The sequence below is a fragment of the Protomyctophum parallelum genome (assembly GCF_964188405.1).
Source record: "Protomyctophum parallelum genome assembly, chromosome: 15".
Taxonomy (NCBI): domain Eukaryota; kingdom Metazoa; phylum Chordata; class Actinopteri; order Myctophiformes; family Myctophidae; genus Protomyctophum; species Protomyctophum parallelum.
In genome coordinates, this window is record NC_139710.1 from 32326498 (window position 1) to 32449641 (window position 123144).

General features: G+C 44.0%; 1 protein-coding gene across 1 annotated transcript; it reads left to right on the plus strand.

The window, feature by feature from the left end:
* Positions 1-50211: 50211 nt before the first annotated feature.
* Positions 50212-113037, plus strand: scarf2 (scavenger receptor class F, member 2). Its single transcript, XM_083784357.1, is given in 13 exon segments — positions 50212-50935; positions 67523-67581; positions 68447-68548; positions 70366-70885; positions 72799-73017; positions 74290-74418; positions 78712-78815; positions 83544-83658; positions 86033-86130; positions 102604-102783; positions 109533-110094; positions 110096-110790; positions 110793-113037. Coding segments are annotated over 13 exon segments (2982 nt in total). The 5' UTR covers positions 50212-50825; the 3' UTR covers positions 110882-113037.
* The last annotated feature ends 10107 nt before the right edge of the window (positions 113038-123144 follow it).

Here is a 123144-nt window from a genome sequence, read left to right on the forward strand (position 1 = left end):
AGGGGACACGGGGAGAACATGTGAGGGTACCTACCCTAGGGGACACGGGGAGAACATGTGAGGGTACCTACCCTAGGGGACACGGGGAGAACATGTGAGGGTACCTACCCTAGGGGAGAACATGTGAGCGTACCTATACCCTAGGGGACACGGGGAGAACATGTGAGGGTATACCTACCCTAGGGGACACGGGGAGAACATGTGAGGGTACCTACCCTAGGGGACACGGGGAGAACATGTGAGGGTACCTACCCTAGGGGACATGGGGATAACATGTGAGGGTACCTACCCTAGGGGACATGGGGATAACATGTGAGGGTACCTACCCAGGGGACACGGGGAGAACATGTGAGGGTACCTACCCTAGGGGACACGGGGAGAACATGTGAGGGTACCTACCCTAGGGGACACGGGGAGAACATGCAAACTCCACACAGAAAGTCCCTTTCGCCAACCCCACCACAGGGTATGTATGGTGTCACAGCCCCCTGTAGTTTGGCCTACTAGGGCCTGTGTGGTTTGTTAGGTAGGCCTAGTCTTGTGTTTTCCACAGGTCCTGCCGAGTTGCTGATCGGGTGCATTGGGAGCACCTGGCCAGTGTTCCCAAGGTGCACTATAAGAGGCTGGGTGTGGCCACACTCAGGCTCTCTCTCTCCTTCCATGAGAGCAGCAGCATCTATTTGCACCATTCAACACCCCACACTACACCCACCACACATCCACTCACTGACACTACTGATCTACTGATTAACACACTCCACCTTAGTACTGTCGTATTGTTTGATTCATATGTTAATTTATATTGTAAATAAATATTGGTTTGTGCACTTTTAAACAGCCGTGTGTCTTCCTCCTTTGTTCTGGCCCAAGAGCCAGGTCATAACAATGGGCACTGATGATGACGCGGAGGAGAGAACATGCAGGCCACAGCGTCCCCGGTGCAGGGATTCAAACCCAGGACCTTCTATAGCTAGTGAGGTGACAGCGCTATACCGACTGTACCACCACCACGCCCCTGTACACGTAAACATTCATGTATAGGGTGGCGGGCTATGCCTAAAAGTGACACAAATATGCCCTCATAAAGAGATGACGATCACATACAGCACAATCTATCAACCCCACGGGGGTCCGGGAGGGAAAATCTAAAATATCGGAGTTGGAACCTGAGACCTTGACCAGCCCCATTTACCCGCTGAGAGCTGTTCATGAGGTGGACAGAATCTAGGGGCTCAGGAGGTTTTAACCCATTCTGACCTGAGATCAGATTCTAAAAATGTCTTCTATGTCAGTCGCTCTTCGATTTTTCAAAAATAGCAGACCTACAAGCTCGTAGCGCGCCACTCGGTGGCGCGCTATGAGCTTGTAGATCTGCTATTTTTCAATAGCTAAAGCACGACATGACGCTAACACCAAAATGGGTTCCCGCCCAGAATGGTTAATCTATTTTGTTATAATTCTCAGGTTCATGATTATCCAACACGTATCTCAAATCACCTCAGACCTCCAAATGCCCGTACGTCTCAATCTCAATTTAATATAGGCTTCAGAGGGTCTAAAATATGGAACTCCCTACCTTTACATCTATGGCAATTGTCTTTTCATCAATTCAAGAAGGTTCTAAAATAAGTACTTCCCATACGGTCTGCTAAATTAACCTGGTGTACTCATGTTCTCCTATAGCGGGTTTTATTGTCTGACTTCTGTCTATTGTGCTTTTTTTATACATGTTATACAGTACAATTCCGTCCTCTCACTGTCCCTGTATTTTATCTGTATTCTAATGTTTAAGATCTGCATGTTCAATTATGATTGTTTTTTTCTTTAAACAAACAAAAACAACTATGAATGTATAAACCCCTGGAGGGCTTTCTCCTTTCTCCTTATTGACCTTGTGTATCATGTGAAAAAAAAAAAGAAAAAACAAACACACATAGCCACATACACATGCACATACACACACGCACGCACACACGCACGTGCAGCTCCAGACACAGCATCAGGTATGTGTGGGAGTTGTTCTTTTCTTATTAACCCATTCTGACCTGAGATCAGGTTCTAAAAATGTCTTCTACATCCTGACAGTTTTCCATTCTGACCTGAGATCAGATTCTAAAAATGTCTTCTACATCCCGACAGTTTTCTGAAAAGGCTATTTTCTATGTCAGTCGTTCTTCGATTTTTCAAAAATAGCAGACCTACAAGCTCGTAACGCTATGAGCTTGTAGATCTGCTATTTTTCAATAGCTAAAGCATAACATGATGCTAACACCAAAAGGGGTTCTCGCCTAAAATGGATTAAAACAACAGGTGGCCATGAGATGAGATGAGATGGCGGTCCCATTTTCCCCCACTGACTCACTCCATCACTGCAAACTATAATGATCAAAAGCATTGAACTGGTCTAAATCATATCTCACCTCTATGTCGTTTAGATATGGGAATGGATGGAGGAGTGTGTGTGTGTGTGTGTGTGTGTGTGTGTGTGTGTGTGTGTGTGTGTGTGTGTGTGTGTGTGTGTGTGTGTGTGTGTGTGTGTGTGTGTGTGTGTGTGTGTGTGTGTGTGTGTGTGTGTGTGTGTGTGTGTGTGTGTGTGGGGAGGATGCGTGCACACGCCGATCTGCCCCAGCATTACGACCTCCACACTCCCCCGGAGGAGACTGCCGACGAGCGGCGATGCCGTCTGGCCAGAACTAGAGTTCAGACTAGACCAGCCTGGCCCTACCTGGGCCCTTGTATAACGACTCGCTGAGTCAAGGGTGGTTATTTTAAATAACACATGGTGTTTAATGCCAAAGTTGTGTTTTATTCCAGTTGTTTTTGATTGAGTGGCATAAATAGATAGAGTTTTTATTAAAGTGTCCTACTGTACATCATAAGATGCACAGCCTGCACGGGCTTACAAGACACTCACAAAATTGTACATATATAATAATACATATACACAAATAGACAGTTACTCATGGATACATCATTCTCCAACGTAACTGCCTTCTCTATGAATTATACAAAAACAAAAACTTAATTCATACTGAACAACCAATTTAACATAAAACACTCCAACACATCCAAAACAGATCTGGGTTCTTATCCTGAATTTTTTCAAATAAAACGTTTCTTAAATCATGATATAGTGGACAATAGAAAACAACATGAAACTCATCCTCTACAACTCCCAGGTCACAAAGAGCACACAGTCGCTGCTCCTCAGGAACGCCAGTATATCTGCCAACCTCAACTGCCAGAGGTAAAGCACCAGATCTTATCTCTTAGTGAAAGACATTGTTAAGTGCAAACACAGTGATCAGGGCTGAGCAGGACCTGAAGCAAAGAACAAATCAAAAAATCCTAACACTGAATCCTAACCAAAACCCCTCCCGAATCTGACTACCGAAAACCTATACCTATCTGACTACTCTCATCTATAGCCTACCACCTAATTTAGAACAAAAAAACAGTGTGAGGAACCTGCTTGTCTACCTGGTGAATAACAGTGGGAATGTGCCACGGGAAAATACTGTACTACCATACTTTCAAGTAATTGGTTGATACTTAGAATGTTTATCTTGGAATGCCTGCATGGTCCATGTACAGATCGAAGACACAGCCCACCTTCAGAATCAGGACCTCCTTGTGACTGGTGGTGTCAACAAAGACAACATCAGGTGTATTGGGGATGTTAGCGAAGACATCGCATGCACAGCTAAACCAATCTGGTAACACTCTTGAATGTTCATACATTGCACATACATACTTTCGAACTGCATCAGACACTAGGTCAACAATCTGGCCATGTGCAAGACTACAAAACATACTACTCTGTTTTAGTTTTTTTTATTTTACATTTTTATAACACGATTTTGTAACTGTTATTTTCCCCCCCGGTGCCAATTGCCTAAGCTGTAATCCTGGGCACTACGCTCCCTCTGCTTTTTGCTTTTTTCTAATTTATGACAGTAATGTGAATGCAATCACTGCATTCAATTTAGCAAAAATGTAATAATAATAATTATTATTATTATTATATATACATATATATATATATATATATATATATATATATATATATATATATAAATTTATTATTATTATTCATCTTTTCCTATTTGGATCCGTAGCCACTAGCACTGCCTGGTTTGTCCATCTGTACCTGCATAGATTGATTGCTCATGCCTGCCTGAGGCCTGTCATCATGTGCTTGTTTCTAGAATGTGGCAGATTTGTTTGTTTTCACCCCAGAAACTTTGTTTATGATTAAATATAAATGAGAAGCCTCTCTGAGAGTATCCTAAATGTTAGCCTCACGATGCCAAACGTCTATTGCAAAGTTTTTGTAGAGAAATTAAGTCAGCAGTCCCTAGAGGAGCTAGCCTACTGTAGACTACAACAGTGCCTAGAGGAGCTAGCCTACTGTAGGCCTACAACAGTCCCTAGATGAGCTAGCCTACTGTAGGCCTACAACAGTCCCTAGAGGAGCTAGCCTACTGTAGGCCTACAACAGTCCCTAGAGGAGCTAGCCTACTGTAGGCCTACAACAGTCCCTAGAGGAGCTAGCCTACTGTAGGCTACAACAGTTGTATTCTGAGGACTTCAGCTTTACTGGGAAACTCCACAACAGCATCTGCCCTTGATTATGGATTACTACGTGTTTGAAGACATCAAAGGTGAGAATTGAATTGTAATTTATGCTGAATGGATTTTCATTGATTGTGCCCATGTTGTCTGCTGCTGTGCTATGGGGTGCTAACCATGCTGTCTGCTGTTATGCTATGGGGTGCTATCCATGTTGTCTGCTGCTGTGCTATGGGGTGCTAACCATGCTGTCTGCTGCTATGCTATGGGGTGCTATCCATGTTGTCTGCTGCTGTGCTATGGGGTGCTAACCATGCTGTCTGCTGCTGTGCTGTCTGGCTAATTTGTCATTTGGAAGTGAGTTGAAAGAAACTAGCTGTTTGTTACACTCTGCAGTCTTAAACACTCAACACTAATACTTCAATACTAGTAGGCTAGGCTGTCTGGGAGAGAGTGCATGTTGTTGTTTTATGGTTTTTGAGGAGTACGTGCTCCTATGTCCAGCTTTGAGGTTTGTGCAAACACAAACATTGTGTTAACACAAACAGGTGTGATTGTTAGTCTACATTTGGGAATGTGATGGGATGAAGTGTCTTGTAGCAGCCTGACATTTCACCTGTCAATCTCTAAGACACCTGACTTAATATCTTTTAAGAAATTGAAGGCAAACATGAGTCAATTAATTAAAAATGAGTATTAATGCATTAATTCCAATTAACAGTGTGCCCTGCAGGCAGATTTTCCCAGGCCACGGTGATAATGTATTCCTGCATATACGCCACTGCTCGTCTCCATCATCAAAGACAGTTGCCCACGTACCGCTGCTGTGTGCCATCATCAAAGAGAATGGCCAGCATGTCACCTCTTCCGACCACACGCTTCTTTTGACAGGGCAGTTCCTCGTTGACAGTATTGTGTGAAGCAGGGGTGCCCAAAACACAAAGGCTGTGCAGGTAGACCACATGACATGCCCCTAAAAAAAACAAAAAAACTATTTAATATAACTTGGATTAAAGGTGACTTGATTGATTGACATCAAAAAGGGCCTGTCAGTTCAAATCCACAATGCAATATTTTGTTTTCAAGGGTGTTGCTGTGCACAAACATCGGTAGCATTATAAAAAGCCGTACCTATTTCCCATTCCAAGTTAATTTGTCTTATATGTAATACCAGCGCTGCTATTCTAAAGCACCCACGGGTACATATTTATTTATTTTATATATTATTTATATATTTATTATATTCAGTCAGGAGAGACAACCCATTTATCAGCTTCAATTTAGGGTGTTTGTTTTCCGCACATTTGGGTTCGTTTCATCGCTTAAACAAATCCACCTGTTTATCCTGCATCCTGTGTTCTCTGAGTTCTCTCTGTCCTGATTTGGATTAAATTGGTCCGCCTGAATATTAATTGTCTGTTTACAGTTTGTCTGAACCAACAATCTATACGGTGACGACGACTACTATCAGAATATAGAGCTGTTTTAAACAATTCTGGGCGGGAACCCCTTTTGGTATTTTAAGCATTCTACAGTTCTAGTACTTTAGCTATTGAAAAATAGCAGATCGCGCTACGAGCTTGTAGGTCTGCTATTTTTGAAAAATCGTGAAAATGTGCCTCAAATCTTTGAATATATATATATTATTACAGAGTGAACATTTTAACTCAAATCTTTGCTTCTGGGAGAGGTCCCTGGAACAACACATTTTCAGATGGGGGGTCGTAGGCATATTACATAGTTTTTGGGGGTCCTTGACATGAAATATTGAGCACCACTGGTACAGAAACATATAGGGTTTTCAGAAAACAAATTTTGAAGATATTTTTTTTTAATTTTGAACGTCAGACCTAAATGGGTTAACATAATACAAATATATGCGGCGCTCTTTTCATCCATCCGGGGGACGGCGTGTTTCCTGTTGCCCCGCGCTTACCGCTTTCAAAGGGAGCACGGCAGGCGTGTCAGGGAGAGGAGATGAAAGAGGCTTAATGATGTATAATACATGCATGGGTACCGTTACCGTACATGGGTACCTTAATGATGTATAATACATGGGTACCGTTCAGTGGCACGGAAACAAGAGATGGTAGGCTGAATAAGATTAAGACGAGATTCCACTCCATATAATATATTTGTGACTGAGGGACTGCTATTGGATTTTCTTTAAAATTTTCATATGAAAGCAGGGAATCATGGCTTCAAATTGACATTGGTTGTTCAGTTTGACACACCAGTTATGGAGATATGGCTTATAGAGTAAATGTCTTGCAGAAAACAGCGAGTTGAGAAAACAGGCTTGAAAAGGTTCACTTCTGTGGTCTCTAACATTACACCTATACAGTAGCTACATGTTTAAGCATTTATTTCATATTTACATGTCTTCTGTGGTCTCTAACATTACACCTAGCTACATGTTTAAGCATTTATTTCATATTTACATGTCTTCTGTGGACTCTAACATTACACCTAGCTACATGTTTAAGCATTTATTTCATATGTACATGTCTTCTGTGGTCTCTAACATGACACCTAGCTACATGTTTTAGCATTTATTTCATATGTACATGTCTTCTGTGGACTCACCTATAGCTACATGTTTAAGCATTTATGTCATATTTACATTTCTTCTGTGGACTCTAACATTACACCTAGCTACATGTTTAAGCATTTATTTCATATTTACATGTCTTCTGTGGACTCTAACATTATACCTAGCTACATGTTTAAGCATTTATTTCATACTTACATGTCTTCTGTGGACTCTAACATTACACCTATAGCTACATGTTTAAGCATTTATTTCATATTTACATGTCGATTTCAGCTCTGACACTTATTTCAGACATGCTCTAGTATGTGAAGAGTCTGCCTGTGAATATACTCATTCTTGGGGAAAATAAAATAAAAAACAGTTTTTCTCCTCCTTCTGGTGAAAAGCTGGAATTTGCGCGATGGCAGGCTCTCAGTCAAATCTGTTCACACTCACATATCTCTCTCTCTCACTCGCTTCATCTGAGACTTTTGAGCGAGCCACGCCTGGGGGGGGGGGGCTATAGTATTCTTCCTCAGACCGTTGTGTTTACGTTGTCTCGTACCCTGGCCCGGCTTCAACTGCCTCATATAGGGCGAAATGACCTCACACGGCGACACATAAAAACCAAGTGAAAAAACAGGCAATTAATTCCAAAGACGGTGTCGCCACGGCGCCAGTGTTTTATTTTATTTCCTCCTTCCTTAGAGCCCTCTGCTCTGTCACAAGACTTTATCCCATTCTGACCTGAGATCAGATCCAAAAAATGTCTTCTACATCCTGACAGTTTTCTGAAAAAGCTATGTTTCTATGTCAGTGGTTCTTCGATAAAAAATAATAATTGCAAACTTACAAGCTCGTAGCGCGCCACTCGGTGGCGCGCGCTATGAGCTTGTAGATCTGCTATTTTTCAATAGCTACAGCATAACATAATGCTTAACACCAAAAGGGTTTTCCTGCTCAAAATGGGATAATTGAAGTGATTGCAGTGAGACCCCTTTTCCACCGGGGTTGAACCGGTTCGGTTCTTTCTTCCCGCTAAATATTGAACCAGTTCAGAGTGTTTCCACTGAAAATGAGTTGGTTCCGAACCATAAACGTTCGTTCCCAATGTGAACCACAAAACGGTGGTTCAGCTTTGTAATTGCACGCAGCGCTTTGTGAACCGAGACGATATAAGTGGGTGTGTCAGTAGGTTGGAACTTGTCAGTGGATTGGAACTTGGGAGGACGTCGCAGACACAGTGACACACGCAACAGATATCTTTGAACAAAAATACGTTTACATTAATTGCCAACGCAAACATGAAACGATCCAAACGTATACGGATGCATCACGATCCAGAATCCAGCTGAGACTTGCGGGGCGTTATAATAACTTGTAACCTTGTCGACATCACAACCTCGTGGATACTGTTTACATCGGTTTGTGTTGTGCAACGCCCTCGGGGCGCATGACGGATCCTTCTCTTTCAACATTTTGTGTTGAGGTATAATAGCGCCACCAAATGAACCGGCCGTCAATCTGGTGGAAATGCAGCCGGTTCGCGACCGGTTCGCAAAAAGCACCAAGGTTCGGAACGGCACTGGTTCTGAACCGAAGTTCTTTTGGTGGAAAAGGGGCCTGAGTGAAGCGACGGGGTGATGATTGACGGCACTCGTCTGTTGTTGTTGTTGTTTGTGTTTGTGTTCTGCTCCGTTCTTTCCTCTCGCTTAATTTACGTCCGTCCGTCCGTCAGGCTGCACACAGCAACAACAACATGGCCGACATACCAAACTGCACGTGCGTCTGTCTGGGCCGGGCCTGGGTTTACGGCACACCTTCCGTGCGACATGGCATGAATCATCGCTTGTCGGACCGAAGAGAGATTATTATAGTCACCGCCGTCCGTCCGCCCTCACACCGTCCCCACACCGTCCCCCTGCCGTCCCCACACCGCCCTCACACCGTCACATCTGCTGTGCTTATACGACTCATTTGTTTGTTCACTGGATCACATCAGAGCGCCATGCAGGCTGTGGCCGAGGGATTTCCTTCAGCACAGGGCCGGGGGCGGAGGGGGGGGTCAACTCAACTCAATGATTCATGATATTAGCCTACGCACTTTAAGCACACACACACGGTAAAATCCTAAATGAACAATTGAATTCAGCGAGTGTACTAACACATAAACCAAATGGACCCTTACACCGCTCATTGCAACGTGGATGCACGCCGTGACTATAATACCAGTGGTTTGAAAGTAACTAAGTACAATTACTTAAGTATACACTTTTGAGGTATTTGTACTTTACTCGAGGATTTCCAATTTCCAGTACTTTTACTTTATACTCCACTGCAGTTCTGATCAAAAATGTGTACTTTTTACTCCACTACATTCATTTGAACACTTTAGTTACTAGTTCCTTGTAGATTTTTATTATTATTACAAATCATGCGTTAACCACTTCAGCCATATACTATACATTTCGGACATTTGAAAATAGCCTATCTACAGTAGGTAGATCTGTTATTTTCAAAACATTTGTATACATTTGAAAGACTTGGAGAATGGGCCAACTGGGTACTTTCTACTTTTGTTACTTAAAAAAGTAGAAGACCTGAGGACAATTCTACAAATGCCTTCTGAATTCGGACAGTTTTCTGAAAAACCCTGTTTCTGTGTCAGTCGTCGGTCCTTGACATTTTCATGTCAAGGACCCCCAATTGTATCTGTAATTGGCGGCCGACCACCATATATGTTGTTCCAGGCACCCCCCAGAAGCAAAGATTTGAGTTAAAAACGTTCGCTCTGAACGAATACATATTCAAAGATTTGCTCCATTTTCACGATAAAAAAAAAATTGCAGATCTACAAGCTCGTAGCGCGGCACTCGGTGCCGCGCTATGAGCTTGTAGATCTGCTATTTTTCAATAGCTAAAGTATAACGTAATGGTACAAAATGGTACTTCTATATTGCAGTATTGGTACTTTTTGGTTTTACTTTAAGTAGAAAACGTGAGTACTTTTTCCACCACCGGAAAACACCAGATGGTGCGATGTGTGTTGGCGGCTTGTAGATCTGCCTTTTGTTGGTGTGAGAGACGAGACACGCATGTTTCAATGAAGCTTTATCCGCTTCAATGGAAACATTGTGGTTGCATTGGACACTCGCAGAGTGTACAAATGAGCAGATATACAGTAGTCTGGCTAATAAGCCAGACTCAAATCACACTGTCGTGTGGTATTTGAGTCTGGAGATGCTGTGTATGGATCTTGTTTCCCGGGGGGGCGGGTTCAAACATTTTCTCTTTGACGCAATTGGTCAGAGCTACTGTCAGTCAAAGGTCTCAAGCATTGAACGTCACTGTACCAAAGCCTGCCCATATTGCATACCGTGTCCCGATTGGCCACACCAGTTCTCTAGTGTAGGAAATGGGCGTACAATTGAGCCTCTCCAGACCGTAAACCGCCGGCAGGCAATTTGTTTTTGCCAACGGCTGATTCGGTCTGGCTTATTAGCCAGGCTAGATATACAGTAGCCTACATTGACACAGAGGATTGTTCTGCCCATAACCGCGATGAGAAACGCACATTTATTTTGTCATATTGCTAAACTGTGTTGGCCGCCATGGGCCAAGGACGACGTATACAGTACTGTACTGTATACGTCACATGTCTCTTTATCATCATGCATATTGATGAGATGCAAATGGTGGACAAAATGACCGCCTTGCAAAAAAGTGCTGACCGTTCATCACCGGATGGGATTGTGTACAAGGGAGGAGTTCACCTGGGCCTTCCAAACACAAGGAGGAGTTCACCCGGGCCTTCCAAACACAAGGAGGAGTTCACCTGGGCGTTCCAAACACAAGGAGGAGTTCACCTGGGCCTTCCAAACACAAGGAAGTAGTTCACCCGGGCCTTCCAAACACAAGGAGGAGTTCACCCGGGCCTTCCAAACACAAGGAAGGAGTTCACCCGGGCCTTCCAAACACAAGGAGGAGTTCACCTGGTCCTTCCAAACACAAGGAAGTAGTTCACCCGGGCCTTCCAAACACAAGGAAGGAGTTCACCTGGGCCTTCCAAACACAAGGAAGGAGTTCACCTGGGCCTTCTAAACACAAGGAAGGAGTTCACCTGGGCCTTCCAAACACAAGGAAGGAGTTCACCTGGGCCTTCCAAACACAAGGAAGGAGTTCACCTGGGCCTTCTAAACACAAGGAAGGAGTTCACCTGGGCCTTCCAAACACAAGGAAGGAGTTCACCCGACTATTTTCAAATGGACGAAATGTTTATAGGGCTGATGTGCAGGTTAATGTATGTTTTGTTGCAATACTCAAAGTCTACAAAGTAACTATAGGCTATAGTAACTAAAGTTTTAAAATAAATGTACTGTAGTGGAGTAAAACTAAAAGTACTAATATTTGCCTCTGAGATGTAGAGTTAGAAGTAAAAGTACTGGGAATTGGAAATGCTCAAATACAAACAAATACCTCAAAATTGTACTTGTATAAATGTACTTAGTTACATTACACCACTGCTGGTGCAGTGGTTTAGAGTCCTGCTCAGAATTGCTTCTCCTACTATTGAAAAATAGCAGATCTACAAGCTCATAGCGCGCCACCGAGTGTCGCGCTATGAGCTTGTGTAGGTCTGCTATTTTCGAAAAATCGAAGAACGACAGACATAGAAACATAGCTTTTTCTGAAAACTGTCCGCTTGTTTTTAACTTGTTACTTTTATACACAGGGCTCTATTTTCTATATTTTTCCTCTCGTAAAGAAACGTCAATTGGGTACTTATTATCCTACTGTATATACTGATAAAAAGGGTATCCTACTGTATATACTGATAAAAAGGGTATTCCGTTTTTCTGTGGTCATTTCCATGTCTGCTCAGCCTTTTGTGTCTCCACCCGGTTCCATTAGTTCTTGCATTATGTTAATATTTTCTGTAATGTAATGTCATATGTCATATTCACGGAAATCCACGGAATTCATGCATGGAATAACTAATTGAAAATATGACGGTCTCCTCGAGCATTATATAAGGACTATATCAGTCACCAGAACCAGGCATGTGTGTTTTCAATTAGTCTAATGTGGCTGTGCAGCACGTGGATTTCCACATGAATATATAATATATAATATAGATAGATAGATATATAATATCTAAATGTTGAATCAAGCATAACTGCACACATACACGGTTGAAGTGTTTGAAATGAAAGGTTTTTGTATTGGTGTTGTTCTGTGCTATGTGTTGTTTACTTGTCTGTGTTTGAACAGACCTGTGAAGATAAAGATAGTTTTTCTAAAGATAGTTATTTTTTCTGAAATACCCACATATCTACATATGTCAGTCGTGCAAACATTTTCATGTCAAGGACGCCCAATAATGTATTGGAGTTACCGTGTGGGGGTCCCTTTACTGTACCCTCTACTATAGAGGGTAGTGACAGTACAGTACAGTAGTCTACTGTACTGTACTGTCACTGTACTGGCACTCCCGAAATCATCATATATACAGTTAATATGTGCGTGTGTGTTTGTGTGTGTGTTAGGTTGCGCACTAGTGGTGAAAAACAACCATGCTGTTTTCGTGCTCAGACCCAGCCAGCCACACACATACTGTTTTGATTGATTGATTGCAATATGTATTTACAGTTTGCAGAATTACAGTACATTTCAAGCACAAACTCAATACAAAGACTGTTAACTGTGAGTGGACGACCCAATTAAGCATTACACTTGTTTACAACAGGGTCCACCATGTTCAATTCATCAAAACATTTAGAGACATACAAATAGACACTTCTATATAGTTAAAGAACAGAAGAGGAATTCATCATAGGAAGCAAAAAGGGAAAAGATACATATACGTGAGGGGAAAGGGGGGGGGGGGGGGGGGAATTCAGATTTTAAAGGGGCCAGTAGCTCTGTAAGGGAGTGGTTGCACGGTTGCACCACTCAAAAATATAATTATACGTCGTTTTCATTGTTTTCAACACGATTGTGAATGTTGTATTGTTTGTTCAAAGAGAAAGTGATATGACCTGATGTCAGCCTGAGTATTAATTTAACCACTGTCTTATTAATTCACCTGATTCATTATCCCATTTAGACCCTACAAATGTTTTCTAAATCCTGACCGTTTTCTGAAAAACCCATGTTTCTATTTGTGTCAGTGGTTCTCAAACATTTTCATGTCAAGGACCCCCAAGATTATATGTATTTGGCCGCCGACCCCCATCTGAAAATATGTAGTTCCAGGGACCTCCCCCCCCAGAAGCAAAGATTTGAGTTAAAAACGTTGGCTCTGAAAGAATATATACTGTATTCAAATATTTGTGCCACATTTTCATGATTTTTCAAAAATAGCAGACCTACAAGCTCGCAGCGCGCCACTCAGTGGTGCACTATGAGCTTGTAGATCTGCTATTTTTCAATAGCTAAATTATAACATAATGTTTAAAACACCAAAAGGGGTTCCCGCCCCAAAATGGGATAATACAGTATGTTCTCGTCACTTTTTTGTGATTGAAGCCTCATTTTGTGACGTCATCATTATTAATCACAATGTTTTTGTTCACTGAGGTTTGGCCTTAGAGATGGAAATGTGGCTTTTTACTCTGTCTCCTTCATTTTTTAGACTCGTTGTGTAGCCTGTTTACAAAATACATTTGTAAACGGTTCAAAAACAATGGTGACATTTCTTGCTTGCAGGCCCAGCTTGGTTGTAGCCTTGAGTTGTGCAGCTAGCTATACCTGAGAATAGATACCGTATGAGGCAAAAATATCTTTATCAGTTGCTTTTCTGTTCGATTGATTGAAATATTTATTAACAGTTTTTTTTCTTTTTTTCTTTTTTTCTTTTTATCCCACGATTTTGTAACCCAGTTTTCTTTTCACCCAGTGCCAATTATCTAATGTAATCCTGGGCGCTACACTTCCTCTGCCAACCTGGGGGGGCAGCGGACTGACCTCATGCCTCCTTCTATGCATGAGGAGTTCAAGCTGCTTCTTTTCACCTGACAGAGGGGAATTTTTATTAACAGTTTGCAGAATTACAGTACATTTCAAGCACAAACTCAATACAAAGACTTAACTGTGAGTGGACGACCCAATTAAGCATTACACTACAAGGGGGTCCACCATGTTCAATTCATCAAAACATTTAGAGACGTACAAATAGACAATTCAAAGAACAGAACGGGAATTCATCATAAGGGAGGTAAAAAGGGAAAAGAAAGATTTTACGGGGGCCAGTTTCGAATTGCAGCCGTCCGTATAGGTGCCCTTTGAGAGCGGTTTTGAAGGAGTCAGTCTTAATGACTGTTGGTAGGGCGTTCCACATTTTGTTGGAATAGGAGCGAAAATAATTTAGTCCCTTGTTTGTGCCGAATCTGGGTTGTACATGGTTCGTTGCACTCCCTCTGTGATCGAGGAATGAGAAGTATACTAGTCAATTCACATTCTTTCCATGGAGAAAGTCTAAAGAAATCCCCACTCTTTTTAGCACATAAGCCTCTTCTTCAATGCCTGGCATGCCCTCCACTGGGACTCTTCACATGCACTGCAGTGATGCAATGTCAGGAATTAAGAGCAGCCCGAGGGATTCTTGTCATCTATTCTGCATGTCGGCTCTGGGTTATACATGATGTACGCCATGAGGAGAAGAGGGGGTCATTTTGAGTTGCAGGTGCAGCGCTGGCATGCCTTGGGGTATACAACATGGCTGCGTGGGCTAACAGTACAGGCCTACATGGCAGACGTTTGGCAGATGTCTCTCTCTCTCTCTCTCTCTCTCTCTCTCTCTCACACACACATTAGCAGGCAACAGTGCAGCACTATCTCTCTCTCTCTGTTTCTAGCAAAACAGCGCCCCTAGTGGTACTCATTATACTGGTGCTCATTAACGTCACATAGGTGAACACGGACATTGCTGTTCCCTCAAAAGGAATTCAACTCATATTGTGCGTGCCCTGCTATGTCCCCGGTGTTTTGACTCGACTGAAATGGGAGTGATATATTCTACGGTCATTTGCAGTCCAGCCAGGGTAACGCAGGGGTTAAAATGTGATCTAATTTGATGGCTTAAGGATATGAATGCGATGTGAGTAATAGTATGAGTGCTGCAGATTAGTTTTATTTTTTAAATGCCTGATTTTGTGTCATCGAGCTTTTGTCGTCGAGCCAGTTCTCTCTCTCTGCATGCTTTCAAAGGAGAAAAAAAAAAGAGACAATTCTTGGCAAACAAACAGTGTCTGATTAGGGAAGAAGTGCCTGGTGCAATATACTGCAAGAGGGACGCAGGGTCCAATCCCTGCTTTAACCCATTCTGACCGGAGATCAGATTCTAAAAATGTCTTCTACATCCTGACAGTTTTCCATTCTGACCTGAGATCAGATTCTAAAAATGTCTTCTACATCCTGACAGTTTTCCATTCTGACCTGAGATCAGATTTTAAAAATGTCTTCTATGTCAGTCGCTCTTTGATTTTTCAAAAATAGCAGACCAACAAGCTGGCGCGCTACGAGCTTGTAGGTCTGCTATTTTGTAGACGGAAAAAGAAACCTTTCAAAAACCTTATGTTAATTTCAACCCCCCCCCCCCCAAAAAAGCAAACAATAAAAAAAGGGGGGGGGGGGGGGGGGGGGAGGGCTGGTTCAGCGTGTGGTCGGCCCCTTGATGTCACACTGTGCTGCTCTGCTCCAGTGCTGTTTTACTTTAGCAAAAGTACCAATACTGCAATTTAGAACTGTACTTCGTTACAAGTAAAAGTACGGAATTGAAAATGTACTTGAGTACAAAAGTACAAAAGTATCGCCCAGCATCAAAATGTACTTTAAGTACTAAAAGTACTAAAAGTAGTCACCCATGTGGGACTCTCAACCCAGCAACGCCAAGACCACTGACTTGGCGAACCATTGCAAGGCGTAAGAGCCTGCTGCCCCCCCCCCCCCCCCCCCCTCCCCCCGCCCGCCTCTCCTACCGAGCAGCACCGCACGGAGAGTTGGTGGTGTATAAAATGCCTCGCCATTCGTCAAAGTCTTGCATATAACACAATGTCAACATTCATTACACAAAGTAAATTAGCACTGGCTGAGTCTATTACATGCTTGTGTGCTTTAATATGGGAAGGAGCCGAGTATTATATGCTGAAGCCGTTGCTATTGATTTGGGTTCCGCCTCGAAGGCTGGTGGTGGGATTTGTCAATCTCTAATGGACCCCCCCCCCCCCCCCCCCCCCATAATAAAACGTATCTTTGCAACAGAATCGGTTAACTTGAGGTAAAATAAAAACATAAAGCCAGCGGGTATTTGACAGGAGGAGGCATGCACGTTCAAAATAAGCTTAATTGTACAAATAGAACTGGGCAGAGACGATGACAGCGCTGCGGCGAGTTTTGCCTTTCAGTGGAAAAAATAATAATTAGCAGAGGAGAAAATATAATAATTAGCAGAGCCTAAAGTATAGTTTCTCTCCCATGATTCATGTCTCCAGTTCCCGCCTCCATATGTATCGAGCGAAAGCATCAGCATGTGTAATTAAATGGCCGTCTGTAGAGCGATGGGCGCTCTCGCCAAAAATGACGAGGTGGTAATTATGGCGACGCTTGATTGCTTTCCCCCGACCGACCTCCTAATTGTATATCGATAACGACGCGCAACGTGCACGGCCCCCCGATGGAGATCCCAGAAGAACGATCGTGGCGCAGTGTGATGTTTTTCTTACTCAAAACCAGGATATCAAATAGTAGAGGAGGATAGGGAGAGAGAATGGGGATTCCATTTGAGATATGGCTTATAGAGTAATGTCTTGCAGAGAAACATTGAGTTGAGAAAACAGGCTTGAAAGGTTCACTTCTGTGGTCTCTAACATTACACCTATAGCTACATGTTTAAGCATTCATTTCATATTTACATGTCTTCTGTGGACTCTAACATTACACGTAGCTACATGTTTAAGAATTCATTTCATATTTACATGTCGATTTCAGCTCTGACACTTATTTCAGACATGCTCTAGTAGGTGAATAGTCTGCCTGTGCTATTAACTCATTTTGAGAGAGAAAAAATTAGTTTTTCTCCTCTGGTGAAAAGCTGGAATTTGCACGATGGCAGGCTCTCAGTCAAATCTGGTCACATATGTAAACCCAGGGCCTGCTCTAAGGATTTAGCTGTAGGGCGCCCGAGATGGCGACCTTCGGGGTCGCCACAGCGGCAGAATTCCTATGGCCACCATTTACAACCTATATGAGGCAAGACTTTCTATACATTTCATTATGCTTTAAACCATTCTGTACGGGAACCCCTTTTGGTGTTTTAACTATTGAAAAATAGCAGATCTACAAGTTCATAGCGCGCCACCGAGTGGCGCGCTATGAGCTTGTAGGTCTGCTATTTTCGAAAATTCGTAAAAATGCGCCACAAATCTTTGAATATATATTCTTTCAGGAGACTTTTTTATTTTATTTCGACGTCAGGCCTAAATGTGTTAAGTAGCATGTGACATGTCAAACTAGAAGTTTTTCATGATTCTGAATCCATTCCAAGCATTAGATTTGCACGAAAAACAGTCCTTGGGTTAAAAAACGGCCATAGCCGTCATCACAAATGTTGATGAGGTCAGCACATTTGGGCACATTTAGGCCAGTGGCTATGGCCTAATTTAGCTCAAGGGGTGATTTTCGTGCAAAGTTAATGCTTGGAATGGGTTCAGAATAATGAAAACCACCTAGTTTGACACATCACATGCTATACCTAAAGCATAATGACATTTAGTAATTTCGCACTTATAGGTTGTAAATGGTGGCCATATGGATTTGGCCACTGTGTCGACCCCGAAGGTCGGCGTCTCGGGCGCCCTAGCAGAGAAACTAAAAGTCCATATCACTCCTGTTCCTTTCAGTAACAACTTGTTTGCTTCGGCCTATTTTTTTTGTTGGACGGCACATATTCATAATCACATTTAAAAACATTGAAAATTAATACCCCAATATCCTATGGTCAATTTAACAACCTGCTTCTGAACCTCCCTATACCTCAATATGTAACTGTTTTTAATGTATGTTTTGTCTCATTGTCTATATAATGTCTTTGCCTTACATTACTTGTTTTGTGTTTTATACCTGCATGTCTTTAATTGTTTTATATAATGTATGTAATCTCGTCAGCATTGAAAATGAGGGAGAACCTCAATCGAGAATAAATAAAGGTTTCAATGTCAGATTTCACTTTTCAGAAAGTCATTACAAAGACATTTGTTTTGAACAAATCAGCCCCGGAGCACGTAGATTCATTACATCTCCAGTTATCCATGCAGTACAAGCGGTACATGGAAGGGGCCTGACAAATCCGTTAAAAAATAATAAACGGCTGCCTCACAATACGTACATGATGTATGACTGTACATGATGTATGACTGTACATGATCAATGGGAGCACGTGGCGTGCATGGTGTCATACACCAGTCCTATTAAACCGTCCCCGTGAACATTATCTTCAGTCATGAAGATGCAACCTGCCAGACCGTGGGGTTATAACATCCGCTAATTGGATCCCATATACTATATGTTCTCTGTGTTTAACGGCTCAGTGAGCAACACTACACTGTCGTCCTCTCCCCGTACAGTACAGTACAGTACAGTACAGTACAGTACAGTACAGTACAGTACAGTACAGTACAGTACAGTACAGTACAGTACTCCTCCCTCTTCTCCTCCTCCCTCTCCTCCTCCTCCCTCTCCTCCTCCTCCCTCTCCTCCTCCCTCTCATCCTCATCCTCTCCTCCCCCCTCTTCTCCTCCTCCTCCTCCCTCTCCTCCTCCCTCTCCTCCCCCCCTCCTCCCTCTCCTCCTCCTCCTCCTCCCCCCTCTCTCCTCCTCCTCCTCCCTCTCCTCCTCCTCCCTCTCCTCCCTCTCATCCTCATCCTCTCCTCCCCCCTCTTCTCCTCCTCCTCCTCCCACTCCTCCTCCTCCTCCTCCTCCCTCTCATCCTCATCCTCTCCTCCCCCCTCTCCTCCTCCTCCTCCCTCTTCTCCTCCTCCCTCTCCTCCTCCCTCTCATCCTCATCCTCTCCTCCCCCCTCTCCTGCTCCTCCTCCTCCTCCCTCTTCTCCTCCTCCCTCTCCTCCTCCTCCCTCTCATTCTCATCCTCTCCTCCCCCCTCTTCTCCTCCTCCTCCTCCCTCTTCTCCTCCTCCCTCTCCTCCTCCTCCCTCTCCTCCTCACTCTCATCCTCATCTCCTCCTCCTCCCTCTTCTCCTCCTCCTCCCTCTCCTCCTCCCTCTCATCCTCATCCTCTCCTCCCCCCTCTCCTCCTCCTCCCTCTTCTCCTCCTCCCTCTCCTCCTCCCTCTCATCCTCATCCTCTCCTCCCCCCTCTCCTCCTCCTCCTCCTCCCTCTTCTCCTCCTCCCTCTCCTCCTCCTCCCTCTCCTCCTCCCTCTCATCCTCATCCTCTCCTCCCCCCTCTTCCCCTCCTCCTCCTCCCTCTCCTCCTCCTCCCTCTCCTCCCCCCTCTTCTCCTCCTCCTCCTCCTCCTCCTCCCTCCTCCCTCTCCTCCTCCTCCTCCCCCCTCTCCTCCTCCTCCTCCCCCTCCCCCTCCTCCTCGGGGGGACAGCACAACCCCTCAGTCAAGAAGATAATAGAAAGCGTTGTAATATTGATGCATCCTTTATACTTTACTGCCATTTAAATCAAGCCTGTTACTTTTACCGCCGTCGTTCCAACTCCGAGATAAATAAGCGCGATAAAACGAGGACGGCGGACGCTGGCCGCCCGCCCGTGTTGACATTTTAGACTAGAGGGTCCCGTAGGAGTCGTAACCGATGCCCTGCGTTGATGATGGATAACACGCGCGTGTAGCGGCGCCGTGCGTATAGGGCCGCCTGCCGCGAGGACACGCTGAGGAATGGTCACCCTTTTTGTGTTTAATGATGTTTAGAAGCTTTATAGAACACTTTCCTGGGGGTCTTTATGTGTGTAATAATTATGTGTTTTTAGATATTTTAGATTGTAGCAGTGAGCCCAGTGTCTCTGATGTCATGGACACTGGGCTCACTTACTTCCTGGACTACATGTTGTCTCAGTAAGACAGCCCTCCCCCAATAGAGACACACTGACGGGGACTACAAATGTCCCGCCCCCAAATGAGACAGCGTCCATTTCAACGGTGTACTGCAGCTGCCAATGCAATCCCTATGAGAGGCATCATAAAATGCCCTCATTTACCGCTACTGAGGCGGGAGCGATTTTTTTGTGTTCCAATAAAGTGTCCCATATATTTGATTTGTCCTTTTTCAATGTCTCATATATACCTGCCATCTCAATATACAACCCGCACAATGTACTATAATATACTATACTCCATCAGTTTGTGAAAAGTGCTAGCATTTTAATTCTCAAGTCAAAGTGGTCGCACGGTATGTACGTCACGGTCGCATCCCTTGAGGTTTTCAATACCCAGATATATTTGTTGTATTTCGTTTTATTTTTTTATGCTATGTACTGTATTTGTGGAAAAGTATCCAAACAGTCTTGCAAGGCTAATTATTAATACTCATCTGGGAAATTAGGTAGTTGAAAATGTCAGGATATGTCTCCATTTAGCTGGGCTATTTTCCCAACTATTTAGCCAAGTTCATTTTAAATTGACAGCGGTAAAACACACCGTCGGAGCTCCGAGGAAGGTAGAACATAATTATTAGTAAGCATGTGACATGTTCAAAATATAGACATGAATGAACATAGTCAGTCGTGATCGGGATGTATTATTATTGAGAATTCCACTCTTCAAAGTCGCCGTCCGTAGCCTCGTAAAGGCAGTGACGTCCCTTAAAAGCAACAGGTTCTCTGTCTGCCTCTGTCTCCCCTCTGCTCCATGTGCCGGGAATGGATTACTCCAGGTTACTGTCGCTGCGATATACGACATACCCGCCTTTTGTTTTATGTGTTTAATCCGCTGTATTGTAATAAATAAAAAGAAAATCCGTCTTCGTCGCGGAGATAGAGACTAGATGCATTCGCTTTGATGACGAAACCGGAAATCGTCACATGCTGTGGGCTGCTAGGGCTTCTGGGAAATTGAGGCCAATGGAAATGCATGGGGTGCAGCGCCTCATTGAAACGAGTCTTGTGTGCGTCCGGGTGCACCAAGATGGTGGATGATACGCTCGGATCACAACAATCCGAGGGAGCTTTTTTCGCTGGATTTTCGCGGATTAAAAGCCCAAATAATTCAGCGTATGCTGGAACAACATATTTTCAGATGGGGTGTATATATTATTTTTGGGGTCCTTGTCATGAAATACTGAGAACTACTGACACAGACACATGAGGTTTTTCAGAAAATGTTCATGATTTAGAAAATGTTTTTTAAATTTCGACGTCGGGCCTAAATGGGTTAACGTCATTAATGCACGCCTGCAAATCTACTGTACAAGCTACTTGCATGGTGACGCATTGTGAGCTTGTAGATCTGCTATTTTCATTGTGAGCTTGTAGATCTGCTATTTTCATTGTGAGCTTGTGGATCTGCTATTTTCAAATGGCCAAAATATGTACAGGGCTGAAGTGGTTAATCTATGTTTTGTCATAAGTATTTAAGTTTTTAAAGTTTTAAAAGTTTTCAAATGTATGGGGTCTGTGTATGGGGTCTGTGTATGAGGTCTGTGTATGAGGTCTGTGTATGGGGTCTGTGTATGGGGTCTGTATGGGGTCTGTGTATGGGGTCTGTGTATGGGGTCTGTGTATGGGGTCTGTGTATGGGGTCTGTGTATGAGGTCTGTGTATGGGGTCTGTGTATGGGGTCTGTGTATGAGGTCTGTGTATGAGGTCTGTGTATGGGGTCTGTGTATGGGGTCTGTGTATGGGGTCTGTGTATGGGGTCTGTGTATGGGGTCTGTGTATGAGGTCTGTGTATGGGGTCTGTGTATGGGGTCTGTGTATGGGGTCTGTGTATGAGGTCTGTGTATGGGGTCTGTGTATGAGGTCTGTGTATGGGGTCTGTGTATGAGGTCTGTGTATGGGGTCTGTGTATGGGGTCTGTGTATGGGGTCTGTGTATGGGTAGCCTGACCTAAGCAGAGACATTTCTGGCCTAGATGGGAGGGTCGCGTCTCAGAAAAGCGTGCACCCTGATTGGATCTCATCGATCTGTCCGTCACCCCCGGCCCCTCCTCTCCCCCCTAGTGCAGCGCTACGTCACATCATTTAGAGCGACGCCTACGCGGAAGGGTTGACTCCCACTTTTAGACTGGTTCAGCCCACGGCTTTTTCCAGGCTTTCATCTTTCGCGCAGACGAAATGAAAGCCTGGGTATCGAGGCTAGTGTATGGGGTCTGTGTATGAGGTCTGTGTATGGGGTCTGTGTATGCGTTCTGCGTATGCGGTCTGCGGTTCATGTCGCTATAGAGGTCGACACAATAGCTTGAGGGTGTGTTGAAATACGTATTTCAAATACTTTTTTGTAATTTGTATTTCGCTGGGAAGAAATGAGATGTATTGACCCAGTATTTGTATTTTGTATCAAAATACATTTTCAATGTATTTTGCCCATCAGAGATGGGCAGTATTTGAAATACGTATTTGAAATACTCATTTGTATTTCGCTGGGATGGAAGATGTATTTTGTAGATACATTTTTTGACCCAGTATTTGTAATCTGGTCACACATGCCCAGCAGTTCATCCTGGATGAGAGAGGGGGGGGGGGGGGTTAGACCCAGCTCATTTATCCAGGGGGGGGGGGTTGTAAAGGGCACTGAGTTCATATCCATTAGCTGTGAGTTATTGGTACTAAGAGGATAGTTCGATTATGTCATTAACACCAGTTTGATGTGGCAATTCCACCCGATGACCCAGCAGTGAGTGAGTAGTATATAATATATATATATATATATGTGGTTATTAGCAGAACGGCTGACTGTCTGATTCATTGATCGTGATTATTTATTATTGAATATTCACGGCCGTTACCGAACTCGCTCAGCCCCTCCCCCCACCCGTTTTGTTCACACACCCATTAACTTCCTTAATTGTTTATGGCCCGACTTTAACCAATTTAGACCTGAGGAGGATTCTACATAATTATGTCTTCTAAATCCTGACAGTTTTCTGAAATACCTCTAATTTCTATGTCAGTGGTGCTCAAACTATTTCAGAGTTAAATTACCCGGTAACAGTGATTTTACAATAGAAATTGATAGAAATGCCATTAAATGGGAGTCCGGCAGGGAGACTAATGCTCAAACTGGGAGGTACTTGAAATGAAATGAAACGCTGGTTGAGAATCTGTGCTAGAGAGCCGTATAGAAATCTAATCTCTTATGGTCCCTGGCATGGCATATCTGTTCAAATGGGGGTCCGCGGGGCTAATTAGCGTTAATGTGTGTGGGTCCTTGACATGAAAAAGTGTTGGGAAACCAGTGACCTAAAGCATCTATAGCGCCCCCTGGTGTCCGAGGTGTGCAGTGCGTGGAGAGGAGAGCTTACCGCCTCGGGGTGTTTGTTTGATTGATTGATTGAAAAATGTATTAACAGTTTGCAGAATTACAGTACATTTTAAGCACAAACTCAATACAAAAGACTGTTAACTGTGAGTGGACGACCCAATTAAGCATTACACTTGTTTACAAGAGGGTCCACCTTGTTCAATTCATCAAAACATTCATATACGTACAAATAGACACTTCTATATTAAAGAACAGAACAGGAATTCATATATGTATGTTTCTGACGGTGTCCTCGTTGTGTGAAGCCACCATGACGTTGGTATTTCTGCTGCTGAGGGCGATCTCACCCAGCACGTATAGTCCAAGCACCGCACGCACGCACGCACGCACGCACGCACGTACGTCTCAGTTTTAGTCCTCATAGCTTTAGTTTTAGCTTTCTGGTTAGCTGTCGGCTACCTTGGCCAGGACGTCCAATCTCTGGAGCATCCTCTTCATCTGCCTCTCCTCCTCCATCCTCTCCATCCTCTTCATCTGCCTCTCCTCCTCCATCCTCTCCATCCTCTTGATCTGCCTCTCAGCTCCTCCATCCTCTCCATCCTCTTCATCTGCCTCTCCTCCTCCTCCCCACTGAACTTCTTCAGTCAGGAGGTTCCAGCACACCCCGGTTGTTTTCGTCGACTAAAACTAAGACGAAAAATGTCCGTCAACTACCTTTTTTCACTGACTAAAACTAAATAAAAACTAAATAAAAACGAATCTATGATGACTAAAACTAAGACTAAATATACTGACAATTTCGTCAACAAATAAAAACTAGACTAAAATGTTAGGAAGGGACTAGTGGACAAGAGATCCAGTTTTATGCTGGGTTGCATGCTGAAAATAGCAGATCTAGCAGATCTAGCAGATCTAGCAAATAGCAGATAGCTGCGACGCATTGTGAGATTGTGGATCTGCTATTTTCAGCATGCAACCAAAGTGTAAAATATGTCATTACAACGACATCAAGGCCACATTTTAGTCGACTAAATCAACTGTAGATTTAGTCGACTAAAATCGTATGACATTAAGTCGACTAAAACTAGACTAAACACTAGAACATTCCAGGTGACTAAAATGTGACTAAAACTAAGTGAAAACTATTCAAGAGACTATGACTAAAACTAAAATAGAAATCTGCTGCCAAAAACAACACTGCAGCACGCCCGCCTGGAGCGTTGAGAGAGTTATAATAATAATAATAATAATGGATTTTATTTATAACGCATACTTTATATCCGTGAGAATCTCAAAGTGCTACAGCAAATGAATAAAAGCTAAAGAAACGACAGACCATTAAAAACATTAAAAAAAAACATCTAAAAGAACAGGAACATTTAGTTAACAAAACACACCCCAACACCCACCACTTTTAGTCCAATATATAAATGGCAGAGGTTGGACAAAATTGGATTATTTAGTTTATCATCTGATTCTGACAGGTCTACTAGCTCTACTAGCCAGGATTAAAAAAAAATCTACCCTCTAATCGGCTCACTGCAAATACGCAAAATTTGCCTTAATCCAATATGCCACCACTGACAACCTATTATAAGGCAATATTTTCTAAATTTCATTATGCTAATGTCAAAACTATGTCAAACTATTCTGAATCCATTCCAAGCATTAGTTTTGCACAAAAAAACACTACAAACGGCCATAGCCGAGAACCATGGTTTATAGACGGCAGATCTACAAGCTCACAATGTATGGCATGAAGCGTTGTGAGATCGTACATGGGTTTGTACATCTACTAGTATAGCTACTAAATCAATTAGCCGTTGCACCCCCTAATGATAAGCACCACCAAATCCCTTCAAACAACTATTATGCCCGCTAAGACTGACTGACTGCCACTGATAACATCATCACTGCAGTGAATTACCATAATCCTTTATTTTATTTGACGTGTCAGAGTTTTTGGGTGTTGCTGCTGGTGTTAACCCATTTTTTTTTATATATTTTTTTTTTATCCCACGATTTTGTAACCCATTTTTCACCCCTGTGTCAATCATCTAATGTGATCCTGGGCTCTACACATCCTCCACCAACCTGGGGAGAGCAACGGACTTAACTCATGCTTCCTTCATGCTTGAGTGTCCAAGTTGCTCCTTTACACCTGACAGGGGGGAGTTTCCCTGGTTGGACGTAGCGCGTGGAAGGAACAAGTTATTCCAACCAGTTCCTTTCCCCTCCATCAGGCGCCCCGGCTGGCCAGGGGGAGGCAGTTTAGAGACCAGGATTACTGCATGTTTTTGTGAGGGTACCTACCCTATAGGGGACACGGGGAGAACATGCAATGCTATGAGCTTGTAGGTCTATTTTTTTTTAAATCAAGAAAATGTGGCGCAAATCTTTGAATATATATATATATATTATTACAGAGTGAACATTTTAACTCAAATCTTTGAATATATATTATTACAGAGTGAACATTTTTAACTCAAATCTTTGCTTCTGAGGGGTTCCTGGAACAACATATTTTCAGATGGGCCGGGGGCCAACTCGTTTTTGGGGGTCCTTGACATGAAATATTGAACACCACTGATACAGAATACATGAGGTATTTCAGAAAACTGTCAGGATTTAGAAGATTTTTTTTGTCTGGCCTAAATGTGTTAACGGCTTTGAGTGCAGTCAATTAGGGTATTTTATTATCATATCGTCTGTTCGCTGTTTCTTGTTAGTCTGACCTGCACGTCGGGGACGACTAGCAGCTCCGATATCTCTGTTCTCTCGTCTATCAAGCGGTTCCAGTCCAGCATGTCGATGGTGCTGCTGGGGCAGAGGATATAGAACAAAGGATTGTAAAAACAAAACAAAACAAAACATAATGTAACTCATCCTTTTTATGTAGCCTTTTTCTTCCAGCGATACCTGCGGTCAAACATTGAAGCAAACTTTATTGTTATATATTTTTTAATGAGAGAGAATGATTTATTCAAAGGAAAAACTGAGGTTTTAGTCTGCTATTATATTAAAGGTTTCATGGCGTTTTCTTTTAGGTTTTATGACACGGAAATTTGAACACTCAGTGGATTTTCTGTGGTCTGGAGTTTTCTCTGGGGTTTGGAAGCCTTTTGAGCTGCAATGAAAACATGCAAAACAGTGACATCTTCTTGCAAATCCCATTGACATATAATGAGATTTGCAGGCTGTGACATCACAAACAGCAGGAAAATCAGAGTTTGAGCCAGAATACCCAGACCACAGAAAATCTACTGAATGTTAAACGTTCAGGGGTTTTGAGCTCAGAAAACCTAAAAAATAAATTAAGAAGAATTACAAAAAAATATTTTTTATGTCAAAATGCCTTTAAGAGACACCATCAAGTAGGCCCTGCAAGTTATTATTCATACTGCAATCAGCAATTCTGGTTTGAACGGCTACATTGTTGCCACTAGGAAATTACTTTAGGATACATATTTCAAAGGATGAAATTAAATTTCAATAATACAATTTGCATGCAAAAAGCAATTATATAGTAGTCGCTAAACTTTTAATGTATGCAGAGAACTCTCTGAAAGCGTTGTCACCTCACCCCCTAGCTGTCTGGCTGGCGTTTGTTCACATCAAAGCAGTTCTCCAGTTCACAAGTGTTCAAGTTTATTTGGCACAGTGTGGGCTCTTGTTGGCCGCCAGCAGTACTTTCTCTGTGCCTTCAATCAATTTGCCATTAATCTCCCTCCTCTGTCACAACAGCGCAAAGAAACCAAAATCAACAAATCTCTGGACTAGACATTAATCACTTAAAAAAGGACCACTTCACCACTTTGCAACCTATCTTCATATAATTGGTCCTCACCAACACATTTAACGCCATTGCCGGGAGATCTTTGGCAATTTATAAACACTACGCTTAGCACCATTGCCAGTGTTTTTGATTGATCAAGTCGTAATGCTACTCACGTTAGCATTGGGTAGCTAGCTGGTTTTGTCAACAAGACTGCATGGATCCAATGTGTTAAACCCTCCATACTCTGTACTTGATCTGATTGATGTAATTGACGGGCGCTAGCCGCCTCCTATGTCCAGCTTTGAGTGTTTGTACAAACACACACATTGTGTAAACACAAACACACAAACATTGTGTAAATACAATGGGCTGCACTATAGTTCCACACTCACTCCAGAGGGCCACTGTAGTTCCACAGTCACTCCAGAGGGCCACTATAGTTCCACACTCACTCCAGAGGGCCACTATAGTTCCACACTCACTCCAGAGGGCCACTATAGTTCCACACTCACTCCAGAGGGCCACTATAGTTCCACACTCACTCCAGAGGGCCACTATAGTTCCACACTCACTCCAGAGGGCCACTATAGTTCCACACGCACTCCAGAGGGCCACTATAGTTCCACACTCACTCCAGAGGGCCACTATAGTTCCACACTCATTCCAGAGGGCCACTATAGTTCCACACTCACTCCAGAGGGCCACTATAGTTCCACACTCACTCCAGAGGGCCACTATAGTTCCACACGCACTCCAGAGGGCCACTATAGTTCCACACTCACTCCAGAGGGCCACTATAGTGTCACACTCACTCCAGAGGGCCACTATAGTTCCACACTCACTCCAGAGGGCCACTATAGTTCCACACTCACTCCAGAGGGCCACTATAGTGTCACACTCACTCCAGAGGGCCACTATAGTTCCACACTCACTCCAGAGGGCCACTATATTTCCACACTCACTCCAGAGAGCCACTATATGCTGAAAATTACAGATCTACAAGCTCACAAAGTTTGTGAGCCTGTAGAGTGAGAGAGAGAGACAGAGAGACGGACAGAGGACAAAGTTGAATGCCCGCCCGTCAAAAGTCCATCAGCTAAATTGGTGTGCTGAACCTTTGTTCAACCTTGGCCGCCTACCAGGAACTGAGGGCGTCCCAGAGCAGTCATTTTGATTGCAGAGAAGCCGTCTGTGGCACCTCCACCTGGGGTATACTTGGTGTTCAAATCAATCAGACCAAGTCCGGCTATCCATTATGGCAAAATGAAACGCTCATGATTTTTTTTATTAAGTGCAGACTATGAAATTTAACCAGTCACCCCACAGCAGTTTGAGGGATATCATATTCTATGGCTGGCCAATGTGCAGATTCTATGGGCTTCAGTGTGCTGTGTAAGTGTTGTGGTGGTGGACATGGTTCACACATTCCGTTGGCCAGTGGTGGAAAAAAGTATCAATGCTGCAATATAGAAATGACACTTTACTTACTTTGTTATACAAGTCAAAGTCCGGAATTCAAAATGCAAGTATTGAAAAATAGCAGATCTACAAGCTTGTAGGTCTGCTATTTTTTTTTTAATCGTTCAAATGTGCCTCAAATCTTTCAGAAAATTGTCATGATTTAGCTCAGGTCTAAATGGGTAACGGATATCATGAAGAAAAGCAAGGGCTCGCGACTCACTTTGAAATGCTCCAAGTATGATCAACCCATTCTGACCTGAGATCAGATTCTAAAAATGTCAGTCGTTCTTCGATTTAAAAAAAATAGCAGACCTACAAGCTCGTAGAGTCCTTGACCAGGCTATAGTCTGCTCCACCACCCTGCATGCGTGCAGTCTGGGTGAACACAGCCAAACACCACCATGTCTAGTATGGCCATATTGGCCGTATATCCAACGTCCTGATAACGGTTTCGTGTATTTAACCCATTTTGACCTGGGAACGATTCTGCAAATGTCTTCTAAATCCTGAGTGTTTTCTTGAAAAAGCAGTTTTTCTATGTCAGTCGTTCTCAGACACTTTAATCTCACTTTTCACGATTCTTCAAAAATAGCAGACCTACAAGCTCATAGCGCGCCACTCGGTGGCGCGCTATGAGCTTGTAGATCTGCTATTTTTCAATAGCTAAAGCATAACATGATGCTAACACCAAAATGGGTTCCCGTTCAGAATGGGTCAATAAATACTTGGAGCATTTCAAAGTGAGTCATGGCCGAGTGAAAGAACACATTCACACGCAGTGTTGTTTTCGTCGACTAAAACTAAGACGAAAAATGTCTGTCGACTACCTTTTTCACTGACAAAAACAAATGGAAACTAAATGAAAACTAAGCTATGATGACTAGCGCTAAGACTAAATATACTGACAATTTCGTCAACAAATAAAAACTAGAGTAAAATGTTAGGAAGGGACTAGTGGACAAGAGATCCAGTATAAGTCATTTTACACTTGGTTGCATGCTGAAAATAACCGATCTACAAGCTCATCACAACGCGTCGCGGGGCTTGTAGATCGGCTATTTTCAGCAAGTGAAATAAACAGTCATTACGGCGGCATCAAACACATTTTGTTCGACTAAAACAACTGTCGATTTAGTCGACTAAAATCGCGTGAGATTTAGTCGACTAAAACTAGACACTAAACACTAAAACATCCCAGGTGACTAAAATGTGACTAAAACTAAATGTTGAGAACCACTGACTCTAGACTTCAATTTGGATGCTTTTGCACTTGTTGTATTTTTTCCATGAACCCTGCTGGCAGCTAGTCAAGGCCATAGACTGTAAAAAATCTGGACAAAGCGTTCCCCGGGTCTAACATGAACGTAAAATGAAGCCTGTCAGTCCTTGCATTGTAAGTCGCCATGTTTCTTTCTCTGTTTGGGCCCAGCTGGCCCATTGGCTGGCCCAGACAACGAGGCGGGACTTCCCCCCTTCTTCTTTGTTGGTTTTTATTTTGACTCGAGTGGGTGGGGGATCCCGATCATAGACTGTAACGGTAGCCACGCCCCTCAGAACATGCGCGACTTTATGGTCATTTTTTTTATAAATGGGACCATAATTTTCCAAAAAGAATATTATGACATGAGAAATGAGACTTTAAACTAGTGACTAGAAGCAGAAAGTATTCATGACCATGTTTATTAAGGTAATACAGTCTAGGTGAAGTTGGGCCCAAATACATGGATCTCTATGGGGCTATGGGGTTTTTTTGGGCCCAATGACAGCGCCACAACAGGCCATTATATGAACTTTCAGGAAATCCCGATTTCCTTAGTGGCTTCACAAAATATCTGTCTGACTGCCCCCCTGGTCAAGGCTCATGGCCCTCACGCCGCTGCCTGACACACAGGTGACTGCAGCTGTACAACTGTCAGCCGTTGCACTGACAGGCACCCGCTGACCGGTGCCCTCAGGGCACTGATATATACACAACTGGACCTACGGTATTCCCACCATGACATACAGTATACGGGCTGGAGTAGCTGCTGATGACCAGGTGTCACTCTCTCCCAGAAGGAGCTCCGGCACCGGCAATCAGTCAGCAGCCCATTCACCCGTTATCGGGATCCCCTTTTGGTGTTGGCATTATGTTATGCTTTAGCTATTGAAAAATAGCAGATCTACAAGCTCATAGCGCGCCACCGAGTGGCGCGCTATGAGCTTGTAGGTCTGCTATTTTTGAAGAATCGTGAAAAGTGAGATGAAAGTGTCTGAGAACGACTGACATAGAAAAACTGCTTTTTCAAGAAAACAGTCAGGATTTAGAAGACATTTGCAGAATCGTTCCCAGGTCAAAATGGGTTAAATACACGAAACCGTTATCAGGACGTTGGATATACGGCCAATATGGCCATACTAGACATGGTGGTGTTTGGCTGTGTTCACCCAGACTGCACGCATGCAGGGTGGTGGAGCAGACTATAGCCTGGTCAAGGACTCCCCCTGCTGGACGTGTCATTTACAACTCTATTGTCGACGCATGGAAACTATAGAGGCTACTAATATATAACTATTCTCTGCCTATCGGGACGTAACTCGGACGGTGCTGAGGCGGGTTCTGGTGGCCGTCGCAACGCTCGGCACGGCGACTCACTCGGCTTACGCCTCGCTGGGCGGGGCCTCCCGTGGCTCAACCCATTCTGACCTGAGATCAGATTAAAAGAAAAATTCTTCTATACATCCTAACAGTTTTCTCAAAAAGCTATGTTTCGAAGCTATGGTTCTTCGATTTTTCAAAAATAGCAGACCTACAAGCTCATAGCGCGCCACTCGGTGGCGCGCTATGAGCGCTATGAGCTTGTAGATCTGCTATTTTTCAATAGCTTAAAGCATAACGTAATGCTAACACCAAAAGGCGTTCCCGCCCAGAATGGGCGCCACCAGACACGGCGCGCCTCCGTCATTGACATCAGTGACACAAAAAGCTAAACGCTCCCATAATAGTTTCTCTTCCGGATTTCCCAGTATGGTGATTTATATCACATTATACTGGGGGGTATTTCTATAAGGTGCTGATTACGAACATTTCCTTGATTATCGGGTGATAACGGTTGAATGGGGTTATATGGTTTGGTATATAGGGTGTGGCTGGTTAAAACTCACCCTTGTCTTCACTGTGAGGTTAGGGTTATAGGGTTTGGGATATAGAGAGTCAGTGTGGCTGGTTAAAACTCACCCTTGTCTTCACTGTGAGGTTAGGGTTATAGGGTTTGGGATATAGAGAGTCAGTGTGGCTGGTTAAAACTCACCCTTGTCTTCACTGTGAGGTTAGGGTTATAGGGTTTGGTATATAGGGAGTCAGTGTGGCTGGTTAAAACTCACCCGTGTCTTCACTGTGAGGTTAGGGTTATAGGGTTTGGGATATAGAGAGTCAGTGTGGCTGGTTAAAACTCACCCTTGTCTTCACTGTGAGGTTAGGGTTATAGGGTTAGGGCAGGGGTCTGCAACAGGCGGCTCTAGAGCCGCATGCGGCTCTAGAGCACACCCCTAGTGGCTCCCTGTAGCATTAAAAGTAGCAATAAATTATTTTTCATTTATGGTTTCTGTAGGAGGCCAAACGTGACAATCATTCTTTTTTTTTTTTTTTTTAAGATATTTTTTTGCGGCTTACGCCTTTATTGGTTTTTTAAGGGATAGAAAGTAGGCTGACAGGAAACGGGAGAGAGATGGGGGGATGACATGCGGTAAAGGCCGTGTCGGGTCCGGGAGTCGAACCCGCGGCACACCGCGACTGGATCACCAGTCCGGTGCCCAGACCGTTACGCTACGGCCTGGGCCGTGACAATCATTCTTAATATTTATTCTACACATTTTTACAAAATTGGAAAACTTAACTAAACTAAAATTTGCGTCACAGCATGCGACACACTCAGTGCCGTGCCAGCCAGGTGTCTATTATAAACAAACCGGTGGGTGTGTGAGGCTGCTACGCTATGGCTTCTACAGGGAGAGAAATAAAGATAGCCGACGAAAAACAGAGGATTTAACAGTTCGTGGACAGAGGCTTTTGCCTTCACAGCCAATGCAGATTGACTGCCTGTATGTTTAATCTGCAGTGAGAAGCTATCAAACAACAAAAAAAGTTACGTTGAAAGACATTTCCAGGGAAAGCATGCTAAATTCTGCTAGTTTTGTTGCAACCCGGGAGATAATAAAGCTTGGCATGCTGCATTATAATGCGTCATTTTCTTTGCGGCTCCAGATAGATTTTGAATTTATTTTTGGTCGAAAATTGCTCTTTCAACATCTTAGGTTGCTGACCCCTGGGTTAGGGATATAGGGAGTCAGTGTGGCTGGTTAAAACTCACCCTTGTCTTCACTGTGAGGTTAGGGTTATAGGGTTTGGGATATAGGGAGTCAGTGTGGCTGTTTAAAACTCACCCTTGTCTTCACTGTGAGGTTAGGGTTAGGGATATAGGGAGTCAGTGTGGCTGGTTAAAACTCACCCTTGTCTTCACTGTGAGGTTAGGGTTATAGGGTTAGGGATATAGGGAGTCAGTGTGGCTGGTTAAAACTCACCCTTGTCTTCACTGTGAGTGTCTTCACTGTGAGGTTAGGGTTAGGGATATAGGGAGTCAGTGTGGCTGGTTAAAACTCACCTGTGCCTTCCCTGTGAGGTTAAGGGGCCGGCCGTTGTCGGACTGCTATCTGCCCGTGCTGTAAAATGCACTCGCTCTGTCTCTGTTCGTTTCCGGAAGCCACATTGTGGACAACATGTATGTTTAGAACACGTGCATTTTCATGGCTTGTAAAAAAAAAAAAAAAAAAAAGAGCTACCTTATTTTAGCATGATAGAAAGATCACAGAAGCGACATCATTATATGGCAACTAATCTGTCACACCTTTTGCGCCTATCGTCCGCAAATTAAAATTACATCAACAGCTGTTCCCGTTGCACGTTAGCAGCTGTTGTCATTCACCTTAAACACTGGGGTCTCACGGCAGAATCACTCACGGCTACTTATAAAGGACACAGACACAGACAGACAGACAGCAGGCGGGATACGAGCACCCCTCAAATGACTGATTAAAGGGGCATATATCTTAGCCTATATTCTCTGACCTCTACATGACATTTTATAGCGTATGGCTTTTGTGCTGTTTTTCCCACTGTGAGCACTTTAACTTCTCATGGTTTTGCTCTGGGCATGCCTGACACGGAACTATACATAAAGATGGCATGTTCCGACATCACAACACTCCATAATTGGGCATGCCTGACACAGAACTCCATATATGGGCATAAAAGGGACACAGGCAGATGTGTGGAACGGGTACTCTGACATCGTTACCGACTTAGTGCTCTACAGGGTAACGGGTACGGTCTCCCCTTTTCCATCTCGCCCCACTACTCTATCGAGGCGGCGGCGGTGGCTCAGGGGTAGAGTGCCTGGCGGTGGCTCAGGGTAGAGTGCCTGGATGGTAACCGTAAGGTTGCCAGTTCGAACCCGGGCTCCCCCAGAGTTAGTGTCGAAGTGTCCTTGAGCAAGACACTGAACCCCTAATTGCTCCTGATGTGCTGGTTGGTGCCTTGCATGGTTTCCGCTGCCATCGGTGTATGAATGTGTGTGTGAATGGGTGAATGTAATGCACAATCTCTGTAAAGCGCCTTGGATAAAGGCACTATATAAATGCACCATTTACCATTTACCTACTGTAGCTGTAAATAACAAACATAATTACTTGCGCAAGCAGAGCGCGCAAGTAATAATTTCGCCCGGTCTCCTTCGTCGTGACAGCTGTTCCGCCATTCGAGGCTTACGCAGAAAAACATCAAATCTGTGCCTGTGTTGCTGGACCAATGATGACGAAATGACCATATTTCTTACGTCATCATTTAGAGCTAGTCATACGTATACTATATACATAATCAGTAAAAAATAAAATAGCAAATTGTGCCTGATCTGCTGGGACCAGAGTACGTGGTGTGTATGTGTATGACTAGCTCTAAATGATGACGTAAGAAATATGGTCATTTCGTCATCATTGGTCCAGCAACACAGGCACAGATTTTATGTTTTTCTGCGTAAGCCTCAAATGGCAGAACAGCTGTCACGGTTTTTGGCGCAAAGTAACCACAGTATACCGCTAATCAACTTACAACTACACACTTTATACAGTATAGAGTATATATGTATACGTATATAGTATATGCCTACATACTATATATATACTATATATATTTCTTACATCATCATTTAGAGCTAGTCATACGTATACTATATACATAATAATAGGCAAATTGTGCCTGATCTGCTGGGACCAGAGTATGTGGTGTGTATGTGTATGACTAGAAAAACTAAAAAGGGATCCAGAATATATCTACAACGATAAAACAGTATTTCTTATATAGATAGAAACTTGAATCATACTTAATAATACTAGATGTTTATATGTATAAAGTAGGTAGCAAATAGTTACATCTAAACATTAATCATTTCAAACGTTCCTTCACAGAGATACTGAGATTTGACAGTTTACAGCGGTCGAAAGGACTTGCGCGCTCTGCTTGCGCACTAGTTGGCCATTTATGGCCTACTAGTGTGCAACAAGCAAGTATGCACTCGACAGAGTGCAGTTCTAGTTCATGTTTATTTTCACATTAGTTTATCATTGTTAAGTTCACTCTGTATATCCACGGGCATAATAGCATGATGACAAAACATGGGCTACATCAGGGGTCCTCAACTAGAAATGATGAAGGTCCACAAATATTTTTTTTGGGTGGTCCACAAAGAGGTGGTCCGCGGTCCGGTCGCGGTCCGCCAGTTGAGTACCCCTGGGCTACATGGAAGAAATGTGATTAATTAAATGAAATTAACTGCTAGAAGGTCCTAAATTAACTTAAAGGACCACTTCACCACTTTTCAACCTATCTTCATGTAATAGGTCCTCACTAATAATCATGAAAAAATTGCGCAATTTCTCATGTCTCATAGGAGGGCTGTGGGCAGTTCAGAAACCAGTCTTCCAGTGACATCATCGATAGGGGATACAAGCTAATAGAAACTGCAGGCTTTCTAGTCCTGAAAAGTTGCAATGCGAAAATGGAAGCCATTGTTCTCACGATAATGAAAATCTAAATATATCTGTAAAAAATCTTGTTTAAAAAAATTATCTGCCTAATGATGATGTCACTGGAAGACGGTTTCTGAACTGCCCACAGCCCTCCTATGAGACACAGACTGAGTAGAAAAACATTGTGCCATTTTATCATGATTATTATTGAGGACCTATTATATGAAGATAGGTTGAAAAGTGGTGAAGTGGTCCTTTAATTAAGCAGTCACCGTGTCTGTGACATGTTAGAGATCGACTACTATACAATCAAAAAATCTGTATACAAGATAATTTCAGATTTCAGAGAGGGAGGGAAATACTAATACTACATTAAAACATTTTGCGGGGGCGAGTTGGTAAAGGGGCGAGCAGTCTCGTGTTCCTCTACAGCCAGCCAACCGGTCCTTATTTCCTTTCCTTTGTTTGAACAGTTTCCGTTCCTTTCAACCATTTCTTCTTTCTCTGTTCTGATGTATTCTATAGTCACCTTACTGTAACATGAGTGTTCTTATGTATTCTATAGTCACCTTACAGTAACATGAGTGTTCTTATGTATTCTATAGTCACCTTACAGTAACATGAGTGTTCTTATGTATTCTATAGTCACCTTACTGTAACATGAGTGTTCTTATGTATTCTATAGTCACCTTACAGTAACATGAGTGTTCTTATGTATTCTATAGTCACCTTACAGTAACATGAGTGTTCTTATGTATTCTATAGTCACCTTACAGTAACATGAGTGTTCTTATGTATTCTATAGTCACCTTACTGTAACATGAGTGTTCTTATGTATTCTATAGTCACCTTACTGTAACATGAGTGTTCTTATGTATTCTATAGTCACCTTACAGTAACATGAGTGTTCTTATGTATTCTATAGTCACCTTACAGTAACATGAGTGTTCTTATGTATTCTATAGTCACCTTACAGTAACATGAGTGTTCTTATGTATTCTATAGTCACCTTACAGTAACATGAGTGTTCTGATGTATTCTATAGTCACCTTACAGTAACATGAGTGTTCTGATGTATTCTATAGTCACCTTACAGTAACATGAGTGTTCTTATGTATTCTATAGTCACCTTACAGTAACATGAGTGTTCTTATGTATTATATAGTCACCTTACAGTAACATGAGTGTTCTGATGTATTCTATAGTCACCTTACAGTAACATGAGTGCATCCATATTTATAAATAGCTTCCCGACTGCCCAGTGGGAACAGTACCTGCATTGTTAATACCATCTCCCCATTCCAATTCCCTTACCTCTCTCCCTCCCCCTCCCCCTCCCCCTCCCCCTCCCCGTCCGTCCGTCCGTCCGTCCGTCCGTCCGTCCGTCCGTCCGTCCGTCCGTCCGTCCGTCCGTCTGTCTGTCTGTCTGTCTGTCTGTCTGTCTGTCTGTCTGTCTGTCTGTCTGTGTCTCCCTCTGTCTCTGTCTCTGTCTCTGTCTCTGTCTCTGTCTATGTCTCTGTCTCTGTATCTGTCTCTGTATCTCTCTCTCTCTCTCTCTCCTCTCTCTCTCTCTCTCTCTCTCTCTCTCTCTCTCTCTCTCTCTCTCTCTCTCTCTCTCTCTCTCTCTCTCTCTCTCCCCCCTTGTGCAGCTTTGCAGCTGACTAATGTTTGTGTTATCTTGACAGAGCATTGGAATGCCTGTTAAAGCAATGCTGCTGTCTAGCATCAAGTTCTACCTTAAACCAGCCTTGTCGTCCTGCCTCACAGCCCAATTGGGTCTGTGTTTGACAAACAAAAAGCCCAGCTGTCTTTTGATGGTATTGAGGCTTGACGTGTACATCCCCAGACAAAGTGTATTTGCATACTAAGTAACTAGAGAAAAAAGCCATTAAAGAAATAAAGTCAATGCTGGGCTTTAAACTACAAGCAAACGTCACGGCCAAAACATTGTCTACTAGTCTGCGCGCTTTAGAATCTCAATAAGATGTGATAACGAGAGGCTCTGGCTTATCGTTCTGAGTCAACAGAGCGCGTCGCGGCCTGACATTGCAAAGTATCACTTAACTGAAGGCCTTTTCAAGCCTTCTCATCTCACCGCTGACCTCTAAAAAGCAACGGCATGGTGTCCGAGGAAGGAGGATTTCGTGTAGTCATCTGATATTTATTCAGGTACAGTAAGACAAGCCGTCTAATGTCTAGAGGGAGACAAAAGGTGTCAGGATATTGTTGCAGCCCTATACCCATTTTGGTCTGGCATCGAAAAAAAAAAAAAAGTCTTCTAAATCCTGATCTGTTCCTATGTTTCTATATCAGTGGTGCTCAATATTTCATGTCAAGGACCCCAAAAATTATATGTAATTGGCCGCCGACCCCCCATCTGAAAATATGTTGTTCCGGGGACACCTCCAAAAGCAAAGATCTGAGTTAAAAACGTTCACTGTGAAATAATATATACGATTTGCGACACATTTTTACGATTTTTCAAAAATAGCAGACCTACAAGCTCATAGCGCGGCACTCGGTGCTGCGCTATGAGCTTGTAGATCTGCTATTTTTCAATAGCTAAAGTATAACATAATACTTAAAACACCAAAATGGGTTCCTGCACAGAATAGGTTAGCAGTTAATTTAAGATGACTTTTTATCGTCAATTGTTAAATTGTGATATCAAACATCAAACATATGAGACAGTTAATTGTCCCGGGCCAGCTTAGCGGTCCGGGCACCTATAGGCTGCTAATACAGCCTGACAGCGTGTCGCGCAGAGGCCAAGAGGTTTAATAACTGCCACCTTTGCTGCGAGTCACTCCCCATCTTTCTCCCCCTGTTTCTTGTCACCTTACTATCATATACAGGCAGAAAAGCCCCCAAAACATTTACCATTTAGGCCTGACGTCGAAATTAAAAAGAAAATTCTTTCTTGACAGTTTTCTGAAATACCTCATGTTTCTATATCAGTGGTGCTCAGTATTTCATGTCAAGGACCCCCAAATATTATATGTAATACACGCCCAAAAACGTCACATCCGGTTTTTTAACAAGACAGGAACGCCCAAAAACGTCACATCCGGTTTTTTACCCTGGGCAGAAATTTATATGGCTGCCAATGCAACTTTTTCCAATCCTTAATCACATACGGACAAACATCTATGCCGATAATATCTAACTTGCGGAGGTAACGTGCCTTGTCACGGGCAACAGATCTTTCAACGTATGGCATTGCAAATACGTTTGATAATCGCTACTCTGATACTCTGCGCAATATTGTTTTGGAAATGCCGCAAATTGCATTGCAGTGAACGAGAGCAGATCACAACTTACCCTGGGGGGTGGGCGGAGCCGCGGAGTTGCAGCTGACGCCCCTCCCTCCGCTCTGATGACACGTTTTCGTGTCAGTGTATTGGCCACCGACTCCCATATGAAAATATGTTGTTCCAGGAACCTCTCAGAAGCAAAGATTATCATAATGCTTAAACCATAATCAGACGGTATACATTTCCCAAACGAAAGCAGGGACCAGATGCAGGGATTCCAAATCAAACCCATACTGTATACAGTACAGTACTGTACCTCCGGTTTCTATAATAATTTGTAAACTATACACTGTGTGTTAACGACTTGCGTGACTTTATGTTGACGGCACATTGAATCCATGCCTCCGTCAGACCGACCACACACAGGTCAAAGGTCAGACTGGCTGTGCCTTAACCCATTCTGACCTGAGATCAGATTCATACAATTTACAATTTACAATTTAGGCATTTAGCAGACGCTCTTAATCCAGAGCGACTTACATTAAGCAAGAACAAAAAGCATGGGAATACATCACAAAAAAGCATTTATCATGAAACAGCGTAAGCTAAGAAAGTAACAGTGGAATATCTATATTATGAGACTATACATATAAACTATATATACTACTATGTTATAAATATGTACTATGGCGTGCTATGACTATATACAATGCAATTATAGTGCTGTCTACATAACATGCTATAAGTCTGTATCAAATGCTATCTAAGTCTACAGAAATGCTATCTAAGGGCGTAGGGTAAGTGCTATGGGCCATGATGGAGTCTGAAAAGGTGGGTTTTCAGACTTCGGCGGAAGATTGGGAGTGATGCTGCAGTTCTGACTGCAATGGGAAGTGCATTCCACAGTTTTGGAGCCAGAAGGGAGAAGAGTTTGGGACATGTGGAGCGTTGTCCCGGCGTTTTTAGTGAGGGTACTTCCAGCTTCACTGCGTTGGCTGATCTGAGTGCGCGGGAGGGTTTGTAGGGTTCAATCATACTTGCAAGATATGGGGGAGCCATACCTTTGGTTGCTTTGAATGCCAGCATCAGAGTTTTGTATTCTGTGCGGGCAGCGACCGGGAGCCAGTGGAGGGAGCGGAGCAGGGGGGAGACATGTGAGAATTTTGGCTGGTTGAAGACCAAGCGAGCTGCGGCATTTTGGATCAGCTGGATTGGCTTAAGTGCACATGCTGGTAGGCCAGTAAGGAGGGAGTTACAATAGTCGAGTTTTGACAAGACTGTTGTCTGGATTAGGAGCTGGGCTGACTCCTGGGTGAGGAACGGTCTAATTCGTCGTATGTTATAGAGTGTGAACCTACAGGATCGAGTGACAGCTGTGATGTGAGCTTTGAACGAGAGCTGACTGTCCAGGACAACACAGAGGTTCCTGGCTGTTGGGACAGACGTTACCAGGGCGTTGTCTACGGAGATAGTTAGCTCCCGCATAGGGCAGGACTTAGCTGGGAAGAAGAGAAGCTCAGTCTTGTCTGGGTTCAGCTTGAGGTGATTGGAGGACATCCACTGTGAGATGTCAGCCAGGCATGCAGTAACCCATTCTGACCTGAGATCAGAGTCTAAAAATGTCAGTCGTTCTTCGATTTTTCAAAAATAGCAGACCTACAAGCTCATAGCGCGCCACTCGGTGGCGCGCTATGAGCTTGTAGATCTGCTATTTTTCAATAGCTAAAGCACAACATGATGCTAACACCACAATGGTTTCCCGTTCAGAATGGGTTGATCTCTCTGCTGCTCATGTGACAGAATTCCTGAATAGCGAGAGTTCCTCAACGCCACGGCCAGCCAATCAAAGGCCAGGAGGGCCGACAAATCGAGCTCAGAGAGAGAGTGTTTACATATCCTGGCGGCCAGCGCTATTCCCAGAGCAGAATAAATCACATGGGGGGGGGGGGGGGGGAAGTGATGTGTGTGGAAAGTTCATGTTATGCCTCTTGTTTTGACTGAGAAGTTGTATCCCAGAGAACATTCCATAACCTGGAACCTTCCAAGAACCACTTTATGTTTCCTTAATAAGCAGCACCGGGCCCGGGGAGGTACTTTGTTCAACTTAGCTTTTTAGGAAAACCTGCAGTGGCGTGCACAGACATTTAGCTAGGGGCAGGTGCTCAAGTGAAAAAAAGGGCAGCTTGTGCAGCGCATGGAACCGGCCGGTTGCCTTAATAGTGTGAGATTTATAGATGTTGGGGCATAAATAATATTTTTGAAGCTTTTTTTTAATCAAGAATTGATCAATGTCACCATTGTCCACATACTGTACACTGTACAAACAAATATGTTTTAGTTTTTCTTCCCAAAAGGGCACATTGTTGTCCAGAGGGCAAGGGCAGGTGGTGCTCTAGCACCCCCTAGTGTCTAACTGTGCACGCCACTGCCGAAAACTCAGTGTTATAGCACTGCCTCCTGAGCAGAGCCCAAATACATTTCTGAGATCCTTAATATCTGAAATCGTTTGGAAACAAATCCAGAACCTGTTAAAAATACGTTAAGATGCATAATGGCCCGGCATGGTTTGTTTAGTTATTGTAGTAGAACAGAGCCATATTAGTTCCTAAACGGATGATCATTCCCAAATCATTCCCCCCTGATCCCAAAGCAAATATTTAGTTATTTTTAAAGGAAAACAACAAATCCTGATTGTCTGTGTAACCGACGTTCACTGGATAATTCATCTTAAGAGAATAAATATATAAGTACTAAGTAGTGAAGCTTTAACCACTTTAAACCCTGTTATACTTTCAACTCAACACAATATTCCATATTATAATTTAAAAAAAGAAATCAATAGGCCTACATGTAAATTGTTTGCCTATGATGACATAAAATCTAAATTGATATGCAAGGTTGAAAGTGGTTGAGGTGTACATGCACCTCCACATGCATCTCTAATCATCTACATGCTGTATATACTTCCCTAGGTACTTGGTCCTCTACTTTCTTCCCTTGAACACCAAATATCTTTGCCGGAAATCTACAAACCACACAATTCAGAACATGCCGTGTTGTGAGCTCGTACGGTATGTTTGCCTATTATGATGACAAGCCCAGAATACAGATCTCATAGCGTGGCACCTATGAGCTTGTAGATCTGCTATTTTTGAAAAATCGTTTTTAACTCAAATCTTTGCTTCTGGGGGGTCCCTGGAACAACATATTTTCAGATGGGGGTCGGCCAATTACATATATTTTTGGGGGTCCTTGGCATGTTTCTAACCACTGTTAGAAACATGGCTTTTTCAGAAAACTGTCATGATTTAGAAGACATTTTATAGAATCGTCCTCAGGTCTAAATGCGTTAAGACAGTTTACACTGAACTAATAGAGCGCAACAACAACATCGCCACGATACTTACTCCATCTCTTTCTTCTCGGCCTCCTCCTGACTGATGTCCTCCTCCACGCTGTAGTCGAGCACAGAGCCCACCCTGAAGGCCTGGTTCTCTCCTCGAGGCTGTAGTCGAGCACAGAGCCCATCCTGAAGGCCTGGTTCTCTCCTCGAGGCTGTAGTCGAGCACAGAGCCCACCCTGATGGCCTGGTTCTCTCCTCGAGGCTGTAGTCGAGCACAGAGCCCATCCTGAAGGCCTGGTTCTCTCCTAGAGGCTGTAGTCGAGCACAGAGCCCACCCTGATGGCCTGGTTCTCTCCTCGAGGCTGTAGTCGAGCACAGAGCCCATCCTGAAGGCCTGGTTCTCTCCTAGAGGCTGTAGTCGAGCACAGAGCCCACCCTGATGGCCTGGTTCTCTCCTCGAGGCTGTAGTCGAGCACAGAGCCCATCCTGAAGGCCTGGTTCTCTCCTAGAGGCTGTAGTCGAGCACAGAGCCCACCCTGATGGCCTGGTTCTCTCCTAGAGGCTGTAGTCGAGCACAGAGCCCATCCTGAAGGCCTGGTTCTCTCCTAGAGGCTGTAGTCGAGCACAGAGCCCACCCTGATGGCCTGGTTCTCTCCTAGAGGCTGTAGTCGAGCACAGAGCCCACCCTGATGGCCTGGTTCTCTCCTAGAGGCTGTAGTCGAGCACAGAGCCCACCCTGATGGCCTGGTTCTCTCCTAGAGGCTGTAGTCGAGCACAGAGCCCACCCTGATGGCCTGGTTCTCTCCTAGAGGCTGTAGTCGAGCACAGAGCCCACCCTGATGGCCTGGTTCTCTCCTAGAGGCTGTAGTCGAGCACAGAGCCCACCCTGATGGCCTGGTTCTCTCCTAGAGGCTGTAGTCGAGCACAGAGCCCATCCTGAAGGCCTGGTTCTCTCCTAGAGGCTGTAGTCGAGCACAGAGCCCATCCTGAAGGCCTGGTTCTCTCCTCGAGGCTGTAGTCGAGCACAGAGCCCATCCTGAAGGCCTGGTTCTCTCCTCGAGGCTGTAGTCGAGCACAGAGCCCACCCTGATGGCCTGGTTCTCTCCTAGAGGCTGTAGTCGAGCACAGAGCCCACCCTGATGGCCTGGTTCTCTCCTCGAGGCTGTAGTCGAGCACAGAGCCCACCCTGATGGCCTGGTTCTCTCCTAGAGGCTGTAGTCGAGCCATAGAGTTATATATCTATAGAGAAGACACCCGAGTTCTCCTCCCATCCACTTGCATTAAGTTGCTCAAAAGCGCATGAGGCGGATTCACTCCTCCTTCCTGGTAGGAACAGAGTGCATTCTGGGATTGATTGGTTACAAACACATGAACGCGCTGCCGTTGACTATCATTGTGCCGTTTGTGCGCGTTCACGTATGAAACATTCGTTCACGTGTCATGGCCCCAATCACATGAACGTGCGCAATGATAGTCAACGGAGCAGCGCTGGCTCGAGCTGCACTACCAAATCCGGCCACTATGTCCATTTCGCCTCAGGGTTTCCTCTGGGTGCCTTCTCTAGAAATATATACTCTAAGAGTCGAGCACAGAGCCCATCCTGAAGGCCTGGTTCTCTCCTAGAGGCTGTAGTCGAGCACAGAGCCCACCCTGAAGGCCTGGTTCTCTCCTCGAGGCTGTAGTCGAGCACAGAGCCCACCCTGAAGGCCTGGTTCTTCTGCAGCAGGGGCCCGGTGGTCCTCTCCGGACCACAAACTGGCCGTAGAACGTCATCTTCATGAACTGTTCAAAGCCCCTCTGGCCCAGGAGCCTCCTACTCGGATCCATGATCTGTGGGGACAATATCATAATCGTTGCTGTCGGGAGGAAACCTCATAACTCCATTTGTGAGGTTTTACATTTTTTTGTTGGCATAAATCAGTGCTATTGAACACCCTTTACGTCTGTGTGTTGTTTCATAAATCAGTGCTATTGAACACCCTTTACGTCTGTGTGTTGTTTCATAAATCAGTGCTATTGAACACCCTTTACGTCTGTGTGTTGTTTCATAAATCAGTGCTATTGAACACCCTTTACGTCTGTGTGTTGTTTCATAAATCAGTGCTATTGAACACCCTTTACGTCTGTGTGTTTCATAAATCAGTGCTATTGAACACCCTTTACGTCTGTGTGTTGTTTCATAAATCAGTGCTATTGAACACCCTTTACGTCTGTGTGTTGTTTCATAAATCAGTGCTATTGAACACCCTTTACGTCTGTGTGTTGTTTCATAAATCAGTGCTATTGAACACCCTTTACGTCTGTGTGTTGTTTCATAAATCAGTGCTATTGAACACCCTTTACGTCTGTGTGTTTCATAAATCAGTGCTATTGAACACCCTTTACGTCTGTGTGTTGTTTCATAAATCAGTGCTATTGAACACCCTTTACGTCTGTGTGTTTCATAAATCAGTGCTATTGAACACCCTTTACGTCTGTGTGTTGTTTCATAAATCAGTGCTATTGAACACCCTTTACGTCTGTGTGTTGTTTCATAAATCAGGGCTATTGAACACCCTTTACGTCTGTGTGTTGTTTCATAAATCAGTGCTATTGAACACCCTTTACGTCTGTGTGTTGTTTCATAAATCAGTGCTATTGAACACCTGTGTAAGGTGTTTCTTTGCAGATGTTACTATGGTCTCAGATGTAAGCCTGACTCACACCTTCACAACAGATTGATGTATAGCTGATGCATGAGACTTGTTTATTGACGCAAGCTCGCAATTCATTTCCAATGGGAGTCACATGGTTTGACACAACATTTTTGTTGTGTGAGGGGGAGGGGGGCAGTCGAAACACAGCCGAAAGCTGTCAAAACATGTGACTCCCATTGGAAATGCACTGGGGCGGCCATGACACTTACCCTTTGTTTACATCTAGTATGCAACAATGTTGTATGCTAGATGTGAAGGTGTGAGTGAAGCCGTGGGGTGTTTTGAGTGGTTGGGAGAGCCTCTATATGTATAGTGCTCGTCGATGTTATGCTTACTGCTGTTTGTTTTTGTTTGTGTGTTGCGCCCTGAGGACCCTGAGTGCTGCTTTTCTCTTTGAGAAATGTTCCTGTGAAAAGTTACTTACCCGACCGACGCGCACCCGCTAAAGATGCTCAGTGTTTAAAAGCAACTGGAGTTGTGCGAGCTATAATTACCCTGATAACTAAAGATGTGCCCGAGGGGACCACCCCTCTAAAACTAGATGAACTTGACCATAACCACTTGAGCCTTATATACGAAATGATATTGTTGTACAAATTGCCAATCAACAAGCTCACAACACATTGTGACATGTTGTGAGCTTGTAGATCTGCTATTTTTGTGAACGTTTGTCTGCCCCCCCCCCCCCCCCCCCCCCCTCGTTTTTCTAATACCGGCATGCACAAGATAGACAGACAGACAGACAGACAGACAGACATATGTTGTAAACAAATGATTATGATTTGGTAACCTATCACTGTTTTACAACTGTGCTGTAGACTTAACAAGACACACACACACACACACACACACACACACACACACACACACACACACACACACACACACGATGCCAATGCTTCCATTCCCCCAAGAGGTATAAATTCCACTCTTGAAGTCCTGTAAGATGAAACGTTTGCATGGCGTACGTACGTACACACATGGGCTGGGTGGTGGAGTGATGATACTGTAACTCTGGCCCACAGGCACAGGAATTCTAGCAATTGTTTACAAAATGTGCATCATTTTTGCATCATCATACCTCATGAATAAAGCTCTGGCACAGGTCCAGCACACCATGAGATCTGATGCATTCAGGCTCAAACTAGGCTTCGTGATGCTAGATGTGTTGTAGCCGATTTCAGTGGTTCCTTAAGTGGGGTCCGGGGACCCCCACGGGTCCTTGAGAGAGTTATTGATCTATGATGGCCGGTTGTAAATGTCATTAGTATTGTAATGTTAGTACACATGTTCTTCTTATCATATGCTGTATGCTGGAACTATTTATTTATTTATTTGGATCACAATGGAATTAAGTCCTCTGACTTTTTTTTGTGCAATCCTGATAATTCTGTACTGCTCTTCCATGAATTGTATCATGAATGTATCAAATAAATCAAAGCAAAACTAAACATCCAGGGGGTCTCCAGCTAAATGATAATTATAGGAACCAAATAGACCCTTATGGGTCTGTAAATGAGACCTGTTGGGGTCCATTTGGTTCCATTTGTACACTCTCAGAGTTAAATTAACTTTGATTTTACAATAATATTATATACATTGGGGTCCCAGAGATAGAAATGCCATTAAATGGGGGTCCGTAGACTAATGCATGTCAATCTGGGGGTCCTTGATATTAAACGGGTTGAGAATCACTGCTATAGAGCTGTCAAAAAATGTATCTTCCCTGGCATATCTTTTCAAATGGGGGTCTGCGTGCTAATTAGTGGGGGTCCTTGACATGAAAAAGTTTCGAAACCACTGGCATTATTTGTTATAATCCAAATGACAACAATGAATGCTGTGCTATTAACATTATTAACTATGAGCATTATAATATTATTATCCCATGTTTCTCTACAAACATCCATGCAAGGCATCACACAAATTGACAGCATTGTTTAATAGGCTACTGTACTGTGCTGTACTGTACTGTACTGTACTGTACTGTACTGTACTGTACTGTACTGTACTGTACTGTACTGTACTGTACTGTACTGTACTGTACTGTACTGTACTGTACTGTACTGTACAAGCCCTCCTCCCTGGCCTGTGTGTCATGTCTCTGTCTGTGTGTTAGGCACTTGGTGGTGAACAAACGCTATAACGCTATTTTCGCGCTCGGACACAGGGAGTACCCACATTTCACACAGGGACAGACACAGCCACACACAGCTGTCTGTCTATAGGAGTGGTTGCACCACTGGTGGTCTGGGGACCACCAGTGGTCCTTGAGGGGGGTCCAGGTGGTCCCCCCCCTGCAGCTAAATGACAAGAGTTGGTAGGCTATAATCAAATGGACCCTTAGGCTCACTGTATATGTATCTTTTACCTTTTTGCTTCCTTTATGATGAATTCCTGTTCTGTACATTTGGACTTAGACTGTTTTTCGTCTGTGGTACTCTTAATGGGCCTTGGCATTGGCATGAAAAAGGAATTGAAAAATAAATGTCCAAGCAGGCCAACTGCCCCAGGTGCATCCATGCGATGCTTTTAGTTACAGTACCTCCTTGTTCTTAATTATCAACCAGGATGTCAAAGGAGCATAGTTTGAAAACCACCAAACTCCTGAGGAGTTCTAGTGAGTCTTTACGCCGTGGATATACACGGCTTGGCAAGCCGTGGATCTACAAGCTCCAAGTGTTGCGTAGGCTACACATACAGCGCGTTGTGAGCTTGCAGATCGTCGGTGCCCCACTGCCCCACTCACCATGAATCCAAGCAGAGGGACTCCTCACAATTAGCGCCGGTCCAGGTGGTCCCGGCCCGGGCCTGGGGCTGCTCTGTGCTGCTATCTTGCTCCCTCTGGGTCGAGGAGGAGGAGGAGGAGGAGGAGGAGGAGGTGGCAGTGGACCGGATTCGGAATGGTCTATAGACCTCTAGTCCCGTCCGTGCCAGCAGCAGCGGATTTTCCAAAACAAATGATATAATACGACATTGAGTCAAGTTGCCTGCAATTTTGCTCTAAAAAAAAGTTTTCTTTTTTTTTCTTAATTTGTAGTGTGTGGACCATGGTGACAAATCTTGATAAAAAAAAACGCTTCTACTATATTATTTAGGCCCCCACAATCTAAAGCTATGTTTCTATGTCAGTGGTTCTTCGATAAAAAGATAGCAGACCTACAAGCTCGTAGCGCGCCACTCGGTGGCGCGCTATGAGCTTGTAGGTCTGCTATTTTTCAATAGCTAAAGCACCAAAATGGGTTCCCGCCCCAAAATGCGCTGCACAAGGTGCCCTTTTTTTCACTTGAGCACCTGCCCCTCTAAATGTCTGTGCACGCCACTGCCCGGTAGATTCAACTCACTATAATAACAACTTGAAAACGTATTTATTCAGCGTGCAGAGTGCACAGCTGACTATGACTGACCTAATAAAATCAAATAAAGAAGTTTACAAACGCGGAACTATAGCTCCTGGAGCCGGAGCCGAGCGACGCGTTCATTTGTGAGCTTGCATATTATCCGCTATTTTCCGGTGCGTGTCCTGAAGTGTGTATAGCCTACAAAATATGCAACAGCTGACCACTCTGTCTCTCCTGCATGGAATTGGATGATAGGCAAATTATACGCACCGTTTTGGTTGGTGCATAGTTAGTATTCTGTGAGATCTTCGAGAAAAGCTAACAAGACAGTATATACAAATAAAGTAAATGTGTGTAATCTTCGGTAGCCATTAGGCTATATTGTAGCCTATCTATTTATAATATTTACCATAGCCTATATATCTCATTTCTAGGCGGATACTAAGGTACCAATGGCAGTTCGCACATTCAAACAGACGGTGGCGCCATTGTTCCATAAATATAATCACACTTCAGTGCTGCTGTTACATGATACTATGGTTTAATACACATCCTCCCTGCACAGAAGATAATACAATTATTATTAGTATTATTATACATATTTTGCATTGTTTATGAATCACCCAAATAAAAGTCTGATTGATGGCGAATGAATATTCTTTTTGATTGATTGATTTATTAACAGTTTGCGGAATTACAGTACATTTCAAGTAGCCTACAACTCAATACAAAAACTGTTAACAGTGAGTGAACGACACCATAATAAAGCATTACACTTGTTTTCAATTCATCAAAAAAGTATAGGCTATTCTGCTGTATTATGATGATGATGATGACTTCATTATAAGTAGTTTTCATCCCAGATGTGAATCGATGAGGAATGCGTAACTTAAGACAATGTTGACTGTATAGCAGTGCTGTTTTCGTCGACTAAAACTAAGACGAAAAATGTTCGTCGACTACCTTTTTTCACTGACAAAAACGAATGGAAACTAAATGAAAACTAAGCTATGGCGACTAAAACTAAGACTAAATATAGGCTACTGACAATTTCGTCGACAAATAGAAACTAGACTAAAATGTTAGGAAGGGACTAGTGGACAAGAGATCCAGCATAAGTCATTTTACACTTGGTTGCATGCTGAAAATAGCCGATCTGCAAGCTCACATGTGAGCCTGCAGATCGGCTATTTTCAGAAAGTGTAAAATAAGTCATTATGACGGCAACAAGGCCCGCAAAATAAATTTTAGTCGACTAAATCACCTGTAGATTTAGTCTACTAAAATCTTATGATATTTAGTCGACTAAAACTAGACTAACACTAATACATTCCAGGTGACTAAAATATGACTAAGACTAAGTGAAAACTATTCAGGAGACTATGACTAAAACTAAAATAGAAATTTGCTGCCAAAAACAACACTGATATACAACAATGGCCAGTGGTGGTAGGCCATAGGCCTACACACACACACACACACACACACACACACACACACACACACACACACACACCGTACCGTCTCTCCTCCTATGTAAATTTGGTGGCGCACACATGGCGCACAGCACATTGACTAAAGCTCACACACACACACACACACACAGTCACACACTCTCTGACTGTGGCCGTCCGCCTGAGCCAGCCAAAAGGATAGAGTAACAAATCAGGAATTTCCCTCCTGCCACTCCTGAGAGCAGACTAGAGAGAGGACAAAAAAAGTTACGGATTAAAGAAAACTTTATCTTCGCGGAGAGTTAAAAGGAAAAAGAAAGCTCCTCATTTAAGCCTATTCTACATTTATATAAGAATACGGCGAAGACGTTAATGACCCAAAAGAAAGAAGGGCTGTTTTATTATTTACTTTTGTTACATATAACGGGATGTTTGGTGGACCGACGTTGTTCGGCTTTGCACAACAATGAGCTCTTTTTGTTTTAGAAATGTTCATCATGGAAATAATGCCACGACACCGGGGGAAAGCAATCTTTCGAGAATACCGTGATTTGGACTGTTAGTTTTGGGGGTTTTCTTGGGCTTTTCTTTGGGGTGGTTGGTGGGGGGGGAGACCAGACCGTGCTCTGGGGATTGCTGTCGCCACACTTTTTCGAATGTTGAGGTTTCGTCGATGGCGTAGACTATAGACGGCAAGCCCATGCAGCTTCTCCCCTTTAATTGTTGGATGATGATTTAATATTTATATAAAGTGAACAAAGTATACAATCGCTGTTGGATTATTGATGAAACAACATTGGGGTTGGACGCCACTATAAGTGAAAACAACACCATTTGGAGAGAAGGAGAAATGTGGAGCTAAAACTGGCGTCTAGAAGAAGGATGCTGCCTTTTGTACAATGGAACTGAAAAACGATTTCGCTGTTGTCGCCGTTGTTTGTCTATTTATCTGCTCCGGTTTCTGTCAAGAGCTCAACCCCAAAGGCAGGAACGTATGCAAAACACCAGGGTAAGCATGTATTCAGCATCCATCCGTGATTATACGATACGGTATCAGCATGTTAACTTTGGCCCTATAGTTCTCAATAATAATGGAATAGCGTATCTCTCAAAAGAAAATAACTTGAGTGTTGCGCATTCATGGAAACACGTATTACTGCAGCTGCTTATTATTGGAACCTTTAGGACCACTGTTTGCTCTCCTCAATGTAGGCTACATCACTTTAGATTAGGCCACGTATATATAAGTATTAGAGAAGTGTGTTACATAATTTGAACAAAGCTTTCGCTCCGCATCATATAAGCCTAAATAGTTGAGTCGTGTTAGAGAGAGGAGGAGGAGGACGGAGGGGTCCAAAGCAGCGGTCCAGATGTGTAGGCTATACATCTGGATCCCACTAGCTTTATAATGCTCCATAGGGGGCGCTGCACTAATGGTCTCCACACCAGTGGGTTGTCTCTCACATCAAGGCCCTGCATTATAACTGCTTGGTGTCAAGGACCCCCAAATCAACATTTATTAGGTCACAGACCCCCCCCCCCCCATTTGAAAACATATGCCAGTGACCCCGATATAAGGGAGGAATTTTACGGCTCTAATATAGCTGTGTTTCCGTAACATTAATTTCATGGACCCCCAGTTTCACACGCATTATGCTATACGGACCCCCGTTGTAATGGCCTGTCTATCTCTGGTACCCCAATTTATATTGTAAAAACCACTGTTAAATGAAACTCTGAGAGTGTACAAATGGAACCAAATGGACCTGTTAATAGGTTCTATTTGGTTCCATGTGTTACACTCTCAGAGTTACAGACCCATAAGGGTCCATTTGGTTCCATGTGTTACACTCTCAGAGTTACAGACCCATAAGGGTCCATTTGGTTCCATTTGTACACTCTGAGTTGCAGACCCATAAGGGTCCATTTGGTTCCATTTGTACACTCTCTGAGTTACAGACCCATAAGGGTCCATTTGGTTCCATTTGTACACTCTCTGAGTTACAGACCCATAAGGGTCCATTTGGTTCCATTTGTACACTCTCTGAGTTACAGACCAATAAGGGTCCATTTGGTTCCTAACCATCTCTAATTGATAGACCCCCTGGAACTCCCTCAAGTTCCCCTAGGGGTTTCCCAGACCCTCATTTTGGGAACCCATGATTTATTCTGTACACTTGACACTTGGACCACCATCTGATGAGATGTAGCCTAATATAGCAGATCCAAAACTTAGAATATTTTGTTGTCTTTGGATAAAATTCTTCCACAATTCCATGCTTTAATATATAGCCTATTGATGTTGGCACCATTATAGGAGAGATAACACACTAACGTCTACATTCTCTAATAATTAGAGATATTTGCGTATAGAGTAGACTTTCTTGTAAAATAAGTATAATGCAGATGTTTGACAATAATTGTTTAACTCTGTAAAAAAATCCTTTTTCAACTCAAGAGTTAAAGATCTGTAACGGTCCATTTGGTTACCAACTCTCCATCATTTATTTAACTGAGGACCACCTTCAACCCTGCCAAAGGAACATTGGTGGTCCCCGGGCCACTGGTGGCTACGTGTTTTTATATGAATATTAACAGGGATGTTATGAAGTATTTGGGGCAGGCAAGGAGACCATAAAATGTAAAGTTAAATTAAAAAATAACCAATTTCCCTAAAAACGACCATGTAGGATAAGGACGAGGACAGCCATACGACCTTGAACATCCCAGTCTTATGTTTTCCAAAACAGAGCTGATAGTTGTGCTTGAAATGTATCAGGCTACTGTAATTCTGCATACTGTTAATAAATACTTCAATCAATCAATCAATCCTTAATGATCAGGTAAACTTTCCTGTGCCACAGACAGTGTGCACAGATTGAAGATATTAGGCCCAACAGCAATAACACTTTACTTTGTCACAGTAAAACCTTGGCCCAATTTAACTCCAAAAACTGGAACTATACCAAATGGACAGTTACATTTAAACACTCAGAGTTTAATACACACTCAATCTTCTTCAGCATTTGTCTACAATATCTTGGATTTCTGGTAGTTGTTTGTTTTGTTTTTTTGTAATTTTTGTTTGATTAATTGTTTTCCCTCACCGGGGAAGGTGCAGCAAGCAAACTGTAGCCCAAAGTGGGGTCTGGGGACCCCCAGGGGTCCTTTAGGGAGTTCCAGGGGGTCCCCCAGCTAAATGATAGTTTGGAACGCTCTCAGAGAGTTAAATTATTATTGATTTTACAATATAAATTGGGGGTCCCAGAGATAGAAATTAACATTAAATGGGGGTTCGTAGACAGATAACGTATGTCAAACTGGGGGTCCTTGGAATTAAACGGGTTGAGAATCACTGCTAGAGCCGTAAAACTCTTCTCTTATGGGGGTCCCTGCATGGATAATTACTGTCAATTTGGGGGTCCTTGACATGAAAACGTTTGGGAACCACTGGCCTGTACTGTTGCAGTCTCACATCCCCATATTGAAATGTAGTGTAGCACTGTTTTAAGGCTGGTTATTATGATGGTGTGTGTGTGTGTGTGTGTGTGTGTGTGTGTGTGTGTGTGTGTGTGTGTGTGTGTGTGTGTGTGTGTGTGTGTGTGTGTGTGTGTGTGTGTGTGTGTGTGTGTGTGTGTGTGTGTGTGTGTGTGTGTGTGTGTGTGTGTGTGTGTGTGTGTGTGTGTGTGTGTGTGTTGTCAAGGAGGTCATGTGCTCTTAGGCCTGACTCACACCTTCACAACAGATTGATGTATAGCTGATGCATGAGACTTATTGACTGATGCAAGCTCGCAATTCATTTCCAAAGGGAGTCACATGGTTTGACACATTTGTGTTGTATGAGGGGGAGGGGGGGGGGGGCAGTCGAAACGCAGCCGAAAGCCGTACGACAAAAATGTTGTGTGAAACCATGTGACTTCCATTGGAAAAATGCATTCACACTTGCCCTTTACATCTAGCATGCATCAATGTTGTATGCTAGATGGAAAGGTGTGAGTGAGGCCCTGGTGTGTTAAAGGTGTGAGTGAGGCCCTGGTGTGTTAAAGGTGTGAGTGAGGCCCTGGTGTGTTAAAGGTGTGAGTGAGGCCCTGGTGTGTTAAAGGTGTGAGTGAGGCCCTGGTGTGTTAAAGGTGTGAGTGAGGCCCTGGTGTGTTAAAGCAGTGGTTTTCAACCCTTTTTGTATCGAGGGCAAGGCCCATTATTTATTCGGCCTTTGAGCCACGGACCACCATTCGATGACATTTAGCCTCTCAAACCCAAAACTTAATGTTTTGTTGTTTTGTTGGATAGGATTTTGTCCATGCTGTGTAGATGTTGGTACCATTAGGAGAGATATCAGGGTCCATGCTGTATCGATGTTGGTACCATTAGGAGAGATATCAGGGTCCATGCTGTATCGATGTTGGTACCATTAGGAGAGATATCAGGGTCCATGCTGTATTGATGTTGGTACCATTAGGAGAGATATCAGGCTGTATTGATGTTGGTACCATTAGGAGAGATATCAGGGTACATGCTGTGTCGATGTTGGTACCATTAGGAGAGATATCAGGGTCCATGCTGTATCGATGTTGGTACCATTAGGAGAGATATCAGGGTCCATGCTGTATTGATGTTGGTACCATTAGGAGAGATAACAGGCTGTATTGATGTTGGTACCATTAGGAGAGATAACAGGTTGTATTGATGTTGGTACCATTAGGAGAGATAACAGGCTGTATTGATGTTGGTACCATTAGGAGAGATAACAGGCTGTGTTGATGTTGGTACCATTAGGAGAGATAACAGGCTGTATTGATGTTGGTACCATTAGGAGAGATAACAGGTTGTATTGATGTTGGTACCATTAGGAGAGATAACAGGCTGTATTGATGTTGGTACCATTAGGAGAGATAACAGGCTGTATTGATGTTGGTACCATTAGGAGAGATAACAGGCTGTATTGATGTTGGTACCATTAGGAGATATATCAGGGTCCATGCTGTGTTGATGTTGGTACCATTAGGAGAGATAACAGGCTGTATTGATGTTGGTACCATTAGGAGAGATAACAGGTTGTATTGATGTTGGTACCATTAGGAGAGATAACAGGCTGTATTGATGTTGGTACCATTAGGAGAGATAACAGGCTGTATTGATGTTGGTACCATTAGGAGAGATAACAGGCTGTATTGATGTTGGTACCATTAGGAGAGATAACAGGTTGTATTGATGTTGGTACCATTAGGAGAGATGACAGGCTGTATTGATGTTGGTACCATTAGGAGAGATATCAGGGTCCATGCTGTATCGATGTTGGTACCATTAGGAGAGATATCAGGGTCCATGCTGTATCGATGTTGGTACCATTAGGAGAGATATCAGGCAAACGTTGATCAAAATAACAATTATTCTATACAGTCTCTAATTGTGTATGTAGTAGACCTCTTGTAAGTTACGTAATGCAGATGTTTAACAATAATTTAACTCTTGAGAGCGTAAAATGAAACCAAATGGACCCGTATATGGGTCCATTTGGTTTATTAATGTTACGATCTCAAGAGGATCTATTAAGGCCGTCCATTTGGTTACCAACTCTCCATCATTTAGCTGGGGACCACCTGGAACCCTCTCAAGGACCACCGGGTGTTCCCCGGACCACTGGTTGAGAACAACTGTGTTAACCCATTCTGACCTGAGATCAGATTCTAGAAATGTCTTCCACATCCTGACAGTTTTCTGAAAAAGCTATGATTCTATGTCAGTCGTTCTTCGACTTTTCTAAAAAATAGCAGACCTACAAGCTCGTAGCGTGCTATGAGCTTGTAGATCTGCTATTTTTCAATAGCTAAAGCATAACATAGTGCCAACACCAAAAGGGGTTCCGGCCCAAAATGGATTAAAGTCAGGCTGAAGCAGCCAGATGGACATCAAACTGAAGGAATGTGCGGTTAGTTACAGGCTATATAGCAGCGGTGGGAGTGTTCCTGGAGCAAAAAAAGGACAAATAGTTGATCTTATCAAAAAGCCATGCAGCTCTCTGCATTTCTCAATCCATTTTCCAACTGAGATGCAAAACCTATATAAACCAAAGAGCTTGGCTCTCACACTGTGAAGCTGTTCTCGTCACCTCTCTCTGGCTTTATAGATTCCACCGCGGTCCATGGTTCGTGTTGCAGTGTGTGTCCTGTCCTGTTACCATCAAAGTCAAAAGTCGTATGATTTGTCACACATGTTTACCGCAGTGAAACTTTTGACCCATCTCTTGGAGCGGTCAGTCGTGTCGCTCATGCCCGGGAATCATTTTGATTAGTTGATTTGATCCAACCCATTGATACTCGATGATCGAGTGCCAAGCAGGGAGGGCATTGATTCTCATTTTTTACAGTTTTTGGTATGACCAAAGACTGAATTTCAGGCAAAAATACCTGCCACTTTATTTTTTTTACCCACCCTTCTATGTTTAAATTAATTGCATTACTAAAATCTATAAATTGGGTGCTTTTCTGAAAAATGTTCTTCCACTGTATACAAATAGGGAAAGCCTTCCTCCGATATGTATATGTATATCGTGTATAATCTGTAATGTATTGTATACTTCCGATTGTATACTTTTATGAATCTGTGCTCCAAACCATGTGATCATGGTCGTGAGTTAAGTGGCTGATCTTCAATCCCCCCGAGGAGTCACAACATCCACGGTGGCATTTACATGCTGTTCAATTTCAATATTTAGGCCTTTAGTCTTCATGTGACTTCATTCATCTGGTGAAACATTTCCTGCCGATATCCTCATGTTACTAAATTATAAATAATAATAAGCCACATGTTGGATGTGTCACAAATTGTGGTGGAACAATTAAGTACTCACATTTTTGTACGGTAAAAGTAAAAGTATCAACACTGCAATATATAGAAATACTACGTATTGGTATCAAAATGCACTTAACCCATTCTGACCTGAGATCAGATTCATACGAGGTTTCCACTGGACACACACTGGTCTGATTAACCCATTCTGACCTGAGATCAGATTCTAAAAATGTCAGTCGTTATTCGATTTTTTTCAAAAATAGCAGACCTACAAGCTTGTAGCGCGCCACTCGGTGGCGCGCTATGAGCTTGTAGATCTGCTATTTTTCAATAGCTAAAGCATCACATGATGCTAACACCAAAATGGGTTGCCGTTAAAAAGTACCAAAAGTAAATGTGCTCAGTATGTCCAATAATATCCCATTTCAAGTTTTAAAATGTATAATTATCATTTGTGAAAATAGCCGATCTACAAGCTTGTAGATCGGCTATTTTCACATGGACGAAATGCGTACAGGGATGCAGTGGTTAATTAATGGGTTATGTTTTGTAACAATAATAATCAAAATCTAGATTAGATTAAATCTAGATTAAATCTAAATAAGTGTAGTGGTGTAAAAGTGCAATATTTGCCTCTGAGATGTAAGTGGAGTAGAAGTAGAAAGTAATCGGAATTTGGAATGACTCAAGTGAAGTACAAATACCACAAATTTGTACTTAAATGATCACAATGGTTATATTATTCACACTTCCTCAAAGACCCATAGCTTGTCGTCATTCGGTGCAAAATGGAGAAGTTGTTGTTCAAGAGTTGTGACGTGTTTTGCTGAGTGAGCGTGAGAGCAGCAGAACTTGGCAGGAGTCAAATATCTGTGTAATCCTGAAAAGGCGAAACAGGAATGCATGCTTTACTTAAAGTTGCACACTGCATTTTGTTGCGGCCACAAACACGACGAATGCAATCCGTCTTCCGGAGTGCTGACATGAATTGACCGTGTGTCAAAGGTCAAGCAGGGTCAACTCCATACAACGCCCGACTGGAATTTGTCAAGATTATATAGAGCAGTCTCTAATCGCATCCCTCGAATAAGTCAGTGTCCCGAAAAATGGGTGCAGTACTTAGTTTAGACAGTTTTTGGTTTAGACTATAGTCATTGGTTTAGACCAGTCATTAGTCCTACAACTACAACCTATCTCAAACCCTCACCCTAAACCTAACCTCCCACGGGGCAGCACACCTAAACCTAACCTTAACCCATGTCTAACCAATGACTAGTCTAAACCTAACCTCCCAACGGGGCAGCACACCTAAACCTAACCTTAACCCATGTCTAACCAATGACTAGTCTAAACCTAACCTCCCAACGGGGCAACACACCTAAACCTAACCTTAACCCATGTCTAACCAATGACTAGTCTAAACTAATTATGCACTCTAAACCTAACCTCCCACGGGGGCAGCACACCTAAACCTAACTTTAACCCATGTCTAACCAATGACTAGTCTAAACTAATTATGCACTCTAAACCTAACCTCCCACGGGGGCAGCACACCTAAACCTAACTTTAACCCATGTCTAACCAATGACTAGTCTAAAATTTATCTAGAATTTCAGACCAAGGAGGTACTAAATAGAGCGCTGCAGTCCGGGCGTCACTCGCTCATCACCTGGTTGGTTCACGGAGGTTATTCTCTATAATGGAGAATAACACGGGTCATCTTTAAATTGTTTCTCAAATAAGCATTGTGGTCCATAAACTGTCTCTGCAATGTTGTCGGCGAGGAGTCTCTGTATCGTTTAACCCATTTAGGCCTGACATTGAAATTTAAAGAATGTCTACTAAATCATGAACATTTTCTGAAAAACCTCATGTTTCTCAGTGGTTCTCAATATGTCATGTCAAGGACCCCAAAAATTATATGTAATTTGCCGCCGACCCCCCATCTGAAAATATGTTCTTGCAGGTACCTCCCCAGAAGCAAAGATTTGAGTTCAAAACGCTCTGAAAGAATATATATTCAAAGATTTGCTCACATTTTCAAGTTTTTTTTCTTCCAAAAATAGAAGACCTACAAGTTCATAGTGCGGCCAGGAGTATAAGATTCATATAAGAAGGAAGACAGGCCCGCCAGTTAATTTAGGCTTCACTCACACCTAAGACACACTTGTGTCCTGTGTCTTCTGTGTGTCATGGTCGCCTCAATGCATTTCCAATGGGAGTCACATGGTTTCACCAAACATTTTTGTTTGATGGCTGGGTTGGCGTTTACATGGGGTCCTTGACATGAAATATTGAGCACCACTGATACAGAAACATGAGGTATTTCAGAAAAATGTCAGGATTTTGAAGACATGTTTTTAATTTCGACGTCAGGCCTACATGGGTTAAAGTGGGTGTTTTGAGGGGGCAGATTTGACTGAGAGAGCCTCCTCTCACCAGAGGAGAAAAACTGAATTTATTTATATTTGATCCAAAATTAGTTAATAGCACTAGCAGACTCTTGACGTACTAGACTCCTAGAGCATGTCTGAAATAAATATCAGAGCTAAAATTGACATGTAAATATGAAATAAATGCTTAAACATGTAGCTAGGTGTAATGTTAGAGTCCACATAAGCCGTGTAAATATGAAATGAATGCTTAAACATGTAGCTATAGGTGTAATGTTAAGAGTCCACATGAGACGTGTAAATATGAAATGAATGCTTAAACATGTAGCTAGGTGTAATGTTAGAGTCCACAGAAGACATGTAAATATGAAATAAAGGCTTAAACATGTAGCTAGGTGTAATGTTAGAGACTACAGAAGACATGTAAATATGAAATAAATGCTTAAACATGTAGCTGGTGTAATGTTAGAGACTACAGAAGACGTGTAAATATGAAATAAATGCTTAAACATGTAGCTAGGTGTAATGTTAGAGATCACAGAAGACATGTAAATATGAAATGAATGCTTAAACATTTAGCTAGGTGTAATGTTATAGAGACCACAGAAGACATGTAAATATGAAATGAATGCTTAAACATTTAGCTAGGTGTAATGTTATAGAGACCACAGAAGACATGTAGGCCTAAATATGAAATGAATGCTTAAACATGTAGCTATAGGTGTAATGTTAGAGACCACAGAAGACGTGTAAATATGCCTCGGGCTTGGTGATTTTCCGCAATTTTGTTATTTTTTCTTTATTTTAAAAAAAGAGTGTTATTATAATAAAATCACACCAGTGTGAACCAAGTGGTGCAACTCCCGTCTATTGGTTCTCTGTATCGTTCCAATTTGTATCATTCCAATTTTTTCTCTGTATCGTTCCAATTTATTCTCTGTATCGTTTGCGTCCAGCAGGTGGCAGCCATGTCACATACTTCTCTCGTTCCAATTTCACGCATGCGCACACCACTCGTGCTCACACAGGTACACACACAAACAGGTACACAGCTACACGGACATTGCATGCTGGATGTAGAAGTGGTTGCACCACTTAAAAATAGCAATTTAGTGCTGTTTTTTTTACTCTCTCTTTTTTTTCTGTCGGGCTTTTGTCGGGCTTAACCAGGGTCGACCCAGTTTGGGTAGGGTCGGGCCGGGCCACAATTTTTGGGCCCGTTGAGAACTTTATTAGAGACCACAGAATGTATGTAAATATGAAATAAATTCTTAAACATGTAGCTAGGTGTAATGTTAGAGACCACAGAAGTGAACCTTTCAAGCCTGTTTTCTCAACTCGTTGTTTTCTGCAAGACATTAATTACTCTATAAGCCATATCTCCAGAACCGGTGGGTCAAACTGAACAACCAATATGTCAATTTGAAGCTATGATTCCCTGCTTTCATATGACAACATATGACATGCTGGTGACCCATGTGGTTTAAGGAACATGGAGAGCTTAGGACACGCCTGGTGGTTTACCACGATCAGTGGTGGAAAGTAACTGAGTACATTTACTCAAGTACTGTGCTTAACCCATTTAGACCTGAGGACGATTCTACAAATGTCTTCTAAAACAGTTTCTGTGTCAGTGGTTCTCAAACATGTCAAGGACCCCCAGCATTATCTGTATTTGGCCGCCGACCCCCATCTGAAAATATGTAATTCCAGGGACGCCCCAGAAGCAAAGATTTGAGTTAAAAACGTTCGCTCTGAAAGAATATATTAAAAAATATCCGCCACATTTTTACGATTTTTCAAAAATAGCAGATCTACAAGCTCGTACCGCGGCACTCTGTGCAGTGCTATGAGCTTGTAGATCTGCTATTTTTAGTATAACATGATAAAACACCAAAAGGGGTTCCCGTATAGGCTACTGAATGGGTAAAAATGTTGAGGTATTTGTACTTTACTTGAGTATTTCCAATGTTCCAGTACTTTTACTTCTACTCCACTACATCTCAGCGGCAAATATTGCACTTTTACTCCACTACATTTATTTGAAAACTTTAGTTGCTAGTTACTTTGTAGATTTTGATTATTATGACAAAATATACACAGTATAAATCCACTTCAGCCCTGTATACATTGCGATGCGACGCATTGTGAGCTTGTAGATCGGCTATTTTCAAATGATGTTTATGAAATATGTTTGAAAACTTGAAGTGAGCACATATTCTACTTTTACTTTTACTATACTGTAAGTGCATTTTGATGCCAATACTTTTGCACTTTTTACCCAAGTACATTTTGTAGTATTTCTATATTGCAGTATTAATGCTATTTACTTAATCAGACCAGTGTGTGTCCAGTGGAAACCTCGTATGAATCTGATCTCAGGTCAGAATGGGTTAAGTAAAAACTTTGAGCAGTTTTTCCACCCGTACGACTTCGGAGGAAGCTGAAGTGTTGTGGAGCAGTGTTGTTTTCGTCGACTAAAACTAAGACGAAAAATGTTCGTCGACTACCTATTTCCACTGAAGAAAACTAAATGGAAACTAAATTAAAACTAAGCTATGATGACTAAAACTAAGACTAAATATACTGACAATTTCGTCAACAAATAAAAACTAGACTAAAATGTTAGTAAGGGACTAGTGGACAAGAGATCCAGTATAAGTAATTGTCTCCACCAGGCCGAAGGCATGGGGGGAGAGTATGTTTTGCACTCCGTCCGTCCGTCCGTCCGTGTGTCCGTCCGTGTGTCCGTCCGTCCGTTAGCAGCTAATCTCGGCCACCGTTAACCCGGTCGATGCCACATTTTGCACACACACTCCCTGGATGCCAACGATGAACCTCTGCCCCAAACTTTCCAGAACGGCCTGTTATAGCGCCACCAGGAGGCCGCTTTGTGCAAAACACGTTTTTGCACAGTACACCTACACATTTTGTCCAAACATCACGCAAATTGGTACACAGTCTCTCTACAGCCATTCAACGAAACCGCTCTTTCAGATTTCTCAGACTCCATCCTGATTGGTTAAGATTGGCTTCCAAAGTTCACAGGAGTGCTCAGTTTCAAACAAAATGCTGCAAATCATGAACACATCGCGTGATTTCCGTGAAATTGTGCACCCACATTCCCACTAGGCCGAGGAAAAAATGCCACATGAACAATTTCAACTCAGCCTCAAGGTGGCGCTATAACTGGCCGAAAAGTGTTTTTACCTCTAACTGCACGGATCTGTGGATAACCTACCCGCTCGATGCCACATTTTGCACACACACTCCCTGGATGCCAACGATGAACCTCTGCCCCAAACTTTCCAGAACGGCCTGTTATAGCGCCACCAGGAGGCCGCTTTGTGCAAAACAAGTTTTTGCACAGTACACCTACAGATTTTGTCCAAACATCACGCAAATTGGTACACAGTCTCTCTACAGCCATTCAACGAAACCGCTCTTTCAGATTTCTCACACTCCATCCTGATTGGTTAAGATTGGCTTCCAAAGTTCACAGGAGTGCTCAGTTTCAAACAAAATGCTGCAAATCATGAACACATCGCGTGATTCCCGTGAAATTGTGCACCCACATTCCCACTAGGCCCAGGACGAAATGCCACATGAACAATTTCAACTCAGCCTCAAGGTGGCGCTATAACTGGCCGGAAAGTGTTTTTACCTCTAACTGCACGGATCTGTGGATAACTTTGTATGCCAACTCCCTAGAGGCCAAGGAAAAACCTTTGTCTGGAATTTTTCACATCTGCTCTTTATAGCGCCACCAGGAGGCCGACATATGTCAAACACATTTTCTATTATTACTCCTTCAGATTTTATCCAAATTTCACGCAAATCGGTACACATGATCTCCATAGTCATGGGATCAAGACAGGTTTGTTTGATTTCTCATATTCCATCCTGATTGGCCACGATTGGCTCCTACAGTTTTCAGGAGTAGCAAATGGCCACAACTCCTCAACGCAGCGTCCCATTGCGATGAAACTGTGCACGCATATTCCCACTAGGCTGAGGAAGAATCCTGGTGGAGACCTGTGCCGATTGGCACTTTATCTAGTTTTACACTTGGTTGCATGCTGAAAATAGCCGATCTACAAGCTCATTGTGAGCTTGTAGATCGGCTATTTTCAGCAAGTGTAAAATAAGTCATGACGGCAACAAGGCTCGCAAAAATAAATTTCAGTCGACTGAAGCCTGACACACACCGTCTGCGACCGCCGCGCGCCATAGCCACACGGCAACACCAACAGGACGCGGCGCGCTACCGTGCGGCTGGGGAAGGTTAGGCTAACCCTTTAAGGTACAGACCCCAGCCACGCCCACGGATACCCGGATGGAGGCCGCGCGGCAATGCCTGGAAAATAGAACAGCGGTGCATCGGCGCGGCAGGCGAGGCGTGACCGCGCACCAGCGTGCGTCGGACGCAGCCGGTGTGCGATAGGTTCATTGAAAATAATGGAGGCTGCGCGGCGGACACAGCCGGTGTGTGGTGGGTTTAAATCACCTGTAGATTTAGTCGACTAAAATCTTATGACATTTAGTCGACTAAAACTAGACTAACACTAATACATTCCAGGTGACTAAAATGTGACTAAGACTAAGTGAATACTATTCAGGAGACTATGACTAAAACTAAAATAGAAATTTGCTGCCAAAATCAACACTGCTTCAGAGGAAAGTCACAGGCGTGTTGTGGAGGTCACAGGCGTGTTGTGGAGGTCGCCAGAGGTCACAGGCGTGTTGTGGAGGTCACAGGCGTGTTGTGGAGGTCACAGGCGTGTTGTGGAGGTCACAGGCGTGTTGTGGAGGTCACAGGCGTGTTGTGGAGGCCTCCGGAGGTCACAGGCGTGTTGTGGAGGCTGCCGGAGGTCACAGGCGTGTTGTGGAGGCTGCCGGAGGTCACAGGCGTGTTGTGGAGGCCTCCGGAGGTCACAGGCGTGTTGTGGAGGCCTCCGGAGGTCACAGGCGTGTTGTGGAGGCCTCCGGAGGTCACAGGCGTGTTGTGGAGGCCGCCGGAGGTCACAGGCGTGTTGTGGAGGCCGCCGGAGGTCACAGGCGTGTTGTGGAGGTCGCCAGAGGTCACAGGCGTGTTGTGGAGGTCGCCGGAGGTCACAGGCGTGTAGAGGAAGAAGACACGCATGCCCTTCCTGACAGACATCATTTCATCCCTAACCCATTCTGACCTGAGATCAGATTCATACGAGGTTTCCACTGGACACACACTGGTCTGATTAACCCATTCTGACCTGAGATCAGATTCTAAAAATGTCAGTCGATCTTCGATTTTTCTAAAATAGCAGACCTACAAGCTTGTAGCGCGCCACTCGGTGGCGCGCTATGAGCTTGTAGATCAGCTATTTTTCAATAGCTAAAGCACGACATGATGCTAACACCAAAATGGGTTCCCGTTCAGAATGGGCTAAACACTTCGTATGGACAATTAGCGGAAAAAATAGGCTCCGATCTCACAGCTCACAGCGCTTGGCGTTGCAGCGTGTTGTAAGTAAGCTTGTAGATCTGCATTTTTGAGTAGTTAAAATGTTTCAGTCTACAAGTTCACAACAGCACTGTCTCTCTCTCTCTCTCTCTGTTTCTGCATGGCACAACAGCGCCCCTACTGGTACTCATACTGGTGCTCATTAACCAACACATAGGTGAACACGGACATTGCTGTTCCTTGGAGTGGTTGCACCACTCAAAAAAAAGGCAAAGAAGTTTAGGGATTAAAGGGGTTTAGCGGTGACGAAAATGGACCAAGTATTTGTATGGGCCTCGACCCCGAAAAGTCAGTCAGAGTATTTGCAAACTGGTTGTGGTGAACCAGTCTGGGCCAAATTCCGCGAAAATGTCGGGGCCGAATTGTTGTCTCTGTCCAGCCCTGGTTGAGTGCTTTGTCCACCTTGTTGTTTTCGTCGACTAAAACTAAGACGAAAAAATAATGTTCGTCGACTACCTTTTCCATTGAAGAAAACTAAATGGAAACTAAATTAAAGGCTGGTTCGCCATATTTTGTTACACACTTGGATTGAAATGATGATTTTCCAGTGTGCAGGAATTAAAGTTTTATTATCTGTAAACACACAGACAAAAGGCACACAATAAGCAACACTGCTCACGTTGTTGCAAACTCTGGTCCTAACTCGTATATCACAAAGATCACAATATCAGTCAATAACGTGCATTCAGTTGTTATGAAGTAATACTCTTGTACTTGTAACAGTATACAGAAACCACAAAATGACTTCTCTTGTTATCCAAAATAATCACAATTATCAAATACATCAATATCACATTACTATCAATAGCAAAACGTTTTCACCTTGTAAACAACCTACTAATGTGTCTTCAATATAACTCTCACAGTATTATTTAACTAACTCTCAAAAACGGAATTTATCAGCTGCATTACATTACTCTGGCTACCATAATGAAATCATCTTACACAACACACATCCACATCTCATTCATTACATGCTACATACAGTATGAGCTTCTTAACCCAACCCAAAACGTCATGTTCAGTATATCAACAGGTAAGCATTTCTAATGACAACTCATGTGCATTCCACACACTGTACACACATATGCTTCACAGATACCCTTCTCCGTTTATACATTCCTTTAACATGTTCACTATCACATTTCTACACTTTATCTCATCGTTTCTCACCTGTAAACACACAGACAAAAGCACACAATAAGCAACACTGCTCACGTTGTTGCAAACTCTGGTCCTAACTGATCAGGACCCCTGCTGTCCAAGTAGTGCATAGAGTATTAACCCTTGGCCTACAATTCACGGAAAAAACGGAATTAATCGAAAAATCTAAACCTCCCGTTAACGGAAAAAACGGAATGACAATCAATATCAGTTATCACGGGGTCAAAAGAGCAAAAATTAATATTTTTTCGCTAATATCACTAATGTTGGATGTAATTTACCAAAAAACGGCCGAAATCCGCGTGATCGTGCGCTATCGTGCACGCGCGCCGTCTCCATGTGCGTCGCTGTAAAAAATGTGATATTTTGCGATCTTTTGGGGTTGATTTGAGGTTAATTTGACTTAGTTATGAAAAATATAGCATTAGCTTTGCAATCCGGACCAGGCAAGCTATTGACTAGGGTCAAAATACTACAGGATGTTGTTGATCGTTCAACCGGAAGTGACTTAGGAAGATCCGTCTATTTTAGCCAAAATCAGCATGATGGTGCTTTCCCGCCATCTGGTGGCGAATCGAGAGAATACATTTGCAATGAATGAAGAAAAAAAAAACATCTCTTCAATCCACCAGATCTTTCTTGTATGTTAAAACGATGAATTAAAAATATGCCAATTTGTTACCCAAACAAAAAAATTGGGACTGGCATTCCAAGGGTTAAAAGGATAGAGACTGAACTGGCGCGAAGCTCCGCCCCCTCCGCTATTTATTTCAGCAAGTGTAAAATAAGTCATTATGACGCCAACAAGGCCCGCAAAAATACATTTTAGTCGACTAAATCACCTGTAGATTTAGTCGACTAACATCTTATGACATTTAGTCGACTAAAACTAATACATTCCAGGTGACTAAAATGTGACTAAGACTAAGTGAAAACTATTCAGGAGACTATGACTAAAACTAAAATAGAAATTTGTTGCCAAAAACAACACTGTTTGTCCACCACAGTTTTCACACGTCAAAGACTCGACCACTGTCTGTCAGACGCTTACAAGACAGCCCAGCAGATTCTGGCAGCACATTTTTTTATTTTAGTTTTAGTCTCTTGAATAGTTTTCATTTAGTTTATTAAGTCACATTTTTGTCACCTGGAATGTTTTCAGTGTTAGTCTAGTTTTAGTCGACTAAATCTACAGTTCATTTAGTCGACTAAAATGTATTCTGGCGGCCCTTGATTACCCTCGTAATGACTGATTTGACACTTGTTGTAAAATCGCACTGCGACACATTGTGAGCTTGTAGATCTGCTATTTACAGCATCCAAACAAGTGTAAAATGACTTATACTGGCTCTCTTGTCCACTATAGTCCCTTCCTAACATTTTAGTCTAGTTTTCATTTGTTGACAAAATACTGTGACAAAATCGTCACAGTATTAGTCGACGAAATCGACCCTGCAGGCAAAGGTTAATGGAGGTTATGGAGAGCTTTGAGCGTGTCCCTATTTATCAATCGGAGAGTGGAGACACACACATTCTCACGATTACACGTGCCATGTGCTAAGCATGTGGATCAACCTACACAATGCACCGCATGCTTCTGGAGAATTCGCCGTGGACCACATCAATGAGAAAAAGCCAGAGATCAGAAGACCTGAGCTATACGTATCGCTGCTGCCGTGTTTACTCTGTTTCTGTTAATGTGCAACAACGTGCTTCATGTTTGCCTCGACACTTCTCTTCTCTGCAGGTCACCGGGGTTTGTGTGCTGCGGCGGATGGGGTCAGCTGGGAGACGAGTGTCCAACACGTATGGCTTCTATATATATATCAATGCACGTCATAGTATAATATTATATATGTACCATTCTATCTCCCTGTTATGGATTGATACAGAACACATGAACCTGTCTCTACCCTGTAGCTCTCTGAATGAACACATGAACCTGTCTCTACCCTGTAGCTCTCTGAATGAACACATGAACCTGTCTCTACCCTAATAGCTCTCTGAATGAACACATGAACCTGTCTCTACCCTGTAGCTCTCTGAATGAACACATGAACCTGTCTCTACCCTGTAGCTCTCTGAATGAACACATGAACCTGTCTCTACCCTGTAGCTCTCTGAATGAACACATGAACCTGTCTCTACCCTAATAGCTCTCTGAATGAACACATGAACCTGTCTCTACCCTGTAGCTCTCTGAATGAACACATGAACCTGTCTCTACCCTAATAGCTCTCTGAATGAACACATGAACCTGTCTCTACCCTGTAGCTCTCTGAATGAACACATGAACCTGTCTCTACCCTAATAGCTCTCTGAATGAACACATGAACCTGTCTCTACCCTAATAGCTCTCTGAATGAACACATGAACCTGTCTCTACCCTAATAGCTCTCTGAATGAACACATGAACCTGTCTCTACCCTAATAGCTCTCTGAATGAACACATGAACCTGTCTCTACCCTGTAGCTCTCTGAATGAACACATGAACCTGTCTCTACCCTAATAGCTCTCTGAATGAACACATGAACCTGTCTCTACCCTGTAGCTCTCTGAATGAACACATGAACCTGTCTCTACCCTAATAGCTCTCTGAATGAACACATGAACCTGTCTCTACCCTGTAGCTCTCTGAATGAACACATGAACCTGTCTCTACCCTAATAGCTCTCTGCGAAGGCAACTTTACCTGCAAGGAGAACGAGGTGTGCGTCAGACCCAACGAATGCCGCTGTCGTCATGGATACTTCGGAGCTAGCTGTGACACCAGTAAGGCTCCCCCCCCCCGCTTTTGACACGTCTGACCTTTTGCAATTAGACTTGTCGCTTTGCCTGTTTATTTTGTTTGTTTGTTTGTCTTTTACTATAAAGGTCAGATCAAACAAACAATATCATAAGCAAACAGTATAAGGCTATACTTACTTCTATCGTTCGTTGAAAGTGTAAGAAGGATATTCCTTTAGAGGATAGCCCCTTGAGATTCATCATCTCGTTTTAGAGGGGGTTTTAGAGGGGTTCGAGCACAACACAATGACTACAGTACATAGACAACACAGTGAATACAGTACATAGACAACACAGTGAATACAGTACATAGACAACACAGTGAATACAGTACATAGACAACACAATGAATACAGTACATAGACAACACAGTGAATACAGTACATAGACAACACAGTGAATAGAGTACATAGACAACACAGTGAATATAGTACATAGACAACACAGTGAATACAGTACATAGACAACACAGTGAATAGAGTACATAGACAACACAGTGAATACAGTACATAGACAACACAGTGAATACAGTACATAGACAACACAGTGAATACAGTACATAGACAACACAATGAATACAGTACATAGACAACACAGTGAATACAGTACATAGACAACACAATGAATACAGTACATAGACAACACAGTGAATACAGTACATAGACAACACAATGACTACAGTACATAGACAACACAGTGAATACAGTACATAGACAACACAATGAATAGAGTACATAGACAACACAATGAATACAGTACATAGACAACACAGTGAATACAGTACATAGACAACACAGTGAATACAGTACATAGACAACACAATGAATACAGTACATAGACAACACAGTGAATACAGTACATAGACAACACAGTGAATACAGTACATAGACAACACAGTGAATACAGTACATAGGCAACACAGTGAATACAGTACATAGACAACACAGTGAATACAGTACATAGACAACACAATGACTACAGTACATAGACAACACAGTGAATACAGTACATAGACAACACAATACATTGAACATGTCGACACAGAACAATACACTTACAACATCAACAAAACATAGTTACTTTATTGACACAAATGTATAAAACATTGGGTCCAAACAATAATAAAAAACCCATGAATCAAAAACTTTAAAAGGTGTACAATACATTAAAATATACAATACACAATACAGAATGCCTTTACAACAGGAGCTTTCTATTGCTCCACAAGTGACAGGCAGGCATGTAGCATAATGCAAAGTCTCTCTGTTAGTGCCCACAAAGAGTGAGCTCAAAACAATACCCTCATGTCCATATTTCACTCTGATATCTTGTGTGAGGGGACAAACCAGTATATGTGCTGCAGTGTTGTTTTTGGCAGCAAATTTAGATTTTACTTTTAGTCATAGTCTTTTGAATAGTTTTCATTTAGTTTTAGTCACATTTTAGTCACCTGGAATGTCTTAGTGTTAGTCTAGTTTATATATAGCCGATCTACAAGCTCACAACTTGAGCTGTGAGCTTGTAGATCAGCTATTTTCAGCATGCAACCAAGTGTAAAATTACTTATACTGGATCTCTTGTCCACTAGTCCGTTCCTAACATTTTAGTCTAGTTTTTATCTGTTGATGAAATTGTCAGTATATTTAGTCTAGTTTTAGTCATCATAGCTTAGTTTTCATTTAGTTTCCATTTAGTTTTCGGCAGTGAAAAAAGGTAGTCGACGAACATTTTTCGTCTTAGTTTTAGTCGACGAAAACAACACTGTACTGACGACAGTGTCCCCCCCCCCCTCTCCCCCACAGAGTGCCCCGCCCAGTTCTGGGGCCCGGACTGCAAGGGCAAGTGCACGTGCCACCCCAACGGCCAGTGCGACGACCTGACGGGCGCGTGCGCCTGCCACCACAACCGCTGGGGGCCCAACTGCGAGAACGCCTGCCTCTGCCAGAAGGGCAAGTGCGACCAGGACAGCGGCCGGTGCACGTGCCACCCGGGCTCCTGGGGCCCGCAATGCAACAACAACTGCTACTGCAGCGTCAACTCGGCGTGCGACCCGGGGACGGGCCGCTGCCTCTGCAGCCCCGGCTGGACAGGCCGCAACTGCGCCATCCAGTGCCAGTGCAACAACTCGCCGTGCGAGCAGTTCACAGGGCGGTGCCTGTGCCGCGAGCGGCTGTGGGGCCCACGCTGCGAGCGCTACTGCCAGTGCGTGCACGGCAAGTGCAACCAGGCGGACGGCTCGTGCACGTGCACGCCGGGCTACCGCGGGAAGTTCTGCCGGGAGCCGTGTCCCGCCGGCTTCTACGGGCAGAACTGCAGGAACAGGTGAGGTGGCAGTATATGTATGTGTATGTATGTGGTAGGGAAAAGAAGTATACTCAGATGTTTTACTTAAGCTATTTAGACGTGAAAAAAAATGCTAACATTGTTCTATGTCAGTGTTGCTCAACCTTTTTTTTGTTGTTTTTCTTCTTTGTAATTATTTTTTTGGTCCAAAATATTGTGTTTGTTGTGATGATTTGTCACGACAAGAGTTGGCTTCGTACGACGCTTAAAAGGTCTTTAAATAAATACGTTTAGAAATGTCTATGAGGAAAAAGGCCATACTGTGTGTCATAGACCCAATTATGTCAGTTTGTCACCTCCCCGTTCACATTCAATAGATCCTGTGATCTTTTGTGGCCAGATCTGTAATTTTATGGGGTCTAGTAGGACTATAGTAAATTATTTAAAAGAATAAATCGCTATAAAATGTTGTAAAAAAAAATACATGTAGCGACGCATTGTGAGCTTGTAGATCGGCTATTTTCGAATGGCCAAAATGTATACAGGGTTGAAGAGTTTAATGTATGCTTTTTTAATTGGAGTAGTAAAAGTAAAAGTATTGGAAATTCTCAAGTAAAGTAGGCCTATACAAATACCTCAAAACTGTACTTATAAGTGCAGTACTTAGTTACTTGACACCACTGCAGGTGAGGAAAAATAATTGAGCACGTCCCCACAGTCCCAAACCGACAGTTCTGAAAAAGCCAGACCCATAAATAACGTTGGGCTCCATGTCTGACGAGTGTTACCGTGTGGTTTTGCGGTTTCGATATAGGAAATAAGACTTAATCTACGCCGTGGCTGATAACCCTTAAAACATCTGAAAGTGTTACTCAATGGAGAGATATTAAAGTGAGATTTGGGAATTGGTATTCGCATTATCCCAGAATAATCCCAGTCTGCTAAAACATGCTAAAGCAATTCAGGTTAATCGTTTTACCTTCCAACGTCGACCTCAATACACAACAGTGTTTCTTTACCGTCCACGAGGCAACCCCGACCTCAACACAGTGTTCTCAATACACCGTGTTGCCGTAGAGATCAGAAAGAAGCAAAGGTTTTCACGTTTAAGTACAATTTCGAGGAATTTGTGCTTTACGTCAGTGTACATTTTTCTGTACTTTTACTTCTACTCCACTACCTTTTTAGAGGCAAATATTGTACTTTTACTCCACTACATTTACTTGAAAACTTTGGTAGTTACTTTGTAAATTTTGATTATTATTACAAAACATGCATTAACCACTTCAGCCCTATACATTTCGGCCATTTGAAAATAGCAGATCTACAAGCTCACAATGACCCTCACAAAAACATGCAGTAATCCTGGTCTCTAAACTGCCTCCCCCTGGCTGGCTAGCTGGGGCGCCTGATGGAGGGGAAAGGAACTGGTTGGAATAACGTGTTCCTTCCACGCGCTACGTCCAACCAGGGAAACTCCCCCCTGTCAGGTGAAAAGAAGCAGCTTGGACTCCTCATGCATATAGAAGGAAGCATGAGGTCAGTCCGTTGCTCTCCCCAGGTCGGCAGAGGATGTGTATAGCGCCCAGGATTACATTAGATAATTGACACCGGGTGAAAAAAAAATGGGTTGCAAAAATCGTGGGATAAAAAAAACAATTAACCCATTTTGGGGCGGGATCCCCTTTTGGTGTTAGGGTTATGTTATGTTTTAACTATTGAAAAATAGCAGATCTACAAGCTCGTAAGCGCGCCACCGAGTGGCGCGCTACGAGCTTGTAGGTCTGCTATTTTTGAAAGATCGAAGAACGACTGACACATAGAAACATAGCTTTTTCAGAAAACAGCCATTTTTAGAATCTGATCTCAGGTCAAAATGGGTTTTAAAAAAAGAAGTAAAACCATTGAGCTTTTTAACTTTTTTTCCCCACCACCGCCGACACCACCAACAGGTGTGGCCACTGCAAAGGCCAGCAGCCGTGCAAGGTGACGGAGGGCCGCTGCGTCACCTGCGACCGCGGCTGGAACGGGACGCGCTGCGACCAGCTCTGCCACAAGGGCTTCTTCGGCGAGGCGTGCGGGGAGGCGTGTCCCACGTGCAAAGACGGCCACCACTGTGACCCCATCCACGGCAAGTGCTCGCACTGCAACCCCGGCTGGATCGGGGACAGGTAATGCAATGGAAATCAATGGTCTCACTATTGCGCGTTGTGAGCTTGTAGATCAGCTATTTCCAGCATGCAACCAAGTGTAAAATGACTTATACTGGATCTCTTGTCCACTAGTCCCTTCCTAACATTTTAGTCTAGTTTTTATTTGTCGAGGAAATTGTCAGTATATTTAGTCTTAGTTTTAGTCATCGTAGCTTAGTTTTCATTTAGTTTCCATTTGTTTTTGTCAGTGGAAATAGGTAGTCGACGAGCATTTTTCGTCTTAGTTTTAGTCGACGAAAATAACACTGCTCCAGAGCCTCCCTCCGAACTCCCCACACACACGTCCCCAACACATATTTTATACCGTCAGCAGTGTACAGAGTTTCAGGAGTAACAAGAGATGGTCATTCCTTAAATGGACTCCATTCTATAGTTAACTCACACAGTTTGAAATAGGTTCACATGAGTCGGCAGTCTCTAATGAGTTTGTCAGTGAGGAACAGGTGGTAATTATAGTGTTAAGTATCATCTACTAGTAGGCTACATTAAAGGGATTGTGACATAAAAAAAAAGGTTTTGGAATTGTTCTTATTTTTTTTTAGGTTTTCTAATCTCAATTGCACCCAAAAAAGTTTTTGTCACATTTTACTTAGTCACCTGGAAATGTTTTAGTGTTAGTCTAGTTTTAGTCGACTAAATATCACATGCTTTTTTTTAGTCGACTAAAACTGCAGTTGATTTAGTCGACTGAAATGTATTTTGGCGGGTGTTGATGATGTTGAAATGAGTGTTTTTACACTTGCTGAAAATAGCCGATCTACAAGCCCACAACGTGAGCTTGTAGATCTGCTATTTTCAGCATGCAACTCATTTGTACAATGACTAAGACTGGATCTCTTGTCCACATTTTAGTCTTTTATTTGTTGACGAAATTGTCAGTATATTTAGTCTTAAGTTTCATCATAGCTTAGTTTTTAATATATTTCATTTTCGTCAACACTGCTCGAAAACAAAAACAAGGCAACACGGAACCAACCCCTATATGGGTTTTATTACCCCTCAGCCCATGTTTTTTTTCCACATTCTTCCTGCATTGTCATTTCCCCCACCCGGGATTTCAAAGCATATATAATGAGCAGGCGCCGGGCCTTTCAACTAGTAGCTACCGTATAGTACAGTAGGATAATCACCCCCCCCCCCCCCCCCGCCCCCCCCTCCCATCCACCCCAGCCTGATAATGACTGTAATCATGGCATTCCTCCCGTGTGATGTGTGGTTGTTGTGTAACAGGTGCGAGGTACGCTGCCCGAACGGCACGTACGGCGAGAACTGCGAGAACGACTGCAGCCACTGCTTCAACGGGATCTGTCACGTGGTCACCGGGGAGTGCCTCTGTGACCCGGGGTTCTATGGGACATAGTAAGTAGACCCGGGGTTCTATGGGACATAGTAAGTAGACCCTGGGTTCTATGGGACATAGTAAGTAGACCCTGGGTTCTATGGGACATAGTAAGTAGACCCGGGGTTCTATGGGACATAGTAAGTGTTCTCTGTGTGTGACCCGGGGTTCCACGGGACATAGTAAGTGGCTATCGCTGTATGTACAGTATGTATGTATGTGTATGTGTGCGTATCTGTCACGCACCGTGGATGGAAGAAGGGCCATTCTACAACAGGTCGTTAAGAGGAAGCAATCTGATTGGTTGAAACAGGTTTCTAGCCTGGATCAAACCAGCACCGTTCACCACCTAATCAAAACAAATAATTCAGCTGCTCTGTTTTCCCAGAGCGCTAGCTAACTCGGTGGCTAGGCTAGCTATAGTTTCTTGGGACATTTGTGGTCGTAGTGACTACATCTGTCATTAAAAATATATATTTTTTCAGTGATTTTCTTCGTTTTAAGGGTAACTGTTGTATAATTGCAATATTACACTCGAGGGTGTTGTTTAACGTGGTTATTCAGTGATGCTTGCGGAACTCGACTTCGTCTCGTTCCTGACTGCATCACTGTCGTGGCAATAATCACGTTAAACAACACCCTCTCGTGTAATATTGCTTAATTGTGTGTGTTTTTTAGTTTTTCGTCTTCTTTGTTTTTTAACCCATTTTGGGGCGGGAACACCTTTTGGTGTTTGAAGCATTATGTTACACTTTAGCTATTGAAAAATAGCAGATCTACAAGCTCATAGCGCGGCCCACAAGCTTGTAGGTCTGCTATTTTTGAAATATCTTAAAAATGTGGTGCAAATCTTTGAATATATATTCTTTGTGAGTGAACGTTTTTAACTCAAATCTTTGCTTCTGGGGGGGTGGTCCCTGGAACTACATATTTTGAGATGGGGGTCGGTGGCAAAATACAGATATTTCCGGAGGTCCTTGACATGAAAAAGTTTGAGCACCACTGACATGGGTTTTTCTGAAAACTGTTCAAATTCAGAAGCCTTTTTTTAAATCAACCTCAGTCCAAAATGGGTTAAATTGAGGCTGTTAAAGCGCCCTGCCGAAGTAGCAGGAAAGAAAATTGCGATAGAGCCTTTAATTAAAGGGAATGCAACAAGAACATGTTTACTTCACCCTTTTCTACACGTGCTGTGTTCTCCTCCAGTAAGCCATTTAGGCCTGACGTCATTCTTTTTTAAGTCTTCTAAATCATGACAGTTTTCTGAAAAACCCTTATGTTTCTTTATCAGTGGTGCTCAACATTTCATGTCAAGGACCCCCAAAGATGTTATGTAATTGGCCGCCGACCCCCATCTGAAAATATGAGCAGTTGGAATGAATAACAGTCCAAGTCCACACTAATTATCCATAATAATGTATAAATGATGGGGGTCAGGACAGCTATAGGCCTTTTCGGGGAGGGGTCCATGAATACATGATGGACTGTTATTCGTCTCAACTGCTTGTTCCAGGGAATCCCCCCAGATTAAGAAGCAAAGATTTGAGTTAAAAACGTTCGCTGTGAAAGAATATATATTCAAAGATTTGAGTTAAAAACATTTGCTCTGTGGAGTTTGCATGTTCTCCCCGTGTCCCCTACCCTCACAAAAAACATGCAGTAATCCTGGTCACTAAACTGCCTCCCCCTGGCCAGCCGGGGCGCCTGATGGAGGGGAAAGGAACTCGTTGGAATAACCTGTTCCTTCCACGCGCTACGTCCAACCAGGGAAACTCCCCCCTGTCAGGTGTAAAGGAGCAACTTGGACACTCAGGCATGAAGGAAGAATGAGTTCAAGTCCGTTGCTCTCCCCTTGTCCCCCATATATGGGGACTAGGTTGGTCTCCCTTGTCCCCCATATATGGGGACTAGGTTGGTCTCCCCTTGTCCCCCAAATATGGGGACTAGGTTGGTCTCCCCTTGTCCCCCATATATGGGGACTAGGTTGGTGGAGGGTGTGTAGAGCCCAGGATCACATTAGATGATTGACACAGGGGTGAAAAATGGGTTACAAAATCGTGGGACAAAAAATATATTAGAAAAAAAAACATTTGCTCTGAAAGAATATATATTCAAAGATTTGAGTTAAAAACATTTGCTCTGAAAGAATATATATTCAAAGATTTGAGTTAAAAACGTTCGCTCTGAAAGAATATATATTCAAAGATTTGCGCCACATTTGAAAGATTTTTCAAAAATAGCAGATCTACAAGCTCATAGCGCGGCACCGGGTGCCGCGCTATGAGCTTGTAGATCTGCTATTTTTCAATAGCTAAAGACCTGAATTGGTTAACTGTGCACAATTCATACTTAGTCATATGACTGTGTCACATGGCAAAACAACAACAGATCTTTCAACTTAAAAATGGTTATTACCGTCCAGCGTTTAGCCTTAACTCAATACAAAGGGTTTAGTCATCAGATGTGTCTTTCTGTGTTCTACTCTCCATAGCTATAAACTAACGAAATAATAAAAACTATAGAATTGAAATAAAAAATCACACCTGTGTGAAGTGAGGGGCGCTAATATATTAAAGTCTAACTCATGTTGCTATGATTAGGTAATGGTGATGTAAAACAAACATTAATCCATTCTGTACGGGAACCCCTTTTGGTGTTAGCATTATGTTATGCTTTAGCTATTGAAAAATAGCAGATCTACAAGCTCATAGCGCTACGAGCTTGTAGGTCTGCTATTTTTGAAAAATCGAAGAACGACTGACATAGAAACATAGCTTTTTCAGAAAACTGTCAGGATGTAGAAGACATTTTTAGAATCTGATCTCAGGTCAGAATGGGTTAAACTCTCTTCAGTTTTAATGGCATTTAATGTTTGTGTTTAGCGACTAAACGAAAGTTAAGCATTAAACTCTGTCCATTGGCAATGGTGTTTTTAATGTTTGTTTAACAAACATTAAACCTGTAAATAGAAGGGGCTAGCTAGCGCCCCTCAAAAACTAGCAAAACTAACTAGAATAGTTTGTTTTGGTCAAAATATTTTAAATAATAGTAAAAAATAGCAGATCACTAACTAAATCAAGTCTCTCGAGTCTCGACATACATGTGCATCCGTTGTCGTTGCATATGGAATAATGGAACATATACTTTTATGAAGCAATATTTTAACTCCTACGTGGAGTTTAGCGGCTTGGGGACAGGATAGCAGGCGTTCTGTTTTCAAAACAAAGGGTGAGTTATGAACAGAACTATAGCCCTGAAATACGATGTCATACGAGCGCCATGTGAACCGTGGCTGGAACAGAACTGACTTGCCAACGTGAAATCGTACAAAGACGTGGCGACTTTGCTCAGTCAGGAACGAATATCTGATTGCTTTGGTGGACCCAGATGAAAAAAGACTAGGTGGTTCTCAAACTATTTCATGTCAAGTAGCTCTAGAATGATCTGTATTTGAAAACAAGGGACCCCCAGGAAGCAAAGATTTGAGTTAAAAATGTTTGCTGTGAAAGAATAGATTCAAAGATTTGCACATCACGTTTTCACAATTTCTCAAAACAATTGCAGATCTACAAGCTTGTATGTGCCGCGCTATTTGAGCTTGTAGATCTGCTATTTTCTGCTAAAGTTCCGAATAATGGTTCAAGTGGTTAATAATAGCTATAATGCGACACAGATGTGTCCTCATTGGGTCTAAAATGGGTTATAACAGGAAAATAAAAAACAAATTAAAACTACACTAATATATAATAACCTAACCCTGGTACTGTCTCTATATTAATATATAATAACCTAACCCTGGTACTGTCTCTATATTAATATATAATAACCTAACCCTGGTACTGTCTCTATATTAATATATAATAACCTAACCCTGGTACTGTCTCTATATTAATATATAATAACCTAACCCTGGTACTGTCTCTATATTAATATATAATAACCTAACCCTGGTACTGTCTCTATATTAATATATAATAACCTAACCCTGGTACTGTCTCTATATTAATATATAATAACCTAACCCTGGTACTGTCTCTATATTAATATATAATAACCTAACCCTGGTACTGTCTCTATATTAATATATAATAACCTAACCCTGGTACTGTCTCTATATTAATATATAATAACCTAACCCTGGTACTGTCTCTATATTAATATATAATAACCTAACCCTGGTTCTGTCTCTATATTAATATATAATAACCTAACCCTGGTACTGTCTCTATATTAATATATAATAACCTAACCCTGGTACTGTCTCTATATTAATATATAATAACCTAACCCTGGTTCTGTCTCTCTACTTCCAGCTGCAACATGACGTGTCAGCTGGGCCAGTACGGAGTGAACTGCAACAGAACCTGCTCCTGCAACGACAAGAACTGCGACCCGGTGTCTGGCGCCTGCAACCTACGTAAGCCCATATACCTCTACGTCAGGGGGGAATTCAACTGGATTAGACCCGTGTGTGTGTGTGTGTGTGTGTTTGTTTCATGCTTGCGTTGTCGCGCCCCTCTTGAGCAGACCTGGAGCAGACCTGTCGTTGATCCAGGCGACAACATCTGCATTAATCGATGCCCGATACTGTCGTCATTAGTATTTATTATATGAGATAGTAATCTCACACTTCATATCGCGCACATTGCAAACGAAAAACATTGTTCCAGGGGCCCACCTTTGTTCCCCATACTCCGCCAGATGGTGGCAATATAATTAAAACAAGATGAAAGAGATGAGATATGTTTGCCCGTCCGAATGACCATGCAGTCACTACTGATGTGACGCAACTGTATAGAATGTCTTAACAGCTGACGGAAGACAATGAACACCGTGTTTGCGCGTGCGTGTGTGCATGTGCGTGCGTGCGTGAGTGAGTGAATGTGTGTGTGAGTGAGTGAGTGAGTGTGTGAATGTGTGTGTGCGTGCGTGAGTGAGTGAATGTGTGTGTGTGTGCGTGCGTGCGTAGCAGGGCGAACAAAGTGGTGACTTGATGTTGTTTCCAGACCAGTGTCCTTTTTATTGCTGTGTTTGTTGGCCCTGTTCCTGTCCAGAGAGAGAGAGAGAGAGAGAGAGAGAGAGAGAGAGAGAGAGAGAGAGAGAGAGAGAGAGAGAGAGAGAGGGAGAGGGAGAGGGAGAGGGGGGGGAGGGGGAGGGAGAGAGAGGGAGAGAGAGGGAGAGAGAGAAAATGGGGATATAAATAAAAGCAGAACAGAGAGAGAGAGGAAGGGACAGACAGACAGACAGACAGAACATAATACAGTCAGGATGGAGGAAGTGCAGCAGGAAACTGGGATCATGAGAGGTTTGGTCCAGCGGACATGTTGGGTCTCTGTCGGGCCCCCGTCCCGGGCCTCCCTCCCCTCCCCTCCCTCCCCCCCCGTCCCCTCCCCTGAATACTAGTGCGTTGCCAACCATGATGACCCCCCCCCGCCACCTGGGCCATCCATCCGGGCCCTGTGTGTCAGTCAGCGTGCAGGCCCGGTGGGCCAGCGGCGCTATTTACCGTTTAACCCATTCTGGGTGGGAGGCCGGGAAGCCCTTTTGGTGAGGTTTTTCAGAAAACTGTCAGGATTTAGAAGACTTTTTTTTTTACGTCGAATGGGTCCTAAATGGGTTAAGTAATGGCTTGTCTTTACCACCGGTGTCATCACCCCCCCGCCCCCCACCAATCCCCCGCCCCAATGCGTACAGACTACGTAACATCATTGGGTTTCCTTCGGGGGCTTCCTTCTAGTGTGACCCACCCCAAAGTGGCAGGTGGTGTACCGTAATAAATCATGGAGGAGTTATCGGTGCAGGCGACTGTGGAGAAGAGGGGAGTGTGGGAGCGGGAGTGGCGGTGGTGCTGGTGGCCGTTGCATGGGTGAGGAAGTGTATATTGCGGGAAATTGCCTCTGAAAGGTCAAGGGGTCGTCGTATACACTGTAGCTCTTATGCGGACAAGATAATATTTGAAGATTTGGGGTTGAACTGAAACCGCGGCTGCATGCCGGCTCTGCCCTCCGTGAAGTTTAATCTAGGGCTCTGTCACACTATGATGACCCACTATGATCACGTCAAACAGGGACTGAAATGGACAATTTCATTTGTCATTTGAGGGTAAACAGCGTGTCAATTAATAGGCCAGTCAATCTAAGCTAAAAAAAAACAGACCAGTCAAAACATAGTCACATTGGTACTCTAAACATAGTCACATTGGTACTAGTCTAAACATAGTCACATTGGTACTCTAAACATAGTCACATTGGTACTCTGCAATAGTAATCGTTTCTGTATACTGTATTGTTGTGGGACTGGAAAGATAAATCACAGAAGGCGGATACATACATTTAACATTATGTATGTATGTGTGTATGTATGTGTGTATGTCTGTTGTCGTGTGATTGGGATTATGGGATGTATGGGGCGGGTCATCCAAGCATGGATTAATTGCGTTACATTTTTGTATCTGATTAATTTCACAATTGAATTAACTCGGTTAATTTAGCCCATGTGTTTTGGCGTTAGTTGATGGCGACTAAAATCTTGCCATTATTTAGTCGACTCAAATTAGATTTACAGTGTAAGACTAAAACATTTCAGATGACCAAAAATAATTATGACTTTAAAGCTAAAGGAAATGTTATTCAAAAGACTATGACTAAACTAAAATCAAGTTTTGAAGAAAAGGCGGCGATCCAAGAACTCAAAAACGTATAGAAATAACTTGAGGAGACGGTGCTATAAAATCATGATATTTTATTAGAAAAGTTAAAAAAGCCAAAGGAGTCTTCATCAGGGCAGGTGTCGCGTCCCTGTCTCGGGTGAGGGTAGTACGTGACCAAATATATATTTTAACGAGGTTTATTTTCCCCAAGTGAAAAGTGCAGAATAAGTGGCAATACAAAGGAGACCAAAAATCTCCTCAGACAGAGACTGGCTACGTTTACGACAGTTAAATCCCCTTTTCATTCAGAATAAAAGTTAAATCCTATTAAAAGTTGTCATGTAAACACCTACAAAAACTTAAATCGGAATGAAAATGGCCAATCTGATTTAAACTTAGATCTGATGTAACTGACCGGTTTATTCCATTTTTAAATCCTATTGAAACAATTGTGGACTCATGTAAACACTAATTCGGAATGACCTTTCCCATGTAAACACGCAGCAAAAAAAAAAAACATTACTTCTGAATTAATTAATTCTGAAGTTTTCATTCTGAATGAAAAAGCCCTCATGTAACCGCAGCCAGTGACACCTTCTTGACCAGCAGCAGAAAGAGCCAATCCCTTCAGCTATATACCCCCCATGGCCCCTCCCACTAGACAGGACCAATAGGGATAGGGGTTAAACCATTTAGGCCTGACGCCAAAAAAAAAAAAAAAGTATTCTGAAAGAATATTATATTCTCATGCTCATAGCGCGCCACTCGGTGGCGCGCTATGAGCTTGTAGATCTGCTATTTTTCAATAGCTAAAGTATAACATAATGCTTAGTTAAAACACCAAAAGGGGTTCCCGCCCAGAATGGGTTTTAACGTGCTCCACACAACATGTCATTAAATCTGTTAGAATGGCACAAGAATACATTTACAATAACATGAACCTCATTTAAGCTTGTAGATCTTTTTTTCTTTTTCTGAAATCTTTGGTTTTCAAAAGTCCCTTTTTTAGAGTCCAGTGTCCGATTGGTGACAAATAACCCTCCCTGTCCACACAGACAGGAGTTGGTTTGGCCCAATTGGCCCAGATTAGTGGCCAGCTGTTGCTATTTAAAGTCACAGAACCCATGAAGAATGTTTGGTTGTTGAGCAGACATGGTGAGGGCTGATTAATAAAAACCTTGAAGTTTGTCGTTTTGTTTGTTCACACCCTACCTAACAATTTTGTGCAACTATTGATAGGCATGAATTGAGCAAACTTAACCTAGCCGCAATTTACAACTCTAGATCTTTTTTAATAATGGGATGAATCTAGAGTTGCAATACCCTCCATTGACTCCCCACTCATCCAAATTGTGTTTGCGATCTGCTTGTATAAACCAACATTGCAGCTCTAGGCCAAGCTTGAATTATCCTCTTTCAATCTGCCGAGCTTTTGTTTCATAAAAATCCACCGTAGACATGTTATGAGCTACTTTCTGTCAAGACATTCTCTGCAGGTGATTCTTTTTCTAAGTGCTGGAGTTTGGAAGCACTCGTCGTATGTCACTGAACGGCCCTGCGTACCACCTGTTTCACATTTGCACATAATGCAGGAGGCAGCAGTGCGACCCGTTAACAAAAACGAATGCTTCCAACCTGCAACACTTAGAAAATGAATCACCTGCACATAATAGGATAATTCAAGCTTGGCCTAGAGCTGCAATGATGGTGAGTTTAACGTTGTTTAAGACAAGCAGATCGCAAACGCAATTTGGATGAGTGGGGAGTCAATGGAAGGTATTGCAACTCTAGATTCATCCCATTATTTAATAAATCTAGAGTTGCAGGCTAGAGCAAATATAGACAGTGACAGTGTTGGGTCACACTGTTAAAGCAGGTCTACCTGCCCTATCCACCTTTTTGGGTGCCTTTTCTTCACTATTCCAGTCCTGCACTCTTTGACGCACCTGTCTACTTTTAAACTTGGTGAGGGGTGCGTTGGGATTGGGATAGGGTTGGGAGAGGGTTAAGGCCTATTCATAGTCTCGATTTTCGGTGGTGAGGTGACCACCGCTCCGGTGGTGAGGTGACCACCGCTCCGGTGGTGAGGTGACCACCGCTCCGGTGGTGAGCTGACCACCGGAGTTGAAATAACGTTGAGCGGTGGTGGTGAGTGAAAACGGAGAGAAGGGCTGGAGCGGTGGCGGTGGTTTGCTCTTCACCGCGGCTCAGTGACGTCATGTTGTAGTTCGGTGGTCACCTAACCACCGAAAATCCAGACTATTTATGAGCCTTTAGGGTTGGGAGAGGGTCAAGGATGGGTTTAGGTGTGCTGCCCCGTGGGAGGTGACGGTTTGAGATAGGTTGTAGGGCTAATGACTGGTGTATAACCAATGACTATAGTCTAAACTAAGTACTGCAGCCTGAGCTGGTTCATTCTCTCTTTTTAGCTTTAAAACCAAGTTTTGTTTGTCAAAACCAACACACTCCCTTCCTCCTCTTCTCTCCTCTCGTCAGAGCCCAACCAGCGGATGGGCGTGATAGCGGCGGGAACGCTGGTCTCCTTTCTGCTCATCGTTCTCCTGTCGTTGCTGTGCTGCTGCTGTCTGTGTCGACACAAAGACCACCACAAGTGAGTGACCTCCTAAACGCAGCCACACCCTTAATGCACCATTCAGGACGGGAACCCCGTTTTGGTGTTTTAACCCATTCTGACCTGAGATCAGATTCTAAAAAAATGTCTGTTTGAAAATGACAGTTTTCTGAAAAAGCTATGTTTCTATGTCAGTCGTTCTTCGATTTTTCAAAATAGCAGACCTACAAGCTCGTAGCGCGCCACTCGGTGGCGCGCTATGAGCTTGTAGATCTGCTATTTTTCAATAGCTAAAGCATAACGTAATGCTAACACCAAAAGGGGTTCCCGCGCAAAATGGGAAAAATTCATGTATATTCTTTCAGAGCGAATGTTTACAACTCAAATTTTTGCTTCTGTGGGGGTCCCTGGAACAACATATTTTCAGATGGGGGTCAGCGGCCAGATACAGATCATGGTTTGAGCACCACTGACATATAGGTTTTCCAGAAAGCTTTTAGGGTTTAGAAGACATTTCTTTAGAATCGGCCCACACTTTTTTGACACGAGAGCCACGTTAAATGGTAAATGGTGCATTTATATAGCGCCTTTATCCAAGGCGCTTTACAGAGATTGTGCATTACATTCACCCATTCACACACACATTCATACACCGATGGCAGCGGAAACCATGCAAGGCACCAACTAGCACATCGGGAGCAATTAGGGGTTCAGTGTCTTGCTCAAGGACACTTCGACAGTAACTCTGGGGGAGCCCGGGTTCGAACTGGCAACCTTACGGTTACCATCCAGGCACTCTACCGCTGAGCCACCGCCGCCACGTTCAAAATGACCAGCTCAACAAGATCTACCCATGCACCAAAAGAATTATCCCATTGCTGAAATGTGTTTAGAAATGTACCTAAGGGGGATTTGGGACTTTGGCATAGTGGCACTAGCGTTACATAGCCTACAGTAAGACATAAGACAAACACTTGGAATGGGAAATGGAGGGAAAATTTAATATATTATTTGTTTTTGCATAAATTAATCAGTGCTATTGAACCTATCGAAAGAAAGTGGACAAAACCTCTGAACTCCACTGTAATTGACAATTATATAAAGTCAAAACACCAACTTTGATGAGGCAGTATTGCTTTGTTTTCTAAATATAAGGTTTTCTTCATTTCCTGATAAATCTATTTTTTTACTTCCTGAAAAAATGGAGTAGGTGGTTTCTTCTACTGTATTCTCTTCCTCTCTCTCTCTCTCTCTCTCTCTCTCTCTCTCTCTCTCTCTCTCTCTCTGTGTTATGCTTTACTTATATATACTCATTTTCTCTTTCTTTCTTCTCTCTATTTTTTTCACTTCCTGAAAAGTTAGGTGGTGTTTTCCCGACAGCTAATGTATTAGCTGTATCTCTCTCTCTCTCTCTCTCTCTCTCTCTCTCTCTCTCTCTCTCTCTCTCTCTCTCTCTCTCTCTCTCTCTCTCTCTCTCTCTCTGTCTGTCTGTCTGTCTGTCTCTCTCTGTCTCTGTCTCTGTCTCTGTCTCTGTCTCTGTCTCTGTCTCTCTCTCTCTCTCTCTCTCTCTCTCTCACATATACTGTACCCATATGTTTCTATATCAGTGGTGCTCAATATTTCATGTCAAGGACCCCAAAAACTTTATGTAATATGCCGCCGACCCCCATCTGAAAATATGTTGTTCCAGGGACCCTCCAGAAGCAAAGATTTGAGTTAAAAATTGAAACTCTGAAAGAATATTCAAAGGTTTGTGCCACATTTTCACGATTTTTCAAAAATAGCAGACCTACAAGCTCGTAAGCGCGCGCTATGAGCTTGTAGGTCTGCTATTTTTAAATAGCTAAAGTATAACATAATGCTTAGTTAAAAGTTTAAAACACCAAAAGTGTGTTTTGTGTATTTCCATTTCTCAGTGGCTCACAGCACGAGGCACAGGGCCACATTTCAATATGCCACTCATGAATGATCCACTTTCCACGGTGTAGAAACAGGCTTGAAAGGTTTACTTCTGTGGACTCCAACATCACACCTAGCTACATGTTTAAGCATTTATTTCATATTTACATGTCTTCTGTGGTCTCTAACATTACACGTATAGCTACATGTTTAAGCATTTATTTCATATTTACATGTCTTCTGTTGTCTCTAACATTACACCTAGCTTCATGTTTAAGCATTTATTTCATATTTACATGTCTTCTGTGGTCTCTAACATTACACCTAGCTACATGTTTAAGCATTTATTTCATATTTACATGTAGATTCCAGCTCTGACACTTATTTCAGACATGCTCTAGTATGTAGTGTCTCCTCTGGTGATAAGCTGGAGGTTGCGTGACGATGGCAGGCTCTCCGTCAAATCTGGTCACATCATAACTGAGACAAACTCTTCTCTTCTTCCCAAAAACAGTAAAAAAGCCAAACGGATCCTGTGTGGAAGATTCAGCCGGATCAGCACCAAACTGCCCCGGATTCCACTGAGGCGACAGAAGCTGCCCAAAGTAGTCGGTAAGCCCCCCAGAATACTCATAATGTGATAATATTAATATTATATTATAATTATGATTATAGACTACTGCCACTGCCGCTGCGGCAGTGCTGCCAAAAAAAAGCGCAGTCTTTATTTTGTTTTATATATTCCGCTGTGTTGCTTGTGTGGAAAAAGTACTCAAATGTTTTACTTAAATACTGTAAATAATGTAGATGTACTCCGTTACAAGTAGAAGTCCCATATTCTAAATGTACTCGAGTGAAAGTACAGAAGTATACTGCATCAAAATAGTACTTAAAGTACTAAGTACAAAAGTAAATACAGCATTTCAGAATGTGTACAAAATCTCAAGTACAAATACCACAGAATTGTACTTAAGTACAGTACTTAAGTAAATGTACTTAGTTACTTTACACCAATGCTTGCATGATCTGCTTCAGTTCGGCCGTACTTGGCTTCATTCATCGTGAAGGGACGAGTGTGAGTGTGTGTGTGTCAAAGGGACCAGCGTGAGTGTGTGCGCGTCAAAGAGGTGAGTGTGTGCGTCAAAGAGGTGAGTGTGTGCGCGTCAAAGAGGTGAGTGTGTGCGTCAAAGAGGTGAGTGTGTGCGCGTCAAAGAGGTGAGTGTGTGTGTCAAAGAGGTGAGTGTGTGCGCGTCAAAGAGGTGAGTGTGTGCGCGTCAAAGAGGTGAGTGTGTGTGCGTCAAAGAGGTGAGTGTGTGTGCGTCAAAGGGGTGAGTGTGTGCGCGTCAAAGAGGTGAGTGTGTGTTCGTCAAAGAGGTGAGTGTGTGTTCGTCAAAGAGGTGAGTGTGTGCGTCAAAGAGGTGAGTGTGTGTGCGTCAAAGGGGTGAGTGTGTGCGCGTCAAAGAGGTGAGTGTGTGTTCGTCAAAGAGGTGAGTGTGTGTTCGTCAAAGAGGTGAGTGTGTGTGCGTCAAAGGGGTGAGTGTGTGTGCGTCAAAGAGGTGAGTGTGTGCGCGTCAAAGAGGTGAGTGTGTGTGTGTCAAAGGGGTGAGTGTGTGCGCGTCAAAGAAGTGAGTGTGTGTGCGTCAAAGGGGTGAGTGTGTGCGCGTCAAAGAGGTGAGTGTGTGTGCGTCAAAGAGGTGAGTGTGTGTGCGTCAAAGGGGCGAGTGTGAGTGTGTGTGCGTCGAAGGGGCGAGTGTGAGTGTGTGTGCGTCGAAGGGGCGAGTGTGAGTGTGTGTGCGTCGAAGGGGCGAGTGTGAGTGTGCTGCGTCAAAGTGCAGGACATTAAAGTCCGCTGTAATGACTCTCAAATGAACCACAGGCCACGACGAATACACATTCTAGCTGGGCCTACTGTATTCAACACCTCTATACTATACATTCTGGGCCTACTGTATTCAACACCTCTATAATACATTCTGGGCCTACTGTATTCAACACCTCTATAATATACATTATGGGCCTACTGTATTCAACACCTCTATAATATACATTCTGGGCCTACTGTATTCAACACCTCTATAATATACATTATGGGCCTACTGTATTCAACACCTCTATACTATACATTCTGGGCCTACTATATTCAACACCTCTATAATATACATTCTGGGCCTACTGTATTCAACACCTGTAAAAGCTTTCAAGGCAACTTTTAGTGTCTTTACCCATTCTGACCTGAGATCAGATTCTAAAAACTTCTTCTACATCCTGACATTTTTCTGAAAAATCTACGTTTCTATGTCAGTCGATTTTTCAAAAATAGCAGATCTACAAGCTCATAGCGCGCCACTCGGTGGCGCGCTATGAGCTTGTAGATCTGCTTGTAGAGCCTTTAATCATCTTTTGACCCCTGTTTTTCCAAAGGCCCGGGCACCGAGACTGCCTTTGGACGACTATTTTAATATCAATTGATTACGGTGATCAATTGTGTCCTGTATGTGCTCATAACACTCCGGTATAGTGGTCCGTTGGAGGAAAAAAAAACAGAAAAAAATGGAAATGGAAAACCTGCTGGTCTTATGCTGTCTATGGGGACGCAGATTTTAGAACGCTAATACTTCTTTTTAGACCAAGAACAATATGATCCTATAGCTTACGAAAGGTTTTGGGTGGATTAAATGATATTGGCGGATAAATAGCGGATTTTTACTCCCTGACTCTTGAGTCCAAATCGGCTTTCAATTTTAGAGTTTCGCCCATAGAGTTTATGTGGCGCTCTGAGCCAACCAGCCTATAGATGGCGCTGTGGCCCCTCTTGGAGCCACGCATCGGGTCTCTTGGACCAGGTCTTGGAACCACGCATCGGGTCTCTCCTCCGGTCCTACAGAACCTTGGACCAGGTCTTGGACCAGGTCTTGGACCAGGTCTCTTGGACCAGGTCTTGTAAAGTGTGTGGTGGCTGCCAGGCAGGGGATGGGGTTTCATTTGAAAGGAATGCACTGGGGTTTTTTTTTTTTCTCCTTTTTTCTTTTTTTTTTAGCCCCTTATTATTCTTGGCACCCTTAAATGCCATGTGTTCATATTATTACAACCCTTGACTGGGCCCTTTTTTCCCCTCCTCTCCCTCACCCCATCCCCCCCCCCCCCCCCTCTCCGCTCACATCCCCTTCGTCCTTCTGCCCCCGAGGAGAAAGTCCTTCTGGGCCTGAGAGAGGCCGTGCTATTAAAAGACGGCCAGTGGTTGTCTGTGTGGGGGAAGGGGGGGGGGGGGGGGGGGGGGGGGGGGCTAGAGGTGGTGAGTGATGCGCTATCAAAGACTGCTCTGTTTGGGTGGTGGACGCTGGTTCCTGTGTGTGTGTGTGTGTGTGTGTGTGTGTGTGTGTGTGTGTGTGTGTGTGTGTGTGTGTGTGTGTGTGTGTGTGTGTGTGTGTGTGTGTGTGTGTGTGTGTGTGTGTGTGTGTGTGTGTGTGTGTGTGTGTGTGCTTGCGTGCGCGCCCCGTGGTCCACCATAGCGGTTGTCTGTGACTTCGCGACCATTGAAAAGTTAATGTGCCCCGAGGGGGGCATCGTTCAAAAGAAAATGAAGAAATGTAAACGAGGCCATTTTCATGCTTTGTATGATCTCGTGAAAGATAACATTGAACTGAGTATAGCGAGGCTACATTTGTCTGAATGCAGAGGTCAATTGCGGGCACGCCGCGTAGAATCAGTTTGTGCCCCAGGTGCCCTATAGGGGGTGGCCGGGGGACTTTTGGTGCCCCGGAGCCCTCAGGACTTTAGGGCTCTGGGCAGCAGGGAATTAGCCAGGGGACTGTTGGTGCCCCAGAGCCCTAGGGGACTTTAGGGCTCTGGGCAGCAGGGAATTAGCCAGGGGACATTTGGTGCCCCAGAGCCCTAGGGGACAGCAGGGAGTTAGCCAGGGGACTTTTGGTGCCCCAGAGCCGTAGGGGACAGCAGGGAGTTAGCCAGGGGACTTTTGGTGCCCCAGAGCCCTAGGGGACAGCAGGGAATTAGCCAGGGGACATTTGGTGCCCCAGAGCCCTAGGGGACAGCAGGGAATTAGCCAGGGGACATTTGGTGCCCCAGAGCCCTAGGGGACAGCAGGGAATTAGCCAGGGGACATTTGGTGCCCCAGAGCCCTAGGGGACAGCAGGGAATTAGCCAGGGGACATTTGGTGCCCCAGAGCCCTAGGGGACTTTAGGGCTCTGGGCAGCAGGGAGTTAGCCAGGGGACTTTTGGTGCCCCAGAGCCCTAGGGGACAGCAGGGAGTTAGCCAGGGGACATTTGGTGCCCCAGAGCCCTAGGGGACAGCAGGGAATTAGCCAGGGGACTTTTGGTGGCACCAATTTTTCAATGATTCCGGTCATTTCAGTTTTCATTACACTCTGGCCGACCGGCCGCATCTATTAGAGTCATTATGGTAACTAAACCTGGATGCTTTCTGCACACAATATGCATATATGTATATCAGGGTACAGGCTTTAGTTAGTCGACATACGATTGGTCCGACTGTCATTAGAACGACAACCTACCTCAAAAAAGATGGGTGTTATCTTTTTTTTTCTTCCATTTGCTGCTTTCTTTCGTTTTAGAGATTTTAGCTGTTTTTGACAGGGGGGTGGGGGCATTCGAGTGTGTGTGTGTGTGTGTGTGTGTGTGTGTGTGTGTGTGTGTGTGTGTGTGATCGCGTGCGTGCACTTGAGCAGTATTTATCTTTGCAGTTTTGGGTCTTCGAACTTCAGCCAAGTGACATGCTCAAAGATTATGGTAAACGTTGTGCACACCTGGTTCATTCATATCTGCAGAAGACCATAATGATTTCCCCCGCTCTCTACTCGACCCACTTAAAAAAATACAATTCTGGGCATTTCATAATCATAATGAGCAAACATACAGTACGCTAGTAAAAATTGTCTATTCACGAGCCAATCCGTTTGACACAATCGTGCTTGCTTTGTAGATGGCCTATTTTCACCAAAGACATTGGTCTAGAGGGAAAAGTCAAGTCAAGACATGTTTTATTTTATTTTATTGATTGATTGGAATATGTATTAACAGTTTGCAGAATTACAGTACATGTCAAGCACAAACTCAATACAAAGGCTGTTAATTGTGGGCGGACGACCCAATTAAGCATTACACTTGTTTACAAGATGTAAACAATGTTCAATTCATCCAAACATTTAGAGACGTACAAATAGACACTTCTATATAGTTAAAGAACAGAACAGGAATTCATCATAAAGGAGGCAAAAAGGGAAAAGAAACATATACAGTGAGGGGAATTACGGGGGCCAGTTTCGAATTGCAGCCGTCCGTATAGGTGCATGCCCTTTGAGCGCTTTTGAAGGAGTCAAGGGATTTGCATGTCTTAATGACTGTTGGTAGGGCGTTCCACATTTTGGTGGCATAGGAGCGAAAATAATCGCTTTTACTCTGAAAGCCATGAACCGGAAACACTTTCCTAAAAAAGTTGACTTTACTAAGTGACATCCCCGATCAAACAATTTATTGTTTTACGCTCCAAAAAGCGTTCATATTTTGCGGGAGAGACGGATGAGGAGCAGAAATGAAGCGCCAGCATATCGATCCATTCATCACCACGGAGAGCGCCTTGGATTAGGAGATATGAGTCATTCTTTCCGCCGCGCTAACATGGGAGTCAATGACAAGCTAATAGTTGCACTGAGCGTTAGCGTACGGAAAGCGAAAAGCGAAATGCCAAAAAAAAAAAATAGGAAAAATTCTGAATATTCTTATCTCGCCCCGCGTCTCTAGGACGTCGCTAGGACGTCCACAGACGTCATAGGCACTAATATTTCGGGATCCTTATGACGGCCTCACACGTCGTACGAACTGAAACGGTTAAAGTGAATGGCACATCGAGTGGCAAAGCAACATGCAACATTGTTTTAACGTTGTTTAACGTTGTTTAATGCAATCAGATATGACTTTTCTGTTTGGATGAATGGGGCTGTCGAGGCCAGCAAGTATAGTTTTTTGCCACTCAGTGGGCGTTCCCGCATAACTTCTGGGTTTGATGATGTTGTCAAAGTGCATAACACTCTATAGCTGCTTGTAGATCAGTAGTCTAGACCGGTAGGTCTTGTAGATCAGTAGTCTAGACCGGTAGGTCTTGTAGATCAGTAGTCTAGACCGGTAGGCTATCAAGTCGCTTTGCAGATTGATAAACGAGTCTGAGTCTAGAGCGGATGCAGAAATGGAAACTGTGTGTGTGTGTGTGTGTGTGTGTGTGTGTGTGTGTGTGTGTGTGTGTGTGTGTGTGTGTGTGTGTGTGTGTGTGTGTGTGCGTGTGTGCGTGTGTGCGTGTGCGCGCGTGTGTGCGTGTGCGCGTGTCTGTACGGTACAGAAAGCGGGCTCTAGGGCTGATCACTCGGGTTACTGTAATTTGCAATGAAAGCCATGAGGCTAATGTTGAAACGTGTGACGTGTTACTCTTTAACTCACGACCATGATCACATGGTTTGGAGCAGAGATTCATAAAAGTCGATACAATCGAAAGTATATACAATACATTACAGATTATACACGATATACATAGACATATCGGAGGAAGGCTTTCCCTATTTGTACAGTGGAAGAACATTTTTCAGAAAAGCACCCAATTTATAGATTACTTTTAGATTTTTCAGATTTTAGTAATGCAATTAATTTGAACATAGAAGGGTGGGTAAAAATAAATAAATTAGCAGGTATTTTTTGCCTGAAATTCATAATGCCAGTATTCTTACATTCCAACAAAACATGATACTCATCTCCAATTCTGGCTTCATTACATAGGTTACAAATCCTCTGATTTCTTTCCAATCCTTTATATCTACCGATGACCTTTGGGAGTCTTGTGTTGTTTAGCCTAAGTGACCAGCCCTAGAACACAGACAGGGAGGCCATACTTACTTACTACTTACTTACTTAGGGGCAGCGGTGGCCGGACGGTTTGCGGAGCAGGGCCTGGCTGTAAACAAGTTCTTGAGCTTAGTGCAGTTACCCTGGGTAAACATGGTACCTTTAGTCCAGTTACCCTGGGTAAACATAGTACCTTTCCTTTCCTTTACTTACTTACAGGGAGGCCATACTTACTCACTGCTACTTACTTACTTACTTACAGGGAGGCTCATGTGGTTAAAATGAGTGTGTCAAGGAAAGAGGGGAGCATGTGCTCCACCACTTATCCAGCTGATGATTTAAGCCAGCAACTGTCTCCATTGTGCCTCCATGTGTCAAAAGATGACACAGAAACAGATGTGTCCTTTGTCTGTCATCATCGTCGTGCGTTGTTGGGACATTATTGTGGCTTATTTTGCTGACTGACTTCAACTCTCATACTGATGAGTAGCATTCTACCAATCTGGAAAACAAACTTACTGCTTACCTCCCCCCCCCCCCCCCGAGAGAGTATACGTAGCTGAAGTGCCTGAATGTGAAATTGTTCTTTTAGACTCTCAGTCACCTTCGGGACTGAGAAATGTCGCACAGGGCCGATGTGTGCGAGGCGACCACATTCCAATTAAACTCAACAAGAACATTCCGTAGAACATTCTGCAGTCAAGCTGCTTAAACTGCCTCCTTTGTGCAGCAGTGCAGTTTTTACTGGTCAGTCAGTATCTCTCTCTCTCTCTCTCTCTCTCTCTCTCTCTCTCTCTCTCTCTCTCTCTCTCTCTCTTTCTCTCCTTTCCAGCTCAGCACTGCTACAGTGCTGTTCAGATTGTAGTCTCTTCTCTCTCTGCTTTCCTCGTCGGTCTGTCGGTCGGTCTGCCCAGAGAAAGCGTGGCCTTAGCCTGCCAGCGTTTTTTGAAACTCTAACCCGGACCGTGGGGCTCCAACACACACTCCTCCTGCACACACACACACACACACACACACACACACACACACACACACACACACACACACACACACACACACTGTGCACACACACACACACACACACTCACACACACACACACACACACACACACACACACACACACACACACACACACACACACACACACACACACACTCCTCCAGCACACACACACAGCATTCCAGAGGGGGCCCCGAAAGGGGGCTGGAAACAGGAAGTGGTCAAATTTACCCCAGCCTGTGTCAGGACGGTGATTTATCCACACCAGGGTCACTGGCAACAGATGTGGCAAAAGAGAAAAGACAAGAAAGAAAAGAAAGAAAAAGGCGAAGGGGAAAGAAGACAACATTTACTCTTTCGTCAACGTATAAGCAGTGTCAGCGACACAGCGTACGTACACACAGTCGTACGGTGTCGTTTTGCATATACTAGGCCGCTATAGCATTCATAGTGGCGTTTTTTGTGTGTTTATAGTTTGTTATTCCATTCGGAGCATATTTATTCCACGCCCTGCCGTTTCTGGACTTCTGTCCCACATCACATCACATCCCATCCCAGTGTTGTCCGAGCAACTTCCCCAGCATAAGTGTTGGAGAGAGAGCCAGGCCACCTGCTGCTTTGCTGCAGGACGGACGTGTCCGTCTGTCCGTCCTCTGCTACAAGCAGCTGTGCTGGACGGACGGACGGACGGACCGTCTGCGCAACACAGCTGGAGCTCGTCAGAAATGTCCTTTTATTTAGTCCGTTCCGCTGACGTGTGAGTGCAGAGGGTGTGGGATCTCAGTGGCGTCCCTCAGTCCCAGCAGACGACTATACAACATGTCTGGAGGTAGAATGCCCAGCATTCAAGGACAACAGTTGTTTAGTTTGCTCTGGCTGGCATATACGAGCAGCAAAGACGCCTCGGACGGCCACGTGTTTGTTTGTTTTTGACGACCTTAAGTGAAGTTCCTTACATAGAGACATTTAGCTTATAGCTGCTCTGCAAGTCCTTGGTGCACGATTTGTCTGCCTTTGTAGACCATTCCAGTGACAAAAGTGCACAGAAAGCAACACCCATCCATTACACATTATCAGCTGTTTCTCAACCATAATCTACAATAGCCTACATTGTCTTTACCTTTTTCTAGAGTAATGGTTTGTCCTCGTATAAGGAAAACAAATGTATGTTTGACTGTCCACATTTTGACAACGGTCTGTTTCTACACCCTATACACTACAATTACAACTATTCTGATAACTCTATGTAGTTGGCAGTATAACTCATGTGGTCACTACAGTTATACAGAGTTAATTGTCAGTGCTTTACTGTAGTACAGGATATCCTTAAATAACCTCAGTTTCTGTTGGAATGTCCCCACACACACACGGTGCCAGCATATCAAAACTACTCAATGCGTACATCGTTTTTCATTGCTCATTTTTTACGCCGGTTGCAGCTGTGTTGATGTTATCAACTCTTAAAGCCCTATACACAAGCCCTCCTCCCTTCAGCCATAAGTCGCCGTGCTATCCTGCAGTGTTTAGATGATCTTGTGTTGATAGCTGATCCCTGGTGAGTTGTGAATTGAGAGCTTTAAGCTTCATCAAAACGCAATGAATGAGTGACCACCACTGGCACTGACCTTCAAGTGAAAAAGATATTTGGTCAACTTATACCTGATGACCCAGCATTTAAAGCTATCTCTAAATGGTGACTTCTATAGTTGAAGAAGTCACCATTCGGCATTCGGTGCTATGAGCTTGTAGATCTGCTATTTTTCTAACAGCTCAAGTATAACATAATGCTTGAAACCCCAAAAGGGGTCCCCGCACAAAATGGGTTGAAAAAGGCGCAACGGGTGAGTTAAAAAAAAAGGGTTTTAAAAATATATATTACAGTGAACAGAAATCACAAACAGACAAACTGTGAAGAACTATAACTGTACAGACTCTGTAGCATTGGATGAGTCTGGGAGAGTGGTCTGCTTTGAGAGACTAGAATGCCATGAAGGGTCATGTGGTTAAGGTCTTAAGTAATGCATAGTCTTCTAAATGTGTCATTTCCCATGGCATGTCCCTGCTCAGACCCATCTCCACGGTCAATATGAGATTAACCCATTCTGGGCGGGAACCCCTTTTGCTGTTATATTAGCATTGTGTTATACTCTATAGCTCAGGAGGTGCCCACACTTTTTGAGTGGTGCAACCACTCCTACAACCAGCAATGACCGTGTACCTGTGTGTGTACCTTTGTTGTCATGAGCATGAGTAAGTGACTTAATAATACCAGTAGGGGGTGCCAGAAACAGAGAGAGGGGTATTGCTGTGCCTGCTGCCTGCTAATGAGAGAGAGAGAGAGAGAGAGAGAGAGAGAGAGAGAGAGGTGTGTGTGTGTGTGTGTGTGTGTGTGTGTGTGTGTGTGTGTGTGTGTGTGTGTGTGTGTGTGTGTGTGTGTGGGGGGGGGGGGGGGGGGGGGGGGGGGGATTGCACCACTCAGTTCACACAGGTGTGATTTTTAACTTGAGAGACACTTTCAAAATGACCAGCTCAACAAGATCTATACCCACCAGGAACAATATGATCCCATTGCTGAAATGTGTTTAATCATACCAGTGTGTGTCCAGTGGAAACCTCGTATGAAATCTGATCTCAGGTCAGAATGTGTTTAAAAAGGTACCTGAGGGGGTTTGGAATAGCGTCGCTGGCGTCACATACAGCAAGACAAAACACAAGACACTTGGAATGGGTAAATAGAGGAGAAAATGGAATCGGTAGGGTGTGTTTATATATAACTTTGTAATGCTACTGACAACAAATGTCAGATTCAAAAAGGTTTTTTTTATATTTAAATTAAATATATGTTTAAGAGCATGTCATGTGATCTACATGCACAGCCTTTGTGACAGTGTTGTTTTCGTCGACTAAAACTAAGACTAAATATACTGACAATTTCGTCGACAAATAAAAACTAGACTAAAATGTTTAGGAAGGGACTAGTGGGAGAGAGATCCAGTTATATGCTGGGTTGCATGCTGAAAATAGTGTACCAAAGTGTAAAATATGTCATTACAACGACATCAAGGCCTGTCAAAACACATTTTAGTCGACTAAATCAACTGTACATTTAGTCGACTAAAATCGTATGACATTTAGTCGACTAAAACTAGACTAAACACTAGAACATTACAGGTGACTAAAATGTGACTAAAACTAAGTGAAAACTATTCAAGAGACTAAACGACTAAAACTAAAATAGAAATTTGCTGCCAAAAACAACACTGCTTTTGATCTACTGGTATAGATCTACCTTTTGGGCACCCCCTGCTCTAGCTATTAAAAAAATAGCTTCTAAAAATATTTAGAAGAATCTTAAAAAATGTGCCTCAAATCTTTGAATATCGTATTCTCACAGAAGCGAACGTTTTTAACTCTAACCCGATCGGATCCAATCAATCGAAATAATTAGTTAGAGAAATTTATGAAAATCTGGGAACTAAATCGTTACCAAGAGATTTTCTTCACAATGTGTTTCTAAATGTGTCTAATAACATGTACTAAAAGTTTGAAATTCAACTCCTGTGGGAAATTGAGTTATTAGCTTAATATGTGACCATAACCATTAACATCCTATATAAGGCAAAAAAAGTCAAAATCTCATCATTCTTTTAAGTAGCATAAGTAGACATAATTATGAAACTAGGGTTTTTTCATGATTCTGAATCCATTCCAAGCATTAGTTTTGCACAAAAAACACTCCTTGGGCTAAATTAGGCCATATCCACTTGACCAAATGTGCTGACCTCATCACGTTTGTGATGACGGCTATGGCCGTTTTTCCTCCCAAGGAGTGTTTTTTGTGCAAAACTAATTGCTTGGAATGGATTCAGAATCATGAAAACCCCCTAGTTTCATATGTCACATGCCTACTGAAAGAATGATGAACATTTTGACTTTTTGTCTTGATATAGGATGTTATGGGTATATGGTCACATTTTATGCTAATAACTAAATTTCCCACAGGAGTTGAATTTCAAACTTTTAGTACATGTTATTAGACACCTTTAGAAACACATTGGTGAATACATTTCTTGGTAACGATTTAGTTCCCAGATTGGTCAAATACCTGATAAAATGCCCTTACTAAATAGGCTACACACCGTTCAGAGGGACATCTGAAGAGCCGTATTGGACTGTTGTTTTGAGAACACGACTCTGATGGTGATAAAACAAAACGGATAGGGAGGTTAAGAAGAGTTAAACGGCGCGTTTAAAACAAGAGTGTTAAGCAGCGTGTCTCCATTTGTATGATCGAGGGGGAATATTTCAGCACCTTTATGCTTCCTTTTTCTTCTACGTCGTGGCTCTCTGTACGAGTCTAGCCGTCTGTGTTTTCCCGGAGCTATAATCCCGCTATAACTGTTGGAAGCGATCAACGGAAAACCTTGTTGTGCACGACTGACTGCACGCTGCGTCGTGTATAGGATGTAACATCCACACGTTTTCTTTCCCCTCACATTCATTAACCCATTCTTGGCGGGAACCCCTTTTGGTGTCATGTTATAATTTAGCTATTGAAAAATAGCAGATCTACAAGCTCGTAGCGCGCCACTCTGTGGCGCGCTACGAGCTTGTAGGTCTGCTATTTTAGAAAAATCGTGAAAATGTGCCTCAAATCTTTGAATATATATTCTTTCAGAGTTTCAGTTTTTAACTCAAATCTTTGCTTCGGGTGGGTCGGGTGGGTCCCTGGAACTACTTTTTTATTTTTTTATATATATAATTTTTGGGGTCCTTTACATGAAATATTGAGAACCACTGATATAGAAACATGAGGTTTTTCAGAAAAAAAGACATTTTAAAAAGACATCTTTTTAATTTCGACGTCAGGTCTAAATGGGTTATAACTTTATGCAGTAAAGCTTTGCCCAAATGTGGAGTCGTATACAGAGCGCTGGCTTCGTAACACGTAGTAGTGCTGGCTATAACACGAAGCCTGAGATCCATAATAATGGAGTCCATGCTGATAAAAACGTTCTGTACAGTACGTACATGTCATTACACACTTAGTACAGGCTGTTAATCCCTTCGTTTATGGGGCTGACCGAGTGACCGCGTGCGGGGGAACGAGGTCACGTCGGTCTCGCCCTGCAGCCCCAGAATGTAAGCAGATCTGTTAGGATTTGAATAACGCCGTGATTTAAAAGTGACGATAAAACTCTGGATGTCAAAGACGAGGAGATGCAACATAAACACAGCTGCATGTTTTTTAACCCGTTTCGACCTGAGGACCATTCTACAAAATGTCTTCTAAATCCTGACAGTTTTCTTTCTGTGTGTGTCAGTGGTTCTCAAACTATTTCATGTCAAGGGCCCCCAAAAATTATCTGTATTTGGCCGCCGACCCCCCATCTGAAAATATGTCGTTCCAGGGACCCCACAGAAGCAAAGATTTGAATTAAAAACGTTCGCTCTGAAAGAACATATATATATTCAAAGATTTGCGCCGCATTTTCACGAGTTTTCAAAAATAGCAGACCTACAAGCTCGTAGCTTGTAGATGAGCTTGTAGATCTGCTATTTTTCAATAGCTAAAGTATAACATAGTGCTTAAAATACCAAAAGGGGTTCCTGCCCAAAATGGGTTAATGGTGCTTTTAGAAGTCGACCATGATTAATCTCTAAATTAAATGAGGTTATGTAGGAACAGAATAACTATAAAACAAATCTCTTATCGGTTCCTCAACGACGTAATTAAGCTTCATGCACTTCGTTGTGCGACGAACAGCGAGAATAGCAGATCTACAAGCTCACAAGCGTGTTGTGAGCATATGGTTTGACAATGAATGGAACATTTTACAGTATCTGAGCAAATATAGTGTCTATTTTACTTCACAATGATGTACGATGATGAGAGCGCCCCTCACTTCACATGGGTGTGATTCTTCTTCTTTTTAACCCATTAAGACCTGATCCGGATTCTACAAATGTCTTCTAAATCATGACAGTTTTCTGAAAAACCAATGTTTCTATGTGTCAGTCGTTCTCAAACTATTTCATGTCAAGGACCCCCAGAATCTATATGTAATTGGACGTTCGCTCTGAAAGAATATGTATTCAAAGATTTGCGCCACATTTTTACTATTTTTCCACAATAGCAGATCTACAAGCTCGTAGCGTGGCACCAAGTGCCGCGCTATGATTTTGAAAAATCATTAAAATGTGGCGCAAATCATTGAATATATATTTCAGAGCAAACATTTTGAACTAAAATATTTGCTTCTGGGGAAGGGGGGGGGGGGGGGTCCCTGGAACTACATATTTTGAGATGGGGAGTCCGTGTGGCCCAATAGAGATAATTCTGGGGGTCCTTGACATGAAAAAGGTTCAGCACCGGCACTGACATAGTTTTTCAGTCTAATCAGTGGCGCGCTCCGAGCTTGTAGGTCTGCTATTTTTGAAAAGTCGAAGAACGACTGACATAGAAACATGGCTTTTTCAGAAAACTGTCAGGATGTAGAATACATTTTTAGAATCTGATCTCAGGTCAAAATGGACTAAACAAACGGACGGGCCTGGTACTGTATATGTGTGATAAACACACACATCTGATGTGGTTCCTGTAGCGTTTACACACACCCAGTTCCACTCAGTTCCAAGAGCGTGCTGTGTGTGTCAGCTGGGTCAGTGGGCCTCAAACCACAGCTGTCCCGGGACCGTAGGGTCAGCAGAACTTCTAAATAAAAGGGGGAAGGAAGGAAATGTGGATCAGAGATGGAGGGAGTGAGCAGGAGGAGGAGGAGGAGGAGGAAGGGCCGACTGAATGATTCAGAAAGACGGCTCAGGCCTATTTAAACCTGACGTCGAAATAAAGAAAAAAGTCTTCTGAAAGAATATATATTCAAAGTTATTTTGCCACATTTTCACGGTTTTTCAAAAATAGCAGATCTACAAGCTCATAGCGCGCCACCGAGTGGCGCGCTACGAGCTTGTAGATAAAAGTATGGCATAATGCTTTATTGCTTAGTTAAAACACCAAAAGAGGCTCCCGTCCAGAATGGGTTTTAACTGTTTAAAATTACAAGCCCTACCGACCATAATTATTTCATACTACGGTCGTTCTAGTATAGTGTAATTTGTCAAAATATATAGTTAATCTGCACATGCTGCACATTGGGCTATTATCACTATTTTTTAATCGTTTATTCTTGAATTTGTGTCTTCATCCAGTTCCAAAATGGCAATTTTAGCTTTGCTGTCATATCAGAAGTACAAACTACAAATAACTGCGTTTAAGCAAGACAGTCAGAGAGAGACAGAGGGAGGGAGATAGGGGGGGGGGGGGGGGGGGGGGTGTGTGTGTGTGTGTGTGTGTGTGTGTGTGTGTGTGTGTGTGTGTGTGTGTGTGTGTGTGTGTGTTGAAATTGAAGGAAACGGGGGAAAATACAAACCAAATGTAAGCCATAATATTTGCATGCTCAGCTATTAAATGCTGAATATATATAAAAATTAATTCAAAGCAATTTACACTATTTTCTTATACCAGCACTCAAAAACAGTGTTGTCACTGTTGATGTAGTGAGAGAGTCAACTGCAGTTATCATAATCCATGGTCCAAATGGACCCTTAAAGGTTTTATGACATTCATTTTCATTTATTTTTCTTTTTCTTTTTTCTTTTAGGTTTTATGACCTCAAGTACACCCAAAAAACCTGAACTTTGAACATTCAGTGGATTTTCTGTGGTCTGAAGTTTTCTTTGGGGTTTGGAAGCCTTTTGAGCTACAATGAAAACAGGCAACACAGTGAAAACAGTGACATCTGCTGGCAAATACCATTGACATATATGGGATTTGCAGGATCTTACATCACAAACTGCCGGCAAATCAGAGCACCTGTTTGAGCCAGAAAACCCCAGATCACAGAAAATCTACTGAATGTTAAAAGTTCATGTTTTTTGGGTGCAATTGAGATTAGAAAACCTAAAAAAAATAAGAACAATTCCAAAACCTTTTTTTTAATGTCACAATCCCTTTAACACCTCATCTACACACTGCCCAGCGAACCATGAAATCTCACTATAGAATGTTTTTCATTCCCGTGCCGTGACGTTTGTCTATGAATAAAAAACTAAAATCAAAATTGTGCTGTCAAAATCAAACACTGCTGCTGCTAAGACTGAAATAAACTATTCTTTCATTCAAATTCAAACCAGTGTTGTTTTTGGCAGCAAATTTCAATTTTAGTTTAGTCATAGTCTTTGGACTGAAACTTCATTTAGTTTTAGTCACATTTTTGTCACCTGGAATGTCTTAGTGTTAGTCTAGTTTTAGTCGACTAAATGTCATAAGATTTTAGTCGACTAAATGTACAGTTGATTTAGTCGACTAAAATGTATTTTGGCGGGTCTTGATGCTGTCGTAATGAGTGTTTTTACACTTGCTGAAAATAGCTGATCTACAAGCTCACAACGCGTCGCAACGCGACGCGTTGTGAGCTGTGTAAAATGACTTATGAGCTGTGTAAAATGACTTATACTGGATCTCTTGTCCACTAGTCCCTTCCTAACATTTTAGTCTAGTTTTTATTTGTCAACGAAATTGTCAGTATATTTAGTCTTAGTTTTAGTCATCATAGCTTAGTTTTCATTTAGTTTCCATTTGTTTTTGTCAGTGAAAAAAGGTAGTCGACGAACATTTTTCGTTTTAGTCGACGAAAACAACACTGGTGCCAGCGAGTGAACCATGAAATCTCACTATAGAACACATGTTTTTCATTCCTGACGTACCGTGCCGTACGGTGCAGTGCGGTGCAGTGCGGTGCAGTGCGGTGCAGTGACGTTTGTCTATGACGACGAAGGCTATATGACTAAAACTAAAATCAAAATTGTGCTGTCAAAATCAAACACTGCTGCTGCTAAGACTGAAATAAACTATTCTTTCATTCATTCAAATTCAAACGTTGTCTTTTTCTGCCCTGTATTTCTCCCCTCTCTCTCTCTCTCTCTCTCTGTGTCTCTCTCTATCTATCTATCTCTCTCTCTCTCTCTCTCTCTCTCTCTCTCTCTCTCTCTCTCTCTCTGTCTCTCTCTCTGTGTCTCTCTCTATCTATCTCTCTCTCTCTCTCTCTCTCTCTCTCTCTCTCTCTCTCTCTCTCTCTCTCTGTCTCTCTCTCTGTGTGTCTCTCTGTCTCTCTCTCTCTCTCTCTCTCTCTCTCTGTGTCTCTCTGTGTCTCTCTCTCAGTAGCCCACCACCACCACGACCCAGAGAACACCACCTTCAACTGCAGCTTCACGGAGCCCGGCCCGCCGGCCGTCGAGCAGCCCTCGCCCTCGTCCTGGTCGTCCCAGGAGTCCTTCTCCTCCTTCGAGAGCGGCGGCGTGGGCGCCGACGACGGGCCCGTTTACTGCGTGCCCCACGAAGGTACGTACACACTGACGGCGGGCCCGTTTACTGCCTGCCCCACGAAGGTACGTACACACTGAGGACGGGCCCGTTTACTGTGTGCCCCACGAAGGTACGTACACACTGACGGCGGGCCCGTTTACTGCGTGCCCCACGAAGGTACGTACACACTGACGGCGGGCCCGTTTACTGCGTGCCCCACGAAGGTACGTACACACTGAGGACGGGCCCGTTTACTGCCTGCCCCACGAAGGTACGTACACACTGAGGACGGGCCCGTTTACTGTGTGCCCCACGAAGGTACGTACACACTGAGGACGGGCCCGTTTACTGTGTGCCCCACGAAGGTACGTACACACTGAGGACGGGCCCGTTTACTGCGTGCCCCACGAAGGTACGTACACACTGAGGACGGGCCCGTTTACTGCCTGCCCCACGAAGGTACGTACACACTGAGGACGGGCCCGTTTACTGCGTGCCCCACGAAGGTACGTACACACTGACGGCGGGCCCGTTTACTGCGTGCCCCACGAAGGTACGTACACACTGAGGACGGGCCCGTTTACTGCGTGCCCCACGAAGGTACGTACACACTGACGGCGGGCCCGTTTACTGCCTGCCCCACGAAGGTACGTACACACTGACGGCGGGCCCGTTTACTGCCTGCCCCACGAAGGTACGTACACACTTAGGACGGGCCCGTTTACTGCGTGCCCCACGAAGGTACGTACACACTGAGGACGGGCCCGTTTACTGCCTGCCCCACAAAGGTACGTACACACTGAGGACGGGCCCGTTTACTGCCTGCCCCACGAAGGTACGTACACACTGAGGACGGGCCCGTTTACTGCGTGCCCCACGAAGGTACGTACACACTGAGGACGGGCCCGTTTACTGCGTGCCCCACGAAGGTACGTACACACTGACGGCGGGCCTGTTTACTGCCTGCCCCACGAAGGAACGTACACACTGACGGCGGGCCCGTTTACTGCGTGCCCCACGAAGGTACGTACACACTGAGGACGGGCCCGTTTACTGCGTGCCCCACGAAGGTACGTACACACTGAGGACGGGCCCGTTTACTGCGTGCCCCACGAAGGTACGTACACACTGAGGACGGGCCCGTTTACTGCGTGCCCCACGAAGGTACGTACACACTGACGGCGGGCCCGTTTACTGCGTGCCCCACGAAGGTACGTACACACTGAGGACGGGCCCGTTTACTGCGTGCCCCACGAAGGTACGTACACACTGAGGACGGGCCCGTTTACTGCCTGCCCCACGAAGGTACGTACACACTGAGGACGGGCCCGTTTACTGCGTGCCCCACGAAGGTACGTACACACTGAGGACGGGCCCGTTTACTGCGTGCCCCACGAAGGTACGTACACACTGACGGCGGGCCCGTTTACTGCGTGCCCCACGAAGGTACGTACACACTGACGGCGGGCCTGTTTACTGCCTGCCCCACGAAGGAACGTACACACTGACGGCGGGCCCGTTTACTGCGTGCCCCACGAAGGTACGTACACACTGAGGACGGGCCCGTTTACTGCGTGCCCCACGAAGGTACGTACACACTGAGGACGGGCCCGTTTACTGCCTGCCCCACGAAGGTACGTACACACTGAGGACGGGCCCGTTTACTGCGTGCCCCACGAAGGTACGTACACACTGAGGACGGGCCCGTTTACTGCGTGCCCCACGAAGGTACGTACACACTGAGGACGGGCCCGTTTACTGCGTGCCCCACGAAGGTACGTACACACTGACGGCGGGCCCGTTTACTGCGTGCCCCACGAAGGTACGTACACACTGACGGCGGGCCTGTTTACTGCCTGCCCCACGAAGGAACGTACACACTGACGGCGGGCCCGTTTACTGCGTGCCCCACGAAGGTACGTACACACTGAGGACGGGCCCGTTTACTGCGTGCCCCACGAAGGTACGTACACACTGAGGACGGGCCCGTTTACTGCCTGCCCCACGAAGGTACGTACACACTGAGGACGGGCCCGTTTACTGCGTGCCCCACGAAGGTACGTACACACTGACGGCGGGCCCGTTTACTGCGTGCCCCACGAAGGTACGTACACACTGACGGCGGGCCCGTTTACTGCGTGCCCCACGAAGGTACGTACACACTGACGGCGGGCCTGTTTACTGCCTGCCCCACGAAGGTACGTACACACTGACGGCGGGCCCGTTTACTGCGTGCCCCACGAAGGTACGTAGACACTGACGGCGGGCCTGTTTACTGCCTGCCCCACGAAGGTACGTACACACTGACGGCGGGCCCCACGAAGGTACGTACGCGCCCCGGACGCAGCGCTGTGACGACGGGCCCGTTCAAGTCCGTTGCTCTCCCCTTGTCCCCCATATATGGGGACTAGGTTGGCGGAGGGTGTGTAGAGCCCAGGATCACATTAGATAATTGAACACAGGGGTGAAAAATGGGTTACAAAATCGTGGGATTAAAATTATAGGAAAAAAAAAGAGGGCACTTTTGGACAAAAATAGCAGATCTACAAGCTCACAACGCGTCGCGACCCGTTGAGAGCTTGTAGATCTGCTATTTTCGGCGCAACCCAGCACTCTTTAGCTAGTGGCGATGCGGTGTCACGACATGGATTTCTAAACAAATTCGTTCAACACAAAATGCTGTGTTCAAGTTCAGGAGACTTCAGGGAAAATGCTATTCTCCTGAATGCTGCCTTCCGGCATGGCATGGAAAGGAAAGGAAAGGAGGGGCGTTTGCATTTCTTTCACCATGTAGTAAAAAGTAAACGCTGCATTCATGGTCTGGAAAGGGCAGTTGTTTTACAGACGGGTAAAAGGGCAGTTGTTTTACAGACGGGTAAAAGGGCAGGGGCTGAAGCACAGCCAATAAAACACGGACAAGACAGCTGTCTTTTGGGGCGGCTGTGGCTCAGGAGGTAGAGCGGGTCGTCCAATGATCCCTGGGTCGGCGGTTTGAATCCCGGCTCCTCCTCCTGTCTACATGTGGAAGTGTCCTTGGGCAAGACACTGAACCCTACATTGCCTCCAATGAGTCGGTCGGTGTGAGCTCGCCACCGTCGGTGTGTGAATGTGGGAAGTGAGGACGCTGGCGTCGACTGTTCGCCGCTTCACCTCCCAATGTATGAATGAATGAACCTTCACCTCCCAATGCATGAATGAATGAACCTTCACCTCCCAATGTATGAATGAATGAACCTTCACCTCCCAATGTATGAATGAATGAACCTTCACCTCCCAATGTATGAACCAATGTATGAATGAATGAACCTTCACCTCCCAATGTATGAATGAATGAACCTTCACCTCCCAATGAATGAATGAACCTTCACCTCCCAATGTATGAATGAATGAACCTTCACCTCCCAATGAATGAATGAACCTTCACCTCCCAATGTATGAACCAATGTATGAATGAATGAACCTTCACCTCCCAATGTATGAACGAATGAACCTTCACCTCCCAATGTATGAATGAATGAACCTTCACCTCCCAATGTATGAATGAATGAACCTTCACCTCCCAATGAATGAATGAACCTTCACCTCCCAATGTATGAACGAATGAACCTTCACCTCCCAATGTATGAATGAATGAACCTTCAACTCCCAATGTATGGATGAATGAACCTTCACCTCCCAATGTATGAATGAATGAACCTTCACCTCCCAATGTATGAATGAATGAACCTTCACCTCCCAATGTATGAATGAATGAACCTTCACCTCCCAATGTATGAATGAATGAACCATTGTAAAGCGCTTTGAGCACTTGGAAAAGCGCTATAAAAATGTAATTCCTTATTATTTTAGGTGTGAATGAGGCCTAAAACGAAATAAATAAATAAAAATGCCACGGACAAGACCAAGGCTTGACCAAGACATTGGTTGTGTTTGTACGGACATGTTGGTGACCTGACGATGTGTCTGACTGGCTCCCGGTGTGAAGGACATGTTGGTGACCTGACGATGTGTCTGACTGGCTCCCGGTGTGAAGGACATGTTGGTGACCTGACGATGTGTCTGACTGGCTCCCGGTCCATGTTGGTGACCTGACGATGTGTCTGACTGGCTCCCGGTCCATGTTGGTGACCTGACGACGTGTCTGACTGGCTCCCGGTCCATGTTGGTGACCTGACGATGTGTCTGACTGGCTCCCGGTGTGAAGGACATGTTGGTGACCTGACGACGTGTCTGACTGGCTCCCGGTCCATGTTGGTGACCTGACGATGTGTCTGACTGGCTCCCGGTCCATGTTGGTGACCTGACGACGTGTCTGACTGGCTCCCGGTCCATGTTGGTGACCTGACGACGTGTCTGACTGGCTCCCGGTCCATGTTGGTGACCTGACGATGTGTCTGACTGGCTCCCGGTCCATGTTGGTGACCTGACGATGTGTCTGACTGGCTCCCGGTCCATGTTGGTGACCTGACGATGTGTCTGACTGGCTCCCGGTCCATGTTGGTGACCTGACGATGTGTCTGACTGGCTCCCGGTCCATGTTGGTGACCTGACGACGTGTCTGACTGGCTCCCGGTCCATGTTGGTGACCTGACGATGTGTCTGACTGGCTCCCGGTCAGACATGTTGGTGACCTGACGACGTGTCTGACTGGCTCCCGGTCCATGTTGGTGACCTGACGATGTGTCTGACTGGCTCCCGGTCCATGTTGGTGACCTGACGATGTGTCTGACTGGCTCCCGGTCCATGTTGGTGACTTGACGATGTGTCTGACTGGCTCCCGGTCGGACATGTTGGTGACCTGACGACGTGTCTGACTGGCTCCCGGTCAGGCATATAGTTTTACTGAGGTTAGGTTTAGCTTTCTGGTTGAAGGACTTCAGTGTTCTGTAACCGTACAATTGTAGGGCCGCCTATAAGTATACAGGACAAAGATTGTTTGCTTTCGCCATCTTTGTTGAAGAAGAGTCTTGGCAATTATGTTTTGGGTGCTTTTATGCCAGTGTTATTTTTTAGTTGGCTAAGACTAGACTAAGAGTCAAAAACCTCTGCAGATCTCATTAGGAAGGAGATAGGAGATACTTCTTGTATGCCATCTCGCCTCAGCTCCTTACTGGGGGGGGGGGGGGGGGGGGCATTTCTCCTCAGCTCCTTACGGGGGGGGGGGGGGGGGAGGGGGCATCTCTCCTCAGCTCCTTACTGGGGGGGGGGGGGGGGGGGGGCATTTCTCCTCAGCTCCTTACTGGGGGAGGGGGGGAGGGGGGCATCTCTCCTCAGCTCCTTACTGGCCTCTGTGGATGCGCTGCGGCAGCGCAAACAGGAAACGGAAAGGTCAAAGTCAGCATATGGCGCTAGTTCAAAGTGTATGACTCACTCCTTCTGTGTGTGTGTGTGTGTGTGTGTGTGTGTCAGTGTGTGTGTGTGTGTGTGTGTGTGTGTGTGTGTGTGTGTGTGTGTGTGTGTGTGTGTGTGTGTGTGTGTGTGTGTGTGTGTGTGTGTGTGTGTGTGTGTGTGTGTGTGTGTGTGTTCGTGTTCCACATTCTTTGGAAACAACCCTCCGAGTAAGGTTTTTTTTTTAAGCACATATTTATTTTAGATTGCAGTGCAGTTGAAATGATTTGGACCAGAGGAATGCCCTTTGACCCCCGTTTGGGCACTATAGCTAGCTTCAGGAACAAGACCATCACAGCAAACATCACAAAACCTATCATATTAAGGGGCTCCGTGGTAAACCTATCATATTAAGGGGGTCCGTGGTAATGGCACTTAGGCCCCTTTTCCACCGGTTGGTTCCCAGTGGGAACCGGTTCAGTTCTTTTTGGTTTTTAGTCCATGAGCCAGAGCTCCAAAATTGAAACATTTAATTATGAATTGAGTGGAGCAAAACCATACCGGCTATATTAGATTGTTATCACCATTAAACTTCCCCAATTGAGTACTTACACGAAGACAATGATTTATTGTATTACAAACTTTACATTTTTAAATATGCAAATGAGGCATTATGTAGGACAAGATTCAAAATAATCAAAAATATGAAAAAGGTACTACTGTGGAAGGGTTATCATGTATTAATTTACTTGCATTGATCCTATAAACAATTTAAAATAGGGTATAGTCTGCCCTCCAATTTTGGAGCTCTGGCTCATGGACTAAGAACCAAAAAGAACTGAACCGGTTCCCATTGGGAACCAACCGGTGGAAAAGGGGTCTAATTGATTTAATCCAATTTAATATAATAATACTAATCGAGTCATAAATCGATTCCTGTTTTGGGCATGTCATTCTATATATAGGCCAAATGTTTCCAATTTCTCCGACCTCATTTCTCCTTTCATTGTCACATGGCAAAATATGAGACGTGCGTGTGCACCGAAGCTCTATATAGGAGGGCCGCTAGCCCTCAAAAATCACACTTGTGTGAAGTGAGCGGTGCCTTTCATCTCAATGATGACGTCTGATGATGTCAACAACATAATGTCCGTGCTCTCTCTCTCTCTCTCTCTCTCTCTCTCTCTCTCTCTCTCTCTCTCTCTCTCTTTCGCTGGCTGGCTGACAGCATAACCCATTTTGGGCGGGGACCCCTTTTGGTGTTAGCACTATGTTATGCTTTAGCTATTGAAAAATAGCAGATCTACAATCTTGTAGGTCTGCTATTTCTGAAAAATCGAAGAATGACTGACATAGAAACATAGCTTTTTCAGAAAGCTGTCAGGATGTAGAAGACATTTTTAGAATCTGATCTCAGGTCAGAATGGGTTTTAATGTATCTTGTCGACATTCCACAGAATCTGTGACCGAGGGCAAGGAGAAGAGCAGCCCCTCCACTCCACCGGGGGCGCCAGAGAGGTCAGCAGCAGAGCGGTCGGCAGCAGCGTCGGCCAGCGAGGAAGACGCCGGTGAGTACACCTCCCTGAAGGACACCAGCGTCAACAACAACAACAAGCCTCTAGAGGGCAGCGCAGAGCAGCCCTTGTTGCTCAAGTCCTCCGACAGCGAGGGCTCCACCAGCGGCTCGGAGTCCGCCATCGGGGCCCTCTACGCGCGCATCGCCCGCTTATCCAAGCAGTCCAAGGAGGAAGAGGGTGGTGGTGGGGGTGGGGGCAGGGATGGCACCGGGGGGACCCCCACCCCGGAGGCCAAGCGCAACGGCAGGCCGCCTCCCTCCCCGGGGACGGGGAAGACCAAACCGCGCCCGCCCGACCCGTCCACCAAGCCCAAGGTGTCATGGATCCACGGGAACGCTCCCCAGCCGGGGGAGCAGCAGCAGGGGGTCCTGAAGCCCGCTGCCGCCACGGCGCCCAAAGAGAAGAAGCGGAGCTCCAGCGACGGCTCGGCCCGCAGCGAGGCGGCAGAAGCAGGCCAAGGAGAGGCAGAAGAACCAGGAGGAGAACACCAACACCAACGGCTCCCCCAACAGACACAAGCCGACGCGGGGCAGCAAGTCTGGGGACGCCGTTGACCACATCAACGGCGTGGTCCAGAACGCCCTCAAGAAGATCAGCATCTTCCACAACAGCCACTCCTCGCCCGACAAGAAGGACGTCATCGATAGTCCCCCGAAGGAGTCCTCCCCCGCCGCCGCCAAGGAGCCCCCCAGGAGCCCCAAAGTCCACCACCCTCACATCATGAACTCGGAGGCCGCCACGCTCCTCGCCGCTCAGCTCAAGGAGAAGACCCAGAGCATCAACAGGAACGAGGGCAATGGCCTGATGAAGACCAACGGCCTGTCCACCACGCCCAAGGCCACCCGGGAGAAGCCCACTCCTCCGCAGAAGGCCAAGAGGACCCCCTCCACCAGCCTGGGCCAGCAGGGGGGCGCCGCCTCCAACAAGCCCCTGCTCCCCACCAGCGGGAGCCTCCAGAAGATGGTGCAGGCGCCCGTCACCGCCGGTGACCCAGGGGCCCCCGGTGGTGGTGACCCAGCAGGGGGGGCCCCCGAAGCCAAGAGCCCGGAGAAGCAGGACTTGAACGGCTCGAAGGCAGGAGGGGACCCCACCGCGGTCATGGACGCCACGCCAAAGAAGACGCCCATAAAAAAGCCGCCCAGAAGAAAGGCAAAGAGGGGACTTTGGATACGTCAAAAGACAGCCATACGCCAAAGACAGCCATTATGCCACCGCAGATAGTGAAATAGGACATCTTTGAAGACGGAATAGCCTGGGTTTCAAATGGATTCCGAGGACTACAGTGACTTTTTGGAGGGTGGATAGGAGTGGGAGTTTTTGTTTTTTCGACAAAGGAACTATGTCTTCTTGTCTTCTTCCTGAGAGCGTACTATGGCTCGTGGACCAGTAAAGAAAGTGACAAATACTTTTGAACTGCGACTTCAGTTTTATCGGTGAGTTGTATCATAATGACCTCTATGCTACTATGCTAGTATTACTTTTCATAAATTCTCTTTTTTGTATAACAATCAATCTTATCCAGTATCCTGCAGCCTGTGGTCAAATATGCAACTGTGAGAACCTCAACCTGACAGTTTTAACAGTGGCACAAACTAAACGTTCATCTCTGTTTCTCCACAATATGCCCACCACTATATTTATCTCTGTTGAATAAGCATCGTTATAAAGTTTTATGCAAATGATTGATAACTAGGAATATGTGCTTGTTTATGTATGGTCTCCACCAAGGTACTAAAATTGACTGTAAAAACATGTCCTTTGAGGACGTCTAGATAATATTTTCCTCCTTGTTGCTATGGACTCCGACACAGAGTCCAAACGGTAGTACAGTCCTAAAGTAGATTTATGCAAAGGTCCTTGTTTTAGTCATCAAGGCAGTTATTTGCCAATGAATTGAATTATGTTTATTTCTAAAAGTGTACTGTTTTCTACAATTTCATGTATTAAGACCCGGTCGGAGATCAAACGATCCAAAAAGCCAATTACGGAAGCAGAATGTTCTCATCTTCTTTCCTGCCGGAGCAATAAAGCCACACAGTCACAACTCATGAATCTTAAAAGCTATAAGCTTCAGACTTACCCTATTTCACGCTTAAAAGTCCACTCCAGTTGCTCTCTTTCTTGTCTTCTTTTTAACATCAAGACTTCTTTGCAGTTTTCATACATTTTAAATCCTGCTTTTTTCATGATCAGATTCAGACTATGATTTATTGAAGACCATAAAGTACATGTGCATATACCCCAAAACCCCCCTGGCTTCTATTGGTACCAAATCACCAGAATATGCTTATTTTTCTACACCTTTCCCCCTAACACACCTTTTCTTATGTAGCAGTAGGACCTGTTGTCCTACTGGCAGTAGACCAACAGGTCCTTTGTCTGACTTCACCTGAAACCTAAAAACTTACGCTATAGTCCCACAACGAGATACTAGCTTCACGTTGACAAAGCTCGATGTTTTTTAGTGTCACTTTATGACGGGTATGAATCTATAGTATACCACTAAATGGTACCAATACCTGGACGGTTCATATCTGCCTCACCTGTGGATCAGTTTTCCCATCGTTTATTGTATAAGCCTGTGCATTTTGGGCTGGTGCTTAATATCCGGAACGGTTTTTACGTGACAAGCTGCAGTCACACCGACATAACAACGGTTTACGTGACAAGCTACAGTTACACCGACATAACAACGGTTTACGTGACTCGCTGCAGTTACACCGACATAACAACGGTTTACGTGACAAGCTACAGTTACACCGACATAACAACGGTTTACGTGACTCGCTGCAGTTACACCGACATAACATGGTTTACGTGACAAGCTACAGTTACACTGACATAACAACGGTTTACGTGACAAGCTACACCGACGTAACAACGCAGTCTTCCTGCCAGACCTCGACCCACAAACCGTCCTCCTCTCGATGTACTTTTACCAACTTGAACTCTTAATATTGAGCTTTGAATCAGTAAAACCAAATAGGTATGTGATGAAGATACCTAACTTGACCTACAGTATTCGCTTTAATATATTGCCCTATATATATACTGTACATTATGTCAAAGGAAGACGGTCTTGATTAGTTGATTCTGATAACGGGTGGATAGTTGTATTAAATAAAGCATACGGAGAACATGAGCTATGAGCGGATGGATGATATGGTAATATTACGGTATGGTGGAGTCAATAAATCCCAAAGTACTCACAAAGGTCGTGGACATATACACGGGAACACAAGATTGGAAGTACTGAGGAATAACGACCTACATTTACACAATAGCTTTACATTAAATGCCTTGTATGTTTTGTTTGTGTTTTTTTCCATCAAGGTACATTGCAGTCGATTCTTTGTTTTGGTTATTATTGTTTTTTTTACTTGCTCCAACATTTTTCTACTTGTGAATGTTCGTGTCTATATGTTTTTATCATTACCATGTTTTGTAAGCTGTGCTTATATTATTATGAATCTCTGTATTGTTTCCAACGTTTCACTCAAACGGTGTCATGATGAACTGGCTTTCATGTGGTATTTGCTCTTTTCTTTTTTAGTTCTGAATTATGACGACCCCCCTCCCACCCCCCCACCCCTCCCCGCCCCCTCCTGTAAAGTTTACACATTGGCTGTGTAATAATGTTCTCTGTTGATGTTATTGTTTGTGCGACACTTAACTGCATGACGCAGAGTGTAATTATATGGCATTCAAACTTAAAGCTGCACAGGAAACCTGCACCTCTCTCTCTCTCTCTCTCTCTCTCTCTCTCTCTCTCTCTCTCTCTCTCTCTCTCTCTCTCGCTCTCTCTCGCTCTCGCTCTCGCTCTCGCTCTCTCTCTCTCTCTCTCTCTCTCTCTCTCTCTCTCTCTCTCTCTCTCTCTCTCATCTCTCTCTCTCTCTCTCTCTCTCTCTCTCTCTCTCTCTCTCTCTCTCTCTCTCTCTCTCTCTCTCTCTCTCTCTCTCTCCATTTGTTATCATTTCCTCCCGTAGGAAAAGCTAACGCGTACAGTAAAGGATTATGCAGTTCGTCTAACTGATACCACTGAGGGAAAGAAAGAAGTATGTAACTGAAACCATACCATTGTGTGATGATGATGACAAAGTGGCTATTTTTTATGCGAGAAAAGAACAAACAAAAAAAACAAGAAAAAAAAAACATATCTTTTTTGTGTGTTTGACTGGGCCCCGCCTCCGTCTCTACAGTCTTGCAGTGCATTTTTGTAAAGAAAAGGGCCTTGAAATGCTGCAAAAAAACCATTAGCAAACTGTACGGTATATTTTTGCCTCTTGTGGTCTGTTTGTTTATTTTGTTTGTTTGTGTTTGTTTGTTTGTTAGCGACATTGATGTCTGATTGTGTATGGTTAAATCAGTGTTTTCTCATGTACTTATTTGAAATAAAAAAAGCGATACATGTAGCTATATTGAATCCAACAAATGTAAAGTCAGTCCTCATGTATTAGTTATTTTTCTGTGATTGTAAACTGTGGCAGCTCATACTAGGGTGAGTCGTTTAGTTGCTACAGAGTCTGCTTTCGAGACCATAATAATCTATATTAAACCCGACCTGCAAAGCAGATCTCCAAGCATCGACAGTGCAATTGGAAAAAGGGACATGGTATATCCACATCCACCCGTTCATAGACACATTCTAGGGGTGCGTTCGGTGTGCACATCCGACACTGAACGCACCCCTACAATGTCCCTATTCTGGGCGGCGAACATTTTACCAAAAAGCTCGCACAAGCTTTTAGATCGGCTATTTATAGCCAGAGGCCCTTAGGGCACTCTCTGGTCAACTAGGGTTTAACCCATTCTGGGCGGGAACCCCTTTTGGTGTTTAAGCATTACAGTCATGCTTTAGCTATTGAAAAATAGCAGATCTACAAAGCTCGTAGATCTACAAAGCTACAAAGCTACAGCATACTGTACAGCTCTGTGCCATGAATCTGCCCCGCTCCATTTCAGACCCATTCATTCTTTCCTGCTGATTGATATCTGACCCTTTCCTGTGACCGTGCAGGGCTGTCTGGCTGCCAGACTGATGAAGTACATTCAAACTGTTTTCTTTTTAGGTATTTTTTTACTTTAATTTCCAGTACTTTATACACCACGACATCTCAGATCCAAATATTGTGCTTCTATACTATAGTTTTTATTTGTTGACGAAATTGTCACTTCATTGAATTTAGTCGTTTTAGTCACCATACTAGCTTAGTTTCCATTTAGTTTTTGTCAGTTAAAAAAAGGTAGTTGATGAATATTTTCTTTTGTCATGGTATTAGTCGATGAAATGAACACTGCATTGACGACTGCCGGGGGTGTGGGGGGGGGGGGGGGGGGGGGGGGTGTGTGTGTGTGTGGGGGGGGGGGGGGGTTGTCCTCCTGACTGTGGACTGTTGAATGGGGGGGGGGGTGTCCTGAATGTGGAGCAAAGCGTTTGCCACGGTGGTTCGATCACGGGCGGCATGGATCTTCAAAGAAAGCCCGGGGAGGGGGGATTGGGGGGGGGGGCAGCCAGGAGACCTGTTCAGCAGCAGTGCAAGAGCTCCTTTCATTTGAGGAGGGAACAGAACAGAACAGAACAGAGGGAACACTGTTGTTGGCCCGAGGAGCTCCCAGTTAATGCATCACGCGCTGCATATTTGTCCCACTGCTTTTACGGAGGGGAGAAGAGGAGGGGGTTCTATAGCCTGCAGGAGTAAAGTGTATACCGGGGGAGGGGGGGGGTGTGTGTGTGTGTGTGTGTGTGTGTGAGTGATGTATTATGATTATGAATGATGTACAGTCTGTGTACAGTACTGTATGTATTTTTGAGAATGGACGGATATAGGCCTTAATTAATGCATTAATTGGAACCATAAGGGGCTTTCGTTTGGAGTCCGCTTTGTTGTCGCCATGCTCTGCTGTGTGTGTGTGTGTGTGTGTGTGTGTGTGTGTGTGTGTGTGTGTGTGTGTGTGTGTGTGTGTGTGTGTGTGTGTGTGTGTGTGTGTGTGTGTGTGTGTGTGTGTGTGTGTGTGTGTGTGTGAAAATAAGGCGTAGAGTCAGGGGTAGAGTGCCTGATGGTAACCGTAAGGTTGCCAGTTGAACCCTGTGGGCTCCCCAGAGTTAGTGTCGAAGTGTCCTTGAGCAAGACTCTGAACCCCTAATTGCTCCTGATGTGCTGGTTGGTGCCTTGCATGGTTTCTGCCATATAAATGCACCATTTACCATTTATAGTATATACGCATAGTTTCATAATATGCAGGTTCTATGTTCCCCAGGTTCTATGTTCCCCAGGTTCTATGTTCTCCAGGTTCTATGTTCCCCATGTTATATGCTCCCCAGGTTCTATGTTCCCCAGGTTCTATGTTCCCCAGGTTCTATGTTCTCCAGGTTCTATGTTCTCCAGGTTCTATGTTCCCCAGGTTCCATGTTCTCCAGGTTCTATGTTCCCCAGGTTCTATGTTCCCCAGGTTCTATGTTCCCCAGGTTCCATGTTCCCCATGTTCTATGTTCCCCAGGTTCCATGTTCTCCAGGTTCTATGTTCCCCATGTTCTATGTTCCCCAGGTTCTATGTTCCCCATGTTCTATGTTCTCCAGGTTCTATGTTCTCCAGGTTCTATGTTCTCCAGGTTCTATGTTCCCCAGGTTCTATGTTCCCCAGGTTCTATGTTCCCCAGGTTCTATGTTCTCCAGGTTCTATGTTCCCCTTAGGGTTTAGGGTTAGCGTTATAGGTTTCTGGTTAAGGACTTCAGTGTTTTGTACTATACAATTGTATGTATAAGTACAGAACAAGAATGTTGGTTTTTGCCATCTTTGTTGAAGAGTCTGAGCAATTATGTTTTTATGCCAGTGTTAATTAGATAGTTTAAGTAGCCTAGGCAGGCCTAAAGTTCAATGGATTGTTCAAGACTGAGCTTAAATCAGAATTTGCTACTAAAAGTAACACTACGACTAAGTTGCTAAACTACTTTTAGTCTTACTAGAATTGCAAAAATTACTAGGTTAGGTTTCTGGTTTAGGTTTATTCTAAGTGGGGAACATATACGCTCCCACTAAATGTTGATAGAAAACGGCAAGAGAAATCTATAGCTATCATTATGATGCTACGAATGGATGATAACAGACCTTTAAAAGAATATAACATTAAAAAATGAGGACATGGTAGGGGAATAGTTGCATAAGTAAAATCCTCCTCCTACTAGTACTAGTAGTAGTACTAGTACTAGTAGTTCTAGTAGTAGTACTAGTACTAGTAGTTCTAGTAGTAGTAGGCACCTCCATGACCCCTTGAGTAACACGTATCACCATTTAAGAAACACTTGCTTACTGCGTCATAAAGTGTCACATGCTGAAAATGGTCGATTTACAAGCTCATATAAACGCGGTGCGGACGTGACGCGCGGTGTCGGTGAGCTTGTGAATCACCTATTCTCGGCATGGCGACACCAGTCGCTGCACGAAAGGAGCATAAATTGAGGCGCAGAAGCATCAAAGGCTGAACTCGACTCGGCTCTTCAGCGGAGCGGCTCTGTTGACCTAGTTACAGCAACAATTACCGGCCTCTGACTGAGAGCATCTATTTGGGAGGTCAGGCTGCAAAGAAGTTGCGGTCAGCCTTTTTAACCAGCACGTTAAGGAAGGGCCTGTTTTAGCCCCGGTGCCGCGTTGCGCGAAGGAGCTTTTCGGGGGCTATTATAATGACAGTCTTAAATCACAGAGCAGAGACTGGATGTCACACACACATGTGATCTCCACGCTATTTTCCCTCCTCTGGTTTCCGGCACTGACCTCAGTTTTTCTCGGGCCTCGTTTTTTTTGGCCCAGGACGAGCGCCAAGCTCCGTTTTCCAGTAAATGTCATTTCATAGTCGCTTGCTGTTTCCACCAAGGGCTGAGAAACAGCATTTAACGTGTAAGGAAGGACTGCAATTAGACGAGCGTCCCTCGCTAGACAACGCGTCGACAAGACATGGGAAGACGTAAACAGCCTTTTCCGATCGCCGTTGGCTTGTCCCGCAGTACGACGAGTCTGCCAGGCAACATGCGCTGCATTTTAGGAACTCAACACTGAAACAACTGAACATTTCGTGTCAGACGAGTTACGTCTGAAAGACTAACAGTAAACTAAAAATATCCAGCTAGAAGGAAGAGAATGGCAGAGAACGCAACGCTGTATAGATGAGAAAATAAATCCCATGTAATACCGCAGATATGCAATTTGCGTTGCAATGCACTGTGAGCTTGTAGATTGCCATTCCGCATGTATAGATCTGCTGTTATGGCAGCTGTTTTCGCCAAATGTTTGCCTATTTTGACATGCCCAGAATATACAGTAGGGGAAGCTAGGGTTCAAAATTTGACTGAGGGACTGCCATTGGATTTTTTTGAATTTTATTTTTTTCATGTCATATTAAAGCAGGGAATCATAGCCTCAAATGGACATATTGGTTGTTCAGTTTGGCCCAACAGTTTTGGAGATATGGCTTATAGAGTAATGTCTTGCAGAAAACAGTGAGTTGAGAAAACAGGCTTGAAAGGTTCACATCTGTGGATTACACCTAGCTACATGTTTAAGCATTTATTTCATATTTACATGTCGATTTCAGCTCTGACATTTATTTCAGGCATGCTCTAGTATGTGAAGAGTCTGCCTGTGCCAAAACCTCATAAAAAATTTAAAAAGTTGTTCTCCTCTGGTGAAAAGCTGGAATTTGCGCGATGGCAGGCTCTCGGTCAAATCTGGTCACATATTTTCCACTGATAGTGATTCAACTCTCGTTGGTGGATTTCACTGTGCCTACAGTGACCTTTCATCAAACATATCTCCCCAAATAAAAGTTCACGCCGTCACCTTTTACGAGAACACGAGTCGACACAACACGACGTAAAGAAGTCTAATCTATTATCCACGACTTAAACGAGGGGCTTCTCGGTCAGTTGTCGACTCCATGCAGAGCCACACGACGGCAAAATTAATATTTTCAGCCCCGGCTTCTTTCAAGTGTAACTCTACACTCTCTCCACTTTCTTTCTGCTTTGCGTTGCAGAAAATATTTGTCTTTTTTTTTCCCCCTCCTCACTCATAAATTTCTTTCTTCCTCTTCTCGCAGAGGGGCTGAAATGGCTACCAGATGTGTCTCCAATCGGTTCCCATTGCCATGGCAACGGTGAGGGGATCAGAACGGGGTTCTCTGGGTCTAGGGCTTTTGGCTGACTCATGGGGGGAGCGGGGGTTTTAAAAACCCAGCCAGGCTTCTATAGACTTGGCCCAATGCAGCATGGCTGTCCCAGCTCCAACGTGCTGTTTAGACTGGCAGTCCACATGTCATTGACCCCCCCCCCCCCACCCCCTCTTCCCACACTCCTAAGTTAGCCCTGTCTTTGTGACCACCCCATGAGCTATCCTGAATAGTTGCGCCGCCCGTTGTGTGCGTGTGCACGTGTGTGTGAGTGCGGCAAGACAAGTGATTTTACACTAGCTGAAAATAGCAGATCTAAAAGCTTGTAGATCGGCCCGTTTTCAGCAAGTGTGTAAAACAGTCATTACGACTGCATCAAGGCCCCGCCCAAAATACATATTTGTCAAAATAAATCAACTGTAGATTTTTAGTCGACTAAAATTAGACGAGCACTAAAACATTCCAGGTGACACAAATGGGACTAAAAGTATAAGTGAAAACTATTCAAAAGACTATAATATGACTAAAACAAAAAAACTAAATTTGCTGTCAAAATCGACACAGATTCTTGGCTATCGTCACCGACAGCTCGCTTCCCTTATGAACGCCATGCGATGGTGACACACACACACACACACACACAACGTGCACGTAGACGGTGACACACACACACACAACGTGCACATAGACGTGTTTGCTCGACATTCCCAAAGCCACGTGGTTCCTACAGCTCAGATCTATAGGCCATGTGTCTATAGATCTATAGATCTATAGACACATGGCCTATAGATCTATAGATCTATAGGCCATGTGTCTATAGATCTATAGATCTATAGACACATGGCCTATAGATCTATAGATCTATAGATCTATAGATCTATAGACACATGGCCTATAGATCTATAGATCTATAGATCTTGTGTCGTCGGCGTGCTCAGCTGTGAATCTGCCCCATCTGTTGGGCTGGAGGACAGAGGCAGACAGACAGCAGAGGCAGACAGACAGACAGCAGAGGCAGACAGACAGACAGCAGAGGCAGACAGACAGACAGCAGAGGCAGACAGACAGACAGCAGAGGCAGACAGACAGACAGCAGAGGCAGACAGACAGCGCAGACAGACAGCGCTGTTCTGGGAAAACGTACTCAAATATGTACCAATACTGCACTGTAGAAGTACTTTGTTAGTAGTACGGAAATTCAACATTTACTTGAGTAAAAGTACAAAAGTATTGGTATAAAAAAATTACTTTAAATGCCAAAAGTAGAAAGCAGTCGTTAATGTGGAATGTCTCATTTAATGTTTTCAAAATGTGGAGAAAAAAAAACTATTTTGAAAGTAGCCGATCTACAAGCTCACAATGCATCGCCATGCGACACATTGTGAGCTTGTAGATCGGCTATTTTCAAATGGCCCGAAATCTATAGGGCTGAAGTGGTTTAAATGCATGTTTTGTCATAATAATCAAAATCTATACAAAGTAACTAAAGTTTTCAAAATAATTGTAGTGGAGTAAAAGCACTACAACATTTGCCTCCGAAATGTATTAGAAGTAAAAGTATCGGAAATTGGAAAGTAAAGTACAGGAATTGTATGCTTATAAGTAACAGTACTTAAGTAAATGTACTTTACACCACATACTGCTTGTCGTGGCTGACATTCCTCCCCGCCCTGATGCGCAGTCAGAGAGCAGCCGTGTGTGTGTGTGTGTGTGTGTGTGTGTGTGTGTGTGTGTGTGTGTGTGTGTGTGTGTGTGTGTGTGTGTGTGTGTGTGTGTGTGTGTGTGTGTGTGTGTGTGTGTGTGTGTGTGTGTGTGTGTGTGTGTGTGTGTGTGTGTGTGTGTGCGTGCGTGCGTGCGTGCGTGCGTGCGTGCGTGCGTGCGTGCGTGCGTGCGTGCGTGCGTGCGTGCGTGCGTGCGTGCGTGCGTGTGCGCGTGCGTGCGGCCTAGTTTCTTCTTCTGGGCTTGTTGTGTTCATAATAGAACTAGTCACTCGTTTCTCTCGCAGAATCTGGCAACACCGATTCCGAGTCTCACACACGCACACACACACAGACACACTATGGTTCAGTCACTTGAAAGCACAAGGCCTCGCCAGTCGCCGCGGTGGAAATGTGTACTTTGAGGCCGACCGCCGCATTCATTCAACATCAGAGGGATCTCTGACGGCTTGTTGCTGCGTGGCTGCGTGGCTGCATTCTGTCATCCGTGGCGTATGGCGTGCACTCAGGGACCGTTTGGCGTGCACTCAGGGAGGGAGCGTTTGGGGAAGTGTCTGTACCTTAACCCATTCTGACCTGAGATCAGATTCTAAACATGTCTTCCTACATCCTGACAGTTTTCTGAAAAAGCCATGTTTCTATGTCAGTCGTTCTTCGATTTTTCAAAAATAGCAGACCTACAAGCTCATAGCGCGCCACTCGGTGGCGCGCTATGAGCTTGTAGATCTGCTATTTTTCAATAGCTAAAGCATAACATGATGCTTAACACCAAAAGGGGTTCTCGCCCAAAATGGGTTGAGGAGTGCACAGTGGGGAGAAGCCGCAATAAGTGGCTCAAAAGTCAAAACAGGCCTTTTTGTTTTGTATAGGGCCATGTGGGGGCGCTGATTGGCTGAGTGGGGTTTGAGGATGTGGTCGACCCCATGTCTAGAACATCTTGACCTTTGCCCTGCAGTCACACAGACTCGGATAAACTTTGTGTGGCCGATTGCACAGTTTGCACACATGCTATTGTGTGTGTGTGTGTGTGTGTGTGTGTGTGGGTGCACTAGCTGTGCACCCGCCACCCACACACACTTCACAATTTAGGCATTTAGCAAACACTCTTAATCCAGAGCGATTTACAGTAAGCAGGAGAACACATGGTATGATGGTAATACATCAAATACATTGAAATAGTCATCAAGAATCATATAGGGGAACATAGAACCTGGGTAACATAGAACCTGGGGAACATAGAACCTATGTGTGTCAGTTAAGCAATATTACACGAGAGGGTGTTGTTTAACGTGATTATTGCCACGACAGTGATGCGGTCAGGAACCGAGACGAAGTCGAGTTCCGCAAGCATCACTGAGGTTACCCTTAAAACTAAGAAAATCAGACAGATGACAGATGTAGTCACTACGACCACAAATGTCTCAAGAAACTAGCTATAGCCTAGCCACGAGTTAGCTAGCGCTCTGGGAGAACAGAGCGGCTGAATTATTTGTTTTGATTAGGTGGTGAACGGTGCTGGTTTGATCCACGACTAGACACCGTTTCAACCAATCAGATTGCTTCCTCGAAACGACCTGTGTGTTGTAGAATGTGTTGTAGACCATGCAGGGCTCTGTGTCTGTCGTTCTACTGTGTGTCAGTGTGTCAGTCACCATGCAGGGCTCTGTGTGGTTCTGCCAGACGGTGGTTCAATCCCAGTGGATCCCTAAAACCTCAGGAGGCCTTGAAGTGTACAAGCATTCAAGTGGCACGAAATCGCCCGCAGTGTTTCTGTAAAGACACATGCACACATTATGTATGACGGCTTAATTAGCTCTCGTCGTAGTCGCTTGAACATGGGAATAGAAATCACTGTGAATAACTGGAGAGTGATTCATATACCCAGACAGATTGTTTTTCATATATATATATATATATATATATATATATTATTTTTTTTAACGGTAGGGGTGTGCAAACAGTTGTCTTGGACTGCAAATTGCCCTGGCTTTTTCCCTCCTTGTCAGCATAATTCTGCGGCTGCGAGCGGAAAGGATTTGAGAAGCTAATAGAAAACAGATCATTCAGATGCTCCGACCGAGACTCCATCTTTAGTGTCTCTTTCTGTTGTGTTTTGTTTTGTTTTCAGAAGTCTGTTTTCTCTCTCTCTCTCTCTCTCTCTCTCTCTCAAGTAAATGTTGAATTTCCCTACTACTTTTAAAGGTAACAAAGTACTGCTACAGTGCAGTATTGGTACATATTTGAGTAAGTTTTCCCCCAACAGTTTTGGAGCACTGAACCCGGCCCGTGCTTTAACCCATGTAGGCCTGACGTTGAAATAAATAAAAAATCTTCCAAATCCTGTCAAGGACCCCAAAAAATTATATGTAATATGCCGCCGACCCCCATCTGAAAATATGTTGTTCCAGGGACCCTCCAGAAGCAAATAATTTAGTTAAAATGTTCACTCTAATAATATATATTCAAAGATTTGAGGAAAACGTTCCGATTTTTCAAAAATAGCAGACCTACAAGCTCATAGAGTGCCGCGCTGTGAACTTGTAGATCTGCTATTTTTCAATAGCTAAAGCATATAACATAACCCTAATGCTTAAAACAAACACCAAAAGGGGTT